At 41.3% G+C, this 144,179-nt stretch overlaps 1 protein-coding gene across 1 annotated transcript; it reads left to right on the forward strand.

The window, feature by feature from the left end:
* Positions 1–320: 320 nt before the first annotated feature.
* Positions 321–93,807, forward strand: LOC127626504 (urotensin-2 receptor-like). The gene is made up of 3 exons (XM_052102315.1): positions 321–781; positions 2,159–3,250; positions 89,750–93,807. Exons 1-2 carry the CDS (start codon positions 730–732, stop codon positions 3,247–3,249), a joined length of 1,143 nt encoding a protein of 380 aa, XP_051958275.1. The 5' UTR covers positions 321–729; the 3' UTR covers position 3,250; positions 89,750–93,807.
* The last annotated feature ends 50,372 nt before the right edge of the window (positions 93,808–144,179 follow it).

Raw genomic sequence — 144,179 nt, forward strand, 5'->3', positions numbered from 1 at the left:
GGAACTTGGAGAAAGGGAAAGCAAAATTGCCTCTGTCAAAAGCATTTACTTAAAACTGGTATGCTTAAAATTCTTGTAGAATTAATTTTGTGAGTGCAGTTTGTTGTGGTAAATTATGTTTGGTGTTTTATTATTGTTTATTTTAATACCCCTCCCCCCCTCCCCCACCACAATCTCTCTATCTTTATTCTCTCCCTTCTCTCTTTCACATCTCCCCTCCTCTCTGTGCTAGTGTGAGTTTTCTCTCTCTCTCTCTCTCTCTCTCTCTCTCTCTCTCTATCTCTCTTACCCCTTGCAGGCACGCACTCTGTCAGTAGAGGACAGGGTTTCAAAATCCAGCTATAGCTCAAAGTGATCGCCTCTTTGGGCATATCTATCTAAGACGATTCTGCCCTCTATCTCCCTTTGTACCACTTTTCTTGTTCTAAAAGGATTTTTCATGTTTGGCTCTCAGATCTGTGATTTAGTGAGTGTTCTGCTGCAGAAAACAGAAGTTTTTCCTACATGGCTGAAACACCCGTCTATGACTCATTTCAAATGTCTTTGAATGTCTCGTTTGGTTTTGTTTTTTGATTATTGACAGGCTTTGTGTGTTCTACACGTTACATGATCTTTTTTGTGTTTGTGTGTGTGTGTGTACTGGAATTGTTTGATTTTGCCATACAAGGATTTATTGCTTTACAAGTGGTGGTAACTCCTAGGAGAAACCATGAGTTGGACTCATTTTAAATGCTAAACGTCTTCGAGCTTGAAGCTTCACTGCCTGTGGGATTCAGTCAAGGTAAAGCATTTTTTTTTTTTATCCTTAATGACATTTAATTTTACTCTGGGGGTCACTTGTACAAAAACTCTTAACAGTTATAGTAGATAGTAGCCTCAATTTCAGGGTTCAGAGTCTGATAAAAACAATATATATATATATATATATATATATATATATATATATATATTACATAATATATTCCTGAGATGCAAAAGTATTAATCATTTTAAAGAAATAGCTAATTAAATGACAACTTATTTTAAAGTAATTAAATCAAGTTTGAGAGAAATTTCATCCTCAATTGCTGTGCTATGCTGACCACTTCTCAACTTAAAGGAACATTCCAGGTTCAATACAAGTTAAGCTCAATTGACAGCAACTGTGGCATTATGTTGATTACCACAAAACATAATTTTGATATGTTTCTCTTTTTTTCTTTTTTAAAAAAAAGCTGGGTTAGAGTGAGGCACTTACAATGGAAGTGAATGGTGCAAATCTGTAAACGTTAAAATGCTCACTGTTTCTTTAAACCCTCAAAAAACTGTCCCCATTCACTGCACTGCAAATGAGTCACTTTAACCTGGATGTTTGCACTTTTTAAAGAAAAAGAGGGATAACACAAAATCATTATGGAGTAACAATTTGCACTAGGTGTAAATAGCACCTGCCTGTGTGTTAAGACGGTGTGGATGTGCTTTTGTTAATGCGGACAACCCGAGTTCGATGTCCTCTTTTGTCCCACATTTCCCCATCCTGTTTCCTGTCTCAAATCCTAATATTTACTTTAATACAACTTATAATAAATACAATTAATATAAAGGTTGATTTCCTTGCAGTATTTTGGCCACAGTGAAGGCTGTGCTACTATAGTAAAATGGTGTCGATATAGTAACCATGTTTAATTTTGTGGTTACTATGATTTTATTACAAAATACGTTAAGAATATGGATACTATAGTACAACTATGGTTACACATTTGTAAGGGAAGGTTAGGGTTAGGTTTAGGGGTTGATATAGGGTGTCTGTTGGACTCTAAATAAACACAATTAACATACTGTAGTGATGCCACTATACAGTATGTTAGTATTAATTAGGGGTGTAAATAGTTTATGCCACTATTTGGAACAGGGTGCAAATTACATCTAACACTATTTGCACTTAGAGAAAAGAAGATGCTTTTTTATTGTGCAAATAGCCTCTGCCAAATCATAAGGCCATAAATGCTGTCAATTGAGATTTACTTGTTTGAACCTGCAATATTCCTTTAATTTTTCAAGTATTTAAGGCACATGGAATATGTTACCGAAATATGTGTATCAATATCACTGGTGAAAGTATAAACTGAATACAATATGAATATAATATATCATCATTCATTTAATTATTTAAATTTAGAGATGTCCACTGTGTCTATGGAGCCCATAGTAGCGATGGTGGAGAAGATTTCCAATGTTACTGAGACCCCAGTAGATGCTTCTACGGAAAACATGGCTGCAACCTTCACAATTGGCACCATCCTGTCCTTAATGTGTCTGGTGGGTGTGTCTGGAAATATCTACACCCTAGTGGTCATGTGTCACTCTATGCGCTCAGCTGCCTCTATGTACATCTACATCATCAACCTGGCACTAGCCGATCTACTTTACTTACTTACTATTCCATTTGTGGTATGTACACATTTTCTAAAGGGATGGTACTTTGGAGATGCCGGGTGTCGAATCCTCATTAGTATGGACTTCCTCACCATGCACGCCAGCATTTTTACACTAACTGTAATGAGCACAGAACGTTACTTTGCCGTCCTCAAGCCATTAGATACAGTCAAACGCTCTAAGAGCTACCGTAAGGCAATTGCCCTGCTAGTGTGGACGGCCTCCCTGATTCTCACTTTACCCATGATCATTGGCGTCCAGCTGATGACAGAGAGCTCCAAGCCAATGTGTCAACCCACATTGAGCCCACTCTCTTATAAAATCTACATTTCCTTTCTCTTTGGAACCAGCATTGTGGCTCCAGGAGTCATAATTGGCTACTTGTATATACGCCTCGCCCGCACATACTGGATCTCCCAGACCGAGACCTTCAAGCAGACCAAGAAGCTCCCAAACCAGAAAGTCCTATATCTTATCTTCACCATTGTGCTCCTCTTCTGGGCCTGCTTCCTACCTTTTTGGGTCTGGCAGCTTTTAGGTCAGTTCCAGCCAGCACTGGCTCTCTCTACCAAGGCCAAGCGCAACATTAACTATCTGACCACTTGTCTGACCTACAGCAACAGTTGCATCAATCCGTTCCTCTACACCCTGCTAACCAAGAATTACAAGGAGTACCTCCACAAAAGACAGAGGACATGGACAGCTGGCAGCTACTTCAACAGGCGAAACCGCTTCCAGAGGTCACCAAGACGCTCATTGTCCTCCAGCAGTCAGCAGTGTACAGAGAGCTTTGTGCTTGCACACACTTCCAGCACCAATAACAGCAGTCTTTGAGGTAGGTTGTTGTCCTGTCTTCTGACTTTGTCTGTGCATATGCTTCCCTTGAGTGTAGTCTTCCAGATACAGTAGTCTGATTCAGTGTGAAAGACAAAGATCCAATATAAAAAATAATTAAAAAAAACAATTCCGGTTTACCTTGATCTTCCCTTGGACCAGCTGGTCTGTTTTGAATCAAGCCAAGGCCAGACTACTGTAGTTTTACAGACTAGTGGTCAGATTTTCTGATCAGTTTATACAGCAAAGATAGGCTAAAGCAGATATGTGAAATATTTTTTTAAGCATCTTTTTGGTTACTTCTTTTTAATTGTCTGCTGCACTCAAAAAACAAATTTTTTGCATGTATTTCAGTATACTTAAAGGAATAGTTCACCCAAAAATGAAAATTTGCTGATAATTTACTTTTTTTTCTTCATTTTCTTCATTTCGTAGTTAAAAATTATACAAGTATTGTTTTGTTTCTCAAAATTATCAATTGTTTGCATTCAGAAGAACTTTATTTGTCGACTGGAATTGAACAGATTATTTTGATGCACACTAAATATGAGTACGTTTGCTTGCATTGTTTAGAGGAGGAGGCATGAAATTAAATACTAAAAGTCTTAAATTCTGTTTTGATGAAGAAAGAAACTTGGATGTCCTGAGGGTGAGTAAAAGATCAGCAAATTTTCATCTCAAGCAACACAATTTGATTGCACTTTATTTTTGTGTCCTTGTTACAGTGTAATTACACAGGTAATTACTGATTATTACTAATTAACAACATGCACTTACTATAGATTTAGGGTTAGGGTAAAGGTTTGGTTTGGGGTTAGTTGCTTGTAATTATGCATAATTGAATGTTATTACTATAGTCAATAAATGTAATATTTGTAACAAGGACGCTGTAAAATAAAGTGTTACCCACAATTCTAGAACATTTATTTCATAAGAAGAAATTGTTTGTTAATTTTTAATGTTCTTTTATATTGGTATTTTAAAAGAGAGTCTGTTATTTGCGGAATACTGTCCTGTTCTCAATTCACTTTCACACATTCAGCAAAAATTGTGATATTATTAATACACGCAAGAACCAATGTGTGCAATTTCTTCACCTCTGCCTTTCTTCTGCCTTGTTTAAATTTTGAGCATGCACTGCAGCGTGAACTACACACAGCATGTAGCAGTGTCAGGTGCATTCTCGATGTGCTTATGTAAAAAAAACACGTCTCACACGCGCCAGTTTCAAATGGGGTAAATTATGAATTAACATTAACAATATTTCAGTCGGCCCATCACACAACACTATTAGATGATATATAAGGCACAAGAGATAAGAACGACTTGTATTGTGCTTTTCACCAGCCTATCACCATCCTCTCATCCCTCATCCCCCAAGCACTGAAAGTGTGGAGACCCTATTGTTCTTCTAAGGATTATTATTATTATTCTTAGGGCCCAAGCACTGAAAATGAGGAGGCACTATTCTCCTTCTAAGGATTATTATTATTTATATTAGGGCCCAAGCACTGAAAGTGCAAAAGCCCCATTGTTCTTCCTAGGGCAGGAACAATAGTCACCTACAGTCACCAAACTTAGTACATATATAGTTTTCACCAAACCGGACAACTTTTAAAATTATAGTCATTAGCTCCGCCCAACAGAAAGTCGGCAGCCGCTTCTCCCTGGGTAGACCAGAGTCAGACTCACGACTCCCGGTGGTCAGAATGCCCCTCTGCGTTCTCAGCGACTCGTGGGAACACTCCTCCGCCCCTGGCAGCAGCCCTACCGCTCCAGGCGGTCGGGGAACACTTCCCTCCTCCCCTCACGGATGGCGGTTTTTCTCCGACCCCTCCGCGTTTCTGGGGGATGGCAGGGCTCTCCTCCGCCCCTGTCAGCGGCTCCATTGCTCCAGGCGGTCAGGGAGTCCAGTCCCCACTCTCCTTGCGGACGGTGGCCATTCACCACGTCCGGGTGGTCAGTCTACTCCCTCCCCCGATGGATGGCAGCGGCGCTCCCCTGGGTGGACAGCAGTGTGTTGAGGACTCTGCGACGGGCATCCCTCCTCCTTCCCGGGCTTCGGAACCAGTGTAAAGTATTCAATGGAAAGGAATAGGCAAGAACCGGCTTGACGATATAAATTATATTTTAATGAGAAACTTAAAAGACACAAACACACACGACGGACATGTCCATAAACTTTCTCTCTCTCATCGCACCACCGTCTGTCATTGGCGTTTATCCCTCTCGGAGGCTTAATTAGCCTGATAAGGGACCGGGTGTGTATGATCACGACCCGGCCCCGCCCTCCGCCCTGCCACATTAACAAAAAAAATGTGAGCACCGTGAAATCGCACAGGCTAAACCCCATGTCAATCACTCTCACCTGTCTTCATCATTTGTGCTCACTTCTGGTTTATGCCGTATTTGATATTGTTGAAGCATTCATTTTTGTCAAAGATTACATTTTTCACCACATACATCCAAATGCAAAAATAAAAAAATTATGATTTGTTTATAGGCTATATGTGACACTGCTGAACAAAGCTGTACATTATGTTTATATAAGTTAATTATTCCAAGTTTTTTGGCAAGTAAACACCACAGTATTGATCTCTGAATTTGTTTATTGGTTTAAATTTAGCTAGAAGCTGGCACTTGTTTGTGTAATTGCACAGTCCTTTATGTTAATAAAAATATTTGTTTGAAATTGTTTAAAAACATGTTAGGGGCCGTTCACATGCTGTAATGCGTTTGTTGTTGTTGCGCTAAAATTACATACAGCGCCACAAAAGAGCAAAACGTAGGTGTCTCGACTCAGTTTAGTTTAGATTCTTTTTAACTTGACATGGCATTTAAAAATACGAACAAGCCATCAAAGATTGACATGGCATCTAAAAACACGAACAAGCCATCAAAGATGTCTATCTAGCACATGTTTACACTGAAATCAATTTTAAAACAGGACAAAAAACACGCTCTGTGTGAACGGCCCCTTAGTGTAGGACTGGAACGCTGTAGAAACGTTTGGTCACAATTGACTATTCTTTATTATTTGTTACTGCACATTTTATATTATAGAGTATAACATCATCAAAACTAAGAAGTAACACTAAAGTATGGAAATTATGCAGTGATCAAAACAAATTACATCAGAAACATCTATTTTAACTTCTTCAGTGTAGCCTTTTGTCTATTGCAGCTCTGCACACTTTCTCAGTCAAATTCAGGTGCATTCTGGGATGCTTTTTAAAAAATATTGAATAATTTAATATGCAGGAAACTTATTGACTACATTTCTTTAAATAAATAAATAAAACAAATAAATAAATAAAAATGTAGACATCTATAATTAGGCACAATTTATTTTTGAGTACAGAAATAATCCCAAATGTTTGCTCATACACCTTTAGATCAAAAGGTTTTAAGATTATGAGAAAAAAAACGTAATCCTCTGTGGTTGTGCAGGGTGGAGAGTGACGTCACTACTACTGAATTCAAATTCTTATTTCTAAGGAATTCAGGGAAATATTTACAGTGTTTCTTAGAAAGGCACAAATCGACCACAAATGAATGACACATGTTTGGAGTGATTTGGACCACATGGGGTGGAGAGTGACATCACAGCACCAAAAAAATAATGTCTAATATCTCAAACACTGAACCAGCACAAACGTACATTTTTGTTGCACAAACGAATAGTATAGATTTGGTAATTATTTAATTATATGGGCTGCAAACTTCACAGAGGTTACACACATCCAGTACGTAGTGGATTTAATCCAGTACGTCATTGCACTACAGGCTGCAGCAAAAACAGACTCATTAGGATCGTTTGAGATGACCCAAGTTTTGTGCAGAACAGATCACTGGTGCATGCTGGTTCGAAATCTGTCCTACTTGCTGTGATGTCATGAAGATGTATGTCAATAAATATCCCGCTAGTGCGAGGTGGCCGCAGTTGTAGCAGGCATGTGGCACAGTTACTTTTTCCGAGTTATGCGAACTGCAAGCTTGATGGGAAATGGCTAGTTGACTATACAACTTAATGCTAATTGACTTAGTCTCACTACTGTTCCACTCACCTTTGTTGGCAGAGCACTGCTGTTGGATCTACGGCGCATTTCAAGCAGAGTTCTCTCTCTGCACGCTGTGCAGTCCACGCCCCTGAGCAGCGTTGAACGTCCTTTTCAGGACACGTGTTTTTCAAGATGCCTTTCCGCCCCTGTGTTGTTCCTGGATGCGGTCGATTTCTCTCCAAGACCACAGCCACATACGCTGGCAGCGATCATACTGAGGCGGCGTTCGTGGATGGCTCATGTACTCATTGCGAGATCATGACCATTGCAGTGTTGCGGTCGCGGCTCTCCTTCCTCAAGGTGAATGCCACTTCAGCTGCCCCCTGCGTCGCTACTTCTTCCCACAGGATTGAGGACGACCCGGCTGGCGATAAAGGCGATATGGGGATAAAGACGGGCTCGGTTTTGCCGAGTAAATCCCCATGAACCACCCGCCCCCCGACACTCTCGCTCGATTCCTTCCGAGCTTGGGATGAGTGCGGCTCACCTCACAGCCAGCCGGCATTCTCCCTTGAGCCTCTGGACTTGTGTCCAGGTGTCTGACGCGGAAGACTCGACTGGGCTGCTGCCTTCGGGCCAGCCCGCCCAGTCTGAGGTGGATGTGCAGATGGCCAACATGCTTGCCCGGGCTGCCGTGAGCGTAGGCTTGGACTGGAACCCTCCGTCCTCCCTAAAGCCTTTGCGGCTTGACGACTGGTACCTCGGCTCTGGGCACCATTCACAGCCATGCCCCCCCTCGGTACCGTTCATCACGGAAGTGCATGGAGGGAACCTTTTACTGCCCGTAACTGACCCCTTCGCTCGTCTGCTCTCACTACCCTGGATGGCGGGGCAGTCCACAGGTACACAGAAGTCCCCCAGGTGGATAGGGCGGTTGCGATCCACCTGTGTCCTGAGAATGCTGCCAACAGGTGGGACTGCCCGGTACTTCCCTCCAGAGCCTGTAGGATGACGTCATCATTTATCTCCAAAGCCTACAGCACCACCGGACAGGCCGCCTCCGCCCTGCATGCCATGGCTCTCCTGCAGGTCCATCAAGCCAAGGAACTTAAAGATCTGCACCTGGGTAGTCCTAACTTTGACGTGCTGCAGAAAACGCGCCCCGCCTGCTCACCGAGGGCGTTCCCCCTGGGACCAAACAACAGGTAGCTCCGCCTCAACCTGGGCCCAAGCACCTCGCAGGCGGCGTATGCCCCCCGTCTCCAGGACCCCTTCCAGGACCAGAAAATCTCCGAAGTGCTCCTGAGACGGGCGACCCAAGACCACCAAGACCACTCCATCCCCCGGTGGAGGGCCGGGAGGAGAATCCTTGTTTTTATTACATCCATTTGCCGCACCACCTTCAGGCTTCGGTACCCACATTCTCAATAAATTAGCGATTTCCTCACTCCCTGGGTCATCCAGCCAGTGCGTGCCGTTCTCATGGCCCCCCTGGCCCCAAAACTCTACAGTCCCGGCTCCCCGGACGCAGTTCCCTCACCTCTGGCCCCTCGACTGCTCAGCCCCGGCAGGCCAGTGCTGACGAGCTATGAAGACGCCTCTCTAGGACCTCTTCCTCAGTCTCTAACCCGCCCTCTGCTGGGTGCGTGGAGTAAGGTAAGTGCTTTGAGTCTTTTCTCAGCACCCAAGCCTCAGGACACACTTCTGCCTCCCGATGCCCTATTACCTGCTCCCCCCCGCCGCGTAGCCCCACCCGGTGCATCAAAAGTGATCGTCCCGTTACTGCCCCTCGCTCAGAGCTTGGATTCCTGGCTTTAACTTTCCAATCCATCGCGCTGGCTGGCCAGGACCATCCAACTCGGCTACGTGATTCAGTTCGCCTGGCTCCCACCTCGTTTCAACGGCGTTCGCTCCACTTCTGTGAGTGACCCTGCTCCTCAAGGATGCGATAGAGCCCGTCCCACCAGCCGAGATGGAGAAGGGTTTCTAGCGTTGCTCCCTGGATGTTCTCCTACCTAGCCTTTCAGTGCTAGAATTCAGTGGAGCAATTTGCGTCCAGACCCACTACGAGTCACAGGTGCTCTGTACTGGGGTCGGGCTCCACGGGCTTAGTTCCCTTTTCAGGCAAACTCCCCATGACGTATTTCTATGTATACAGCCCCGCTGCCCTGGCCGCCGTGCTTGTAGAGTCCCCTCTCATTAGGCTGGACCTTCCATCGCGCCATTTCCCATGTACAGCTTCATAACCCTCGTGGTGTTTTTGCCACATGTTACCTCCCCCTAGACTGGGCAGGACGTGGCCTCCACAGGGTCTTTTCCCCCTGAAAGAATAGGACCGGGAAAGACCGCCTTCCCCGATGCATTTCATGACGTTTTTAAATGTAATTTGAAATCAAGTATGTGAACACTGATGATATTTTTGAATTAAAACAAAGCATTTGTTTTTTTAGCCACACTCAAACGGCCCACCTCATGGCCAGTGACCGTTAACAGGTTTAAAATGGATGTTTAAGATGGACTCTGTAGCACCCTCATTTTCATCTACATCACCAAAATTAGTACGTATATAGTTCTCATCAAACTGGAGATATTTCATAATTATAGTCATTAGGTCCACCCAGCAGGAAGTCTGCCTCTCTGGATTTTTTAAATATTGCAGTCTTTGGTGTCCTGGGTAGTTCAGCGAGTAAAGAGGCTGACTACCATACCTGGAGTCGCGAATTCGAATCCAGGGCATTCTTTGTGACTCCAGCCAGGTCTCCTAAGTAACCAAATTGCCCCGGTTGCTAGGGAGGGTAGAGTCAAATGGGGTAACCTCCTCGTGGTCACTATAATGTGGTTCTTACTCTCTGTGGGGTGCATGGTGAGTTGTGCGTGGATCCCGCGGAGAATAGTGGGAAGCCTCCACACGCGATATGTCTCTACGGTAATGCGCTCAACAAGCCACATGATAAAATGCGCAGATTGATAAATAGCGCAGATTGATGGCCTCAGAAGTGGAGGCAACAGAGATTCATCCTCCGCCACCCAGATTGAGGCGAGGCACTACGCCACCATGAGGACTTAGAGCGCTTTGGGAATTCCAAATTGGGGAGAAAAGAGGAGAAAAATATTTGCAGTCCCTGAACTTATAAATACTCCTCCTAGGGAATTCATGAGACTCACCACTGTAAAGGGATTAATGGAAAGGAGGAGGCGAGAACTGGCTTGACAATATAAATAATAGTTTAATAATAAACTGAACCAAAAAGACAAACACACACACACACACACAGATGTCGGGCAGCTGCCCATAAATCTCTCTCTCTTTCTCTCTCTCTCGCACTGCCATCTCCGGTCGGCCTTTATCCCTCTCGGAGGCTTAATTAGCCTGATGAGGGGCTGGGTGTGTAGCATCACGACCTGGCCACGCCCTCTGCCCCGCCACAACCACATTTAGACAATATTATGCCAAGACATTGAAGGATATTGAACGGTGTTGCCATGGCGTGGCATTCAATTAATATCAAAAATGGGAAACAGGAAGTGTCACATATCTTATTTGTGGAATGTGTGATTTAGATCAAAATTGAGATGTATGTTTAGTCTTGGGGCTAATGAAATGGATTTTACTATTTTGGGCCACGGTTATATCACCACCACCTGGCAGCATTATTTGAATGTGTATAGGCATAATACATTTTTTACGTATTTACCCTACTGGTCAAATGTTTTGAAACACTTAGTCATTCTTTATTATAATTTTTTTCTTTACATTTTAGAATAATAGTAAAGTCATCAAAACTATGGAATAACATAAATGGAACTATGGGAATTATGTTGTGACTAAACAAAATCCAAAATAAACCAAAACTGTGTTATATTTTAGCATTTTCAAATTAGTCACCCTTTGCCTAGAATTTGCAGACATTTCTCTTGACATTTTCTCAACCAACTTCTTGAGGAATCACCCTGGGATGCTTTTTAAACTGTATTGAAGGAGTTTCTATCTATGTTGGCACTTATTGGCTGCTTTTTTATTATTTGGTCATCAATTTCAAAAACTTGTTTTTATTATTACATTTTAGTTTTAAAATTAAATAAATTAATATGGTGGTACAATTATAATTTTTTTCAACAAAACTAATTTCAAACAGTGAGCATACACATTTAGATCAACAGATTTTTAAGATAAGGAGAAACATTTCAGTCAAGTGTTTCAAAATTTTGACTGGTAGTGTATGTAATACAGAAAGTATACACTTAATTACAGAACAATGTTGGCATTGTGACAAATGTTCATTCATTCAGATTCTTTTTCAGTGAAGTGTAACTTTTCATTCCATTTTCATTTTATTTTTTAAATTAAACTTTTTACTTGATATGAAGATGAAAGAAAATGCTGTTAATCAATGTTGTTTCAAATGGGGGCATGGCCAAATTAATTTAAGAACCATTGTTCTAGCTCATCTGGCATTTGCTATTGATTAATAAACTAAATTTAAGTTGGGCCAACAAAAAAAAGTATTAAATGAAACATTATTAAATTGGGTTTGACGAACCTAATCCATCCATCCATCCATCGTCAACCGCTTATCCTGTGTACAGGGTCGCGGGGGGCTGGAGCCTAGACGAACCTAATGAAGTTTAAAATTTTTAATTTTACCAAATTTAACTAAATTATGTTGACTCAAATAAACTATTACCTCAATTAAATTGCTTGTAAAAATATACTCAAATTAAATTAAGTAAGGGTAATGACTACATATTTTGAGTGTGTTGTCAAAAGCATGACTCGCATACAGTATATGATTGCTTTAATCATTGTGGCTGGAAAGACAACAAGTGTGAATGTACTGTATTGAGATGTATATGGCTGGACTAAAGGTAAAAAAGCAGGTGGATATATGGAGGTTATGTGCAGGTTATACACAACTACATTAACTATGTGCACTTGAAAGACATTTACTATAGTAAAGTAAATGGCATTAACAATAGATAGATCGATCGATCGATCAATCGATATTTTGCAGTGAAGAACATTATATTAAAATTTGTGCCAATCTTAAATTTATTCCAGGTGTATCAACGGTAAAACATGCACTCATGTAGACAGATTACAACTGATATAAATAGATCAGACACTGAGAGTCTCCAAAATAATAATACTGCTCTCATAATATGTTGAAAAATGTAAAAACAATCACAGCTTGTTTATTTGTTAAGTTAATTCAAAATCAAAATGCACCCTATAATCATTAGAAAGTTGAGGCAGAATCTGGAGCCCAAAAACTACTACACATAGACAAAATGAGCTCACATAAACTTCATCCACAGAATGATAATTATTTCCTGAGTTTATTAGAATGTCACTGTGCATAATAGGCATTCCAAAAAAATATATACATTCTGAAATTTGTGGGATGACAGTTAAAGAAATAGTTCATAGTTCCTTTTTTCATAATATAAAAAAGTCAGAAACCAAGAAATAAAAATTTAAAACTTAGAGAACTTAACCCCACTTGACCACAACAAATGTTTTGCTTTCATTTTTCAATTAATTGAAAACTGAACAGATAATAGAAGGAAGTATCAAACAGTGAATGACATCACTGTCATGATTACAAAATAACGACATCTAAATTCCAAAGATTCTTGTTTTTCCTATGTCACAATAAGCTTCCATTGTCTAACTTGAACTTTAGGGCTACACTGAAAGAGGAACCATTGCAGTCAGCAGAGCAAGGCAACATGTACAATTTTCTGAGTTCTTGCCTCAAACAAGCATTTGAGTAGGTTTTTATTTTTACCTCCCCAAATTGGAATGCCCAATTCCCAGTGCACTCTAAGTCCTCATGGTGGCATAGTGACACACCTCAATCCGGGTAGCGGAGGACGAATCTCAGTTGCCTCCACTTATGAGACCGTCAACCTGCGCATCTTATCGCGTGGCTTGTTGAGCGCGTTACTGCGGAGACATAGCGAGTGTGGAGGCTTCACTCCATCCACCGTGGCATCCACGAACAACTCACCACGTGCCCAACCGAGAGCAAAACACATTATAGCAACCACAAGGAGGTTACCCCATGTAACTCTACTCTCCCTAGCAACCGGGACAATTTTGTTTGCTTAGGAGACCTGGCTGGAGTCACTCTGCATGCCCTGGATTCGAACTTACGAACTCCAGGGCTGGTAGTCAGCAACTTTACACTTGAGCTACCCAGGTCCCATTTAGGTAGGTTTTGATTATCTGTCTCTGGTAGGCCACATGACCCACGTTAGGAAGTGATGGACATTGCCAGGAGGAAGACCTCTGTGTCCCTGCACCTCTAAAAATACCCTGTCCTTTGCAGCAGTATCTGTACACAGTCCTGCAATGTTTGGAGCAGACACTAAATCAACATTACACATTATTATAGCTCTTCCCTTAGCTTTAAATATTGATTCACAACCACTGACCGTTTGACTGCTCTTTATATAATATAAAGATAATATTCAATTTCTGAATTTTTTAAAATAATTATAATCCAGTTATTTAATTGAATGGACTGGTGTTTAAATGTGAATACAAACCAACATGTTGATGTTTTAATCAAACAAAATTACTATAATTAATTATATACTAACACATGGCTTTGCCATGACATTCTGCCAAGTATCTATAATGTAAAAGTCAATATTTACTTTTTGAATAGTGAACTGTCACTTTTCTATGTCTTTGCATGTTAAATCTAGCTAAATTAATAGCTAGTGACAATAGCATGCATTTGCATGGTTTTGCATTACTATTACAGTAGGTCTTACTTCCGGCCTAGGAAGTAACTGAACAAGTTGCATTCAAATCAAAAGGAAGTACACATACAGTACAGTGTTCCTGGCAATATTATATTCACTTTGATAAAGTTTTAGTAAAATTACTCTCTTGATAATGAAACCTCTTGATAATCTTGACACCAAACTCTTTCTATCACTGAGTTTGTCATAAACCTTATTTGTCTAGACAGTGGGCTGTTTCATCTGGTTCTGATCCTAAAAGGATCCAAATCAATACATCTCATATATTCCAGAACCTCTTCCAGATCATGTTGAGCTTAGCATGAGATACTCCTGGCAGAACAATTCCAGGATTATGAACTGTTATGAGCTCTGTATCCAAAAGTAAGAAGAATGGCACACATTTCCATGGAATCCCTGGTTTGGCTCAGTAATGATTGGCATGTTTTTCAAAAATAGCAATCATCAATCAAATTAATTTATATTTGCACACATTTTTCAAACTTTCTGTCCTGAATGTGAAGGAAAATGTGCAGAATTATTTTGATTTAAATATAGTAAAATGTATTAAACGAAGCAGAGCAATACACTCCATTCGTTGCTGAAAGCAAAATAATATTAGCCAAAATATTAAATAAATGAAAACCCGAAGGATCAGGGATATGTGCAGAACTCGATGGGCATTTCAATTCTGTACAAAAGCTGAGCTTTCTGCATAGATTTCTTGTAGGTCTAGTGATAACAACTGTAGAGGAGAGGGCTTTGAGAATTAAATCAATGTAAAATGTTCAGTGCAGAAATGTTTACGTTTTTAGGTTTAAGAGAAATTCAGGATAACAGTTTACCACTAAATTGAGAGTAAGATACTGTATTTTGTGCCATGGGTGTAACGGAAAAAACAAAAGCAGGAAAACTGATTAAAGGCAAATAATGAGAATCAGCAATTGGAAAGCCCATGGAAAAGAATGTGGAGATGTGCAGTAAAATCTGCACTGACTATTAAGGATGACTGAGAGAGTTGGACAGAGGCAGTAGTTGAGGTAAAAATGCATTATTCATTTACAGCCATTCTGCCAACGTTACCTAATTGAAGACTGCAAACAAGTAGTTGATGCACAACATATCCGTGACCTTTTTTTTCATCAAGATTTTAGGTTAAAATATATATGAGTGTATAATAAATTACTATATTGTGGGTGCAATGACTAGTCACCATTTCCTTTATGTTTTCATTTGTTTTTATCTCCTTTTTGCTTTCATTGGTTCATCTTAAATGGTGCTGTGGTGTGAAAACTGCCATCACTCAAACTGAGAAAAAACACTTTAAATGCTTTGGCTTTAGAGTGGATTTTTTAGTTACTACACTGTACACATTTCATTTTCAGTGAATCTGAGCATAATTGAGCAAATTTCATCTGTTACAGGACAAATCATTTCCTAAGAGACCCATTTTTGTCATAAGAACTAATGCTGACAAAATGTGTAGTTACTAACAAAACGTTGTTTAAAATGTTGTTTAGACTGAGTGTAGCATGTAATAACCCAAAAGTATTTAATGTCAACTACCCAATCATAGCCCAATGTTTCGCTGTCAAGAAACACAAAGCTATGCATTTGTTCGCTATACATGGCATTGTTGCATCATAGAGTATAACTCTAAGTCAATGGTGTTGGAGTCTATAGATGGTATAAAGGTTAGAGGTAATGGAAAGTAATCATGAAACAGGTTCACAGAGGACCTGTTCACAGAGGCAGCTTACTGACAGACCCAGGACAGCTGGCTAAGTTTATGAGGCCCGTTGCTCTTGTGTGCATGCTAGTAAATACCTTTCTAGTGAACATGATTTCACATGCTGGCATCTTATCTCACGTGTGTATGAACACTTGTGAAAAAATCCATTGTTCTGCATTAAATATGATCTGTGCCTCTGGGTGCTTCTGGTTTGGATACTGATTACTATTTACAGGAGTATGGATTACTTCTGTTTCCCCATTGATCCATGCTTTGTAAATCTGTCAGAATTTCCCCTTGACGAGGACAGTGGTAAATGTTACTCTGATATTTGAGGTTTAAAGGCCTATTCACACAAAGACCCAGTACACGTTGTGAACAAGATTTCAAATAGATTGATTCGTATGGACCAGGAACACTCCAGGAACAAAAATTCATCCAGAAAAAAAGGATGGTTTTTTAAAAAAAAATTGTTTTAATAAGCATTAAAATAAAAATCATCATCTACATTTTGTAAAGGAAAAAAAAAAACTTGTTTCATAGAATGAAAGTTACTACACTTTTACCTGCCATGTTCAACATTTCGCCTCAGTTTCCAGGTTAAATTAAAGGAATAGTTCACCCAAAAATAAATATTTGCTGATAATTTTATGCTCAGGCCATCCAAGAGTTTCTTTCTTCATCAAAACAGAATTTAAGATTTTTAGGATTTCATGTCAGGCCTCCTCCTTTAAACAATGCAAGTGAATGTACTTTTGACGGTCCAAAATGCCTATTTAGGGTGCATCAAAATAATCCACAGGACTCCAGTCGACAAATAAAGTTTTAACTACAACGTTTATCTGAACATTTTACCCCTGAATATTTCAGACCATCGAAAGAAACAATTTGAATTAATCGGCTGTGCCCGTGCTGTTTTTCCAGCGAACTCAGGTATGTGTGAAAACTTTGTCATTGTCAGACCTCCCTCAGCGCTCCGTTCCTCAGCACCCGAATTTCTAATTCACCACACCTGCACTCAATTCACTCGCTCATCACATAAATATACATAAATAACTCACCTTCACCACTTCACTGTCAAGTCTCACACAAAGGACCCGCAGTGTTTATTTACCTGTCTGTATTTGCTCTTGATCTTTGTTGATATCTTTTTTATTGTTTACGCTGTTGTTTCACCTTTTACCTCTTCTTCAGTTTGTGAAGCCTCTCTTCTGTGATATCATAGATTTCACGGTGTAAACCTTGTAAATCCTGTGAATCTTAGTAAACCCTCTTGCACTTAGTTTCACTAACTTCAACTTGCTGGTAGGGGTTCTAAATTTTGTAGCTAACCTGATAAAGTGTGATAGAGTGTTGGACTCTAGGCAAGCTGAGATGTGAGACGAAAGTGTGATGGAAGCAATTTGAAATGACATGGTTGCTTTGGGAAAATTAGCTTTCTTTTAGAATACTATTAGTTAGATTTAGGTGTTGGATTAGGATAAGGATGTCTGTTTTGTTTACCTCTCATTTGCTTTTACAACACTATTGGTTAGGTTTAGGTTAAAGTTTTAGGTAAGAGAGGTAAGTTTTACTCAATGAAAACAACATCTAATATTCACCTTAAAAACCTTGTCTGATTACACCACCATTTCACTTGCTTTTGGCACCCCCGGCTGAACATTTCACAGGGAAACGTGTGTAATTAAGCATGCCATGGTCATGTAATGTTCACGAGATCAGCCTGACAAAAACAGACTGACCAATGTGATAAGCGCTTTTGGTCAAATGTTTCTGAGCAGTTGCAGCTCTACAGTGCACTGTACTGGTGCAGCCAAAGTTATTTTACCAACTGGCAAAGAAAATCTGGAACAGCAGTACTGGATGCACAACTTAATGTACTCAGTGCACACTTGCAATGATTATGTATGTAACACATATACAAATATTCCCCAGCACTATATGGGCTTAATCTTACATGTGTTAAATATGTTTAATTAATCTTGTGCATAATCTTACATGTGCTAAATATGTTCTCTAAATAATCTATATAGCCTCATGCATTAAACCATTCACAGGGGGGTTGGGGGCTGCTCAGACCAAACGTGCTCTTGCATTAAAAGGACATGTTCTTGCAGCAAAAGAACAGAACGCAGGTGTATCAGGATGCATTTTTTAAAGTTGCACTTCTTTATACACCTCCAGAAACTTTGTGGCCTGTCATCTGTGATTTGTTTAGGCCTATGAGAAAAGAGTCCCATCACCAATTGTCTCCCAGAAGGCTTACACTTAACTTCCATTACTCGCACAGGACCTAGAAAGTTTTAAAGCACACATCTGCACTAATGGCTTTGAGAAGTAATCAGTGCAACCCAGATCCCTTCAGTCTTTATCCTGTCAAATTGTACAGGAAATCCTGCATGCTGTGCCAGAACGACCAGCTACTTCCCATAACCCGTAAAGTCTCTCCTCATCCACACATTGGAAAACATATTTGTTATTCGACCGAAAAAACATTACAGACTTCTTGTCTTTTGATCTATCAATTTGATCCTATCAAATTGTGCAGAAAAGCATTCTGTAAAGCTATGAACGTTACTATCCTCTTGATCATTCTGATACCCAGTGGAGGTTGAAATAGAACCCACGAGAAGTTTATATGAAAGCTTTAGTGATTTAGTGCTAAAGTCTTTGGCACTGTAAAACAGTTATACAACAGCTGAACTGCACTGCATTCTTTCATGAGTTAATGATTTATGTGCTTGTAGTTTACAGTACATTCTTTCAACTTTTTTCCTGTATATTTAAAGATATTAATGATAAATCTGACTCTAGGTTGCCCATTTAAATGTTGTGTGGGTTCTTTCATTCATCATTCCAAAAGCATGCTGTCCCAAAACAGGAAAAGCTACAACTAACAGTCCTCAACTCAATAATATGTCAATTTTATGAACATGATTACAGTATATAAGACAAGCTACATCCATAAAGACTTCTAGTTTTTTTTAATTGAAGAAACATGATGAAAAGTATTTATTCAAATTGATAACTTTGTGAATGTTCTTTAGAGCATGACGAAGCCTTTGAGAGAAGGGCGTTACAACAGCAAGAGTCAGATGAGAGAACAGGGATTACAAAGATTAACAAATGAGGGAGTAGAGGTCAGAGAGACACATTAAAAAAGGCTATAATAAATATAGCTGCAAGCAGCAATATCAGGGCCAAGCACCAGCATGGCAACCACTGCATAACACTTAGCACAACCCAAAGAACATATAGATCAAATGATTAAAAAAAAACAATATTTAAAGGAACCCAAGGATGGGTTTTAACCTGGAACTTTCTGTTCAAAGATCCAATTGATAGTCCATTGTACTACAGAGGCACAATGCTGACAGTCACCAATTGGACATAACAGGCTGTGAATTAGCACAACCACAGTTGCCAGAGTTAGCTTTGTATTTGCATTAAAGTTGAGTACAAAATTGTTGCTGAGATAATGTTTTTGATACATTAAAGTAGTTTAAATTAAAGCAGGAATTTGACAACCCTGCATTGGAGTAACCCAAATGTCAACAGAAGTAAATAAAAATTTTAAAAGCATTCTTAAACCCTTCTGTGCCATAGTTCAATGATCTTACCAATAGGCCACATAGATTGTATATCTTAACTATGCCAAAGAGAATTTCCAAGCTGAAAGTATGAAAAGATAGCTTAGAAAATATTGTTAAAGCAAAGCAATTTTGAATTGAAGCAGGAATGCTGCTGTTACGAATGAGGCAGCGAAGCAGACGAGGAGAGCGGATCTAAATGCAAGCTCATTTTATTAAAACAGTCAAATCAATAAAACACAAAGGAAAACCCTCAATGGGGAAATAAACATAAAACTAGGAACACGATGAAAACAAAAACTGAAAACTCGGGCAGGGAACACACACCAGGCTAACAACTTCTTCTTCTTCTTTCTTTACTGGCGGATTGCAAACAACTTTTAGGTGCATACCGCCACCTACTGTACTGGAGTGTGTATCATCATGTCACTTAATAATTAGTTAAATTCTATTCCACAACCTTGTGTCTTTTAAAAATTTAAATAGTGCCTCCCTGGTAATTCTTATATCCTCTCTCTCTCCTTCTGATCCCAGAATCCCTACCAGATTCCACTCCCGCCCTGTCTGCTGGACCTTATCTTTAAATACCCGTCTTTCCACCTCATTCAATGTACAGTACAATATTATGTGTTCAGCATCTTCTTTAACACCACAGTTCTCACATTTCTCACTTTGCCTTTTGCCCATTAAAAATAAAGTGCCATTTAGCCCTGTGTGATCCACCCTTAGCCTTGTCATTATAATTTCCTCTCTCCTGATTTTTTCCATGTCATTTTTAATACTGACAGATTTTTGTAATTTATAATATTTCCTTCCTTTCCTATCTTCTTCCCACCATTTCTGCCATATTTCAAGTCCTTTCCTCTTAACCACCGCTTTTCCTTCACCTTTCCCTAATGGAATTGTAACTGTTATTACCTTTAGTAATGCCTCTTTTGCCAGTTTATCTGCAATCTCATTCCCTTTTATCCCCTCATGTGCTGGTACCCAACAAAACTGAACATCTATACCACCCCAATGCAATCTTAACAAACTGTGATAGAGTTCTATTAGTAGATCTTCTCTGACCGATATCATTGACTGAATACTTTTTATGATAGCTAAAGAGTCTGTGCATATTACCACCCTGTCTGGTCTAACCTCTTCAACCCACTGTAATGCAATAATGACTGCTACTATTTCTGCTGTATATACAGATAACCGGTCAGTTAGTCTTTTGGATAATTTTATTTTAAAATCTGGAATATGAATACCAACTCCCACACATTCCTGTTTATTCTTGGCTCCGTCTGTATAAATCTTTAAATAATCAAAATAACTGTTTCTCATGTAATTGCTTGTATTAATTCCCACTTCCTCCATTCTCCATTCTCTTTTCTTTTCCATGATATTAACATCAATCTTTACTTCTGGGAAAAGCCATGGTGGTATATTACTTACTGGATTGGCCGTGGTGAAATCTAAGGCTTCCATTTCATATTCCCTCACTCTTTCTTCCCTTGTCCATCCAAACCCAAACCCCTGATATTTTGCATACTCCCAACATTCCTGAATTGTATCTTTGGTTGGGTTGTCATTCCCACTTCCTTTAAGTCTGATCCAATATGTCATCGCAAGTTTCTCTCTTCTTAACTCCAATGGTATCTCTTCTGCTTCTATTAGTATAGCATTAGTGGGGTTGTCTTAACAGCACCGATACATACACGTAATGCTCTGTACTGTAATCTTTTAATTTTTTCCAATGTTGTTTTTGCCGCTGCTCCATAAACTACACAACCATAATCAATTGCTGACCTCATGCATGCCCTATAGATGTTAATTAAAGACTGTCTATCTGCACCCCAGTCACATCCAGCCACAGCTCTCAGAAGATTTATAACTTTTTTGCATTTAGTTTCTAAATGCTTAATGTGTATTTTCCATGTACACCTATTATCAAACCATAGACCCAAATATTTGAATTCATTTACTTTCACCATTTGTTGTTCATATAATGTTAACTTGTCCAGGCTAACAACAACATTCAACGATTGACAAAGACAGAACAAAGAACCAGGGTATAAATACACAAGGACAGGATGATTACAAATGATAAACAGGTGTGAACAATGACACAAAATGGCAGTGATGACGGCAGGTGGATTGTGGGAAATGTAGTTCTAAACAATAGACTGGTGAGACACAGAACACAGGGCAGACAACAGGGGAACGTGACAGCTGCACTGTTGTACAGCATACATAGTAATAAGGACAACATCACAGAGGACAAAAATGTTGAAACCACTATTAACAGGAATCTAATTCACAACCTTTTGAGCCAAAGTCCAATTCTTTAACCAGTAAGCCATTCAGCTTAAAACAGCCAATCATTGCCAAAGACACATTCCAAGTACGAAATGATAGCTAATTAAAAATTGTTTGAGATAATTGCATTTCAATAGGCTGGTTAGCATGCTAACTGATTAGCATAATAGGTTATTAGTATGCTAAGCTAATGTTGTCTAAATATAGCACTGTGATCAAATAGCATTAAAAATGCACCGGAGAGCATGCTAACTAATTAGCATGCTAAGCTAATGGTGCCCAGTGGATAGCATTGTGATCAAATAGCCTTATGAGACAGAAAATTCTGAAATTCAGGTGATTCTGTCAACAAACTTCTCAATCCTTTCGAAAGATATCACTACCATATACTGTATATCAGAAGAACAACACTAAGACACTACAAAGACATCCACTACAATATAACATTAACACAGATCCACATGGGAATCAAACCCAAGGCCCTTAGAACTATAAACCAGTGATTTAGCACACTTAGCTGCTCATTTGACATGCCCATTGAGTGGCAAAGAGACATCCTAAGGTTTGAGTCAGCACACAAATGTGGGTTATATTTTCAACCATAAGTGGCACTGTCTCCTAACTGCTCAAGCATCAACAGGACATGATGTCGATGATGTATACCAGTTTTCCATGAAATCTTACAATGTATTTACAAGATATATAATTTTTTAATAATCTTCAAAATAATGTAGAGACAGTTATGGAGTAAAGTACAACGTACATTGTAAAGCACAACATGAAGAAGACTCAGTGGTCAACAGTAGTACAAAGTTTAAAAAAAATACAAAATGTTTGCTGAGAAACTTTCCTTACAGCCAAGTGAATTTGAATTCAAGCAGGAATTATGCAGTGTAGTACAGCATGCAGAGTACTAAGCACAACAAGAAGACTCAGAGGTCAACAGAAACACACATTTTTTAAAATTTTAATTTGCTGGACTCTAACTCTCAACCTCTTGAGCCATAACCCAATGCTTTAACCACTGGGCCATTCAACTGACACATCTCAATAATACCAAAGACACATTCCAAGCTGAGAGTACTTAACGATAGCTGACAATATCTTGATTTTAATGCTATGTGGTTTTGAATTCAAGCAGGAATTATTTAATGCAGCCTAAGTAGTATCAAGCTCAATATGAAGACTAAATTGTCAACAGAAGTCAAATTTTTAAATCATCCTTCACTGGACTTTAAAGCCATAGCCTGATGCTTGGCTAAATTGGCTATAATCCTATAATTGTTGAGAAAGGTCAGAACTGATAATAATTACAAGCAGATGTTTGGAAAATATAAGCAGATTTGATCCCAAAATACTAAAGTGGTTTTATAAATCGTGCTGTATACATGAATTTGAATGCTACAAGATAATCACTGATGGCGCTACCAGATTTAACCTAGGGAAATTGAAAACATGTAAATACAAAGGCATGAATAAACAGCATATGATCCGCAACAGCCTGAGAAAATACCATATAGTTGTGGCCAAAATTATTGGCACCCTTGGGTAAATATGAGTGAAGAAGGCTGTGAAAAATATATCTATTTTATTTTATATTTTATTATTTATTTAATTATGAGATTATTGGCACCCCTTGAAATTCTTATGAGTAAAATATATCTGAGGTATATTCCCATATATAATATACATTTTAGTACACCTGGGTGACAAGTAACATGAAATTGTTCAGCCATGACTTCCTGTTTCACAGGGGTATAAATATGTGTCAATACACAAGCCAATTTCCCTTAGTCATCCATCACAATGGGTAAGACCAAAGAATAAAGTCAAGATGTGTGGCAAAAGGTTGTTGAGAATGGGAAATGGGAAAATGGGAAATGGCTTTAAGAAAATAGCTAAAGCATTAAAGCAGCCCATTTCCACCATCAGGGCAATAATTAAGAAGTTCTTATCTCTCAACTGGAGATGTTAAGAATCGTCCTGGAAGAGGATGTGTGTCTATATTGTCTCCACGCACGGTGAGGAGTATGTATCGAGTGGCCAAATATTCTCCAAGGATCACAGCAGGAGAATTAGAGAGATTATTTGGGTCTTGTGGCCAGAATGTCTCCAAAACCACTATCAGACATCACCTACATCACAATAAGATGTTTGGGAGGGTTTCAAGAAAAAAGCCTCTGCTCTCAACCAACAACAAACTCTAGCATCTTTAGTTTGCCAGACACTACTGAAATTTCAAATGGGGCCATGTTCTATTGCCAGATGAAACAAAAATAGAGCTTTTTGGCAGTGAACACCAGAGATGGGTTTGGTGCACACAAAGAAGTAGCCAAATGGAAAAGTACACAATGCCCAGGTTAAATATGGTGGTGGATCTTTAATGTTGTGGGGCTGTTTTATTCCAGAGGTCCTGGACATCTTGTTTGGATACATGGCTGTAAGGGGATTAAAGGGAAAGGAGGAGGCTAGAACCGGCTTAACAATATAAATAATATTTAATTAAATAAAAAGACACACACAAACACATACAGGACAGCTGCCCGTAATTCTCTCTCTCTCTCGCCACCTTTATCCCTCGTACTCCCCATCAGACTGATTGGGGACCGGTGGGCATTGTTCCAGCCTGGCCCCGCCCTCCTCCACTCTACACTCCTCCTGGCGTTGCCTCAGGCCGGGAGCCCCAGCCATGACGTATACATCCCTCTCCAGGGGTTGGCCGTTCCTTAGCCCGTCTGCCGGCTGGTCATCCCCGCCTGGTGGGAGACAGGTGGGGATAAAAGGCAGACTGCCTTTATCCCTCGCGTTCCATCATGCTTATTGGGGACCGGTGTGCGTCGCTCAAGCCCTGCCCCCTCTCTACAATGGCTTCGTGGACTCTATAAACCTGATTGCTTCTGCCAGATAGCTTAATATGGGCCCTGATTGGATCTTCCAGCAGGAAAATGATCAGAAACTGACATCAGAATCAACACATAAATTGTTTACTGACCTCAAAATCAAGGTTCTGCCATGGCCATCCCAGTCCCCTGACCTGAACCCCACAGAAAACTGGAATTTGAAGGATCTGGAGAGATTCTATACGGAGGAATGGTCTCAGATCCATTGCCATATGTTATCCAACCACATTAGGCATTATAGAAGACTCAGAGCAGATCAAGTCAAATCAAGTCAAGTGGTTTTTATCATCGTTCAACCATATACAGTTAGTACAGTACACAGTGAAACAAGACTACGTTCCTCCAGGACCATGGTGCTACATAAAACAACATAGGACAAACCCAGAACCACATGAGACTACACAAACTAAATAACAAACCTATAAAAAGTGCACATGCAAACGTGAGCAAAAAGTACGGGACAGTACAATAAATTACACAAATTGCAGGACAATGGGCACAGTGAGAGACAGTGCAGCACCGACCAGTACACAGTAGTACAAAAAGATGACAGTTTCTAAAAATACCAAATGTTAACATAACATACTATGAGATAGTGTTCTATACACATAGCAGTTATTGAGGTAACAGCCAGGTATAAAGTGACTAATAATTAAAGTGCAACTCAGGACACGTGTGTGTGTCAGTCCAGTCTCTGAGTATTGAGGAGTCTGATGGCTTGGGGGAAGAAGCTGTTACACAGTCTGGCGGTGAGGGTCCAAATGCTTCGGTACCTTTTTCCAGACGACAGGAGGGTGAAGAGTTTGTGTGAGGGGTGTCTGGAGTCATCCACAATGCTGGTTGCTTTGCGGATGCAGGGTTTTTTGTAAATGTCTTTGATGGAGGGAAGAGAGACCCCGATGATCTTCTCAGCTGTCCTCACTATACTCTGCAGGGCTTTGCAAGTCCCAAACCAGGCACTGATGCAGCTGCTCAGGATGCTCTCAATAGTCCCTCTATAGAATGTAGTGAGGATGGGGGTTGGGAGATATGCTTTCCTCAGCCTTCGAAGAAAGTAGAGACGCTGCTGGGCTTTCTTGGCAATTGAGCTGGTGTTGAGGGACCAGGTGAGATTCTCCGCCAGGTGAACACCAAGGAATTTGGTTTCTGGAATTTGACGATCCGTCGAGGAGCGGTCAATGTTCAGCAGAGAGCGGTCACTCTGTGCTCTCCTAAAGTCAACAACTATCTCTTTTGTTTTGTCCACATTCAGAGACAGGTTGTTGGCTCTACACCAGTCCGTTAGCCGCTGAACCGCCTCTCTGTATGCTGACTCATCGTTCTTGCTGATGAGACCCACCACGGTCGTGTCATCAGCGAACTTAATGATGTGGTTCGAGCTGTGCATTGCTGAACAGTCATGAGTCAGCAGAGTGAACAGCAGTGGACTGAGCACACAGCCCTGGGGGGCCCCAGTGCTCAGTGTGGTGGTGGTGGAGATGCTGTTCCTGATCCGGACTGACTGAGGTCTCCCAGTCAGGAAGTCCAGGATCCAGTTGCAGAGGGAGGTGTCCAGGCCCAGCAGATTCAGCTTTCCAATCAGGTGCTGAGGAGTTATTGTGTTGAATGCTGAGCTGAAGTCTATGAACAGCATTCAAACATATGAGTCTTTTTATCTAGGTGGGTGAGGCCCAGATGGAGGGTGGTGGTGATGGCGTCGTCTGTTGAACGGTTTGGACGATACACGAACTGCAGTGGGTCTAGTGAGGGGGGCAGCTGGGTCTTAATGTGCCTCATGACGAGCCATCATTAATGTGCCTCATGACGAGCCGTGAGCAATTATCTTGGCAAAGGGAGGATGCACAAAGTATTGAATATAAGGGTGACAATAATTGTCAAACATATATTTAAAATATTTGTTTTTTAGTTTTTATATAAAACTTGTGTTGTGTTTGCAATTGTTTGATATCCATTAGAGAATAGATTTGTGTGAATATTTTGAATGAAAGAGCAAAAGGATAAACAGTAAAGACATATTGTCATTACAGCCTTCTTTACACATACATTTACCAAGGGTGCCAATATTTTTTGCCACAACTGTATGTGAGGATTGGTGTTTGACTGATAGATGTAAAGATTCTTAAAGACTCCATGATATTAAAATGAACTTCAGTGGCTTTTAGTAAGTGTATTGCCCTTCATTCACATTGGAATTTCCATTGATGTGTCCACGATTATCCAGCTAACTAGCACGCAATCTTCCTTAAAAGAGCCCCAAAAATAAATTTATAATTTAAACGTATAAAATAAATTTATAAATAAAAAGTTGCTTTAGATAAATTTGACTTTTTGGTTATTCTTAGAGGTGAAACAATAGTACATTGAGCTACATTTCTGTATTTTAGATATGCTCGTTACCACACCTCACTGCACATACTGTTCCTATCCTAACAGCTTTGGTTCATAATTGTTTTATTGAAATACATTCAAGTTTCATCTGACTTATAAAAACAGGCTTTATTGACTGTTGTTACAGCAAAGTGTTAATTTCTGTGGGTTTACAGATCACAAGGGTGCTTTTTCTACATTATTGTACATGAAAAATATATAATACTCTTCTGTTTATCACTGCAATCCTTATATTTATGTTCATTTAGAGTTTTGCTTGTGTTTTAGTCTGGCATACCATTAGTTACTGCAATGGCCTAAAAGGATATTTTGTTAGCTAAGATGTGTGAGTTTCCCAATCCCTTGTGAAACTGTCAATGGGGCACTGGATCACAGGGTCAACAGAACCATGGACTATCACTAAGGAAACAGCTTCACATTCTGTATTCCAAAGATGTAAGGTAACTACAGCAAAGACTCCGAGCAGTGGGATATATTTTATATGTTAATCGCATACTGTACTTCCAGGTTGTGCAAAGATACATTTATACACAATGACATTGTGTGCTGCTGACCCTTCCACTGTTTCCTTTTTGCAATTTCATTTGCATGTCCCAGTCTACACAGTTCTTTATGAAACACACAATGCTGATGCCCCACGACCTCTCTATGTTTGCACACAATGCAATGTCTTTAATTCATCCTCTGAAGTTTAATAAAACATCTCAGACAATGACAGGAACAAAACTATAGATAGTATTCAAATATCACCATAACACTGCGACACTGCCATATTGTGGGAAAAACAGTTTGTCTGGTGGTGCAAGAGTATTACTAAATACCATGTAAAGTGTAGTGTAGTATTTCAAGTTTGTTATAAACTATGAAGTTTCTATACTACACGCCAATTGGTAAAGGAAAAAAAAAACAAGTGAAAATTAGAGCGCTATGTAAGAAAAGGGCTACGTTGTAAGCCAAGATGAATAAAAAAATGGAGATGAGTGTATTCTAATCACGTCTTTAAAGGTAAATGTAGGAACTATATGGATATATCACCTGTTGTTACATGTGGAGATATACAGACTGATGTGTCAGATGCAGAAGCATTTTTTTCTTACAAGTTTGTAGGGTTCAATCCATCAATTAAATTTATCTTTGTATTTAACATCTCATAAAACCTTAATAAAATATTATCCAACTTTAATAATTTTAAAGGCCACAATATTTCAAATTTATTTATTTATTTTAATGATATGCTATATGGCCCTAAATCAGCACTGCTTTGCCTCATGCCTGCGGCTGAATCAAAGCAGTGCTAATGTAAGGCCATATCGTATTCTTGCTTGTGTGATATTGCTTAAATATATATGTAAGGAATAATTGACAATGTACCTGGCATCGTACTTTGACACAACTCAAGCCTTCGTTGCTAATTCGAAAATGTCACATTAGAACTAGCAACGGAGGACTGCGAGGCTTACGTCTCTGTTGTTCTCCCATGAGTATGTTTGGGCCTTGTTTGGGGCATTATGTGTATAATGTTTGTCCATGAGTGTGGGAGTGTGTGTGTGTGTGTGAGAAGGGGAGTGTGAGTGTTTTCCCAGAGATATTTCAGATAATATAGAAACTGTTGTATTGATCAAGTGTATCTAGTTCTGATACCGCTCAAGCCTTCGTTGCTAATTCTAAAATGTCATTATAGAACTAGCAACGATTGATGTGCTTCTTTCGTCTGTGTGTGTGTGTGTGTGTGTGGGGGGGGGGTTAGGGGCTGTATTATGGTGCTTTCCACTATTGGTATGTGAGGCTGATTAGGGGAAATACATTGAAACATTAAAAGTTATTTCAGAAAATAGAACATTTTGTAAAGATCAAGTCGTACGGTGCGACTCTATTTGGTGGTCACGACACGAGTGTCAATGTGTGTGTGTGTGTGTGTGTGAGCGTGTGTAAGTGCGGGGAAGAAGGAGCACGAGGGCTCTTTTTAAAATACATTTTAACAAATGTAGGATTTAGTCATTTTTTGACATTTTTTAACCGATTTACTTTAACCAGTGTCTTTGTTTTAACTGGTTCTTTTGTTGTGATAGCCTGTAGGGCTCTTTGAAATAACTGAAAAAATTGGGTGAAGTGATATGTAACCGTTATGCAGTCAAGACCTGGAAATACTTTATAGCTGTGCAAAATAACCAGTTAAAACAAAGATATTGGTTAAGTAGAATAAATCAGTTAAGAATGTCAAACAATGTCTAAAATATCATTAGAAATAAATAGCAGCGGGGACTGCCCAAGGGAGACGCGGGTCCACCCGTAGGGGAACCGTACCGTGGAAAATACACACAGGGGGATTAATCCACACAAGGCCTATCCTGTGGAGCACCTATTCCAGTACAGAGTAATTTTAGTACACATAGTGCGTCTGGTCGGGGAATTCCTCCACTGAATTCACAAACCAGAGGGCTAGGAAGGAGTCATCCAGGGAGCCGAGTTAGTGGGATCTCCTGGGACAAGAATGCACATGTTCGCCTCAATGGAGGGGTAAGGAGCTAGGTGCAAGCGGTACACCCAGTCAGTTTTTCCGCGTTACCGATTTCTACCAGCTCGGACCTGACAAAACAAGGGACAAGATCGACTCAACCCTGAGATTGTAAAATCTCGTAAAGGTATTGGGTGTTGCTCAGCCCGCTGCTCTGCATATGCCTGCTAGGGAGGTGCCGTTGACCAGTGCCCACGAGGATGCCACACTTCTTGTTGAGTGTGTTTGAAACCGCAAAGGGGCGGGCACGGCATGGGTGTGATAGGCCAATGCGATGGCATCAACAACCCAGTGGGCTAGCCTCTGTTTGGAGACAGCATTCCCTTTCCGCTGTCCGCCAAAGAAAACAAAGAGCTGCTCAGAACATCTAAAGCTCTGCGTGCGGTCCACATAGGTACAGAAAGCACGTACCGGACACAGCAACGAAAAGGCTGGGTCTGCCTCCTCCTGGGGCAGTGCTTGCAGGTTCACTACATGGTCCCTCTTGATGGAAGCGAGCGTGATCAGGAGGGCTGTCTTCAAGGAGAGGGCTTTGAGCTTGACTGATTCTAGCGGCATGAAGGGGGGTCTCTGAAGGCCTGTAAGGACCACAGAGAGATCCCATGAGGGGAAACAGGCAAGGGCTGGAAGGGTTCAACCTATGGGCGCCTCTAAGGAACCTGATAATCAGATCGTGCTTCCCTAGGGACTTACCGTCCACTGCTTCATGGTGAGCTGATATGGCAGCTACATAAACCTTCAAGGTGGAGGGGGACAGCCTCCCCTCCAGCCTCTCCTGCAGAAATGAGAGCAATGACCCATCTGTGCACCTCTGCGGGTCTTCAGATCGGGAAGAAAACCAATTCGCGAACAAGCGCAATTTTAGGGCATAAAGTTGCCTGGTAAAGGGAGTTCTGGCTTAGTTGATCGTGTCTACGACAGCAGGTGATAGGTCACTTAGATTTTCCGCATCCCATCCAGGGGCCCGACGTGGAGGTTTCAGAGATCTGGGCGTGGATGCCAGAGGGTGCCCCGTCCCTGAGAAAGAAGGTCCTTCCTCAAGGGAATTTGCCAGGGAGGGGCTGTCACGAGGAGCGTGAGATCCGAGAACCAAGTCCGTGTTGGCCAGTTGGGGGCCACCAGAGTGACTTTTTCCTCATCCTCCCTGACCTTGCTCAGCACCCTTGCAAGTAGGCTCACTGGGGGAAATGCGTACTTGCACAGCCCCCTGGGCCAGCTGTGTGCCAGCGCGTCTGTCCCGAGGGGAGCCTCCGCTAGGGAGTACCAGAGCGGGCAATGGGAGGTCTCTTTGGAAGCAAACAGGTCTATCTGTGCTTTGCCGAACCACTACCAAATCAGCTGGAACACCTGGGGGTGGAGCCTCCACTCTACGCTGAGCATACCCTGTCGTGACAGCTTGTCCACTGCCATATTGAGGTTGCCCGGGATGTGAGTGGCACGCAAGTTCTTGAGTCATTGCTGGCCCCAAAGGAGGAGATGGCGGGCGAGTTGTGACATATGACGATAGCGCATGCCGCCTTGGCGAATTATGTACGCTATCATAGCGGTGCTGTCTGATTAAATCAAGACGTGCTTGCAGGGCAAGTATTACAGCCAGCAACTCTAGGCAGTTGATGTGCCAACCCAGGCGGGGGCCTGTCCAGGAGCCAGCAGCTGCATGCCCATTGCACACGGCGCCCCAAACCTGTTTGGAGGCCTTTGTGGTGACTAGAATGCGTCGGGACAACTGCTGTAGTGGGACTCCTGTCCGCAGAAACAGAGGTCTGTTCAGGGTTTGAAAGTCTTGTGGCAGGCGTGGGTGATGAACACACGGTGTGTGTCATGGCGCCATGCCCATCTCGGGACTCGAGTCAGGAGCCAGTGCTGAAGCGGTCTCATATGTATCAACCCCAGTGGTGTGACCGCTGCGGAGGATTCCATATGCCCCAGAAGCCTCTGGAATTGTTTTAGAGGAACTGCTGTGCTTGGCCTGAATAAGATGAGGCATTTCAGCATGTCATTGAGACTGAGTCTAACTCTATGCCGAGAAAAGAGATTCTCTGAACTGGGGCAAGCTTGCTCTTTTCCCAGTTCACCTGAAGCTCTAGACAGCTAAGGTGCCTGAGCACCTGGTCCCTGTGGGCACACAGTAACTCTCGAGTGTGGGCTAGGATGAGCCAGTCATCGAGGTAATTGAGTATGCGGCTGCTCACTTCCCTTAGCGGGGCTGCCTCTGCGACCTTGGTGAAGACACAAGGGGACAGGGACATGCCGAAAGGGAAGACCTTGTACTGATACGCCTGGCCGTCGAATGTGAACCTTAGGAAGGGTCGGTGTCAAGGCAAGATAGACACATGGAAGTACGTGTCCTTCAGGTCTACCGCTGCGAACCAATCTTGATACCGGACGCAAGTTAGAATGTGCCTTTGCATGAGCATTTTCAACGGGAGTTTGTGTAAGGCCCAGTTGAAAACTAGCAAGTCCAAGAGCGGGTGTAAGCCGCCGCCTTTCTTGTGTACAATGAAGTAAAGACTGTAGAAACCCTTCTTCATCTCTGCTGGAGGGACAGGCGCTATCGTGTCTTTGAATAAAAGGGTCGCAATCTCCGCATGCAGGGTGTTGGCATCTTCGCTGTACACCTAGGTAAAGCGGATGCTTGAGTGGCACCCGGACACGAGGAACCTTTCGTCTAGCCGTGAAGGATATGGGGAGGACGGAGGGTTCCAGTCCAACCCCAGGTGGCCCAGGAAAGCATGTCAGCCATCTGGGCTTCAGCGTCAGAATGGGCGTGCCCAGTGTATATATATATATATATATATATATATATATATATATATATATATATATATATATATATATATAATGCATCTGTGTAATTAGGGTGATCTGTTTAGTATTCATTAGATTCTAGAGCATTTGAAATTGTGTTTAATTGCCGGAACCTTTAAGGTCACCACTGCAGGTGAATGAGTTAAATTCTTGGAGACGATGTGATAGCAGGACTTTTAATTTATCAGAGAATGAAAGAGAAACTCAGAAAAATAACTTTTAAATAATTTTTATGTTTAATATTTATTGTATCGTGTCTAATATGTTAATGAATGGTATGTGAATGTTAATTTATTGTATATTGTTATTTATATTAAATAAATTATTTAAGTTATTTATAACTATTCAAACTTAAATGCATTTTTCAATGTCACTTGATTGAATGTGCAATCATGCTTCTGTTTACATTTATTAATATTAATAATGTTTATGAAATTGTATTGACAAAGCTTGCAATAAAAATGGTGACCTTGAGTAAAAATTTCTCAGGGGGCCTAACAATTCTAATAATTGTAATGGTCCCCATGCTAATGAAATCATGTTGTATGTTTTATTTATCTATCTTAATTATATATATATATATATATATATATATATATATATATATATATATATATATATATATATATATATATAGTATGATCACATAAGTGTTTCAACCCAATTTAACCCCTGCTAAATACATACACTAATAAAAATAAAACCTTCAACAGACAAAAGTTACTTTTTAAGGTGTGCTGCTGATTGGTGGCTCTTTACAGAAATAATTTCCTCTCGGCAGCCTCCTGGGGCATTTTGGAAGTTGAAAGTCTGCCTGATGGCTGAAACACACTTACATCCTCACACACATACAGGCACCTCATAATTGCACCTTAATCTTATCTCTGTGGCACATGCTGTGAGTTTCTCTTTTCCCACTGATCAGAGCAGTTAAGTAGCATCTTTCAACTTGTTTTGAATGGAGAGGAAGTCCCTGAAGGTGTTGCAACTTAACTTGGGGGATCAGCAGGGAGGGCCAATGATTAGATTTATGTGGAGTGTACGGGAAGAGCGGAAGGAGGGAAACTGGGACTATACTACAGTGCAATCCTGGAGCAGAGAAGACAGGATGGAGCAGGACATTTTTTCTGAGAATTATAGCTCCACACTGGTTCCAGGTGCTGTGCGATTGTTGACTTTGTTTTTGTAAGCACTTGGAGAGGGAGTGCATTGCCTCTGTGGGTATTCTTCTCTCAGGTGCTAGAGCCATTAAGTCAGAGGAACTCACAAATAAATGTTGAGATCAGAGGTGGGTAGTAATGCATTACATTTACTCGAGTAAACTTTTGGGGGAAAATTTACTTTTCGAGTAGGTTTAAAAGTGGGAACTTTTTACTCTCATTCAAGTAAATTTCTAATGTTTTTTTACTTTTACTTCTTTACAATGGGTCATTACATTACTGGGATTAATTTGAATGAATGTGTAATTTATTGAAAGATTATTGAATGGGAATTTTACAAGAGCGGAAGATCACACAGCTGCGCGCGCTGAGTCGGTGTCACAGACTGTCACTCAGTAACTGCAGCAGCATGAAACTCTTCAAAGTGAAACAATTTCTTTGCTCCGCACAGTGTAAAAAAGAATAGTTTCGTCATGCAATACCTTAATTTATCACCAAGAAAAGCTGATATTTCAAGAATAAAATCACAGCTCCAAATTAAGGCAGCATGCTGAGGTAAGTTTTGGCTCTAATACAAGTCCTGTAGTAGGTCCTAACGTGGGCTTTTCTGTGTAATGAGATGGTAATTTTCAGGGTGATAATGTAACTTGGCTCATATGACATCAGTTTTTAAGTGTACATTAAAATACCCCGTGCCTTCACGGTGGTACTGGAAACTATTGCAGCTACTTCAGGTGGATTAACTGTATAAATCCATCTAAACATCCAAGTTAAGTTTAAATCACTGCCATTTGCATGATCGACAACTGGAGCGCGAACAGACAGCATTTCTGTGCGTGCACAGCTAGGTGAGTGGGCGCGTGTGTGTGAGATATGCGGGTGTGAGGCAATCGTGGCGATGAGACTCGCTGTGTCCGCAATCGTTCACTCATTCACCATTTCCTATATAGTGAATGGCAGTTAGTGCACTATATCTCAGCAGTAAGTGAACGAAATGAGTAAATTCGGATGTGTGTCGGAGCTCTGGGGCTGGTGCAGAAATGTCACATATGAAATTTAAAAATACTTGGGCCTTACTTGTTATTCTTATTAAATAATATATTAATACAATAAATCTTCATTCTGTTTGTCATTTTTTATATATAATGTGTGTTAATATAAAGAGTAAACAGATTTGATCATATAAAGAGTACATTTAAAAATTTATCTGTATGTTTTGTCTCTATATATGTTATTATGTCATTTTAATCCAGTAATAATTTGTCAAAAAGTAATTTACTACATTCAGCATGAAATAAAACATTGCAGGAGTGGAGGAAGCAGTAAACTCCCAGATCATACGTCTTCCCCATGGTGGATTGTGGGAAATTAACCATCATCGAGTGTACTTGAAATGTACACTTGAAATTAGAGTGCATCGTGTGTAAGAATGATTGAACAAAAGTAGGGAACGAGTGGCTCACTCAGAATTCAGACACTCCTACAAAATAAAGGACACTCGAAATAGTACAATATAGTGGATAGAGGGCAGTTTCAGACACAGCGGGTCTTCCACGACAACAGTTTGTGCCCTACGCAGGTTGTGTACTCTGCATTTAGAGAGCGGCAGTACTGCTGTACAGAACTAAAGATCTAAATACTTATGACACTGAAAACTATAACTACACTGAAATAAGAATCCACACATTATCTTACTTTGGTTTATATTTCAGTATTATATATAATGTCCTTGATGGACATTTTCACTGTAATAATTACTAGAAATGTTTCCAAACCTCTCTTCTTGTTGACAAATTCATCCAGATCTGACAAGAGCCCTTAAAGGGATAGTTCACCCCCAAAATTTACATTTTCATTATTTCCTCACCCTCAACCCCAGATGTGTATGACTTTCTTTCTTCTGCTGAACTCAAATTAAGATTTTTAGAAATATTTCTCAGTTCTGTAGGTCCATACAATGCAAGTGAATATGTGGCAACATTTTAAACCTAAACAAACAAATATAAGTCAGCATAAAAGTCTCTAGTGGATAAGAATTTTCATTTTTGGGTAAACTATCTATTTAAAGTGATAGCTCAGCCATAATTTCATATTCTGTCATAATTTGTCTACCCTCATGTTGTTCCAAACATACTTTCTACTCTTACTCAAGTAATTATTTATGTTAGTACTTCTACTTTAGTAATTATTTTTTAAATGAATTGTACTTTTACTTGAGTACAGTTTTTGGCTCACCTCTGGTTGAGATGCACGGTCCTAGAAAAACAAATATAGCCTAAGCAAGCTGCCTTTGTGTGGCCTTCTCCCTTGAGACTATGCAAAAGAGATAGAAAGAGGCTGGATTGAACACAATCATGATGTACTGTGACTGTTTTCACTGTATTGAACTTTTTAAGGCATTGACCTTGGTTTGTTGCAGAACAAAACCCTGTGTCATTATTGTGGACTTTCAATGTATCTTGACTGACTGTGAATGAAAGGTACATGAGACAGAAGGTTTAATGGTTAATGTAATTGTATCCTATTCAGTTTTCTCATCTTTTATCCTACACCGATTTTGGAAATGGTAAGATATTGGAGACCTTCATGGTAAATTATCTTGTTGATGACTCATGGCTCGTGTAATGTTTGTGTGCATGCATTTGGATGTTTGGCTGTATTCTTGTAGCCCGGACTTAAAATGGAAACAGGAAAACAAATGCCCTTTTGCTCTAGCTCTGAATAATAACTGTATGCTTTTCAAGCCACATGGCCTGAAAATGACTAATCTCATTACAAAAAGAGATTACTTGCTGCATAGAAGGTCTGTGGTTTTCTGTGATGTTGCCGAGTTGTGATTTGCATAATAAACCTAAACGGATAATAATTTAAGGGGGAAGTCTGAACACACAATACACACTTGAATTCACTTCCTGTTAGATCACCATTGACAGAATGCATGATATATCAAGCTTGAAGAGAATGTTCATATCTCTAATACTTCCTTATATACAGCTGAATCAATATTTTACTTCAAATATCATGCAAACATGTTCTGAACACCAGCCAATATTTGAATGCTTGTCAAACACGTACATCAGCATCCTGCAGTATGATATGATGTACTCCATATAAACCATCTTATTATACATGTAGTATTTCATGACCTCATATTGACTGAGATACTACATAGGATATTAGTACTTTACAAATTAATTTGTCAACTGCAATAAAGGCTTCTTCTTCGAGTCCGTTGCAATCTCAGATGTCGTTCTGCCAATATCTGGCACAGATCACAGCTGATGTAGTCGGTTCAGCCAGGTCCTGGGCGCTGCACTGAGGGGCGTTTTCACACTCCAGTAGATGGGGCATTGTCTGTACTGCTCCGCAGCTACATGTGTCGTCTGTCTGGTGGTTCCATGTTTTCATAAGTGCTTTGCACCTGCCCTGTTTTTGCACCTGCCTTGTTCCACTCGTAATCTGTTGAGGGTCTTCCAGGTTAGCCATGGGAGGTCGTGCCCGCAATAAAGGCTAAAAGCCAATTCAAAAAATGGATAACCTAAAATAAATTTATTTTAGAAAGAAATTTCCCTAGTAGTGACACTAGGGGTCCCTATAAAAATACCACGACTAACTGAACTGTGTTACGTGGACTGAATATGCGAGATGGGCTGACCTTTGTGTGCCTCATAGCCAGCGCACCCGGCCATCACGTAATCTCCCCCAATGCTCTTACAGGCGTCATACGGTCCCCTGCACATCAGAAACCAGTCAACTGCCCAAAAAATAGGGATCGGCTGACCCAGCAGCGGCCTCTTCTCCTTTTTTTCTACCCAAATCAATGAAATCATTCAGCTGGTGGCCATCCCTCTGAAGGGATGGGGGGTATTTCAGTGGAAATATGTCACATGTTCTTACCAAGTCTTGTCGGCAGTATTTCATATGGAGAAGTCCTGTAGTAGGACCTACCTCCGGGGGGGGTGGATTTCTTACAAACATTGAGAGGGGCCTCTGCTCAAGGAAGATGTGGGTTTACACACAATGTGACAGGGACAGACCGAAGGGGAGGATTTTGTACTGGTATGCCCAGCCCTCGAAAGCAAAACATAGGTAGGGCATGTGTCGAGGTAAAACCAAGACTAGGAAGTACGCGTCTGTCAGGTCTACCGCTGCAACATTCTGCCTTTTTTCGGTACTATGAAGTAGGGGCTGTAAAACCCCTTCTTCATCGCGGCTGAAGGGACATAAAGGACCAGTGCCGTACCTGCCATAAAGGAACGGTGCCTGCCGGTCATGATAACGACGGCCGTGGACACCGAATATGTGACTCAGGAATGAGAAAACCGCTCTTTTGTTTAAAATGTGGGTACCGCAGCCCCTTGGGTGTCCGGCGAAATCAACAGAAAAGGTAAATAAGGATTTTCCTCCCGGCCCTCCACTGGGGGATGGAGTAGTCTGCTCACCAGCTCCTGTGCAGCGGGTTCCTGGTTCCCTGGGTTGCCCGTCTCAGGGGCACTTTGAAGCCTTTCTTGGGTTCTTGGCAGCCAGCCATGAGACAGGTGACATCTGATTTTTGCAGGTGGCTCCACGCCAGGGCCGGCCTACTGGGGTGGGTTATGGCAGAGCCAGTGTTGCTGCCGCAGGGGGATGCCCTTGGCAACAAGAAGACGGGTGCGGTTCTGGGCAGGATGTGTTGTGTGGCCTCTCTGCTTTCTGGCCACCGAGAATTGCTCGGCGAAATCCTCTACTGTGTCAATGAATAGGCCTACCTAGGAGATGGGGGCATCAAGGAATCATACCTTGTCAGCCTCCCTTGACTCGACCTGGTTGAGCCAAAGGTGGCACTCCAGGACCACCAGGGTGGACATCATCTGCCCGAGATCAGTCGCCGAGCACAGCTCCTGCATCAATCCCAGGTCAGGACAACCCTTGTACAGTTCTTTGAATGCCTTGGCTTGGTGCACTTGCAGCAGAGCCATGGTGTGCAGGGCAGAGGCGGCATGTCCAGCAACATTGTAGGCCTTGGCTGCCAGCTCCGACGTAAGCCTACAGCCATGTGGACGGGAGCCTTGGGAGTGGCTTTCCCTCTGACAAAGGAGAGCCATGACAGCAATGTTGCCATGGTCATGTTTTTGCAATGCAGACATGAACCCTCCACGAATGATGTCTCCTTGTGGGATGCACCCAAGCATGAAAGACAGCGATCGTGGCCATCAGAAGCAGAGAGATAGCGACCGCAACTACGAATAATACACATACGAAAAGGTATCTTCAAAAAGATGCTTTGTAATTTCCACTCTTCTTGTAGGAAAATATACTCTTTATGAGGAAAGAATATACTCTTTTAGCTGCTGAAGCACGCAGGGTCATTCTCTGCACAACACCTGTGCAAGAGGGGGAGAAACCACTGTAATGCACTGTAAATCCAACAGCTCTCTGCTCTCAGAGGATGAATGGAACGGCAGAGTAATTCAGCTCGCTGAACACAACCGCTCGGCTCTGAAGAGAAAATCTGAATGAGTGGTTGCATGCCAGCTCCTTTTATACCCGTATGTCCAGGGGAGTGGCGTGAAAATTCCACTCGCTAATTCTCATTGGCCTTTTCTCAAAGATCAGTGGTGTTTGGGGCAACCACTAGTGTCACTACATAGACACTGTAGTGACAGATAGGGAACATATTGTCACCTTTTCACACTACAAAGCACAAGATGAAGTTTATCAAAGTTACATTTCAAAAGCCAGCTGTGGCAATATCATGATACAGTGATGGTACAATATGGTAAAACCTTGGTATTTTTATTAAATACAGTAGACCTATAGCATGGTATTTCTATAGAAGGCTACTCCAAAGAACATGTCCAAAAAACATGGTATTGGTTTGGTTTTGGTTCTTTTAAGCGCTTTTATGTAAGTGTTTTGTTACACTTTTATTTAGAAAGTATCTTAATCTGTAGTAGATAGTCATTCACTGACTGTACTCACACTCGCACATGATCTTCATCACTGGCAAATGATTGAATGCAGCTGTAGTTTTTGTTTCATTGAATTGTAATTAAATGTTCTCTTTATTCAGCATTGTTTTTGTTCTCTGTCTTCTAAAGCATCCAGTAACTGTTTTACTGCGTGAAAAAGAGCATCAAACGATTCAGCCCGCACGTTAGACAAATTCATGGAGAAGAACCGACTCAAAAGATTGATTAATTCACGCATCGGGCATCAATTCAATTCAGAAGTCCTGCTGAGTTTATGGCCGTGTTCACAATGCATACTATCCATACTACTCTCACAGTTTTTTTTGACAAACACTGGTATAACAGAAACAGTTTGTTCACGGTCCATTTGTTCCAGGGGGGGTGCCACAACACATCATTGGAACACACAGGGTGCATTTTGTTTGACACAGATTGATCACATATTTATTGGCTCAGTAGATCTGTGCCCCCCAAGCGACGCCAACCTAGGCGCTCGCCTTTGTCACCTAATTAACCACATTTTTGTCCATTTTCCCGGAAAAAAAGGACTGTACATTTTAAGTGCATAACAAGTAAATGAGTAGCTTTAAAGCTAACTGACATTCACTAAAAGCCACAAACTGTCTTAAATATATACAGTATATAGGCTAAATTTGAGCCTAAAGACTTTATTTGTCAAATTATGTGTCAGCTATCCATTTTAAATTGTATACTGAACATATACACTTGCTTTAATAATACATTACTCAATTAAATGTTATTATATGGTATTACCTGTATGTAGATGGTCTATCATGCAGTGATATACATAATGTAGATGAAGAGAATAATTGATTCATTACACCTATTTTGCTCCACGAGAAGGTCCTAAGTAAAGACGTTGATGTGACAGCCGCTGATTTATGGATTTTTACACGCAAATAAGATTCGAAATATTTAATAAGAGAGCTTCTTCATGCATGGCCTGGGATTTAATATGTCCTTCTAGGTGAAAGTGACCTAGAGAGATGTGTAAAGCAGCTTTATAAGGGAATGTGGTTCCCATGCCCCTGGCTCAGATCATGTTGCAAGCTTATGTCATGTTCACTGAGAGCTGCTCTTCTCACAGGCTCAGGGGTAATTCACAGCTGACTGTCTCCTCTGTGGTCACACTTCCAACTCATCCCAATAATCACTTACCCTTAACAAAATATATTACAAAGCCATACAGCACTTGCTGAAAAAATCACATCATAATTATTATTGTTGTGAATTTTTATTTTATTTTCAATATGTCCTTTCAATTTACTGTATTATAATTTATTAGTTGTCAATCTGAATGTTCATTTTAGTTCCCCGTCTGTTGCTCACTCGATGTTGTGTCGAATGAAGGGACACTAGGGGAGTTTCTTGAAGGCCTCAGTTACCTCTGAACTTGAGAAAAGACCAATGACAAATTGGCAGACCGAATTTGCATGACCCTCCCCCAGACAAAGGGGTATAAAGGGAGGGAATCGTGCATCTGTTCATTCAGATTTCTTCTTCGGAGCTGAGCGGTTGTGCGATCAGCGAGTTGAGATCACATCTGTTCCACTCACCTCTGCAGAGCGTTGCTGTTGGATCTACGGCTCGTATCAGCGCCTTTCTCCTGCTCTGCATGCCAGTCTGATGTCTCCCTCGAACCCCACGAGCTGGATGATGATTTTGCTGCTGCATCGGAGAGCGTCACAGCGGCGTCTGATGCTGATGACTCGACTGGGCCACCACCTTCGTGTCTGCTCGTCCAGTCTGAGCCTGATGCGCAGATGTCCGCTATCCTTGCGCAGGCCGCCGTGAGCGCGGGGCTGTACTGGAACCCCCCCCCATCCCCTCACGTCTATTCGATTGGTTCCTCGGATCAGGGCAACTCTCAAAGCTCCCAGTTCCTTTCTACCTTTTTTCAACTACGAGCTGACGAAGCCATAGAGGGCACCATTTACAGCCCGATACCGGCTTGCTCGCTCCTCCGCTCTCACTTTCCTCAACAGCTGAATGGCCCCTATAGCTGTCTCTGCCCTGCATGCCATGGCACTCCTGCAAGTCTACCAGGCCAAGGCACTTAAAGATCTGCACTTGGGTGTGCTTACTCTGCGACACTGTTGAAGTCTTCGGCAGTGAGGAAGCAGACAGAGGCCATCTCCCATATCATGCCTCGCCGGCGTTCCAGCGCGAGCCGTGCTCTGTCTGCTCACCGAGGGCGTCCCTCTGCATCTTCTAAACAACAGGCAGCTCCGCTTCAACCTGGGCCCAGCTCTCAGCCCCAGCATAGAGCTCCCCACAGGAAGCTGACACCCCCATCTCATGAACCACTACCTGGACCCAGAAGGCTCCTAAGAGTTCCTGAGATAAAAAACGAAGGAGCGGGAGGGAAACCTCTAGCCAAACACACCGCCCGGGCCGTGGTACCATCATTGCCAGGAAAAAGAAAGCAGTTCCCTCACTCCTTCGGTCACCTAACCGGTGCCCACACATGCCGGTCTCATGCCGGTCTAGCACCAAACGCCTACAGTCATGGCACCATGGACGTGTTCCCCTCGCCTCCACATCTTCGACTGTAGACTCCCAGAGGGCCGGTTCTGACGAGCCTAGAGGATGCCTCCATAAGACCTCATCCTCAGTCACTTTCCCGCCCCAAGCCGGGTACGCAGAGGTAGGTAAGTGCTTTGAGTGAACTGTTTCAGGGTGCAACTTTGCTCCCCGACATAATATTACCTGCTCCCCCACCTGCGAAGCAGCACAGGATACGTCATACATGATCGTCCCCTTAGTGCACCCTGCTCGGACGTGTCGCTTATGCTTCCAACCCATTGTGCCGTCTAGGGCTTCAGGTCAACTGGGAAAAGCCCGCCATCTCCTCCTTTTGAGCCAGCAGGTCGTTGAGCCCCACTCATATCCCGGGCAACATCAACATGGCAGCGGACCCGCCGTCGCGACAGGGCATGCTCAGCGGAAAGTGGAGGCTTCACACCCAGATGGTCCAGATGATTTGGGAGCGGTTCGGAAAAGCACAGGTAGACCTTTTTGGAGGATCCCCTTGGGATAGACGCTCTGGAACACAGCTGGCCCCGGGGGCTGCTAAAGTACGCATTTCACCCAGTGAGCCTACTTGCACAGGTAATGTGCAAGGTCAGGGAGGATGAAGAACAAATCACTCTTGTGGTCCCCTATTGGCCCACATGGACTTGGATCTCAGATCTCATGCTCCTCGCAACAGCCTCTCCCTGGTGAATTCTCCTGAGGAAGGACCTTCTTTCTCAGGGATGGGGCCCTCTTTGGAACCTCGACGTCTGGGCCCTGGACGGGATGCGGAAGATCTAAGTGGCCTACCACCTGCTGTTGTAGACACGATCAACCAAGCCAGAGCTCCCTCTACCAGGCAGCTTTATGCCCTGAAGTGGCGCTTGTTAGCGAATTGGTGTTCTTCCCGATCTGAAGATCCGCAGAGATGCGCAGTCAGGTCAGTGCTCTCATGTCTGCAGAAGGTCTATGTAGCCGCCATGTCAGCTTGCCACAATGCAGTGGACGGCAATCTTTAGGGAAGCACGACCTGATCATCAGGTTCCTTAGAGGCCCCCAGAGGCTGAACCCTCCAATGCCAACACTTTTCCCCTCATGGGATCTTTCCATGGTCCTTTCGGGCCCCCCCCCCCCTTCAAGCTGCTAGAGTCAGTCGAGCTTAGAGCCCTCTCCTTGAAGACAGCCCTCCTAATTGCGCTCGCTTCCATCAAGAGGGTTGGGGACCTGCGAGCGTTCTCTGTCAGCGACACTTGCCTGGAGTCCGGTCCGGCAGATGCTCACGTCATCCTATGATGTTGACCGGGCACGTGCCCAAGGATCCTACGACCCCCTTTAGGGACCAGGTAGTGAACCTGCAAGCAAAGGTGCCCAAGAGGAGGCAGACCCAGCCTTATAATTGCTGTGTCCGGTGCGTGCTTTGCATATCTATGTGGACCGCACGCAGAGCTTTAGATGTTCTGAGCAGCTCTTTGTGTGCTTTGGTGGACAGCGGAAAGGGAATGCTGTCTCCAAACAGAGGCTAGCCCACTGGGTCATCGACGGCATCACTTTGGCCTATCACACCCAGGCCATGCCCGCCCCCTTGCAGGTTCGAGTACACTGGACGAGAAGTGTGGCATCCTCGTTGGCACTGTCCAACGGCACCACCCTAGCAGACATCTGCAAAGCAGCGGGCTGGGCAACACCCAATACCTTTTATGAGATTTTACAAATCTCAGGGTTGAGTCGGTCTAGTCCCTTGCTCTCTCAAGACTGAGCATGTAGAACTCAGGAATACGGACTGTCTGACCAGGTGTTCCGCTTGCACATAGCACCTTTCCCCTCCTCTGAGGTGATCACGTGCGCCCAGGAGAGTCCACTAAACTCACGCTCCCTGGATGTCCTTCCTCCTTAGCCCTCTAGTCTTCAAATTCAGTGGAGGGATTACATGACCAGACCCACTATGGGTACTAATTACTCTGTAATGGAATAGGTAATAGGTGCTCCACAGGTTGGGCCTTCATGGATTAATCCCCTTGTGTGTATTTTCCGTGGTACGGTCCCCCTACCGGCAGACCCATGTCTCCCTTGGGCAGTCCCTTCTGCCCCCCAGTTGCCATGTTTTTAGCAACTCCTCCCTCTCAGCAGTTAGGATCTACCAGCACGCCACTTCCACATGTGGCCTGAAAACCCGCGTGACATATTTTGCCACATTTTAATTTAAATAAATGTAAAATTATTAAAATTGTATTATAATATGTATGAAAAACTACAATTAAAATCAGTCCATGGCAGGGTTGGAAATTAGCAGTGGCTCGGGGCAAAAATGCCACTGAAAGCAACAAGAAATGCCACCTAAATTAAAACCGAGGGGAAAATACTCCTGTACTCCTGTAATCAAATCAGTGTTGACATATTGCCTATATATCTTATATATTTGATAATATTATACGTTAGCCCTAGGTATAGATATTATTTCATAAACTAGCACAAAATATCTAATTATTCAGACTGATAATTTATGTTAGTAAATTGTTTGTCTTTTAAGATTTTAACCTAATAGGTGACACATGTATTTATTTATTTTTTTCACATTTGTTTTTTGTAATATGATTAGAAAACATATGCCTTCATAAAATTATTAAATGATGCTGAAATTCAGAGTACAAATATTGCAATGCCCATAATGGAAAAGTGAATCTCTGACACTGGTTCTTGGTCATTTTTATTTTATTTTAGTTCGTTTTGGAGTAATGGAAATAGATTGTTTAGTTTCAGTTTTTACAATTGTGTTATTTTTTTAAACAAACATTTTCATTAAGTTTTCATAAATGATAATAACACTGGATCACATCTGAGCTACCTTCAGTTTTCTGACTATTAGTGGAATATATTTATCAGTTTTTTGGTTAAGAGGTCTTTATTACCTCATTTGCTCAATCACTTGCTTGATGTGTACATACTAGCTGGCTGTTACCTTTTTTTAAACATCAGCTTTTTAGCTTTTCCTTGGTGGTCTAGCATGTTCCATGCTTAAAACCTGCAATTTCTTGCAACGGAATGCCACATGAGGAAAGGATGAGACTTCTAGTCTAGACTTCCTGTCCTACTTCTACAGTAAGTATCATTCTCAAATAATTCTTAATAATCAGATTATGAAGAACTTTATTAATTGCCATAAGGATTGTTTTGCAAATAGATTTGTAGGAAACACAGCATTGATTTAGAAGCAGCAGGGGATGTCCAAAAACATCTGGATTCAGATGGATTACTAAAGTCTTTTAGAAATGATTTAAGAGTCATATCTTTCCCAGTGACTTTGGGGAAAGCCTAAAAAATTGATGGTGCAGACTGCCTCAGACATGGCACTAGACTGCATGCAAACTGTCCAAAAAGGAGGAATGTATAATATTATGAGGTGCAGTAGATTAGATTGCTCAAGAAACTTGTCAGAGATCCTACATTAGAAGATAATCACTGAAGACACTACCAGATTTAACCCTGGTAATTTAAAAACATGTAAATGAACACTATATGATCTGTGGCTGGCTGAGAAAAGACCATATGTGAGTATCAGCGAGTACCTGGCAGATGTAAAGTTTATTAAAATCTGTTCTCAAGAATTGAAGGTTAAACTGTTGCCTGAAATTTCCTAATCGGATCTTCCCTGAATTCCAACAGCGAAAGGCAGTCAGCCAATATCAACCTATTGTGTCAAAGAAAACTCAATTACTTTAAATGGCATCAGTAGTCTTAGCCCCTTAGTGGAGTATAAATTGTCTCTTCCTTTTTGAAACATGCTGAAAATTCATATTATTGATCAATTGTAATACTCAGCAATGTATATATATATATATATATATATACAGGTCCTTCTCAAAAAATTAGCATATTGTGATAAAGTTCATTATTTTCCATAATGTAATGATAAAAATTAAACTGTCATATATTTTAGATTCATTGCACACCAACTGAAATATTTCAGGTCTTTTATTGTTTTAATACTGATTTTGGCATACAGCTCATGAAAACCCAAAATTCCTATCTCAAAAAATTAGCATATCATGAAAAGGGTCTCTAAACGAGCTATTAACCTAATCATCTGAATCAACTAATTAACTCTAAACACCTGCAAAAGATTCCTGAGGCTTTTAAAAACTCCCAGCCTGTTTCATTACTCAAAACCGCAATCATGGGTAAGACTGGCGACCTGACTGCTGTCCAGAAGGCCATCATTGACACCCTCAAGCAAGAGGGTAAGACACAGAAAGAAATTTCTGAACAAATAGGCTGTTCCCAGAGTGCTGTATCAAGGCACCTTAGTGGGAAGTCTGTGGGAAGGAAAAAGTGTGGCAAAAACGCTGCACAACGAGAAGAGGTGACCGGACCCTGAGGAAGATTGTGGAGAAGGACCGATTCCAGACCTTGGGGACCTCAGGAAGCAGTGGACTGAGTCTGGAGTAGAAACATCCCCAAGATTCCCCAGGTCAAGCCACTTTTGAACCAGAAACAGCGGCAGAAGCGCCTGACCTGGGCTACAGAGAAGCAGCACTGGACTGTTGCTCAGTGGTCCAAAGTACTTTTTTCGGATGAAAGCAAATTTTGCATGTCATTCGGAAATCAAGGTGCCAGAGTCTGGAGGAAGACTGGGGAGAAGGAAATGCCAAAATGCCTGAAGTCCAGTGTCAAGTACCCACAGTCAGTGACGGTCTGGGGTGCCATGTCAGCTGCTGGTGTTGGTCCACTGTGTTTTATCAAGGGCAGGGTCAATGCAGCTAGCTATCAGGAGATTTTGGAGCACTTCATGCTTCCATCTGCTGAAAAGCTTTATGGAGATGAAGATTTCATTTTTCAGCACGACCTGGTAAATGGTTTACTGACCATGGTAGTACTGTGCTCAATTGGCCTGCCAACTCTCCTGACCTGAACCCCATAGAGAATCTGTGGGATATTGTGAAGAGAAAGTTGAGAGACGCAAGACCCAACACTCTGGATGAGCTTAAGGCCGCTATCGAAGCATCCTGGGCCTCCATAACACCTCAGCAGTGCCACAGGCTGATTGCCTCCATGCCACGCCGCATTGAAGCAGTCATTTCTGCAAAAGGATTCCCGACCAAGTATTGAGTGCATAACTGAACATAATTATTTGAAGGTTGACTTTTTTTGGTATTAAAAACACTTCTTTTATTGGTCGGATGAAATATGCTAATTTTTTGAGATAGGAATTTTGGGTTTTCATGAGCTGTATGCCAAAATCATCAGTATTAAAACAATAAAAGACCTGAAATATTTCAGTTGGTGTGCAATGAATCTAAAATATATGAAAGTTTAATTTTTATCATGACATTATGGAAAATAATGACCTTTATCACAATATGCTAATTTTTTGAGAAGGACCTGTATATATATATATATATATATATATATATATATATATATATATATATATATATATATTTTAAGGCTGTTTTCACATTTGATCCAATTGCTTGGTCTGAATTCAAGATAAATTCTAACCCCTCCCCCTGCTCTTGCTGGTCTCTTTTCACATTATACGTCCGAACCATAACATGTTGTGTCATCAATGTGAGTACCTCTGCCAGTTTTAGCGGCAGCTTTTTTTCAGTTTAGCTATAGGTAACGACTCAGGATTAGAAGTTTTATTCATGTTTTTTATTTAGGATGGATTGCAGAGAATTTTGAATTGTTATGTATGCAGCTTAATGGCCTCATATTTATACTTAAAAAAAAATTCAAAGAAAGGGTGACCAATCACAGGATCTAAATTGACATGTTTGCTTTAATCATTCTTTTTTTCTTCATTTTTATTGCAAGACAAAACAAAACATTAAACAGTTATAAGGGGAAATAGAATAAACACAATGAAACACAAGGGTTACAGTAAATGGAATTCTGAAATTAATGAAAGCATATTATATTAACTTATAAGTGGTAAACCATAAAAGAGTGAGAAAGCAGAGAAAGTATTATCGGAGTTCTTTAAATAATTCAAATGTATAACATCTTTGTTGAAAATAAAAAAGAAAGTATTTTCTTTGAAAATGTGCACACATGAATGTAAAATTTAGCAATGAGTAGAAAATGTGCACATATGAATGTAAACATTTTTCTATCGGGAAGACAAGCAGGCTTGAGTGAAGTTTGAGATGCCATTATTTAATAGATGTAAAACGGGAGGTGATGTCTCTCTATTTGGCGTAGGCCCCGTCCGGCAGTCCGAGGGAGTTGTACCCGGAACCGTCATGTCCTGCCGGAGATAGGAGGCAGGGGCAAGGAGCCTACCCCCAAAAAGAGAGAAAGTAGTATACTACCCCCAAAAGAGATGATCCAGTTTGGTACGAACCAGGTCTTGTGCTGGGCGTTCATTCTGGAGGAGGAATTAAGAGATGCGAGCATCAGAATTTGACGTGAAATTTGCAATTCCTCTGGCGTGGTTGTGTGAAGCCTTTGTGATGGGAAAGCAGGTTTTTTTTTTTCATTTCATCCCTGTGCATTTCCTCTTTGTCCTCGAGTGTGATTTTGGGCACTCCGTCGAGAGCCCCTGGTTGAGCAGAATCTTTGCTTTAGGCCGGCATTGCTGTGCAGTGTCTTTGTTGAAAGATAAACAACATTTGATATGAAAACAATCCAGTTGTTTGAGGCATCTTTGCTGAGGGGGACAACATGTGTAGAGCCATACGATAATGTCGACGTTGCGTGCAGTCTCTTCGTTGAAGATATTTGATATGAAAACCCTCTGGCGAGGGAAAGTTGTTTGAGGTATCTTTGCCGAAGGGGACAACGTGTGTAGAGCCATACGATAATGGCAACGTTGCATGCAGTCCCTTCGTTGAAAGAAAACAACATTGATATGAAAACCCTCCGACGAGGGAAAAGTTGTTTGAAGTATCTTTGCCGAAAGGTGAGCAACGTGTGTAGAGCCATACGATAATGGCAACGTTGCATGCAGTCCCTTCGTTGAAAGAAAACAACATTGATATGAAAACAATCCGACGAGGGAAAGTTGTTTGATGGTTATCTTTGCCAGAGTGAACAGCATACATAACGCCATACGATAATGGCGATGTTGTCGTGCCATACCTTGTTGAAAGCCATCTCGTTATGGTGCGAGCTTCCGGCGAGGGCGGCTGGATTGAGCAATACCTATGCAAAGGAACTGTCCTTGAGATTATGGAGCCCGGCAAGGGGGAGGAGGGGACATAGTTATGTGCTGTCCTTGCGAACAGTGAGCTTGCTTGGATTGAATAATTGTGTAGGTAAGGATGAGCTGGGGAAGAACCACCAACCACCACCAGATATGCATGAGAACTTATGGCTGATGGGGAGTTGAGCTTGTTTGATGATTTGGGTCAAGTTGACCATTTCAGGTACGATTGGGGAGAGCAACGGCTGAGCATCTTCATTGTAGATTCCAGTATACCTCGAAGGGTGCCCGTCGAGCTGGTCTGTGGAACTCCTGCGAAGCGAGGGAGGGGGTCAGAGACTACGTTGAAAAACCCGGGAATGTGTCTGGCTGGGATGATGAAGTTACAGGAAATGCTCTGCCATGTCAGACTTATCATAGGGGACATACTTTATTGATTGTAGAAACGACTGCAGAATTGTCGCATGACTACAATGCGTTGAGTTTCTGGAGGGAACCCATATGACGCTGGCCGTGATGATGGGTGTGGAATAAGAAAGGCCTATTTTAAACTTCTTTTGTAGATGTAGCTTGCAGTGTTATCGCGGAATGAGGCTGCAGTGGTTCTGGGAATATATTTCCTATTTCTGAACTCAAACATATTTTACCCCATATAGGGTAAAGAACCATTTCATTGGAGGGTAGAGGGGAAGGATGTTTGCTGGACCGTATGATGAAGTGCTGTACGAATGGCGAGGAAGGATTTGAAGCTTGGGTCTCAGTGTCATTTCTTTCTTCCCTCCGCTGAGCCGCATTGAGTCTGGGATTGTAGATCGAGAACATTTGATAAATACATTCAGTTATGAAATATCTAGCAATGGGATTACTTACGAAGATAGCGTCTGGAGCGTAGGAAACTATATTGAAGAAAGTAAAATTCTGGCCATTCCCCTGAGAACCATGGTCCTAGACGGCAACCCCTGAATCCTATGGATGGTGCCATGTCCAAGAAATAGGGGCGTGTCATCCGGAGATTCTCGCCAGCCATCATCGATTTGTGGGTAGGAGAGGCTGTCTATGGAATGAGCTAGTGTGAGGAGGCGGAAAAACGGCAGAGTGGCCTTGAGGAATGATGAGCATGGCAAAATTGATGGGGCTGGAGATTGCGTTAGGAGACCCAAACTGACCAGGGAACGACGTGAAAATCGACCTGATCCTGTCATGTTTCTTTAGGGGGGAAGCTTGCATGATTAGAGAATGTTTGTGATGTCTAGAGACGTGGCTCGTTGTGGGTTTTTTTTTTCTTCCTGTCTCTCTCTCTCTCTCTTCCCTCTTATTCCTCGAGCTGGAGCAAATACGTTGAGAAGAATAATGTCTCAGCTTCATGAGAGTTTAGTTGTTGGCTGTAAAAGGAACATGAGAGTCTTATGTACTCCCGGCATAGAGCCCTGAAGATGCAGTGGACAGTTAGAGGTGTGCCCCAAAACATACGAAAATGTGTGCATGTTTGTGCAAATCATCTTGCTCGAGACTGCTTTGTGAATGTGTGTTGATATGAATCGGGATCTTCAAGAATGTGATTCTCGAGCATGGATCAGTTCCGGCTGTTCATGTCCCACCTTTACGACCTGAAGATGCAGTATGGCACTTTATCTTTTGTGAATATTTGCAAATCTCCTTCCGAATGTGTTTGATAGCTGATTCGACGGCTGATGTGCCAAGTTACCATTGTCTCTGACATATTCCGGAGACCAGATACACGCATGCCTAAACATGTATGGCTGAATTCCGGCATTTACGCTGTCGATCATATTGGTTCTGATTAGTTGTTGCTTTAGTGGTCTGACCACGATGAGTGAATGATTTGTGAAGACATGCCGACGAATTTCTGCTCTTTGATGATGCCTGAATGATAATAAAATGGAAGTATGCCATGAGATGGGAATTACTCGCTGTATGACCATAGCACGATCAGACATCCTTATACTTTTTTTTAGTAGCGAGGAGAGAGGATCTGAATGCAGGACTTCTTTATTAAATGAACAAACAAATAAACAAAGGAAAAACCCTCAATGAGGAAATAAACATAAACAGAGAACTAGGGCAAGGAACACAGACCAGGCTTGAACTACATTCAACGAACGACCAGGAGTGAACAAAAAGCAGAGCTTAAATAACCAGGGAGTGATGACTGAATTAGACACAGGTGAGAACAATGAACAAAATGGCAGTGGTGATGGCAGGTGGATTCTGGGAAGTGTAGTACATTTAACAATGACAAGTGAAACCCAGGGCAGACAACAAGGGAATGGTGACATAGCCCCTCCTCAAAGGAGCGGCTTCCAGACACTCCTCAGAGAAAAAATAAATGAAAAAAAAATAAATAAATAAATCGTCCAAGGAGTGAGGGGGGGGGGGAAGCAAACAGACAGACCAGAGGAGCACAAGGGGCAAACAGACAGACCAAGGGAGTACAAGGGGAAAACAGGCAGTCCAAGGGGCACAAAGGGCAGAGAGGCAGTCCAAGGAGGCACAGGGGGCAGACAGGCAGTCCAAGGAGGCACAGGGGGCAGACAGGCAGTCCAAGGGGGCACAAAGGGCAAGGACAGGTTCAGGTGGTCTGGGAGCTGGCCACCGGGCAAGGATAGGTTCAGGAATCCTGGGAGCTGGCCACAGGGTAAGGACAGGTTTGGGGGACCTGGGAGGAGGCCACTGGACAGGGACTGGGTCAAGAGGCCTGGGATGAGGCCACAGGACAGGGACCGGGTCAGGAGGCCTGGGAAGAGGCCACAGGACAGGGAACAGGGTCAGGAGGCCTGGGAGCTGGCCACAGGGCAAGGACAGGTTCAGGAGGCCGAACCGTGGGAGGTGGAGCCGTTGCAGGTGGAGGCGTGGAAGTAGGTGCCGTAGGTGGCTCTAGAGGTGGAGACCTGGAAGGCTCTGGAAGCGGAGCCGATGGAGGTGGCGCCGTAGGAGGCTCTAGAGGCGGAGCTGATGGAGGTGGCACCGTAGGAGGCTCTAGAGGCGGAGGTCTGGAAGGTTCTGGAGGTGGAGCCGAGGGAGGTGGCGCCGTAGGACGCTCCAGAAGCAAAGCCCTGGAAGGCTCGAGAGGTGGAGCCCTGGAAGGCTCGAGAGGCTTGAGAGGCGGAGCCAAGGGAGGCTCAGGGGGTGGAGCCGCAGGAGGCTCAGGGGCAGAGGCTCAGGGGCGGAGCCGCAGGAGGCTCTGCGGGCGGAGCTCTGGAAAGCTCGGGAGGCTCGGAAGGCGGAGCTCTAGGAAGATCGAAAGGCGGAGCTCTGGAACGCTCGGGAGGCGGAGCTCTGGGAAGCTCGGAAGGCGGAGCTCTGGGAAGCTCGGGGGGTACTGGCTCTTGGACGGTCATGGCCACTGGCGCTGGCTCAGGGACGGTCGAGGCCACAGGCGCTGGCTCAGGGACGGTCGAGGCCACAGGCGCTGGCTCAGGGACGGTCGAGGCCACAGGCGCTGGCTCAGGGACGGTCGAGGCCACAGGCGCTGGCTCAGGGACGGTCGAGGCCACAGGCGCTGGCTCAGGGACGGTCGAGGCCACAGGCGCTGGCTCAGGGACGGTCGAGGCCACAGGCGCTGGCTCAGGGACGGTCGAGGCCACAGGCGCTGGCTCAGGGACGGTCGAGGCCACAGGCGCTGGCTCAGGGACATCGGAGGCTACAGGCGCTGGCTCACTGACATCGGAGGCTACAGGCGCTGGCTCACTGACATCGGAGGCTACAGGCGCTGGCTCACTGACATCGGAGGCTACAGGCATTGGCTGGTTGGCCGTGGTTAGCGGAGGCTGGAGAGCAGAGGCCTTTCTTCTCCTCCTCCTCCGGGTGGATGAAGTTAGCAGCGCTGGTTCATTGACCACGGCAGGCGTGGGGGTTGGCTCACTCACCGTGGCTGGTGAGGAAAGCCCAGAGGCGGGAGCTGGGATCTGGAGAGGTGAAGGGAGAGCTCCCGCCAGGTGCAGTCTCCGGTCTCCGGGAGTTCCCACCACCGGTGTTTTGGAACACCGAACCGGTACGCCACCTTCAGAGAGTGGTCATCCCAGCCGGTGCAACTGGCCACGTTGGTAAAAAAGTAGGAGAACTCCCGGACAGTCAAGTCCGCCTGTGTCAGCTCCATGAGGAACCCTGCTAGATCCATAGTTGGTTGTTCGTTCTGTTACGAATGAGGCAGCGAGGAGAGAGGATCTAAATGCAGGACTTCTTTATTAAATGAACAAACAAATAAACAAAGAAAAAACCCTCAATGGGGAAATAAACATAAACAGAGAACTAGGGCAAGGAACACAGACCAGGCTTGAGTTACATTCAACGAATGACCAGGAGTGAACAAAAAGCAGAGCTTAAATAACCAGGGAGTGATGACTGAATTAGACACAGGTGAGAACAATGAACAAAATGGCAGTGGTGATGGCAGGTGGATTCTGGGAAGCGTAGTACATTTAACAATGACAAGTGAAACCCAGGGCAGACAACAAGGGAATGGTGACAGTTCCAAACAAAGTCAACTATAATTTTGTCCACTTTTTTGCAAATATCCACAGAGACATCCAGTGCCATTGCAGGTTTAGATAACACGAGACAACCTCTGCTTTGAAAAGCAACACTTTACCTGTTATAGAAACATCACACTGTAACCAGGAATTAAATTTATGTTGAATAAGATGTACAAAGTTTAGTCTTGATCTTTTAACTTGATCTTTGCAAATAGTTATGCCTAAATGTTTGACTTTGGATTTGACTGAGATTTTACAAATTTTTAAATCAGTGGAATATTTGGTAGGTAAAAGTTCACATCTGTGAATATTTAGAACTAAACTGGAGGCAGCTGAGAAAAAAAAAGTATAATGTCTTTTGCTGTTTATTTTTCAGAAATACTGTTGTATCATCTACCAATTGACTTATTAAAACACATCAATCTGCAACAGAAATACCTTTCAGATTAGTATTTTTAATGTGGATGGCAGGAGAAAAAAATATGGTGAGATTGGGCAGTCTTTATGGTTCCCCCTGCCTATCCTAAACCCGCGAGTAGTACCATGCTGTAATTTGATTGAAGCATTAGCGTTATTATGCAAAGTTTGACTTGCATTAATACAGTTTAAGCCAAAACCAAAAATATTTAAAGATTTTCGAATAATAGGAAACTCAACAGAATCAAAAGCTTTTTAAATTTACATTTACATTTATTAATTTGGCAGATTAATACTTTTATCCAAAGCGACTTACAAAAGAGGAAAACATAAGCAAATCATCTTAAGGAGACAGTGGTACAAAAGTGCCATATTGCAAAGTATCAATAGCATCAGAATAGTATTCAAAACATATACAAGTGCAATTATTATTTTTTTTGTTAGTGACAAGTTAAGTGCTCTTGGAAAAGATGGTTTTTAAGTAGTTTTTTTAAGACAGAGAGTGAGTCTGCTTCACGGATGGAGTTGGGGAGGTCATTCCACCTACGTGGTATGATGAAGCTGAAAGTCTGTGAAAGTGTTTTGGTGGCTCTTTGTGTTGGTACAACAAGGCAACATTCCTTAGCCGAACGCAGGCTTCCTGTGGGTGTGTAGCTCTGCAGAAATGATTTTAGGTATTGTGGAGCAGACCCAGTGACTTCTGTATGCCAGCATCAGAGCCTTGAATTTGATACGTGCATCAACTGGTAGCCAGTGGAGAGAGACAAGGAGTGGCTTAACATGCGCTCTCTTTGGTTCATTAAAGACCAGACGTGCTGCTGCATTCTGGATCATTTGCAGAGATCTATTTGCACATTCAGGGAGGCCTGCAATGAGAGTGTTACAGTAGTCCAGTCTAGTTATGACAAGTGACTGAACAAGCACTTTACACGAGGGCCACCACTTCCGCTGCAGCATTCAGATCAAAATATATACACGCTGTAAACGAGCCGTTCAGTGGGAAAAAAAAGCAGGTCACGCCCTAATGCTACCTAGCACAACAAAGCTAGTCACGTGGTCAACCGAAACTGAGGGGCACAAGTGTGGGAACAAACGTGGTTTCAGTACACAGCAAATAAATTATGCTGCACTTTAGATAAATAATACTCTAAAATAAGTGAAGAGCTGTATATAGATACTAAGAAACACCAACGGTAATTTTACACACACACTAGATAAACGTCTCTAACTCTAGCAGTGCATATTCTGGGACCAGTCAATAAATATCGCACACACACGTGTAAGCGATGCAAGTTCAAGTTAGTAAACACACAGCACAAGTCTAGCTATGAATACCACTATTCAACTAAGTAAAAACAATTAAATAAACACACTTACAGACAACTGTAGACTCCTGATGATAGATCGCTTTACATCGTTTTGTAGAAGTCAAGAGATCATATCCAAGTAATCTAGAATATCAAGTACTAGTCTAATATTATTTGATATAAGCCTGCCTCTCATGAAACCCAACTGACACTCATCAATTATATTATCCACAACATGTTTAATCAGATTTATAACACCCTGAGTCATAGAGAGTGGGATAGTTTCCTTGTTAAGGGTTTCTGAGTTACTTTTGAGGAGAAATGGAGAAAGTTCATTAAATAAACTTTTATAAAATTCTGTGGTCAGACCATCATTTCCAGGTGATTTATTTAGTTTCAATTTGTCAGTCACCTCATAAATATCTTTAATTTGAATGGGAGATTCACAGAGAAGCCTGACAATATTGTCTATTTTAAGAATACAGTCTATGTCAAAGGAGTTAAAAAATATATGCAAATTTTGTTGTGAATACCTTCAACGATAAAAATCTTTATAAAACTCTTCACAGTAATTAGAAATGTCTTTATGTTTCTGTAAAACCACTTCATTTGCAACAAGTGTATTTAGATTTAAGATGACTTTGCTGTTTCTCTAATTTAAAAAATAGCTAGAATTATGTTCACCCTCTTCCAGCCATCTTCTTCTTGAACTAACAAAAGCACCCTTTGACATATATACACGTTATCTAATGAGTTCTGGAGGCTAGCCAATTCATATTTCTGATTAATTGACATATTATCAAAAGGGGTGCATGAGAGGCAAACAATTCTTTTAACAATTCTGAATTCTTCTGTTCTATTTTGCTTGGCTTTTTGAACTCCAGCTTTAATTAACATTGACCTAATATCATATTTTAACAGCTTCCAATAAGAACTACATTTATTTTCACACAGAGATTTGTTGAAAAAATGCTAAACAATAGATATCATAGATTGACAAATTTCCTCATCCCCTAATGAAGCAGAATTTAATTTTCAATAGAAACTATTTGTTCTTGAATGGGAAAGCGAATTGTTGAACGACATAAGTATGCATTTATGATCAGACAAAGGATCCAGAGCTGTTAGACCAGGTAAACTGTGATGCTTGAGAATTTTTTCCCTCCAAATGTCAATTAGACAAAAGCCTGATGAAGCACTGGACAACCTAGGTGGTGATCTGTCCAAAAAGTTGTGTAAAGCTTGATTAAAGTCTCCGCCCAACTTTAAATTATTTGTAATATTAATTTGATAATAATAATAGCCTAATAATAATTATTTTATACATTAGTAGGAAAATTAGTCAACTATTGTCTTGACATGGTCAAAGGCATCAGCTATTGCCGATCACTCTGACCATCGTCGATCCCCGAAAGCATAGTCTGTCGGCACAACCCTAATGTGCATTTCTCTCAATAAATTAATAAAATGTTCAGACAGTCTCCTTGCTGGTTTTTGGGGCACATTCAGAATCATAACTGCTTTTGCCAGTATCGCTGCAGCTCACTTTGTGCGTGCACTTTTTTATTTATATTTTAAAGGCTCGTTATTACAGTTTAGTATTTCTCTGTAATGTAGAACAGTGTTAGCAATGTTACTTATAACATTCTTTCACAGCCATGGAACTCAAACCATATTCTGATGCCCCCAAAATATATTTAAGTAATTAAATTAATTTAATAAACGTGCAACAACTAGTCGACTAGTAGTGGTTGGTGTAAGCCATTAGTCGACTAGTTGTTGCACAAAAATCTTTGGTAGGGGCAGACCTAGTTATTATCATTGTAGCTAAAGGAGACTGCAGATCTTCAACATCATTGTATCTGCCTTTTTTTAACATTGGTTATTTTACCGGAATTTCAGGTAGTGGAATGATTGTAGATTAATCAGATTCCTCAAAGTCTACTTTAACACAGGCACCCAGATTTAAAGATGAATCCATCGATTTGTATTTACATTTTTTATCCTTAGTCATATCCAAAATGCTATATATGCAATATAGAGATCATAAAGTCGTCAGTATCAGGGATTTTTTTTTTAGTAATGAATTCCGAAGCTAAAGTAAATTGGTATGGTGATAGGATGTAATCAGAAAATAACTTTAATTTGGTTCTAAAGCATCTTAATTAGCCATATCTGGATGGCATGGTCGAGTGCCGATTTGTGAATGGAGAGCGAGATCGGGAGACGAGAGCGGTAAAGGGTTACACCTGTTGATAATTTACTAACAGCTGTTCTGTGTTGCAATGAGAGGCAAAAGAGAGATAAAAGGGGAGATGATAGTCACAGAGGGGGCTCTGTGTGTGTGTGTAAAGATTGCTGTGACACTGAAAAGTGACTTGCACAATAAAAAGACATGAGAAGGTGAAAATGTGTGTGACCTCTGCTTCCTCATTTCAAAGAGAGTTAAGTAACCTGTTACAGTGGTACAGAAACCCTGGAATTTTTAGGAAGAAACGCAATCATGGAGTCCTCGCCATTCGCCGAAGTCATCAAGACCCTTGCCGGCAAACACCAAACATCAGGCCATGAGAGGAGCAGGAGCAGCATTTCCAGGTCCTGCTCTGAGCCCAGGAGGAAAACCAACAGGTATTGCAGAGCTTGATGGCCCAGGGGAGTACTCCAGCCGCATCCCGACCGCAGCTATAGCCCCGCCCCACATCATGCTCGTGAAGACAGGGCCACAACATTATCCAGAGGCTTTCTTCGAGCGCTTCGAGCAGGCGGCTGGCCGAACACCCAGTGGGCTGCCTGTTTGCTGCCCTTGATGTCCAAGGATGCCCAGCTTGCAGGCCAATAACTTCCAGTCGCTAACACTATGAAGTATGCAGTCCTAAAGTGGGCCATCTTGCAGCAGGTCGGCCGTAATCCAGAACAACACCGGCAGCGCTCGTTTGCCTTTGCCCAACAGCTCTGCGATGCCTGTCAGAGGTGGCTGCTGGCAAAGGATCATGATGCTTAAGCTTTCATCTACCTTGTGGTGCTTGAACAATTAGTCGGCAGGCTTCCGATAGGAATGGCATTCAGAGTCACCGCCCAGCATCGCTAACAGAGGCAAACCAGCTGGCTGAGAACCAGCGTCTCTCGCTTTCTCTCCCCTTCCCTCTCGGCCTTCCCCCTCCTCTCCCCCTTTTCCTGTCCATGCACCGGAAATGGGGTTGCATTTTCCCAAAACGGCCGCCCAGGTTTCCCTAAACCGCCGGTTTCCTCTCTCTCATTGTTCGGGTCCCTGATGTGCCACAGTCTTCCCCAATCAAGCAGGGACATACAGGATAGCAGTGAGTATCCAGGGGGTTGCATACATTGCCTTGGTGGATTTGGGATGTAATCAAACCTCTATTCACCAATGCTTGGTTCAAGACGAGGCTTTGGATGCAGCATGTAGGGTGAAGTTTAGGTGTGTGCATGGGGATATATAAGATTACCCTTAAGTGCCTGTTATTGTTCAATTCCAGGGACAAAAACAGAATAGAGGCAGCAGTTAGTTCCCGCCTCACTCATCTGCTGATTTTGGGTACGAATTGGCCAGCATTTTTAAGGGGAATGTGTGCGGATGGATCCTTCAATAGGGTAATCGAGTGTGGGATTTGTGCATCCCTGGCTGGGGAGGCATTGCCTGAGTCATCGATGTCAGCTCCACATCAGGGAGACCCAGAAGGTAGAGAGGGCTCCGCCCCTCCCACATTTCAGGCAATCCCTATGGGGGATTTTCCGCTGGAGCAGACAAGTGATGAGACTCTCAGGCACGCCTTCGACCAAGTGAGAATAATTGATGGTCAAAATTTTCACCGGTTGAGCTTTCCTATCCCTACTTTTTAGTTATTAAAGATAGATTGTATTGATTGACACAGGATGCTCAATCAAAAACAGATGCAACCCAGTTGTTAATTCGAAAAACCGCTGGGAATTGGTCTTCCAGGCAGCTCATTATAATCCGGTGGCAGGGCATTTAGGGCAAGATAAGACACTAAACCATCTCATGGCCCGTTTTTACTGTTGGAGAATCCACCGGCCACTCCAAAAGCACCATTGCACCCTCTTCCATTAATCGAGATCCCCTATGAAAGAGTATCCATGGATCTCATCGGGCCATTAGAATGGATGGCACGGGGGCATCACTTTGTTTTAGTCTTGGTGTATTATGTAAAGCGATACCCTAAAGCAGTGCCCCTGTGCAACATTTCAGCATGCAGGCACACCAGTGTTTACTATTCCCATACGGATGGCCTGATCTTGCACAAAAAAGACGAGAGAAGGTGAAATCAATCTGGCCTCTGCTTTCTCATTTCAAATAGAGTTAAAGAACCTGTTACAGGAACCTCAATGTAATGTGAGTCAACTGGATAATTTATTCCAAAAATTGGTCAGACTATAAAGACAGATCACAATGTCAGCTTCTTAGAGTTATATAAATGTTCAATGCTGGTGAAGTAATCCCCCTATGAGATTGTCTCCTCTGAACATTCCAGGAGATTGTCTCCTCTGAACATTCAGTTGTGTGGTATTTGTTCCATGTGTTCCAAGTCGCTTCTTCCCTATCCCTGCACTTCTGAGATATTATGTCATGTAGAAGTCACTAATGGAAAAAATTTCAGAGCAATGGTTATTTATGGAAAGCATCATTTTAAAAGGATACCGAGCACTCAACAGGAGACTATTCCAAGCATGCTCTTCAAATTGAACAGTTATTGCATGTTGTTCTTCCCTGCTACATGTGCGCAACAGTGGAGTAAACAATCTGACATTATTACAAAAACATCTGTAAAGCTGGTCGGAGTTCTTAATTATTTTAACTTGGGTTTCACTACACACAAACCAAATTTAATTATTTGATTCAATCTGATAAATGCTTTAGAGACTTCCCCTGGCTCTTTTTAAAAATACACTAAAATATTACTTTCCACTTGTGTTATGGGACAGTGTCTTTGTTTTTTCTTGAGTTCAGTATGTTGAGTCATCTTGCTTATTGGAGGGTGGCACGTAAGTAATGCAAGTATGCTACATTGTTTCAATTTTCAACAAATATGAACAGACCAGAATCAGAACAATGACAAATATAGAACTCTGGCAGCACAGCAGCCCAATCATTCAACCTCAGATGACAGAAAAATATGTATGAGTATGGCCGTAGGAGTCAGTTTGTGTGATTTTTTGACAAAGGTCCACAGCTAGCAATTAGTTGTGGTCAAACCTAATTGTTATGATTTTTCATCGCAATCTGACAATTCTCCAACAAATACTATATGGAAGTACATACCACACTGGAAGAAACTCTGCAAGAAAACAAAAAAAAATTACTTTTAAATGGACATTCCTGGTACAAAACAAGTTAAGCTCAATCAACAGCATTAGTGGCATAATATTGTAAAAAAAAAAAAAATAAATAAAAATATATATATATATATATATATATATATATATATATATATATATATATATATATATATATATATATTTATATATTTATATTTTATTTATATTATATATATATATATATATATATATATATATATATATATATATATATATATATATATATATATATATATATATATATACTTGTAAATCCTTTTCTTAAAACAAAGCAAAAATCAAGGTTACAGCGAGGCACTTAAAATGGAAGTGAATGGGGCCAATTTTTAAGGCTTTAAAGGCAGAAATGTGAAGATTTTAACATTATAATAGCACTTACATTGAAGCACTCACACTTTTAGAATGTGTGTATTATTTGAGCAAAAAAGTAGTTTAAATTAGTAAAAATAATTTTCGTGGAAATCAATATTATGCCACAAATGCTGCCTATTGAGCTTAACTTGTATTGAACCAGGTATAATTATTTAAGTAAATACAAAGTGCTATGTACTTTAGTTTAATATGCCTTTTATTGAAGTATGACTCTGAAAAAGGTTCTTGCTGGAGTGGAACAAGAGATTCCATAGCTCATTAATATAGTAGTTACATTGATTTTTAAAAAATTATTATTTCAGTACCAAGTATAGAGAAAAGTGGTTATACTCTATTTTCAGCACTCTAAAACTTCAACAAAGAAGGAAAAGTGTAAGAAAACCCCAGATTTCAACAAGCATTAGTTTGTGCCTTTTCGGATTTAATGAACAAATTTAACGCATATATAGCATGAAAGTATTGACAGATAACATGTATGTTTTATGATGTTCCCCTTCTGTCTACTGCTGTTCCATTCACCTCTTAAGAAGCGTATGCTGTTGGATATACAGCGCATTTCCAGCAGCTTTCTCTCCTTCTGCACGTTGAGTGCAGATTGCACCCCGGGCGCTTCGACAGCGCTAAAAAATTTATGTTCCTGCTAAAGAGTATATTTTCTCTATTAGAGCACACACATTGATGTCGAACATCTTTTTAAAGCTGCATCTTTATAAAGATGCCTTTCCGTCTGTGTGATTCCTGGATGCGGTCGTTATCACTCTGCTTCCGACGGCCACGGGTGCTGCCTCACGTGTCTCGGCAGCATTCACACTTTGCTACCGTCTGGACCCGAATAGAGACAAGAACGCCTCATGGCCAGCATAACGTGTCTTTCGAGGCCTGCGAGCAGGATGAGGCTCTGATCACTGCATCGGCGAGTGCGCTGGAAATGTCGGATACCGATGACTCGACTGGGCTGCCACCTTTGGGTCTGCCCGCTCAGTCTGAGGCTGATGCAGAGCTGACCGGTTGGACTGGAACCCTCTCCTGAGTGCTCGCAGCTTGATGATTGGTTCCTCGGTTTGGGGTGCTGCTCATGGCCACGGCCCTACCCCGGTCCCTTTCTTCCCGGAGGTGCACGGCGATCTTATGAGGTCATGGAGGGCACCTTTCACTGCCCAAACACACGGCAGAGCTGTCCACGGGTACACGGAGGTCCCTCAGGTGGATAAGGCAGATGCGATGCACCCGTGCCCGCAAAACGCCGCCACCTGGCATGATCAACCGTTGCTCCTCCTCCATAGCCTGTAGGACTACGTCGTCTCTTGCAATCAAAGCCTACAGTGCCATTGGAGAGGCCATCTCCGACCTGCATGCCATGTCCATCCTGCAGGTACACCAGGCCATGGCACTAAAAGAAATGCACATGAGTAGTCCTGATCCCGATGTGCTGCAGGAGCTGCACTCGGCGACCAACCTCACCCTCCGGGTGATGAAGGTCAAAGCATGAGCACTCGGGCAGGTGATGTCCACCTTGGTGGTCCAGGAATGCCAACAATGGCATGGTCGAGATGAGAGACACCGACAAAGCCCACTTTGTCAACACGCCCATCTCCCAGATTGGACTTTTTGGCGACACTGTTGAGGACTTCGGCCAGCAGTTCTCGACAGTGAAGAAGCAGACAGAGGCCATCCAGCACATATTGCCCCAGCGTGGCTCAAGATCCTGCACCCTGTCTGCTCCCTGAGGGCATCCCCCTGCGGTGGCAAACACCCAGGTGGCTCCTCCTCAACTCGAGCCCAGTTCTCGGCCCCAGTGTAGAGCCCACTGCAGGATGCTGACACCCCCCGTCTCTCGGGAGGGCACCTCCAAACACCTCCCATTTTTTGAGAAAAGGCCAATTAGAATTGGCGATTGGAATCTGCATGCCACTCCCCCGGTCATATAGGTATAAAAGCAGCTGGAATGCAATTCCATTGACCGAGAGCCGAGACAAGGTCCTGCAAATTCAGTGGCTGTAACCATGATTTTTTCTTACCAAATCAATGTACAAAAAAGTCCACAGATCATGTAAATGGCAATTGCCCATGTTTATTCTGTTGGTTCAGGTTTTATTCCATGTCTTTTATTATGAAAAGTTTAGTTCCTGTTTCCCTAGTCATGTGATGTCCTCCATGTTCATGTGTCTTGTTTTCATTGACTTCGGCCTCACAAATTACAAATTACACAACCACGGGGGTCGTTTCCAAGTCTCTGCCCATGTACACGACCATGGAGGTCGTTTACGAGTCTCAGTCCTTGCCCCTGAACACAGAGGTCATTTCAGAGTCTCTGTCTATGCCAGAGTCAGCTCCAGGCCATGTCACAGCCACGCCAGAGTCAGCTCCAGGCCATGTCCCGCCTCAGCCTACTCCATGCCATATCACGCCTCAGCCTGGTCCATGCCATGTCACGCCTCAGCCTGCTCCATGCCATGTCACAGCCACGCCTCAGCCTGCTACATGCCAGGTCACAGCCACGCCTCAGCCTGCTCCATGCCATGTCACAGCGGAACCTCAGACTGCTCCATGCCAGGTCACAGACAAACCTCAGTCTGCTCCATGTCATGTCACAGCCAAGCCCCAGATTTCTCCATGCCATGTCATAAGCAAGCCTCTGCTCCACAGTGCAGGCCCGCCTCTGCTCCACGGTCCAGGCCCGCCTCTGCTCCACGGTCCAGGCCCACCTCTGCTCCATGATCCAGGCCCACCTCTGCTCTACTGTCCAGGCCCGCCACTGCTCTACTGTCCAGGCCCGCCTCTGCTCTACTTTCCAGGCCAGCCTCTGCTCCACATTCCAAGCCAGCCTCCGCTCCACGGTCCAGTCCTACCCATACTCCCCCTTGGTCCTCAGCCCCATCAGTTCTGCCCCAAAAGCCTCTCATGGCTCCAACATCCCCCCACCCCACCCCAGCTCCATACAGAACTTTAGGACTTATATCATGTTTTATGTGTTTTTGTTCATGTGTTGGGGCATTGGGCGCCGCCCCTTCGGGGTGGAGGTCGTGTTTATTCTGTTGGTTCATCTTTTATTCAATGTCTTTTATTATGAAAAGTTTTGTTCCTGTTTCCCTTGTCATGTGATGTCCTGTTTTCCCTCCATGTTCATGTGTCTTGTTTTCATTGGTGTATTGTTTCATTGTGTTATTATCAGTTCTGGTTTCTCATTGGTTTTAGTTTATTAGTTCTGTTATGTAATTGGTCCATGGTCATTGTCTTGTTATCTTGTTTATAGTTCAGTCTGTTTATTGGTTGACGTTTCCCACATCCATGTATTTAAGCCCTCATGTTGCCATTGTCCTTTGTCGAGTATTGTTTGTGTAGCATCGTGTTTTGATCTACTCAGGTCTCGTTTATGTATACTCAAGTTCATGTTTATGTTTATGTTTGTTATGTTCCATGCTTAGATACCACTGTAAATAAAACTGCACTTGGGTTCACTTCATCATCATCTTCGTCTGCTCCTGTATCATTGCCTGCCAGAAACGTTACACCGTGCAGGTAACTGAGAATTAACTTTGTGCTCAAATGCTTGATTAGCTAAGCCTAAAATTGTGAATAGAACATGAAGTAGTCTGACCTGAGGTTGTTGAAATGAGGCTGGTGGGGAATAAGCTGTTATAACAGTTATTGTGAATATCAAGAAAATAAAAGGAAGAAAGGAATGCAAAAGGAATTTCTGTTTATTTTGTATATAATTATTTTGTGATTAAACTTTTTGGTAACAACCAAGTGATTCCTCAAAGAACCTTATGCATAGGATGTTTTGGCTGTGTTGAGTTAAGGATACAAACAGAAATGTCAGGCGACACAAGTGTGAGCTTGAAAAGATCTAATCCTGAATCAACATGTTATCACCTCGCTGCTTTAGCTGGAAAAGGATGTCCCTGTCAGTTGGTAATATTTGTTTGGACATGGACACAGAAGATAAGAAAGTAAGTGCCATTGACAAATATGCCTATTATTGTGTGCTTAGTTATATGTTACCCATCTTTTATCCAAGACAAACAAATGTTCACTAATTGCCAATATGATCTCTCAGAAGCAATCCAAGGTTAAGACTCTTACTCAAGGCTACCATTTTGATTGAGCACCATTGAGATCTCAGTGTTTTCCCAGTGTCACCTCTGCATGAGATTGATACTTAACTATTCTGCTACCACTACCAAGCTTCCCTAGATGATGTTTAATCAATGTGACAAGTGGGTCACTTGTCACAAATGTGACACTTGTTTAATTCCTTTAGTTAAATCTATAAGCCTTTACAACATGTATTATCATGCATTTTTGCTGATCGTACAATTTAAGACATGCCTGTCTTAAAGAACATGCTACACTTCATTTAAAGAACCAAATAGATTTCAACTGTGTTTGACATAAGGGCAAGTGGTTTTCTAGTACCAAATTGGCAATTTAGAATGACTGGGGCCTGTCTAGATTTGATCACAAATTAACTTTTTTCAAATAGCGATGGTGCTGTTTTTCAGCGTAGTTCTAGGAAGACTAGCAGCTGTACATCATCACATCATTAGCTGGGTAATTCCTAGCCAATCGCATGTAAGCCAATACTTTATAAGTCTGCTCACAATCTATCACATTGCTGTTTCAGTGTGCTAACACGGCAACCTCCACCACCCCACCACCATCAGTTGAGCCCTGTCCCGCATGGGGGTAGGCTCCTCGCCCCTGCCTCCTATCTCTGGCAGGACATGACGGATCCGGGTACAACTCCCTCGGACCGCCAGGCGGGGCCTACGCCAAAGAGAGAGACATTATTTTCTGTTTTACATTTATCAAATAAATGGCATCTTAAACTTAACTCAAGCCTGCGTGTCTTCCCGATAGAAGTAATGTCCTGACTATACTTTGTGATTAGATGAATGCCACTTTGGTGAATTAAAATACCAATTTGCTTTTGAAACTGCAAAATCTGTACATTATACCAAACTTTTGGCCGCCAATGTGTGTAACATACACTAAATGAGCACTTTATAAGGAGCACTATACTGATACTGGGTATGGCCTCACTTTACTCTCAAAAGAGCCTCAAATCTTTGTGGAGTGGATTACACAAGATATTGGAAAGATTCCTTTGAAACTTTGGTCATTTATGACATGTTTGCATCACACAATTTTTGCAAATTTGTCAGCTGCACATTAAGCGTGTGCGATATTGACAAAAAATGATATCTCTATATGTTTGGTGATTTTGTCAATAACGATAAGTAGATAATATTTTGCATCCTTCAAAAATGTATTTGTAAAAGTATTATACTGTACTAGCTCGCGCTTGTTAATAGGAAATTACCTTTTTTGCTTTTCATATTCTTCATATTCCGTGCAGTGGTTTGTTTGCAGAACATGAAACAAGTAAATTGTCGAGCTGTCTTTAACAGCAACCGATTTCCAAGATAGTGTCCAAACATCTTTTGAGCAACATCCGTCTTTTCAAAGCAAAACCATTTACATGCGAGTGGGGATGACCCACGTCTAGCAATTAAATCTATTGACATAGGTTGTGAGGTTGGTGGTGTCTGTGTTTTGTCCTGGCGCTGTTTGTTTACAAATTTTTAACTTCAATCATGCATTTTTAGGCAGCTATGACAACTTAACATGTGGTGCAGTGACCATCAGAATCAGAATCAGCTTTATTGCTGATTTTGGAATTTGTCTTGGTGGCAGGAGATTCCTGTGCACAACATTACAATACAGCAACAAGACAGAGATAATAATAAAAAATAATAATGAAAAGTATTTCTAGAATACACAATAGGACAATACATGTACACCTATACTAGCACACTGCATTCTAATAGGCTACACTTCTGCACATTAATGTTGTAAATCTCCCATTCTACAACATTCCAAAGGAGTTTTGTTGAGTTCAGATCTGGTGACTGGGAAGGCCACTGAAGAACAGTGAACTTATTGTTGTGTTCATGAAACCAGTTTGAGACATTATTTGCTTTGTGACATGGTGTATTATAGTGCTGGACATAGGCATTAGAAGATGGGTAAATTGTGGCCATAAAGAGATGCAACAACACTCAAATAGGCTGTGGTATTCAAGCGATGATTGATTGGTACTAATAAGCCAAAATTGTGCCAAGAAAACATTCCCCACACCATTACATCATGCTACCAGCCTGGACTGTTGACATAAGGCATTTTGGGTTCATGGATTTATACTGTTGGTGCAAAATGTTTACCCTACCATCTGTGTGCCTCAGCAGAAATCGAGATTCAACAGACCAGGCAACGTTTTTTTCAGTCATCAACTGCCCAGTTTAGGTGAGCCTTTGCAGCTTCAGCTTTCTGTTCTTGGCTGACAAGAGGTGAATCCCGACTTGGTGCAGTTATAGCCCATCTGCCTCAACGTTTGACCTGTTGTGCATTCTGAAATGCTTTTCTGTTCACTACAATTGTACAGAGGGATTATCTGAGTTACCGCAGCCTATCTTTCAGCTTGAACCAGTCTTGCCATTCTCAGTTGACCACTCTCATTAACAAGGCCTTTTTGATCACAGAATGGATGCTCATATATTTCTTTTTTGGCATAATTCTGAGTGAACTCTAGAGATTGTTGTGCATGAAAATCCCAGGAAATCAGCAGTTACAGAAATACTCAAACCAGCCCATCTGGCACCAACAACCATGCCATGGTTGAAGTCACTGAGATCCTAATTTTTCCCATTCTGATGGTTGGTGTAAACATTAACTGAAGCTCCTAAACCATATCTGCAAGATTTGATGCATTGCACTGCTGCCACACAATTGGCTGATTAGATAATCACATGAATATGTAGGTGTACAGATGTTCCTAATAATGTGCTCATTGAGTGTATATGTGGTTATATGTAATATAATATATAATGCAACCTGCAGCAGTAGAGCGGAAGCTTTGGGAGACCTGCTGATGCTTACTACTGAGGCAAAACAAGTATTGCTAGATCTAGTAGATTGGGAGTGAGCTGGTATTTAAAACTCTGCTATTATATTGTATTATTTCATATTATTTAGAAAAGTACAAAAAGATCAAAATCAATCACTTTAATCGCACCACTCAACACAAAATAAAAACACATCTATCCAATTAGCCCAGTAGTGTAATTCGGCAGACATTCTGTATTGTGGATGCTGTTTTAGTGTGTGGGGGGGGATCAGAATCAGACCTTAGTGCCCCAGGTTCACATGTTTGATGCATTATATACCATATGGATGATCTATAAGAAAGAGAGAGAAGAACATTCTTTCACCCTCAACAAATCATCATTGGCAGAAATGATACAGGTTTGAAAAATACAAACACTTCTCCACCAAAACCTTTTCAAGATTTATGAAATGCTGTCTTTATTTTCTTCTTTTAAACAATAAATAGGTTGTGTTTCCATGCCTTTCCATCATAAAATTTTAAGGAAATATAAATAGGGGAAAACAGCAGGGATTCCCCTATTTATAAGTTACTTTATTATTATTATTATTATTATTATTACTATTTATAATTTACTTGTGTAAGTAAACCCTTCAATGCAGGGTTTACTTACACAGAGAGATCACAGTTGTAAGGGTGCAAGCACGACTGTACTCATTAGGGCTGGACGATATGTTAAAATTATTTTAGTGAAAATCGGCATAAAAAAATGTCACAATATCTGATTACATTGTCAACCCCCCCTGCAGAGGGTCGGTAAATTTTTTTGCTATATTGATTTTGCTTTAAAAATGTTATTCATTTATTGAAACATGAAAACATTAAAAAAGACATTAATACATTCAAAATGCACTTTAAACTAAATTAAATAAGCAATAAAGTAACAAAGTGATAAAAAAAAAATCATATTTAACCACCTTTCCAAATCTAATCATTTACCATCTCCCACGGCTCCATTTGCCATCACTTAAGCATCCGTCAATGACAACAGATGGAAAATTACTCAAAAGCCTACAGATTAAGACAAAATATTATTAGAAATGTAAAGACAATACTAATCAAAATAAATAAGCCTAATAAATTATTTTGTGTTCCCAAAATAATGCTGCCACATGTGTTCATATCGAATTTGTGTTTGTATTGCATTTTTGTAGTACAGTTAATGCTGCCTAAATAAAATTTAAAAAAAATGTACAAAATTTTATGTTTAAGGTGAACGTGTCTTATTTTATGATTTAATCACTTTCGTCTTTGTTTAACCTTTTGTTACGCACCCCCTTTTTGATCACAAGCCATGAAAATGACACACCTAAACTTAAATGGTTGTATTTTCTGAACCCTTTGGAGTATGGACACAGTTGTAGTATCTTTTGAAAGAAGACACTTTGGGCTTTATTTCCCAAGTTTCAGAATTAATATATGTTTTTATTTTTTAGTTAGTTATAGTATTGGAAATATTTTGTGCTGAACATGTTTTTATAATAAAAAAAACTACAATAAAAGTGCCAAGACAACCCAGAAATACAACGTTCTCAAAGCCACAAAGCCTTTTTTCTCTGAAAATCGCTGCCGGTATACAGAGTAAAATTAAGGCTCCGCCTTTCAAGACGACACAAAATCTGATTACACTGCTCGGCTATTATGAATAAAACTACACCGCATTTTTTTAAATAGACTTGAGACATGCTCATTTTGTTTTGTGAGATATATAAGATAATATATGGTTTTACAACATGAATGCTGCTCAGATTGCATAAATTGTTGAAGAATGACGACGAAGGGTAATTCTTTCAGGCAAAATCTCATGTAAACAATGGAGAATATCAATATTTCTCAGAATTATCACTATTATGTACAAAAAGTGCTATTGGATGTTTTTCAATGAATGCTTGTCATGGACAATTGACCCAAGTGTGGCGAACTGGATTCATCTGTCGATTGTGTTTTCATAACAAAAGTCCTATTTTGATATTGCATGTTTTCATTTGTACTCCTGGCACAAATAACTAAATTGCCGTTTCTGGAGCATTGCTATCGTGAAACAGAGTTCGGATATACATTTTTTACCCTTAGGCCTTTGAAATGATGTATAATTTGTTAACAATCATTACATTTATAGATTGTAAATTACATATTAAACGTAAGCAGAGTGACGTCACCACCGCATGTGGGGAAATGCGTATCAACAGGTTAATATTGTTTCTTTTAATGTTACTGAACCTGCAGAATGCATACCACACGCATGGAAATAAAGCGAACAAAACTCACGGCACAGAGAAAAAAAGATTGAAAACTCTTTACATTTGCTTGTTCCACGAGACAGGATCGCGCTGCAAGCCTCTGACCAAACAGCGAATCAGACACAAGCATTGGCGGCTTTTATTTTGTTTGTTTTTAAAAATATAATAAAGTGTATTTCTTCAAGCACTTGTCTTTATGTCTAAAGCATTTCTTGTCATGTGTCACTCCAAGACATCTTACAGGTAGCCTGCCTGTAGATGAGCAAAATTACTCAAGCATGAAAAACATTTTGACGATGAGCTTGCGAACTGGATTCAGCCTCATCGCACTAGCTTCACACACTGGCCACTGTTTAATATATTTGGTGACTTTCCAGATCCATGGTTTGCCATTTCCCTAAATGACTATCTAAAGTGGCATATAATTTGTGGTTTCATGCCCTCGGCAGCCATTAATATACAACACAACATTAATTGTGGTCCCCAGAAACCATATTTATCGATGTTGCAAGTGAACCTGTATTTATTGTAGTCTACATCATATTTCACTTTAACTTGTGTAATTTTGTTTATAGATTTTGAGGATCAGGGCATGTAACGCAACTTGTCCATGATCGCATCTAATTAAGCTAGCTTTTACCAAGTGATAGATTGATTTGCACCAAAATACTGTACAATTTGTTTGGACACACAGCCTTTGACGTCAGTAACAAAATAATTGGAAAGTGTTTTTGTGGCTATACTGAAAGGAGGACACGGGGAATCAGGTTCCTTCACTCAGGTGAGTAGGTTTTATTACAATGCTCGGCTTGATTGGGTGCCACAATACGCCTACCTCTCCAAACTTCAGCTTCACATTAAATGAACAATAAAGTTCAGACGCTCAATAGACTTCAGATACACATTAACGCTTCAGATTATCAATAAACCTCAGCTTCAGACTCTCCATCTCATCTGCTGGCGGTGTGGCTCTTTTATGCCGCTCTCCCCATGCTCACTGAAATTAGAGACAGGTGTTAGACATAATTTAGCTCAGGTGCAAGCACCCTTACCACTCTCTCTCTCCAGACAGACACTTGACCAAGCCCCCACTGCCACAGTTTTCTACTCTCTTCTGAAAGTTTATACACTTATTTGTTTTGCTTATTTATTTATCTTAACTATGCATGTATGGTCCTTGCTGTCTCCGATCCTATCAGAACAAACGTGTGTTTGCACTCAGGTGAGAAAAACTGATCTAGATTCTCCTCATCTAGATTCTCTCTATCATTGTCTTTGAATGAAAGCATGAAAGAGGCAAAACAGTCTGTGTGTATACAGACTTTTTATTGTCACAGCCTAAATGGATTTACACAGTAATAAAAAATGCTTGAAATAATGTATCACTTGGAATGTGGATTATGGACCCTTTTCACAGACCTGTTAAGACACGTTTCCACCTTCTTTAACAAAGTAAATGTAACTTTTTAATATTTCCAATTTTAACAATATTTAGTGTAAATTTATAATATTGTACTTTGTATTATAATACCCTGGAATACGTTTTTCTTTTTTTAAATCAGTTAACAGCTGCTGAGGGAGTGACAGCAAATTTGGCCTATTTCACTCTTCTTACTGCTGTTATAGCAAATTTGGCCTATTTCTCTCCTCTTACTGCTGTTATACAGTGCTCTATATTTTAATCACAAAGCTGTGAAAGCATAATCATTTATTTTTTTTTTTCTTTTGCTGTTTGAGTAATGCGTCAACTTCCGCTCTCCAACCAGGATATGTAAAAAGGGTCCATTGATCTAAATAAGTTTCAAACCAACAAACAATGCTGAGTCAATTGCCGAGCTTCAAAGTAAAGATGCTGTCAATTTCAGTCCAACTGCTTTCTTGGGATGCAAAAGAAGATTTACACTTTTTAAATGATAGAAATTAGAAAAATGAACAGAGAAAATATTTCTACAAAAACATAATAAATAAAGAGACAAGTATTTTATATTTTTTTGTCATTAGACCAAGTCGTTATAATTATGCTGAAATCAGGCAAACTCGTACAAAAACATATACTTTCATAAAGAAAAATAAATGAACCAACGAACAATGTTACTATGATTTTTCCAAAGTCTAACCCCTTAACCAAGCCCTAAATCTAACCATGAATTTGAAATTCTGTTTGAGGATTTGTTGGTTTCTATCGGAATAAAAGTTCAGGGTCTCATATTAAGGGTCATAAAAATTATGTCTCTTATAAGTAATCTCGTACAATAATTAAGTGTTTTCATAACATTATGTTGTACAAACGATTGTTTGTGTTGTCACATTTTGTGGGCAGGGCCCTATCTCATGAAAGTGAGGAGGGCCCCAAGATTTGTGGTACACAAATCTAATGTGTAAATGTTACAATTTTATTCTTCTGCCTTTTCGCTGGGATGGAATTTAATGAGCTACTGTTAATGAATAAGAAGTATCAGGAGTTGAATAAATACCCATTAGGCACAAATCATGAGTTAGTCAGTGGAGGACACCAATGAGCCACGATAGATTAATTATTTAAAGCACATACAATACTTCCCCATGCATTATCATTTGCTAAATAGGATCTAAGCTGTTTGGGGAAAAACACTTTTTGTGATCTATCATTCAAGAACGAAAACCTGGAAAACAAAATATGAGTGAATAACAGTTTCGCCCAACAAGGTAATACCATAGGTGTCAGTAACTTACACAAAAACCAGAATGGTGGAGAAGAGTGGTGTCCTGCAGTCCACAGATAAGAGCAAAGCGCATGGTTTGAAATCCACTGGAATTAACTAAAATGAGAATGGAATGGAGATGGTGATGACAACCCAGTAGCATTACAAAGTGCAGTGGAACAAACACTTCACCCACAGACACCTCTACCTTCATCATCTCTCTAGAGGTTGACACAAAATGCACTTCATTATTGACTAGAGATGTTCAGTCATGGCATCAATTTGTATGCAACAGAAGGCTTATTTTCCAATGAGATTTTAAAATAGTGGTTTTCGATTTTCTAATTAACTATAGAGATAACATCTGTCTTAAACATAATTTCAATAGACTTTCACATTTTATTCTACAACATAAATTACACACATTCCTAGCCCAAAGGTGAATTCAGAAACCACTGTTTGTTTTTAGAAGGTAAACCTGGCATCTCACTAGCTGACTCCAAACAAATCACGCAGCTACACGGTATGCAGCATACAGTAGTCAAGTCAAGTGGTTTTTATTGTTGTTTCAACCATATACAGTTAGTACAGTACACAGCGAAACAAGACAACGTTCCTCCAGGACCATGGTGCTACATAAAAACAACATAGGACAAACACAGGACCACATGAGACTACACAACTAAATAAAATACCTATATAAAATACCTATATACACTCACCTAAAGGATTATTAGGAACACCATACTCATCAGACCAGGCAACATTTTTCCAGTCTTCAACTGTCCAATTTTGGTGAGCTCTTGCAAATTGTAGCCTCTTTTTCCTATTTGTAGTGGAGATGAGTGGTACCCGGTGGGGTCTTCTGCTGTTGTAGCCCATCCGCCTCAAGGTTGTGCGTGTTGTGGCTTCACAAATGCTTTGCTGCATACCTCGGTTGTAACGAGTGGTTATTTCAGTCAAAGTTGCTCTTCTATCAGCTTGAATCAGTCGGCCCATTCTCCTCTGACCTCTAGCATCAACAAGGCATTTCCGCCCACAGGACTGCCGCATACTGGAAGTTTTTCCCTTTTCACACCATTCTTTGTAAACCCTAGAAATGGTTGTGCGTGAAAATCCCAGTAACTGAGCAGATTGTGAAATACTCAGACCGGCCCGTCTGGCACCAACAACCATGCCACGCTCAAAATTGCTTAAATCACCTTTCTTTCTCATTCTGACATTTAGTTTGGAGTTCAGGAGATTGTCTTGACCAGGACCACACCCCTAAATGCATTGAAGCAACTGCCATGTGATTGGTTGATTAGATAATTGCATTCATGACAAACTGAACAGGTGTTCCTAATAATCCTTTAGGTGAGTGTATATATACCTATATAAAGTGCACGGGCAAACGTGCAAAAAGTATGGGACAGTACAAGAAATTTCTGACAATGAACAGGACAATAGGCACAGTGAGTGACAGTGCAGCACCGACCAGTACACAGTAGTGGAAAAAGATGACAGTTTCTAAAAGCATAAACATAACATACTATGAGTTATTGAGGTTGAAGACAGTTATTAAGTGACAGTAATTAAAGTGCAACTCAGGACACGTGTTTGTGTGTGTCAAACCAGTCTCTGAGTATTGAGGAGTCTGATGGCTTGGGGGAAGAAGCTGTTACACAGTCTGGCCGTGAGGGCCCGAATGCTTCGGTACCTCTTGCCAGACGGCAGGAGGGTAAAGAGTATGCAACAAACAGGGGCACCACACAAAGGTGGGCACCAAATCAACTCAAAGTGGTGAGCTCTAACCGCGAAACTTCAAGGAGGACCCTTGAACAGTTTTTGTTAGTTCTTTAGTGTGAAAGGAAGCTAATTGGTCTCTCGAGACCACAAGAGCCCGCCCCAGCGACTGAACAATTTTTTTCAAACACAGCGGAAATGCATTCTAGGATTTTGGAGCCATTAACTCAGCAGGGAGTTGAGTTGGTGAAGTGATTAATGACCTCACACTGGCAGATGCTAATGTTTATGTTGTAGAACAAAACATAAATATCTTTTCAAGAAATGTTAACCACATACTTTATTTTACTCACAAATCAAACATCTCTATTCTAAAAATCTATAGGAAATTCATGAAGGAACCCATAGCTCGAAAATGAGATTTCTCTTCTGGATTTTAGGACTGCAAAGTAAACAGCTCTATAATCATGATAAATAAAATTATTATTTCTAAAAGATAATTTTTGCAAATAGCACTTGATTTATTAAGTCCTGTTTAAAGGGCTTTCACATAATACACAGTTCCCACTGCTAATATGAAAATGAATGCACTCTGATGAGGAAGCATTGGCAGTACTTCATTATTCAGCTAGCATGCTTCAGGGGTTTACTGGACAGTTTTACTGTGCAGGGCACGTGATAGATGGAGCATAGCTGATAAGGAGAGAAAGAGAGAGAAAGAGAAAAATCATGACAATCATGGCACCTGTTGACATTCGATTGATGTTTATGTAGGGGCCTTTGTTTTTCCAATTCATATTTTGTGAGTGACAGATTTTTTTCACAAGTTCTGTGTTTTAATGTTTTATATTTTTTATCATCAAAAAGATGTCTAATCAAATACATTCATAAAACTTTAATTATAAAAAACTGATCAGTTTTATTATTATAAATTTTTTTCCTATCCCGATCCTCACAGCACACTCTAAAACACATATAAATCACAAATACAGAGCAGTACAGTTTTAATTCATTAATGTACACTTTTATTCAGTCCAACAGCACACTTGGGATTTATTATTATAATTATTATGTATTACTTTGAATAATCACAAAATATATTTATTTAGCAATTTCTTCAATTTCATGTATCTAGTTTAATTGACATTTTATTTCGGCAGAAAACCAAATGGAAGCCCTTTCAAATTTGAATGATTTTATGACATCTTCACTCCTCCAGATAAGCAGTTCACTGTATGGCCCAGTGTATTTAATAAACTGCAAAAGGCTGAGGTTGCCTATCTGTCACTCACTCCACGTTGAGTGGATGTAGTGACACTCAGGGTCACTCTTGAAAGCCACGCCTCACAAACGAGCATGCCCAGTCGGTGCTGGCCTGTCTGTAGGCATTCAGACAGAAGGCTGCGGTTCCACTAAAACTATTTCAGAGGCTCCTGGGGCATATGGCATCATTGACTGTGGCCACACTGCTCGGGTTGACGCATATGAGACTGCTTCAGCGTCACCGTTTCTTCAGCCCTTGGAACAACCTTGCATTTCTATGGGCAGGGGTTTCCCTAGAGCAGGTCTCCTATTGCATCGTGGTTAAAACTAATGCCTCCAAGACGGGCTGGGGCGCCACATGCAATGGACCCGGGGCTACATTGGCACATCAACTGCCTCGAGTTGCTGGCAATATGGCTCGCAATGCAGAGGTTCTGGCTGTTGATCCAGGGCAAGCACGTGTTGGTTCGAACAGACAATACAGTGACTTTCGCATATATCAACCACCTAGGCGGGTTACGCTCCCCTCGCATGTCACAACTCACCCGCCATCTCCTCCTCTGGAGTCAGCAGCACCTCAAGTCGCTGCAAGCCACTCACATCCCGGGTGACCTCAACACAACGGCGGACGCGCTGTTATGATAGGTCACCCACAAAAGAGAGTGGAAAAGACAAATTTTGAGCCGATACATGCAGGCACAGGTAGACCTGTTTGCTAAACAGGTCTAAACTTTGCTGTTATAAAGTTTGCTAAAATATGCTGACCTGACAGCTTTTAGTGCCTGTCTGCAGCTACAGACACTATCCTTCCATGCATCGCAAAATACCTCTGGCACTTGTGCTCCATTTTCCCATCTGCTCTCTTGAGAGCATGATTGTGATGGTGCAAAGCTTTTTCTTTAATTTTCTTTAATCAAAGGTGGTCGACACTATCAAGAGAGCTAGATAACACTGTATTTATATTTTCTGTTATTACATTAAGTTCTTCTAGACTTTTTTGCTTACTGAATATATGAGACAATTCTGGAAGATTATTTGTGAAGCTATCTTTAGTGGTTGAAAGAATAGTTCTACCTGAATGATAGCATGGTGTAGATTGAATGACATTAGCTGATCGCAGCAAATAAAAGACGAGGTAATGATCTGAGATGTCATCACTCTGTGGTACAATTTCTATAGTATCAACATTAATCTGACTGCAAGAGAGTTGAGAATATCGATAAATGCTAATCCCAATGTGTCATTATCTATGTGAATGAAGTCACCAACAATTCAATCTCTATCTACAGTAACTAATAGATATGCTAGAAATTTTGCAAATACATCTCAAATACAGCAATGATCTATACCAGGTAATCTATATACTATTGCAAGGGAAAAAGACGACAGCGATTTGTTTATTTATATCTGACGGTGTCACATTAAGCATCATCAGTTCAAAAGATTAAACTTATATCCTGTCCTCTGAGTAACACCAACAACTCCTCCTCGACCCTTCAGATGAGGCTCATGTTTATAACAGTAACCAGGAGAAGTTGATTCATTAAACTAATGTATTAATCCGGTTTAAGACAGGTTTCAGTCAAACAGAGCACATCCAAACTATGATCTGTAATAATTAAATGTACAATTAGTGCTTGGTTGAAAGAGATCTTATGTTTAGTAGCCTTAACTTTATATGATGTTGCGACGAGTAGGAGGGCATGGCCAGGCCATGATGGTGCTCCATAATTTCAAAATTATTTAGTGAAGGGTTTGTGTTTGGTAGTTTGGGGAACAGACTCTATATGATATCTAGGTGATACTGTCTCTATGTGATGTAGTTTATGGATATGATGTCCCACTAGAGGGCTCTTGGTGTAAGTAAGTAACACATCATAAATAACAAATAATATTATATTAAAATTGTTAAAATATTTAGTCTACTCACTTTCCTGCAACAATAAAACTCTCATCTTTGATATATGTATCCTTTGAATTGAGCCTAGATGTCAGGGTGTGATGTTTCTATCTTCTATTTTCAAGTGTCCTCTCATCGTATGCATTATTTGTTACACAGTGTAGTTCAAAATGTCTTTGCATGCATTTAAATAGGAGTGAATGGAGCGTGAAGTGTAGTGTGACTGCCGGTTAAGACGAAAATCATATCAGCCCTAAGCAAACCTTATTGTGGTAAACACTGGTTGATAGAAATGTGGCCCAACTACAGGTGAAACTCGAAAAATTAGAATATTGGGCAAAAGTTCATTAATTTCAGTAATTCAACTTAAAAGGTGAAACTGATATATTATATAGACTCATTACAAGCAAAGTACGATATTTCAAGCCTTTATTTGATATAATTTTGATGATTATGGCTTACAGCTTATGAAAACCCCAAATTCAGAATCTCAGAAACTTAGAATATTGTGAAAAGGTTCAGTATTGTAGGCTCAAAGTGTCACACTCTAATCAGCTAAACACCTGCAAAGGGTTCCTGAGCCTTTAAATGGTCTCTCAGTCTGGTTCAGTTGAATTCACAATCATGGGGAAGACTGCTGACCTGACAGTTGTGCAGAAAACCATCATTGACACCCTCCACAAGGAGGGAAAGCCTCAAAAGGTAATTGCAAAAGAAGTTGGATGTTCTCAAAGTGCTGTATCAAAGCACATTAATAGAAAGTTAAGTGGAAGGGAAAAGTGTGGAAGAAAAAGGTGCACAAGCAGCAGGGATGACCGTAGCCTGGAGAGGATTGTCAGGAAAAGGCCATTCAAATGTGTGGGGAGCTTCACAAGGAGTGGACTGAGGCTGGAGTTACTGCATCAAGAGCCACCACACACAGACGGGTCCTGGACATGGGCTTCAAATGTCAAACGTCTTACCTGGGCTAAAGAAAATAAGAACTGGTCTGTTGCTCAGTGGTCCAAAGTCCTCTTTTCTGATGAGAGCAAATTTTGCATCTCATTTGGAAACCAAGGTCCCAGAGTCTGGAGGAAGAATGGAGAGGCACACAATCCAAGATGCTTGAAGTCCAGTGTGAAGTTTCCACAGTCTGTGTTGGTTTGGGGAGCCATGTCATCGGCTGGTGTTGGTCCACTGTGCTTTATTAAGTCCAGAGTCAACGCAGCCGCCTACCGGACATTTTAGAGCACTTCATGCTTCCTTCAGCAGACAAGCTTTATGGAGATGCTGACTTCATTTTCAGCAGGACTTGGCACCTGCCCACACTGCCAAAAGTACCAAAACCTGGTTCAATGACCATGGTATTACTGTGCTTGATTGGCCAGCAAACTCACCTGACCTGAACCCCATAGAGAATCTATGGGGCATTGCTAAGAGAAAGATGAGAGACATGAGACCAAACAATGCAGAAGAGCTGAAGGCCGCTATTGAAGCATCTTGGTCTTCCATAACACCTCAGCAGTGCCACAGGCTGATAGCATCCATGCCACGCCGCATTGAGGCAGTAATTAATGCAAAAGGGGCCCAAACCAAGTACTGAGTACATATGCATGATTATACTTTTCAGAGGGCCGACATTTCTGTATTTAAAATCCTTTTTTTTATTGATTTCATGTAATATTCTAATTTTCTGAGATTCTTAATTTGGGGTTTTCATAAGCTGTAAGCCATAATCATCAAAATTATATCAAATAAAGGCTTGAAATATCTTACTTTGCTTGTAATGAGGCTATATAATATATTAGTTTCACCTTTTAAGTTGAATTACTGAAATTAATGAACTTTTGCACGATATTCTAATTTTTCGAGTTTCACCTGTATGTTGCTACTTGAAAAAATTGTGGTGATCAAAATCACGGTCACCATGTCAATGCATAGCCAGTAAATAGTAAGCAATATCCAGAACCACTCCTCTTAAATATTGTTTTGAACTCTTTAGTGGAAAAAAAAAACAAAGGCATATAGTGAGCACAAGCAAATTTGTGTCAATTACAACAGCTACTTAACAGTAATCATTGCAATAAAGTGACTAAGCAGACTGGTACAGCTATGCAACTGGAAATTGAGATTAAAGATTTCTTAACATTTAATTTTTTCTTCCTGTATTGTATTTTCACAAAAGTGATTAAATTGACTTGGAGTAGTGTGTGAGAAGCATACAAAATTGTACAGCCTAAGTACTTCAATTCCGTCTGACCAGAACATGCTGGGAATTCACTCATGCAATGCTGCTGTAGGAGCTCACAGGCCAGATGATAGTTTGATGCCTGACTAAATAATTTTTTTTGGATTTTCCCTTCTTCTTTTCACCCATTGATGACATTTCTTCTCTATTTCCTTGTAATCACAGTAAAGAGCTTGTGGCCTGCTCTGCAAGGCTGCTCAGCCCCTGATTCTCTGGCCCTGATGCAAAGTAATTATGTTTATAATAAGCACAGGCTTCATTTACTTTGGGCTCATTTCTAATGACCGTTTGCACATAATGATGTCGTCTTCCTGTTTTTGCCATTTCTGGAGAACAATCATTTATTGCGCACATAAGGGGAGAAGTTTATGTAAGGAAAGCCAAACAAGAACTAATGGAGAACATGACTGTTGAATTAATTTTACTTTAATTTGAAATTGTGAGTGGCATATGTGCAATCTATTATAGGTATTATAGAGGAAAACATTTAGTAGTGGTTTTAACAGCCTTCAGAAGAATGTTTTAATCATGAAGTGGTTTTGAGTGGAATTCAGCTAATGGAATTCAACCAGTTGTTTATCGATTGTAGTGTAAGCAATCTGTTGGCTAATCTGTGATCAGTAGGGCAGAGAGCAGCTGGTCTGTCTGGCAGATGTCACCTTGCTGAAGTCCCGCTGTTTTACTCATTGCACAGAGTAATAGCCAGTGTTGCCAACTACTTTCAATGAAAAGTAGCTAAAGCCTGCTCAAAAAGTCACTAAATGTTGCTAGATGACGGTATGCATTAATTAGCATATTCACGATGTCATCATGTTGTATTTGCATTCTGCCTTGTGTCAGCCCTTTACATGTGTTTGCTTCTCTCCAAATTTCTGTGCTCACATACTGTATTTTAATACAGCCAAATTCAAAAATAAAGATGTTCTCATTTACATATTTGTTCTGGTTCTGTTGTCAGACAACGGATCGAGTGTGAAACAGTGACTGAAACGCCGCCCATTAAGACTACATGTTAACCAGTAGTCACTTCCAAGCAATTTCCAAGCTGGTGCTCTGCACTGCTAAAATCCTGATTCCCCGTCTGTCCCTCACTTCGACGTTGTGTCGAAGAAGCGACACTAGGGGTCTCTCTTGAGAGCCTTTTGCATCTCTGATCTATGAGAAAAGGCCAATGAGAAATTGGCAGACAGAATTTGCATGTCCCACCCCCAGACATACAGGTATAAAGGGAGGGAAAATGGCACAGGCGCTGCCTCGTGTGTCTGGGCAGTGATCACACAGAGGCAGCGTTTGTGGATGGCTCATGTTCTCACTGCAAGAATATGACCATGGCAATGTTGCGGTCGCGGCTTTCCTTCCTCAAAAGGAACACCACTCCAGCCGCCCCCTGCGTCTTCCCACGGGATTGAGGATGATCCGGCTGGCGAAGGAGGCGATTTGGGGATGGCAGCGGACTCGGTTTCGCCGGGTACACCCCCGCGGGCTTGTTGACTTCCATCCGGGCTCGAGGCAACAGCAGCTTGCCTCACAGCCAGCCCACCTATCCTCTTGAGCCCCCCGAGCTGGATGAGCTCACCGCTGCATCGGAGAGTGACCAGCTTCGGGCAAGCACACCCAGTTTGAGGCTGATGCCCAGGTGTCTGATATGTTGCCCGGGCCGCCATCAGCGTGGGGCTGGACTGGAACCCTCCCTCCTCCCCACAGCCTTCGCGGCAGGATGATTGGTTCCTCGGGTCTGCGCACCGCTCACAGCCGCGCTACCCCCAGTTCCTTTCTTCCTGGAAGTGCATGATGAGCTGATGAGTTCGTGGAAGACACCCTTCTCCATCCATCAGCGTGCCTCTCGCTCATCCGCTCTCACTACCCTCGATGGCGTAGCGGCCCACGGGTACATGCAGTCTGACACAGCCGGTCGCTTTGGCACATAAAATACCTGCCCGCTCATGTGTCAGTAGTACACGTACACGGCTCAGCACATGGCGTGATTTAAATTGGACCCTAGTGTCACTTCTTTGACACAACGTTGAAGTGAGCGACAGACGGGGAACGTCTAGGTTATGGATGTAACCTCCGTTCCCTGATGGAGGGAACGAGATGTTGTGTCCTCCTGGCCACGTCGCTGAACCGAGGCATTGTTGCGGCCGAACCTCATTGTCGGCTGCTCAGAAAAATCCTGAATGAAACAGACGCATTTCCCTCCCTTTATACCCATATCCCCAGGGGTGGGACATGCAAATTCTGTCTGCCAATTTCTCATTGGCCTTTTCTCATAGATCAGAGATGTGAAAGGCTCTCAAGAGAGACCCCTAGTGTTGCTTCGTCGACACAACGTCTCGTTCCCTCCATCAAGGAACGGATTTTACATCCGTAACCTAGACATTTTATAACATAAGTTAAAGACTAAATTTTCATTAAAAATGATCACTTGGAGAGAAATTTAGAAGCGATAGAATGTCTTATTTTTTTCTCTTACGTAGTGCATAGCCTCTGTCTGGGTAACAGTGAGTGATAAACAAGAAAAATAATGGTCAAATTGAATTGTTTAAATAAAAAAAAAAAAGGCACAAACCATACATATTATTGATTGATCCTTGGCAACTCTGGTTGCACATGACAGCTCATTCACATCTGTGTCATCTGCTGTGAAGTCAACTGAATGTGCTGCTCCTCTGCCTGCCACTCACTGAATAGAGTAGACACAGAGAGAGGTGTGCCTGTGGTGGCAAAGCAAGACCTTGCACTCGTGCGGCAGTACTGGCAACTCTTCTATGGAAAGTAGCTAAGGTTTGTCCAAAAAGTCACTAGATTTGCCATTGACTCCAACACACAGCATACCCTACAATAATTTAGGTTAATACCCATTTACTGCGCTGGCACTTGCTTATAAGTTATAATTAATATGTTTGCAACCATAAGCTGTTTGACAGCCATGTTCATCTACTATTTTATAATTAAAAGTATGGCTGGGGGTATGGCTGAAGTTGCTCGTGAGGAAAATTATAAGAAACTGTTTACTGAGGTTTTGTGACAGTTGATTGCATAATTACAATTTTATTTCTGATGATTTCTATTTTATCAGTTAAGAAAGTCATTACTATTGTGCTTTGACAGTACATCTGGTTCAGTCAAGGCTTTATTCCTAACCAAATTAGCCACATAATCACATATGAGTTTGCTAAAATTTGCTGACCTGACAACCATAAGCTGTTTGGCTGCCATGTTCATCTTCTATTTTTGTAATTAAAAGTATGTCTGGGCAGAATAATGTTGTGATGGCACACAACACATGTCTGGTGTTAACAGTGTAGGTTGTGTAAACTGTAGGTTATTTATAGTTGCTGAGAAATGGCCCACCTTGGTGCATTAATATTTTCAACTTCAGGTATTTTAACTGATGTATGGTCTAACTGTATATATATCAGCTATTATAAAATGGATAGCTCTATAGGGAAATTTGGTAGTATAAATGCACACGGAATTGAATAAAATGCCCATATACCTTCACCAATAATATGTAGGCAATTGTATATTGGAATTAGCCATGTTTGACCAGCATTATAAGTAGGATAAATGACAAATGATCAGTATAGAAATCTGTGTAAAATCCTCCATCATTAAAAATATAATACAACAGGCTCATTATATCCAATCACAATATGCCAAATTAGCTTTGAACAAAAACACGACTTAATTGTGAGTCTAAAACCTTAACCCTCTGGGGTCTGAGGGTGTTTTGGGCCCTGGAGAAGTTTTGACATGCCTTGATATTTGTGCTTTTTTCAGTTACTTAAAACTTTAATGGCTAAAGTTCGATAAAACTGTATTCAGCACAAACTGGGCTACAATAATATGTAAGCAACATGTGTGTACATGTTTTTATTTTTGAGAAAAAACCTTTTGTGCATGGTGTTTGTATTTGTAATTAAGTAATTGAAATAAGGCCACACCCTAAACATTTGTCCAAAAGACTTTTGAGAACTGGATCTTGTATCCTAGAGTTTCTGCTGCAAAATGATGTGAAAAACATCCTGATCAGGATTCGTAATTATCAAAATCAAGTTTTAAGTTAAAAGAAGTAATCTGACAATACATATTCTGTACATAAAAACTTTACTTAATTTTAGACCTTCACTACAGCTTAAAAGAAGTCTCTTCTGCTCACCAAGGCTGCATGTATTTGATCCAAAATACAGTAAAAACAGTGATATTATGAACTCTTTTTACAAATTAAAAGAACAGTTTTCTATTTGAATGTGATCAAAGCTGAATTTTCAGCAACATTACTGCAGTCTTCAGTGTCACATGATATTCAGAAATCATTATAATATGCTGATTTTACAATATGGGCATATTTACATCACATTTGACACGCTTGCTGCGGAGACCAGGCCTTCAGTCATTGGCATCGCCTGATGCCGTTGACCGGGGGAGGGGACATCGTAAGCAGTGTGTGAGGAAGCGAAAGCACGGCAAGAGGGCAGGGGTCCATGATAGGCTAAAAACAAACCCTAGACGGTCGGCTCTACCGTTTATCATGCTCTAAAATGTTTGATCCCTGGACAATAAACTGGACTACATGGGCTCGCCTCGTTTCATGCCGACAGAAATTCAGCTCTGTGTGGTAAGACTCGCAGTGGTGGCTTGTGTGTTTACATCAACACGGAATGGTGCAATAATTCTATGCTAGTCTCTAGTTACTGCTCATCGCTGGTGGAGCTTTTGACTGTTAGATGCAGACCTTTTTATTTACCATGGGAAACTCACCTGGTCCCTCAACACCAGCTCTATTGCCAAAAAAGCCCAGCAGCGTCTCTACTTTCTTCGAAGTCTGAGGAAAGCACATCCTCACTACATTCTATAGAGGGACTATTGAGAGCATCCTGAGCAGCTGAGTCACTGCATGGTTTGGGACTTACACCGTTTCGGACCGCAAAGCCCTGCAGAGAATAGTGGGGACAGTTGAGAAGATCATCGGGGTCTCTCTTCCCTCCATCAAAGATATTTACAAAAAACGCTGCATCTGCAAAGCAACCAGCATTGTGGATGACCCCACACACCCCTCACACAAACTCTTCACCCTCCTGCCGTCTGGCAAGAGCTACCAAATCTTTCGGGCCCTCACGGCCTGACTGTGTCACAGCTTCTCCCCCCAAGCCATCAGACTCCTCAATACTCAGATACTGGACTGACACACACTTGTCCTGAGTTGCACTAATTATTGTCACTTTATACCTGGCTGCTACCTCAATAACGTATAGAACACTATCTCATAGTATATTATGTTTACATTTGGCATTTTTAGAGATGTTTATGTAGAAATGTTATTTAATCTGTGTTTAATCTGGGTTTGTCCTATGTTGTTTTTATGTACCACCATGGTCCTGGAGGAACGTTGTCTCGTTTCACTGTGTACTTTACTAACTGTATATGGTGGAACGATGTCGCCAAAAGTTTGCTGCAGGTTCACTGCTACCAATGAAGAGCTGCAAACTTCTGCCAAACATTTATGGCAAATCGCAAACTCTTTTGCATGTGAAAATAATGAGTGATGCAAGTTTGCAGCAAGTTAAGTGCAAACTTGTCAGAACTCCAGATTTTTGTAATGTTCATCATATTGCTGATAATGCCATTTTATAAAAACAATAAGGCAAATTATTGTGATATATTTTTACTCATACAGTGTGATGTTCAATAAGATTTTTGTCATACCTACAGTAACACTCCTAATTTAAATTATGATGCTTTATTTTAAACACAAATTTTCCTTTTATGCTACAGTGCAGACTATGCAATATTGCTGTGTGAGTGTTATCTTATACCAAGAAAATAAGGCTTACATGTTTAATAATGCAGCACAAATGGTCTTTATGACCCAATATTGTTGAGAGGGTGAGAAGAATGCAGCAATACCTATACAAACACAGCAGTAATGCAAAGACACAGGGGCAGCAAGTTCTCTATTCACCAGTTCAGCAATTCATTGGAGCAATCATACAGGCTGTTCTATTATTGCTCTGTTATTCAAGAGCTATATAAAGTGCAGACTTATATCTCAGTTTCAGATAGTGTCAGAGGTTGTGGCAGATTTTAACTCATGTCATGACAAGACAGAGCACTCACCAGTTGCTGTTTGTCAGCACCTTCCTGGGCAATAGTACAAGCCAGCTGATCAGTGACACGTGAATTCAAGATTATTCTCAGGCTTATGTGCAAACAAAGCTGTGGAAAAGGAATGTGAATGGTTGGTTGTGAGCTGGCAATATGGACAACAAAGAACTGGAGTAGTCTTTACTTATTTTGTGACCAATTTGTTATAAAATTTTTGTGTCCTCTGGGAAAAGTAAATCATAATCCAAACATTATCATCATAATCATTATTTATAATCATCATATCATTCACAATCACTGTAATATTAAAAACACTAACAGGGAAGGAAAAATATTATTATTATTATTATTATTAATAATAATAATAATAATCATCATCATAAAAAAATAATACCTTAAGCAACATATTCATAAAAATTCCCAGGTCAATCCCACGTGTGTAAACATTTCTCAGTTTACAGTTGAACAAAAAAGAACAGTCTTTCTTTTTTATCCCATTTTCTCCCAATTTGGAATGCCCAATTCCCACTACTTAGTAGGTCCTCGTGGTGGTGTGGTTACTCACCTCAATCTGGGTGGTGGAGGACAAGTCTCAGTTGCCTCCGATTCTTAGACCGTCAGTCCACGCATCTTATCACGTGGCTCGTTGTGCATGACACTGTGGAGACTCCCAGCACGTGGAGGCTCATGCTACTCCCCGCTATCCACGCACAACTTACCACGCACCCCATTGAGAGCGAGAATCACTAATACCCTCCCTAGCAACCGGGCCAATTTGGTTGCTTAGGAGACCTGGCTGGAGTCACTAAGCACACCCTGGATTCTTACTCTCTGAGCTACCCAGGCCCACAAAAAGAACAGTCTTGAGAAGAAACTACATTCATTTTAAGTTATTTTTATTCTATAGTTATAAATGTGTAGTAAATAAACTAGATTTGAATTGTGCAATGTTAATACTTTATTATAAATAAATATATTAGTGTGTAATATTTACCAGTTTAAATTAGCACAAATGTTTTGAAGATCTGCTTAACATAAAAGACCTCTTAAAATGTTTGTTTTTTTTAAATAAAAAAATTATATTAAATTGTTAACACCATCCATAACTGTTGTTACCCTTCCCTGATCAAACAGAGGACAACCAAAAATTGTTAACACTCACTTCAATTGTTGTTAACCTTCCCTAATCAAACAGAGGATAACCAACATTTGTTTACACACACATTGAGAAAGAAATATAGAAAAAACAAATAAAAAAAGAATAAAATAGAATAATTAAAATTAAAGAAAGACAAAAGTAAAATGATTCAGTGAAATCAATAAGTGCAGCACAATGCTCAGACAGACAATGCACAGCTAAACTGATGTGTTTTCAGTCTGGATTTAAATGTGGCTACTCTTGGGGCACATTTAACCTCTTCTGGAAGCTGGTTCCAGCTGCGGGTGGCAAATATAATTGATCCTAATGATCTATTATATTTATTATTATGACTTAATTAACTGAAATTCACAGTAATTTATGAACTAAAAACTGTTTGTGTTGAAATAAATAGCAGCTGTTTAAATACTTTTATTTCTTTTAGAAATGGAAATTTAAAACAAACCTTGTTGAGATTGTGTTTGTGTTCTGCTTCTTGCACTCAATTCAGGTTAATCGCAAAGAAAAATTCAAACAAATGTGTCCCCACTCAAGATATACGTCCACTGAGATGCGGATGCAGTCTTTGTTTATTAAAATATAAAGTTACGTTTGAATGGATTAGAACCCAGGCTTTCATATGCAAGGAGCAAATTAGTTAGAACTAGTCCACTCAGCTAGACTCTTAACAACAGAGATGCATCTGATTGATTTATTTCTCTAGTGACCAATAATATCTCAATGATAATATCTCATGACCAAAAGTAGCAGACATAGATAGAAGATTATATTTTGGAAGAAGCCAAACTTTTTTGTCCTGGACACACTAAAGCACCCTAAGCGAACAAAGCCACTGTTTTTATACTACACGCAACATAATGTTAAAATTAGTTAGTTTAGGGTGATGTCACAGTGCCATGGTGTCAACGTACTGTTCCAGCCACAAGTAAAGCCAATAATGCAGGTTTTTCTCTCAGTGGACTGCCACTTTTAGCGCTGTACCACTTCTTTGCTTTTCAAACTTGTCACGGCCCCTTTCACTTTTAAAAATTCAAATCTCTATCCACTCATTTGTCGAGGCCAAAGTTTTTGTCACAAATCATGTAAAAAATATACTTCCACGCAATCTCTGAGAGACGGCTTGTAAGTTATCCATTTTAACCACAATAACCTAGGTAACAACACCTCAGATGGCACGAGCAATTGTAAATTACAAGTGTCACGTCCAAACCACACCCACGAACATGATTAACCAGTCATCAACACTCTTCAACCAGCCAAATTCTCTTGGGTCAAGAATTTCAGAGATGTGCAAGAACAGGAGATATCTCACCAAACGAACATCTTGTCAGAACAAAAACTTCACTGCATTTCGTCATCATTTGTATGTAAACTAAGAGAAGCCTGTTTGACAAGTAAATATAAATTAGCCATAAGTATCTTGCAAGATTGATAAAAGTGGGATCCCTTCTAGACACGACTTTAGTTGACCGTAATTAGCATTAAAACAAATCCTGGATGACTGGCAAGCACTTGGGAATGCGAGCTCTCACACCACACACACAGGAGAGAGAGAGAGAGAGAGAGAGAGAGAGAGAGAGAGAGAGAGAGAGGGAGAGAGAGAGAGAGAGAGAGAGAGAAGGCATGAGCACGTGAGAGAATCCCCATTTACCCAGTAAAGATGGATAAAATTAAAAAACTGATGCTCTAGATTTAAATGGTTTAAACACATTAAAATGTTTCTCATGTTTTCAAACTGGTCTAAGAAGATCTATGCACACATGTGTAACCACGTCATTATATTAATGTACTCACACTCTTAAATATGAAATGATGACACTGATACTGAGTTCAAGTAATGTATGGTAAATGATATGCCCTTTCAAGAACAGACATCGTCCTGGCAATTCATAGCTTATTTTATTCCTGCAGAGGGAAGAGGGATTGGCCCGATACGAGTACTATCATTTTCTGTGTATGCTGACAAATAGGGGTTCCCTGTCTATCAATGACAGTGGGTGATTTAATAGATCACTTTCATAAAACATGATGTCATCTATAGCAATGAGGTCAGCTCCACCTTACATTTATTTATTAAAATATTCCTGCATAAAACTTGCTCTTAGCTGTTTTGTAAATAGGGTTTAAGCAAAAACTTGGAGAACTCCTAGTGGTAAGATAAAAATATTTGTGAATACGGATGCAGTATTAGAGCCTGTATACAATGCATTAGAGTGCAGAATCTATAAACCACAATTTTTTATGGCTCACACCCTGTAGGCAATGCATTCTAGTAACTGAGCACTACCGTAATAGGTAATATTGGAAAATGAAAGGCTAGATACAGCAGAGTCTTGGCCAATGTGCATGGCTAAATCAATTCCACACAGAGGGAAGAGTCAAAAACTGTTCTCTCTCCCCCTTCTGCTCATAACCTGACCATAAGGGAGAGTGGTCTGGGTTAGCATGAACAGACATACCAACAGCATGTCTATCTACCAAATCAACTGCCCAGAGTTTAACTGTTTGCTTTTGCTGCTGTTACAGGTGAAGATGACTGTCTGGGGAAGGACAAGTGCAAAGCAAGCCAAGAAGGCTGGTATCTCCCTTCTTTGAACAGAAGAGGGAGAAAAGAGGTGTAGGAGCAGAGCAGACGAGAGAAGCAAAGCAAGATATTTCAAGAAAGTTTATTCTATCCATGAAAAGTATCTTTTCCACAGTAAGAGGTCAATGTGGGGTTGGAGTTGCATCACCTTACCAGTTGATTAGTTTCAATCATGGACAACTCTTAAGAAAAAACAATTATTACTTCATTAGATTCCCCAAACTCTGGGATATTTTCACTGTGAACTGCAGTTAAAATAAAATGCTGTTCTTTTTATTTTGCTCATACATCACACTTTATCTTCAAGGATCAAATTTCATAACAAGGCAATTACCAATAGAGGACAACTTTTCTATTTCTTCTAAGATTGTCAAAATAATTATCATTGTTGTGAGATTAATATACTGTAATTTACAACACTGCAGTGTATATGAGTGAAAGTGTATTACTAGCACAGATGTAAACATAATGTATGTTAGGCTAAATTGGGAACCGATCTCTCTTATCTGATTAACTGTCTGTTAATGTAGTCAAAGGTCTAACGTTAACTTACACAGCAGCTCAAGTTGTTCAGGAAACCTAAAGCCGATGCTAAACCTTAAAACTTTCTTCAAATATTATGTTTTAGCCAATCGGGAAACGAGCTCATGGAGCTTTGGAAATATTCTCTCCTTCTTCTATATGTTCTTCTTATTCTTCTGTATCTCACAACCAACATTAAGTTTTTCTCTCCCTTGTCATCGATTTTAAAAATGTGCCGTAGCAATGGGTCATTCATGAACGATTCATTAATTTTGGACTAATCTTTTATTTGACTTGGGTGAATGAGTAGTCTCAGAAAGTGATTTGTTCATTTTGTCACAGCCACGCTTGTGCAAAATCCGTGCTCATGTTTCGTTCATTTGGCAAGGGGACAGCTCTGTACAGGAAACAGAACTGAATAGTTCACCTCCCGTCGGTCTTTGAGTACAAGTTGTTCATTGACATCTGTGAAGTCTCTATTGCAAGCAGAAGTTACTTAATACTTCTTAATACTCCCAACAAGCAGTTTGAGATGCTTTATTTTGTCCTTACAGTCACACAAAGTGTTTCTGGTCACTAATTGTAGCTTCTTTATTTCTTGCAATTCATATCTTTGTGAATATTTCTCTAATGATGTGTTATCCCATTCTATTGAATCAGGTAATAAAGAGTAATGTTTTAAACTTTGTATGACTTTTATCTTCTGGTCAGAAAATAAGGAAAGCCCATATTATTTGCTTGTTTATTGAGTTGATTTTAAATAAATTGTCATTTATTTTTCCTTCATGATGCATCCTCTCATGGTTTTATTTATTCTTAAGTTATTGTTGGGAATAGACCCAAATCAAGCATTAATTATATATTAACTCATTTTACACTTGGGATAACATATTGTGTCAACACTGTCCGCATTAAATACATGAAACTAATTCATCAATTATGTTTCCTGCACAGAGTCTATGAGCACAGATGAGGCTGTCACCTGTTAAATGAACGAAAGACTCATACCCAAAGAACATCTCGGGAGGTGAACTAATCAATTATTTTTCCTGTAGAGCCACCCCGGACACTCCTCTGGTCCGCCAGTGTTACCTGGGCCTGTTAAATTTGTTCTGTATGATCAGTGAGGGCTCTGTCGCCACCATCCTGTTCCCTAGACTCACAGAATTTGAAGTTGACAAGACTGGAGGCTTTATGTTGACCTTATGCTGACCTGAGATCTGTGTTCTCCACAGTTACAATGCAGAGGATGCTTGGTTTTGAATTTTAATGAGTTATGAAAGCAGGTGGTCTACATGGAGTTCACAAATGATATGCACAACATGAGAATTGTGGAGTAAAAATTAGGTAACTTTTATCATTCTGACTCCCAAGAAATTCTTAATTTATCTTCAATGCACAATGTCGAAATGGTGCTTATTATTTTTGGACACAGTATTTGTTAAACACAAAAGATGAACAGTACTACCAAATAGATGTAGTCTGTATGTTGCTCTGAAATGTTGAATTAACTATTTTGTTTTGATACAAAGTTTATAAATATACTCAATTTCAGTGGTGTTACATGTTAAATGTACAGAGTGTGGTAAAAAGGATATAGAAAGATTGCTTGTAAATATTACAGCTATGTTTAAGTTACATTTTGTCTACACCTTTGTTTACACAAAAGCTAATGGCAATCAATGATCACATATTCTATTAAAATATAAAAGAAAACATAAGAGCCTATTTTGCACCTATTAAGACATGCTCTTTGATAGCAGAGGAAAATATAAACCATTATTTTCTAAAAGACAACAAAATATCTGACTCAATTTATACAGGTGTCTTAAAATACAATATATGTACATTAAGATTTTGATACCATGTAATTGTTGTATATTCATGTTGTTCTTAAAATATATTATAATTTTTGCATTTTCTGCTACCAAAGTTTGAGGTAGGGTATAGTTATGTTGGGTTAGAGTTAGAGTTAGGGGTTAGGAACGGGCTTGGAGCAGTTTTGCTGCCAGACTCAAAATAAACAGATAATTTTGCATGAAAACCTTGTAAGATTTTGAGAGAATGAGGACTACCTTCTAGCCACTAAATGTAATTAAAGTGCATAATCATAAAATATACCTTATATAAAGTGGGATAAAAAAATGTGATGTAAATCAGAGGGAGAAAGCTTTCCACAGAAAATTCTGAGTTCCAAGGCTGAATTTCATACCTCAAGGGAGAAAGACTAGGTTTCAAATCACTAAAAAGTACACATTCTAATCTGCTGTGTAACAAGTTAATGTATTTATAATGATTTATTATGGTTATGTTTTTGGAAAGAGATTTAGTGTAAAAATTATACAAACAACCTGTTCCTTAAAGGCAGTTAATAATGCAAATCAGAAATGCAAATATTATATTATTTTTAATGCTATGCTCTTTGTTAAGGCCTAAACAGATTACGTATTTCTATGGCTTCTTACTGTATATTTGTTTTGCAATTGTGATATTGTAAAGTCTATGTAAAGTTGCTAAATTTCTCACTGTAGCTTATTTAAATGATGCTTGCTAAGACATGTACTATGCACTCAATAAACAGTAAAAATTCACTTTATGGTAAGTAGATAAGCACATGAAATATTATTCAGTCATTCTAGGCTATTTTTCTGTTTTTCTTTTATAACAGACAATGCAAAAGATATTCATGTATTGAAATGGCACAACTGAATAAAAAGCTTTTTACTGTTAGTATTCTTTTAAAATTACAATGAACAGTCATTACATTCAGATTTTTAATAAGCAATATGTCAAAAGAAGCTAGGAGTGTCTTTTAGATTTAAATGCCAGCCAATGAGCTGCACAATAGACTTATTGCTGTTGCTATGGGGTTTACAGTAATTTTAACAATCCTCTCATTAAAGGAATATTTCACCCAAAAATGAAAATCTGATGATAATTTACTCACCCTCAGGCCATCCCAGATGTATCCGAGTTTCTTTCTTCATCAAAACAGAATTTAAGATTTTTAGGTTTTCATTTCAGACCTCCTCCTCTAACCAATGCAAGTGAATGTTCTCCATTATTTGACGATCCAAAATGCATATTTAGGGTGCATCAAAATAATCCACACGACTCCAGTCGACAAATAAAGTAAGTTTTTGCATTTAGAAGAACTTAATTTGTCAACTGGAGTCGTGTGGGTCGAATTTTAATTACCAACTGAACTTGATTTTAGCGCCAAAATGCAATTTACATTTTCTGAAGGAGCTCAGCAAAGCCAATCTGAGGAAAAGAGGCTTATATTTGAAATAATTAAAAGTTTTAAAATGTTCAAAAGCTTGTTTTCTGAAATTGAACTCCGCATTGAACAAGTAGTTCTAATAGTTTATAGTCTTGAAAAGTGTAGAACATTCTGTGAATGTCATTCAACCGACTTTTTTCATCTAAAGAACAGGGTAAGGCTAATTTAAGTTTGTGCATTTTAAGAAAATGCATATATAGGTCAAAATATATTATTTTTATTATATTATATAATTATATTAATTTATTTAATGCTTTATTCATATGGTAGACTAATTTATTTAATTTAATACAGGGAATTTTGCTGACATTTTGTTCATAAGTAAGCTAAAAAATAATTGAATAGAATTGGGCTGTTTGTGTTCCAAAAAAGCACACTGATGCTTTTCTCCAAGTATTGTGTAGCTATTTATTTTTAATTTAAAACATCTTTGGCAAAGAAATTATATGTTTGTTTGTTTTTTGTATTATGGGCTAGTTCCATGACTGCCATCTATTATATTGAATGGTGTGGAAAATAAACTTTAATAAATAAAAGGATGGGTATCATGATTAAATTAATCGCAAAGAGTGGCCATTCATTTGTTCTCTGTGTACTTGTCGATGTGCATGATACAAGATATTTGTGTTGGCACTCCTGAAAGTGTCATGTTTGCAGCATTGGATCTGTGCTATGCCATTGTATGAAATTTGATATTATAAATGTACATGGTACAGATTAAAGTGCCGCAATTCTCCACCATTATATGTCGCAAATTTCAGTTGATGTAGATGTACATGGTACGGTTTAAAGTGCTGCAATTCTCCCACCATTATATGTTGGAAAACAGTATGTGAGCTAGTAAATAATTTACACTGTCCTTACTCTATATCATTATTATGTAAGGAAATTTATAATGGAATTAGTCACGTTCAACAACCATTATAAGAAAGATAAATGACAAATAACTAGATTATTTTTCTGAACAAATTTCTCCACCATTAAAATCGTAATACAAATTATTATTGTATCTGCTCAAAATTGTATGTAAGGAATTAGCTTTAATAAGGGAATTATGATTAATTCACTTATTGGAGTAATATTATTCTCATGGCTTATTGAAAATAATATCACACATATTTAGGTATATCATTGAAGCAAAATCTTTTAAAAACAGGGATGAGATTATTTATAAAAATATACCACAGTCAAATTTTCTTTGAATACAGACAAACTGTATTGTTATTCTAAACATATACTAATCTAACACAGTTTTGTGAGTAAAGTGACAGAATGTATAATAAATGAACAATACAGATAAAATTTACTTTATGTCTGTTGACAATACCTTACGAATATTTATCCTTCTTTGAGTCTAAATCGATTTGCAATCGGATTACCCAAAGCATTCAACTAATACACCAGCACTTTGAGCAAAAGTCTGGAGATGTACTTGCTTGTCGTTTCATTTCCTTGTGTTGCGTTTCCTTGCATTGCATTTCATAATGTTGCTTGGTTCTTTGACGTTTAGAAAGTTTGTTTGTCGATATCTTGGACTATGTGGATATTTATTGTTTGGATGAATCAAGGATTCTGCAAGGAAGACTTGCGACTCCCGTTGGGTGTGTGAACCTTAAAGCAGAGAGTGAGAGAGGCTTCCTCTGGACTTTTGTGTCCTGAGTTTTCCTTAGACTCTACACGGCGGATTAGAAAGAAGCAAGAGAGCCGAAGAGAGGGGACCAAGCTATGGTTTCAAGAGAGCATAGCAAGAGAGAAGAAGAGAGAGAATTCTATCTTGGAAGGAAAGTTTTGAACTGAAATTAGCCACACCCCCAAAGGTGTCCTGAGCCAATCAGAAGTGGCACCTGGTCGACTGGTCTGTCCTTTCAAAGTTGATTTACAATCCTTTGTGTGGATCAAATATTGAATGTTTAATCATGTTTACAATTGTATACCTTGAAACCAGTGCAAGAGACATTAAAATTCTCTACGTAAACAAGCAACAATTTACATACTAAATGTGACATGCTTTCATTAATTATTACACATGTAAGTATCAAAACATGAAAACCCCTGGTTACAAATCATACTGGTTAATTCATTAGTTTTACAACATGGATAATACATTACATATTATGAGAAACATGATTGTTGGGGAATATTATCAAGTTGAATAGTTACCATTCTTAGTAGAATGAGATGAATCATACAATCATACAACCCTGTGGGTTCTGAGGGTGTTTTGGACTATGGAGAAGTTTTGACATGCCTTGACATTTGTGCTTTTTTCATTTGCTTAAAAACACATTAATGTCTGATAATGCTGTATTCAGCACAAACTGGGCTGCAATAATATGTGAGCAACATGTATGTACATGTTTGTATATTTGAGAAAATAACATTTATGCATGTTTTTTGAAAATATAACACATACTAAACATTCGTCCACAAGACTTTTGAGAACTGGATCTTGTAGCCTAGAGTTTTTGCTAAATAAGTATGTGAAAACCATCATGATCACTCATTCATACAAAACAATATAGTCATTTAACTTTTGTAAGACACTTTTAGTGTTAGAAAGGTCATATGCGAGGAGGCATGAATTATCACAAATATTCATGTGATTCACACCTGAGGAGACAAAGACCCCTTCCCTGGGCCTATCACTGAGGAATTTAACAGAAAGAGGATGAATGTGAGGAGACTTAATGATAAAAATCAAGTTTTAAGTTTAAAGAAGTAATCTGACTATACATGTTCTTTACATAAAGACTTCACTTAAAAATTTTAGACCTACACTACCGTTTAAAAGAAGCCTCTTCTGCTCACCAAGGCTGCATTTATTTGATCAAAAATACAGTAAAAACAGTGATATTGTGAACTCTTTTTACAATTTAATGGAACATTTTTCTATTTGAATATATTGTAAAATACAATTTGTGATCAAAGCTGAATTTTCAGCATCATTACTGCAGTCTTCAGTGTCACATGATCCTTCAGAAATCAATATAATATGCTGATTTTCTAATATGGGCATATTTACATCACATTTGACACATTTACACCTGAACACAAATTTGCAAGCACAAGCTTTGTTGATTATAATGAGGCAGCATAAACACTAGATAAAATATAATCTAAACATTCATATTATTGTTATACCATAGTACATATCATATTTATATCATACAGCATACGATTTAAATGTCTGCTTTAGCCGAAACAACATTTAAATGTATCTAAAACTTGCCTATTATGAGTCTTATTTTAATACTCTGAATCCTGGCTGGCAAGTCTGGAAACAGTCCCACTAGTAAAATATGTACATGTTTATATAAAATAGCATGTCAACTAATACGTAAGTAAAACTAAATTACTTACTCATCCGAAATTGTATTCTCAACTGGATCAAGTCACTCTTCAAAATATACCATAATTTCCGGACTATTGAGCGCACCTGAATATAAGCCGCACCCACTGAATTTTAAAAAAATTATTATTTTGAACATAAATAAGCCGCACCTGTCTATAAGCCGCAGGTGCCTACCGGTACATTGAAACAAATTAACTTTACACAGGCTTTAACGAAACACGGCTTGTAACAAAAATAAATAAGCTTTAACGAAACACGGTGTGGCAGCGGGGGCGTAGTCAAGCGCCCGTCCGGGAGAGAAAAGCGGTAAGGGCGCTTCCATCAAGTGCTGAAAACTGTCACACTGGTGCCAGTGTGACAGTTTTCCCAAGAAGGACACGTGAAACAGGGCACTTGACGTTCCAGGTAAGGCTTTTAATGGCCACAGCAATGTTTACAATCAATTTTATAAAGTTTCTCAATTCTTGGTCTTCTATGCGCCAACACTAGACTGACGTGTGTCTGTCTGTCACTCACTCACACTCTCTCTCACTCATTCGGTCTCTGCTGCCTTTTTATGCCGCTCTACCCACGCTTACTGAAATTAGACACAGGTGTTAGACATTAGCTCAGGTGTAACCGCCCTTACCGCTTTTCTCTCCCGGACGGGCGCTTGACCACGCCCCCGCTGCCACACCGTGTTTCGTTAAAGCTTATTTATTTTGTTACAAGCCGGGTTTCGTTAAAGCCTGTGTAAATTCATTTGTTTAATGTACCGGTCTAATGGTCTAATGAAAGCTTCATGCCGCCAAAAAACTGAGCACGTCACAGAATGTTTTTTTTTTTTTTTAAATAAAATTTGAAAGCGGGAAAAATCCATATATTAGCCGCATCGTTGTTTAAGCCGTGAGGTTCAAAGCATGGGAAAAAAGTTGCGGATTATAGTCCGGAAATTACGGTAAATGTTCATCGGAGTCCCACTCTTCTTCTGAGGAAAATGGTAACTCTTCCTTAATATCCTGGAGTTTCATCGCCTGTGTACCGTTACAAACATGCAGAAAATTTGAGTTGTGTTGTGTTTACATTATACCTCACCGTCGGGGGCGTGTACATTTGCGTTGATCGTCTCAGCACATTAGCGTATGAATGGCATGTTCTGCTGCTGTGTGTGATCACCATCCATCCATCCATCCATCCATCTTCAACCACTTATCCGAAGTCGGGTCGTGGGGGCAGCTGCTCCAGCAGGGGGCCCCAAACTTCCCTATCCCGAGCCACATTAACCAACTCTGACTGGGGGACCCCGAGGTGTTCCCAGGCCAGTGTGGAGATGTAATCTCTCCACCTAGTCCTGGGTCTTCCCCGAGGCCTCCTCCCAGCTGGACGTGCCTGAAACACCTCCCTAGGGAGGCGGCCAGGGGGCATCCTTACCAGATGCCCAAACCACCTCAACTGACTCCTTTCAACGCAAAGGAGCAGCAGCTCTACTCCGAGCTCCTCACGGATGACTGAGCTCCTCACCCTATCTCTAAGGGAGAAGCCCGCCACCCTTCTGAGGAAGCCCATTTCGATCAGCTTGTACTGCGTGACCTAGTTCTTTCGGTCATGACCCAACCTTCATGACCATAGGTGAGGGTAGGAACAAAAATTGACCGGTAGATCGAGAGCTTTGCCTTTCGGCTCAGCTCTCTTTTCGTGACAACGGTGCGATAGAGCGAGTGCAATACCGCCCCCGCTGCCCCGATTCTCCGGCCGGCCTCCCGCTCCATTGTCCCCTCACTCGTGAACAAGACCCCGAGGTACTTGAACTCCTTCACTTGGGGCAAAACCTCATTCCCTACCTGGAGTACGCACTCCATCGGTTTCCTGCTGTGTGTGTGATCACATTAGAGATAATGAGATGGACTGGTAAAAAACTGTACATCACTTTGTTTTAAACAGATTGCATTGCAGGAGAATATTTGTTTTAAATGTGAATGGTTTTATTCAAAAGTAGACATTTTAAGCTTTCTTTAAACATATGTTTCAAGTTTGTGTGATAAGTATTTGCAGAGTTTCAGTTCATTTTAGTGACATGTTTCTGAAATATGCTCGTGAACAAAGAGACTGCTGAATGCTCACCCTTTTTATTTTCTTTATTTTACAAAAGCACAAGATTTTGTTGTTATTGTGAGTGTACACAAATAAAAGTAGACCCTTTAAAGTCTCTAATGATTTCTTAAACTTATCTGTATACCCAAAAATGAGTATTTAAAATTGTTTCCGCTGTAATGACGAGCGTAAAACACGCCGGTGCGTCCGTCGACCCCAGAGGGTTAAAGATTATAATCATCAATTTGTCAGTTATAAGTGATTACAAATCACTACACATATTTTATATGGTACATCAGGCTCTAATCATTCATTTGTCAGTTCAGGTCATACAGTCATTTTCAGAATTAACTAACAAGGCTAGGTATTGTGTACATTGTGGTTTAAATGTATTCAGTACATATTAGAGGGTTAACTCAGTGAAGCACAACATTCATGGATTCCTTTTTAGCTGCTGTTTAGGATCTCATTACTAATTATCATCCAGGATATTTACATTTTACATTTATGCATTTGGCAGACGTTTTTATCCAAAGCAACTTACAGTGCACTTATTACAGGGACAATCCCCCTAGAGCAACCTGGAGTTAAGTGCCTTGCTCTGGTGGTGCTAGCCATTGGGATCGAACAAGCGACCTTCTGATTAACAGTTATGTGTTTTAGCCCACTACGCCACCAACAACCCACAGAATAAATAGTCATATTTTTTCATTGTGATTCAGGAGGATCTCTCAAGGGAAGGTGGTTCACTCTGTCCTTTATTGTTTGTGACCTCTGCACCTAAGGGCCTCTTTGCAGAAATGGTCTTAATAGCAGTGTCAGGCCAGAACCATTAACTGTGGGGGTATTTCCTCAAAAGCATGACGTTCTGAAGTCCTTTGCTATCTGGACAAGTCTATTTTGTTAGTTTTATTGGCCAGATGTGAGCTTCACTAGATTTCTTGGTGCTTTAGTCAAGCAGAATCTTGTAATTTATGATGTTGAGGAATTGCAGGATTAAAAGGTTGGGCTTTCCAAGATACAAGTCAAATCTTTGTATAAACTCAGGCCCTTAACACTTACTTAACTAATTTTAAACCATGACATGCACTGCACATAAATAAGTAAAAGTGCCATTATTATCATTGCTTGCTCACTGGGGTTCTAAATACAATTATTATTTAATGATTTATAGACAATTTACAATTACATTTAATCAAACTACACAATGATGACTCTAAGACTTTATATATATATTATAGTTAAAATTTCTGTTACTGCATGATTTTCTGTAAAGCTTCTTTGAAACTATGTGTGTTGTGAAAAGTGCTATACAAATAAAATTACTTGACTTAATTACTGTTGTTTCAGAAGTCTAAGTTAGTCCAAGGTTAGATCCTCAAGTCATTTTCTGTTTCTTTCTTTTGTCATTGGAAATGTGGAGAACTTTGTCTTCAGTAAACTCTCTCACAACTTAAGAAAACTCAACTTTGACTCCAGGGGGCCTGATTTTAAGAGTGCAAGTGATAAGCGCAACACAATGCCTTAAGTCATAAGCGCCAAGTCTAGGCGCAAGTGGGTTTGGCGAAATCATGTGTGCAAGGCCCTCACCTTATTCATCGGAGGTTCTTCTCTGGCAAAGCCTTCATCCTATACAGTCCATTCCCTGTCCAGCAACAAAGATATAAACAAAGACAGCACATTCATAAGAAGTTGGTAGTGTAAATTGACTGAATGCAATGAATTAGAAGAATATGCATATGGATTTCCATTAATTTGCTCATTAACTGTGTCCATGTTAAATGGGACAAGCTTCTTTTATACGCACAGTAAATGTATTTCATATGAATGTAGTTTCAGTTAAATTACAGAGAATGTAAGTATTATTAATCATATTCATCTACTGACACACAAATAATGGCTAGTAAACAGTGATTGAGTCATGCACTTCTACCAGTCAACATTGATTTAAAAAAATAAATAACACAAAAAAAATTGTAAATTCCAATTACACTTCAAACTAAACAAAAATAAAATAAAAGGTCAAAAAATTATACTAAATACAAAAATGTTACACTCTCCAACTAACAGTGACTTAAAAATAACTTCACGACAGGCGGAAAATTACTAGTCAAAATGAAATCATAAATATAATTGTAAATGTACAAGAATAATAATACATATAAACATAAAAATAAAAATAATAATAATTGAAGAAATAAACCATGACCTCTAGAGAGTTTAATACAAATCTCATTCATTTTTGTTTCAACAAACAGCTATTAAAGGGACTGTTGTGGCAAAAAATTATCAACCAACCATTATCACTAAATAAGAGACACTCTGAATCAAACAGTCTTTTAAAATAAATGTATTCTTGCAAGAAGACCCAGTCATTACACAGCAACCCTTCTGTGTTATGAGAGAGTGTTTTTTATCAGGCAGGGCTGCCTTTCTTATACATTTCTCCCCCCCCCCCCGAGGTCAACTGGCAGAAGCAGATCTTCCTCCCTCTTCTCTCCCTTGGAGACAGGGACTAGGCTACTAGGCCTGATTTACTATTAACCAGCCCAAACGTACCCCCCTGTACTACATGACCTCTGACCTGAAGAGGGCAGAGGTCCCCACTCAGCCTGGACCGAGGTGTCTCTGTTCTGCTTTTCAGTCGTAAATACTGTCCCTTGTTCAAACATAAATTTTCCAATGTCTTCTCCCTTTCCAGATCAGAAGACCAGGTGACATTCCTGTGCAATGACTGAGTCTTGACCACTGATTATCAAAATTTCTACAACAATTCCCCGCTTTTTATCATTCAGATTACTCAATCACAATAATAAACAATAAGACAAATTTTAAGTCATATCATCACACTTACACTCTTCATCTCTGATTTTCGCATAAATGATCACTCTCTTAAACATTTGTGAAATAACATTTGGAAGAAATTAAAAGCTTAGGCTGTTTTTTAGTGGGGGTAGTCCCCTCAAGTATTAGCAAGCAAGTAAAGACTTTATCTGAAGCCGGGCTAAATGAGTAAACACTGTTACTGCACATCTGACATAAAATCAGACCCTCAAAAGTATAAAGTATAATAAAATCCCTCATTTCAAACCCTCTTTACATATCAAAACATTCTCAGAAAGAAAAGACATACCTCATTTTAACACATTTCACAGTAGCTCTCACTACTTGTATCATCATATTTGTGTTCATCTGGCTCTGGATAGACTGTCATTTTTATCAACTGAACAAACATCCCTGCTTTAACCAGTCTCTGTACTGAGCTGGAAACACACGTTATAATGCATGGTAAACATAACAATATCAACAGTCAATTGGTAACTCAGTTTGAACCAGCCAATACCCCCACCCTCCCCAGAGATTCATAAACCAAGTAACCCATGTACTTTCAATATGTTCTGGCTCCTGTGCGGCTTTTCTCATGTGTTCAATTACATTCGTGATGTTGTTGCTGTAATCTGGAATATTGAAACAACAAGACATTCACAACATTTTGCAAACTCCCCCTTTCTCTGCAGTTAACATATCAAGAACCAACCTGTTTTGAATGGCCGCATCTCTTAACTGTTTCATTTCATCATTTATCATTGTCAAAGCAAATCTGTGCTATTAGCTATTGCTAATACTGTCCATGCTAGCCCATTTATCTTATTAATTGTTACCGTTGTACCCACCCCTAAGAACAATGACCACCCCACATTCGCTCCAGCATCGTCCACAGATCGGATAATGTGTACCCTGCATAGTGCTTTGGCAATATCCCAGGCAAGATTTCAACATTTCTTTTTTCCCTTCCCACCCCGGGTGCCCTGTTTGGAAAATACACAGATGTACCCACATTCATTAATGCTGGATAACAACACCCTGCCCATTTCTTTGGCATCCGATGAAATGCCCTGCTGCCACACACCCACACAGCTGCAGGTGAAGTTTCATGTGGCTTGCTGAATGGGCATGTGAAGTTGACTTCTTTGTCATTGATGACGGCTGTACAGTTGTCCGCTGTCCCGTCCTTCACGTTGATTCTGACCCTGCAGTCAGACCAACCTGTTTTAATCCGTCTCCCATTGTCCAGACAAATACACACATCACCCTGTGTCGCCGTCACTCTCAGAGCTGGAATCGTGTGGTTCACTGCTGTACATATCAGTGTGGTTATACTGCTGTACATGGTCGCAGTCGTCCGCAGGTCGCCTTATTGGTGTCTTTCCTTTCTCCAGATCACTTACAGCTTTGAGCACATCAGTCATTTGCTGTGGAATCAGACACTTTGTTTCTTCTGCTGTCGCTACAGTCAGTGGGACCGCTTTCCAAGCATGAGACATTTGCAGACACAGCCAGCAGCTCGTCGATATCTCCAGTTCTTCCTTTTGCAACATTGCCAGAGCACAGGCCTTGTTTCCTTGACAACTCATCATGGCCTTCTGCACTTCAGGATTTGCTTGACCTTTTCTTATGTCTCCATTTACCATCCAAGCCATCTCTTCCTCTGTCTCTCGTTCAAGCTCAGGTGCCTCAAAAGGTCTTGTCGTTGTTGTTGGAGCTGCTTCAACTATAATTATATCAATCGTCTCATACCAGTCGGTTCCTTCTTTATCCAGTCCACAGTAGTACCTGCCTTGATCAGAATTTCTTACTTGTCTCAGCTCTACTCGCATTCCATCCCTGTTGCTGCTGAGTCTGTGGTTCGTTTGCACTCTGAATCTTTCGTCGTTCCCCTTCTTGTAGTCATAGTAGTACGCTTTCACGTCGCCCCACTTGCATGGATCTCTGCAGACATAGAAAGGTGCATACTCTTCGCTGCGTCCCTCACAGTTCAGACAGTTCTGTTGGAATGGGTTGCAGTTGAAAGTCACATTCGTTCCTTCCTGAATTGTGATGATTTCTCCTTCCAGGCCATGCGTTGGCTCCACGAACATAAATGCGCTTCTCTTGAACCGTCGGATGGTATCGTTTGGCGCAGTTGTCTCAGTCCAGTTGGTGTGGTATCCTGTTGATAACACTCTCAGGCCCTCGGTAAGGTGCAGTATCATCATAAAAATTGTCACTGCCGGCAAAGTCATTATGCCCATACTCTTACCCAGACCACACATTACCTGCACTCTGAATGGGTGCCACGGTCTCGGACACTCCATTTCTTCCGTTTGCTAGATCAGTACTGCAGCTGTGTGACCAGAATGCAAGTGGAGGAGTTCAGTCTTTGACGCACTCAGAGTCTTATCTGTTTTGCTGATTAACGGTGCCCAGCCGGATGCTGTTTCCACAGCTAGGGCTGCCTGCCTTTCCTAGTCTCCTCCTTCTTCTTTTACCTTGCTCTTCTTAAAACACACACACAGCTAGAATGCAGGGGTCTGTTGTTAGTGCTCTTGAATTATTTTCAGTTCGTACCTTTTCACAATGATTACTGCTTGTAACCACACGATGGAGTCCACTCTGAACACAGGCCGTGTTATTCTCTGTGGTTGGTCTTGCTCTTCCACTGATAGTGGTGCTTGGTGTCCAGACTTGATCTCGGCGTTTATTGACATTCACTCGGAACAATCTCTTCCTGTTGCTGATTCTCCTGCGATGTGGGTGGAACTTTCCTGCAATGGTTGACATGAACCCACGTAGCTCTCTCTGCGACCTTCACTGCCGTGTGAGTCGTTAGTAGCACTTGGAATGGTCCTAGCCACCTTTTCGCCTTCCAGCTTTCTTCTCAGGTCACGAATCACAACAAAATCGCCAGGCCTGATTTTATGCAGGAGGGTTCCAGCCAACTTCCCCTGAGCAGCTTTTACCTGAACACAAACGTTGGACAACAGAGAAGATATTTCTTTGCAATAATTCAACATGTCATTCTCACACAGATATGTTGATGGCAACCTCTGTCTACCCCCCAATCCATGGGGGTCTACCAAAAAGTATTTTGAATGGACTCAAATTTGTTTTGACTCTTTTTCTCATTCTGGTGTACATCAACACAATTGGGAGCGCTTTAACCCATGTGAGCCCAGTCTCCTCACAGCACTTAGCCAATTTGTTCTTGATCGTTTGATTCTCCCTCTCCACAGTGCCTCCACTTGTGGCGTGGTAACTGCAGTGTGTTCTCATGTCAATTCCCAAAAACTGACCCACCTGCTTTATTGCTTCATTGACAAAGTGTGTCCCATTGTCCGAGCTGATTTTCCTTGGAATTCCCCATCTCAGAACAATCTCGGTTAAAAGAGCCTTCGCTACTGCTGCCGAGTCTTGTTTCGAGGTTGGGAAGGCCTCAACCCATTTGGACCACATGTCAACCATCACCAGGCAGTATTTGTGTTTCCCACAAGGGGTTAACTCGATGAAATCCATCATCAGATACTCAAAAGGCCCCCCTGATGGTGGTTGAGATACTATAAGTGTTTCTATCCCTCTTGCCACGTTATGCAATATGCACGTTATAGCCCTGCTGCTACTGCATACATTTTGGTTGAAAAATATGTCACAGGTCGCAGTCTGTCTCCATGAGTCTGCAAAACAACAGAAGTCATAAACCCGTTTTTCTCATCAACCATCTGAACAAACGGTTTGTTTACATCTGGCAGGCCCAAAGTGGGAGCCAGAGCCATTTGCACTTTAATTTTAGCAAATGCCTCTTTGGCTTTGCTTGTCCAAACAAGCTTGTCACATATCCTCAGCTCTTTCCCTGTCATCAGGGCTCGCAAAGGCTGTTCAAGAATGGCATAATTAGGAATAAATGTACGACAATAAGCACACATGCCTAAAAATGACAATAATTGTTTGTTCGTAATTGGTTTTGGCACATCTTTTATGGAATGTACACGTTTGTCTCAGATGGATTTACTGTCTCATCAACCATCTGAACTTTAATCTCAAAATCAATAAATGCTCCTACACTTTTGCTGTGTTTCACTCCTATGCTAATCTGTTGCTTTTATGCATTCTCTCACAAAGGGGGCCCAAATCTGCTCACAGGTGCTCTTTGGCCTTGATCGCTGATTAGGGTGCCTCAGTGTTCCCTGCTATCAAAACAGAACTGCATTTGTTTTTCTGTCAGGCAAGCTGAGAGCACACACACTTTTTTTCCCAGAAAATCTTATCAAATTGTCTCATTTTCTACCCTGTTAAACCACCCCTACTCATATTGAGGTTCATGTTCAATTACGACATGTGACGTGCAATGCAATTGGTCAGGCGTCATATTTTCTATGTTAAATGACATTGTTCGATCATTTGCCAATTTCAAGATCATTTTTGCACAAACATCATTTTTCACACGCCATTCATAAGCCCACTGCGGTTCAAATTTAGAACAACATATTTGTGATTCTTCTTCAATGCTAATTCCAAAGGAAGTAAGGGTCAAATTTAATTCACACATTAAATCTCTGGCCATTAGAGGTACCGGACAAGCTGGTGAACACAAAAACGCATGTTTAAATGTTCTCCCCTTCTCCCTTGATTCATACTCTAAGGGCACTGTGAATTTTTCAGAAATCAAATGGCCCTAGGCCAAAGTGCTCTTTATGCACTGAACCTGTAAATTTTGGGACACATGGCAAGTCACATGATCGTATAGTAAAATTTCTAGCCCCAGAATCTACCAAAAAATGTACTAATGTCCCCTCAATTAACATTTGATATCTCGGCATTTGTAAAAACCCCAAACTTTTGTACATTCTCAAACATTCATTCGAAGCATCATCGCATAAAACTTTATCAGTCACACTGAAAGATTCGCAAGCATTGTCTTCATTGCAGAGAGCAGCGAGTAAATCAACGTATGTGTGTGTGTGTGTGTGTGTGTGTGTGTGTGTGTGTGGGTAAAGAAATGTTCACTTCCCTGTCTTGTAGCAGCTGCTGATCGCCCTGTCTCCGGCCCCCACCTTCGCTGCTCTCCTCCTTTCCTCAATCCGTCTTTTTCTTCAGTTGGCAGTCTGAAGCCCAATGCCCCACTTGCTTACACAGCTTGTATCTCGCACATTCTCTGAGCACATAGTCATCAGTCTCGCACACGTTGCAGCCCCACCTTCGCTGGTTTCCGTAGCCTTTCTTCTTTCTGTCGGCCCACTTCTGTTGTGGTTTTGATGTGCTGACATTAGACTGCAGCCGCACAACTGCCAATTGAAGATCTTTCTCCCCCTTCCCCTTGATTTTGTCTTTCTGTGTCAGCAGCTGTTCCTCTGCGTGTCCAGCATGTGCAAGCGTGGAGGTCAATCAGCCGCTCTTCCAGTCAATATAACTTGCTTTTACTGCCTGTGAAACGTCTGGTCTCAGTCCATTCAGGAAACAACTTTGTAAATGGCACTCCCACGTCCCCGGTTGATTTCCTCTGTCAGCTGGCTCTGTCAGACCGCTGTGTTTTCGAAATGTCTCAAAAAGTCTGGTGTAGTAGTCTCGGACAGACTCATCTCTCAGTTGGCAGCAGCTGTTGATAATTGCTGTGTCCACACGTGCTGGAAATGCCTCTTTCACTGCTTTCGTGAGTTCCCCCACTGCCAACCGATACGTGGCGTTGGTCTCATGTCCCCAGTCTCCGTGGTTCTGCCTAATGTCCCCTCCTTCCATCTTTCCACTCGCCTTGTGCCAACATGTGGCCCCCAGTTTCACTGCCAGCAGCCTTTTCAGTTCCTGTGTGGTGGGAAAAAAGTTAATTCATGTCTCCTTCACTGTCAGAGAGGGGAGAAGCTGCTTGTGGTGCTTGTCTTCTGGGCGGAGAGCAGTCGAGGTCAGGGTTCAGTTTCAGGGCTTTCAGCTCTGCCACGGGATAGTGATGATTATATGCCGGCGGCACCGGCACAATTGTCGTTGCATGTGGGGAAACACAAACATACTTTTCATTAGTTGGTTCTGGTGGTGCTGACACACAAACAGATCTTTCACACATTTTATTTTCTTCCACACTGTCAATCCTATATGCTAATTCTTCTGCATTTGCTTTCGCTCTCTCCTATCTGCTTCCTTAAGCCAACAGCTCACCGTCTGTTCACATTTCTTACACATGTCGACCACAGCCACAACAACCTCTTTGTGCGCTGCTGCCCTGCCCCACTGATTCTCGCACCACTCTCAGCCTAGCTGTGCTCAATGTCCCCTCTCTTGGGAAATCATGGTATTTAATCAGTTTCTCTATGTCCTGCATACATTTCCTCCCATAGTTTTTTCTCATTTGACAGAAAACCGGTGTATCAAATTTGGCAAGCTTGCTTTGAGATTTCCCCATACTGGCTGTTTCTGTTTCTCTGTGGATTTACTGTTCGATGCACGTCTTATAATCTGTAGGACGTCTCCTACAGATCTGATTTCGTAACCCAAGATCAGTTAAGGGTGCACTCCATTGTGCTTTGTTAATTACGGTTTGCCCAAAATCTTTCTCTGGAGGATGTTCCAGCGCTCAGTATTTCACCTAACCTAATTAACAATTTGGTGAGGACTCATTCATTGCCAGAAAACTTCTTGACCTACTCAATTTATGCGAGAACTCAGTCTCTGTTTAGAAAACTTCTTGCACTCGGACCACAAAAAAGCCACTATGGGTTCACTCACTTTTATACCAAAAGAAAATAATTTAGTCATCCCTTACCAGAGATATTTGGGTTGCCACGGGTTCGTTTTCATTTGATTCCAGTGGAGTTTCTCCTGGCCCTGGTGCGTCGGCCCCTCTCTCTTAAGCTTACGAGGTAGAGCTGGAACTTCTCAGTCCAGGCAGCCAAACACCGTCCGCACTCAGGTCCAGAAGGCACTTCCAAGGAATCCCACTATTCTGACACCAAATTGTTGTGGCAAAAAATTATCAACCAACCATTATCACTGCGTAAGAGACACTCTGACTCAAACAGTCTTTTAAAATAAATGTATTCTTGCAAGAAGACCCAGTCATTACACAGCAACCCTTCTGTGTTATGAGAGAGTGTTTTTTATCAGGCAGGGCTGCCTTTCTTATACATTTCTCCCCCCCGAGGTCAACTGGCAGAAGCAGATCTTCCTCCCCCCTTCTCTCCCTTGGAGACAGGGACTAGGCTACTAGGCATGATTTACTATTAACCAGCCCAAACGTACCCCCCTGTACTACATGACCTCTGACCTGAAGAGGGCAGAGGTCCCCACTCAGCCTGGACCGAGGTGTCTCTGTTCTGCTTTTCAGTCATAAATACTGTCCCTTGTTCAAACATACATTTTCCAATGTCTTCTCCCTTTCCAGATCAGAAGACCAGGTGACATTCCTGTGCAATGACTGAGTCTTGACCACTGATTATCAAAATTTCTACAACAGGGACATAATTTGATGTTCTTAGCTTTTAGAATTTGGACATTAAATTTATTACCACCTACTGGTGGAATCGTCATGGTTGCTGTCGTAACCTCCATTCCCTGATGGAGGGAATGAGACATGTGTCGAATTAAGTGACACAAGGGGTCTTCCTTGGGAGCCTCGCGTACCTCTGAACTTGAAAAAAGGCCAATGTGAAATTGGCAGACATAAATTGCATGGGGTGGGCCCCAGACATACAGGTATAAAGGGAAGCTGGTGTGCTTCTGTCAGTCAGGATTTTGTACTGAGGAGCCGAGAATAAGGCAAGGCCGTTTACAGGGGTAGGTCTAGTGCTGCGGCACAGGGTTTCCGTGGGGCATTGAAAAGCATTAAAATTCACTAAATAGATTTTGTGAAAATGAAGGCCTTAAATGGCATTAAAAAGCATTAAATGTTATTCTTACACGTATTAAAAATGTAGACAGTTTTGAAAAAATTATATTACCAATTATTTTGAAAATAACCTTCAGAATTAATAACTTCGATTTGCAGTCGCAAAAATATGTTCATTGGTGTGATAAACATGCATAACCAGTTTGGTAATTGACTCCGGAAGGTGCAAAATTGCCGTAACGCCGGATGTTTGGACAACGGCGGGCTGGGACCTGGAGGAGTTAGAACAGAGAACGTAAATTTAGTAAAGTAGCAAAGAAATGGGTAAGTGCATAGAATTTAGGACATGGTTGCAGCCTGTTTGTTGTCACTATGGAGCCGTTAAATCTCATATGCAGTCCGATTGCCACAAATCGGCTGTAAAATGCAGACAGCAATTAACTATCTCTAGTTACTTTGCCGTGACCAACAAAGTAACCTCTTCAGCAACTACTACTACCACCACAACTGCTGATGTAGTGACCACTGCTTCCAGCGGAGCCACTACCGAAAGAAAATCGATCTGTGACCACTGTGAACTACTGGCTTCTGTAGCCTCAGCCAGGACCAGATACAGGATCTACCTTGATGAAGAGAGGAGGGTGCCATGCGTGGACTTAAGAGAAAAGCTTTGGAAGATGAGCTGGAAGAACTGAAAAAAAAAGGAACGAAGTGGGGTGCGGCTGAAGTGGCTTTCTTTCGTGAAGAAATAAAGCAGCGACGGCAATGTTGCCATGGCTATGTTCTCGCACTGAGAACATGAATCATTCATAAAACACTGCCTGCGTGTGATCGCAGCCCAAGCACGTGAGGCAGATTTTATGAACGTCAGAAGTGGAGAGAAATAAACCGCATCCAGGAACTACACAGAGGCGGAAAGACATTTTTAAAAAGAAGCGTCCTGAAAAGTACATTCAACGCCTGCTGTGTATTGCTCTTTTATGAGTGAAAACTCAAACTCTTTTAGAAAAAAACTCTTTTAGGAGGGGAGAACATTCTTTTAGGCAGTGAATGTGCTGTTGAAGCGCCCAAGGGCATGGACTGCACAGCGTGCAGAGAGAGAGAACGCCAGCTGGAAACGCGCCGTAGATCCAACAGCTGTTGTAGTGGCTTCCTTTCCTTCTTAAGCCACTTCCGTGAGGGAAAGTATGTGTGGCAGCGGGGGCGTGGTCAAGCCCCCGTCCGGGAGAGAAAAGCGGTAAGGGCGCTTACACCTGAGCTAAATTATGTCTAACACCTGTGTCTAATTGCAGTAAGCATGAGGAGAGCGGCATAAAAGAGCAGCAGCCACAGAGCCTCGGGACAGAGAGTGCCCACACCCAGAGTGGCAACGAAAATAACGTATTGTACGATTGTGTATCAAACAGAAAGTGTAATTAAAAGAATCTTACCTTGAAGCCGACGCTGGTTCCCGTGTCTTCCTTAGTGAAAAGCTTCACAGTATGTTTGATGCTACACCTGTTTTAACAAGACTTGAGCTTTATTGTAACAAAAAGGTGAAAAACTTAAAGACAAAACTCTTTGCTCCAAAACAAGCAGTGTGGTATAATGTAGGTCAAAAAACTGTCTCCCTTCCCCTCTGCCCTTGCCACATCACTTCCTGTTTAAGATGGCTACCTTCAGGAAGTCCCCAAAAGGGGTGTAATTCTTTCCTCTTACCACAGGGGGGAGTACAGACAATAATTACATACAGCCGTGACATTAAGTAACATTATTAATAGCCTTATGGCACCTACAGCTGTGTTTCTCGCCAGTAGAGGTGAGTGGAACAGTGGTGAACTCAGATTTGCTGTTGCACAACTGCTCGGCTCCGAAGAAAAATTCTGACTGCAGACGCACGCCCACTTCCCTTTATACCCATATGTCTGGGGGCGAGCATGCAAATTCTGTGTGCCAATTTCACATTGGCCTTTTCTCAAGTTCAGAGGTATGCGAGGCTCCCAAGGAAGACCCTTTGTGTCACTTCATTCGACACACTGCAAAGAGGAACTGCAAATGCAGGAACTGAATTTGGACTTTGCGCAGGTTAAGACGTGATATTGAAACATCTTGGCACAACAACCAAATTCTAAGGAAAATAGCAAATTGCTCTTTCATTTACATACAATACATCCACAGTTTGCGCGTCTACACCCACTGTAGCACAAACACTCCCACCCATGCCCACAATCGCTTTGCGCTGGCATGAAAATTGCACTTAGAATTCTCACGAAAATGGGATAAGATGTAGTGCGTGATTGTTGCACGTAGCGCTCACGAAAATAGAGCCCCTGGTCTTTATTGAACATACTGTCCTCTCTAATAGGTTGAAGCTGTATTTCTCTATGGTTTCTTTTAATTAATCTCAATTTATAAGAACCAGCTAAACTCTTTAGGAAGATATTTTAATTACAAACTATTTCACTAACATTTGCTTAACTAGAAAAGTGATTTTTTTTCTGGCAATTTCACAAAAGCAGAAAAACAACATTGTTTATCTCATAAGTTTGGGATTGGCTGTAGCCTTTATATTCCTAAAATAATTAGCAAAATAGCAAGAAGGGAAAAACGATGAATAAAATTAGGGTTTAGGATCTTAAATTAAAAAATGACTCTGCCCTTAGGGAAAAGGCTTGAAACATTGTCTATTAGTAACAAGTGTCTAAATTGCTAAAAACTTTGCCTATAGAATAGCTCAGCTAATTAAATTTCACTGTAGAAAATAAATTGTTTAACTTTAATCATCTTAACAGTATAGGATGCTTCTCTCCAAAAACACACACAAACACACACACACCCTGTATGCTTTTTGGAAGGAAGGAAATCTGACCATTTGCATGAAAGAGTTAACCTGGTTAATGTAACTAACTTGCTTATTTGATTAGTGACCTAGAAATAGGGCAGAATCTTAATTATTTCTTAATTTTATACTATAACTTTTCTTTTTCAATTTTCAAAAATCCCAAATCATTGTTTCCAGTGTTAAATTTGAATTTAAATCTAAGATTTTGAGTTGATCAAATTTTATTATACTATGTATTATTCATGCTTAGAAAGGCACCATCTTACTGTCAAACATCTATCATCTTACATGATTATTTGATATATTTGACACATTGGATGGTTTGTTGTGTATGTGTTTTCATGTGCATGTGTGGGGGTGGATTATAAATTGCCAGCTTGGATCACCATCACAGATAAATAATGGAATTGTAAAAGGCTGATTTAATGATTGATGTGCCAGTGTGCAGACAGAATCACCGAAATTACAGAATGACCTCTGCAATCTAATGAATACTGATCACCACAGGCAGAGGCTTCCCATGGGTCCCACAATTTCACTGACTTTAGAGCCCTCACTGGGTAACATTGTTAGATATATTTGATGAACATAAGCACTGACACTGAAATTAATGACTAGATTATATTAAATGTGAAGTTACAAATTAAACTCATATATTTGCATAAACCAAGGATGAACTTGAGTGATGGCACTCCGAAAACACCTGTTCACACTCTACAAAGAAAATGTAAAGAGATACTGCACATTTAGTGAGGAAAGCTATTTGTATTCTCAAGAAACTCATGGTAGCCTATGTCCTTCAATGGAGGGCTGACTTTGAATAAATAAATGAATAGTCACAGTTATGCCTCATGAATTACTTAAAACGTTGCCAGAACTCTGAGGAATGTCACTTCAGTTCATTTAGTCCTACGCCTTTTCAGCAGGAGATATTTAAACTTGATACAACCTTAAACAAAAAAATAAATTATGCAGGCAATAACAAATTTGAGTCGCACTGGATATTATGTGAAGTATTTCAACACATTAATAATTTCACTATTACATCAGAACTGTGTTTTTATTTTTTATCCCCTATTTGGGATGCCCAATTCCCACTACTTAGTAGGTCCGCATGGTGGCATGGTTGGTCACCTAAATCCAGGTGGCGGAGGACAAGTCTCAGTTGTGTCTGCTTCTGAGACGTCAGTCTTCACATCTTATCACGTGGCTCGCTGTTCATGACACCGCAGAGACTCACAGCATGTGGAGGCTCATGCTACTCTCCACGATCCAGGCACAACTTACCATGCGCCCCATTGAGAGCGAGAACCACTTAATTGCAAACAAGAGGAGGTTACCCCATGTGACTCTACCCTCCCTAGCAACCGGTTTGGTTGCTTAGGTGACTGGCTGGAGTCACTCAGCACACACTGGATTTGGGCCCTGGGTAGCTCAGTGGTAAAGACGCTGGCTACCAACCCTGGAGTTTGCTAGTTTGCTATCCTGATTCTATATAGTTCGAATCCCAGGGCGTGCTGAGTGACTCCAGCCAGGTCTCATAAGCAACCAAATTGGCTCGGTTGCTAGGCAGAGTAGTGTCACATGGGGTAACCTACTTGTGGTCGCTATAATGTGGTTCGTTCTCGGTGGGGCACATGGTGAATTGAGCACGGATGCTATGGTGGATGGCGTGAAGCCTCCATATGCGCTTTGTCTCTGTGGCAACGCGCTCAACAAGCCACGTGATAAGATGCATGGGTTGACAGTCTCAGATGCGGAGGCAGCTGGGATTCTCCTGGATTGAGGCGAATCACTACGTGCATTGGGAACTGGGCATTCCAAATTGGGAGAAAAAGGGAAAAAAGAAAAAAAAAGTTAATTCTTCACCTGAGACCGGCACATCTCTCTTCTACCATGCAATATTTTTCCCCCTTTTTCTAGCAGGGTGGGTAGCTGCCTGCTTTATTGCATATTTTACCTGTACACCAACCCAGTGTCTACCTGTCTATACAGTATGATATATCATTTTTAATGCTTAATGAGAACAAAGAGAGAGAGAGAAATTTTCCCTCTGTACATTTAATCTTTAAAAAGGCATTACAGTACCATCTGAGACCAGAGATTATTATTATTCTTATTATTATTATTATTATTATTATTATTATTATAACTATCATTATTGTTATTATTTTACTGAAATGAAGATATATTATTATTAGCTGATTGGTTGTCAGGCTGGAAGTGGCTCACATTGTTGTATTAGCATAATGAATAGTAACAGAAGCGGCCGAGCAAATCAGTAATATAAAACAAACTGTCTTACATGAAAGGATTTTATGCCTCTCCTCTGTGCCAAAGATTAAACATGAAAATTGGAGAGCACAGAAGGTATAACATAACTCAACACATATTAATGGATTCAGTGTTGGATGCTGATCCTTCTTCATGCTGATACATATGAAAGTTAACTGTCACTTGCCATGCACAGAGTTCATCCTCGTGGGCTTGAAACACTTTCTCTGATGTCATAATCACATAAAAGTGTGAAGTTTATTTTATATTCAAAAGAAGTTCACCTCAGTTGGATATATTTCAGTGTTGTACTCTCTTTTGAACACCCTCAAAGGATATGACTGTAGTCACAAACAAAAGCCTCTGTAGATTGAAGCCGAATTTAAATGTTTAAAAGAGCTAGGTGCAAACATTTTGAACAGGTACAGTATGTTTTTTTTTTGTTTGTTTTTTTTTGTCTCTCACCACAGGTACACACAAAATAGTCAATTTACTGGAAACAGGTGTTTATTTACCTTATAACAAGAACTAATATCGGAAAAACTGAGAAATATACCTAATCTGACCAAATTACATTTAAAAAGCAGAACATGGAGGCCAGGTTGTACTGTACTCTCTGGGCAATCAGAAACTTAAAAGGAAACCAGAACAATACTCTTTGCCTGGACTTTATAAATAAGTCCCTGAGGTCCAAAAAAAAAAAAAAAATTAACTCTGGTCACAAATGGCCTCTACTGCATGCTGAGGCCGCACGCCTTGATGCAATATGTAACATGCAGCAAGAAGAGCAAGAATGAATCTGAACAAAGCAATCCATCTTCAGGTGCATAGATGGAAAAGCTCATAGATCACTTTTGAGATTGGCAGGGGTTCAACATGGCGGTTTAACCTTGGCCAGAGCACTGGGTGGTGAAAAGAGAGAGTGCAAGATATGTGGTCACTGTGCCTGCAGAGAAATGGGTTTCATTCCAAAAGAAAAAACTCTAGTAACCCTAGTAAAAAGTCTAGACTAAAGATGAATCTATTCAGCCAGGAATACATCTAATTTATCCATCAACCCATAGTTATGCTGCATTAATCAGGTCCGCCAGAACCGGAAACAATTCTCATATTCTTAAACTGTTTTAAAGTAAATGGCATGTTTCCATATCTTCTGTTGTTGACATCAAATGCTGTGCCTCTAATCAGACTGTATGTTATTATGGAACAAAATCATCTGTAATTTGCTAGAAGCTAGCCAATTAAGGCAGATGCCAACATGATCACATTGCTTTTGTGAGGTGAATTATTGGCTACTGAGAACATGAAATTATCACAATTCAAGAGAGAATTAAAAACCACAACACTCAAAGAACAAAGATTGCCAATTATACTTCTGCTATTGTATGAATTTATTTTCTCTTCAGCTTATGTTGTGTTAATAATTTTGCAGTTCATTTTGATATTAATGAATTTAAGTGTGATTATTTTTTAACATTTTTGTTTACCTTTGTACAACTAACAATTTTGGTACAGTGTTGGGATGCCACTTGATGTCCACTGCAAAATCTGGGACTAGTACTAAGACAAGTACACTGGTGGTCAAAAGTTTGGAATAAAGTACAGATTGTGCTCTTATGAAAAGAAATCCGTACTTGTATTCACCAAAAAGGCATTCAACTGATCACAATGTATTGTCAGGATATTAATAATGTGAAAAATTACTATTACAATATTCTTAAACTACTTCAAGTGTTCTCATCAAAAAATCCTCCACATGCAGCAATGACAGCTTTGCAGATCCTTGGCGTTCTAGCTGTCAGTTTGTCCAGATACTCAGGTGACATTTCACTCCACGATTTCTGTAGCACTGGACATAGATGTGGCTGTCTTGTTGGGCACATCTCATGCACCATACAGTCTAGCTGATCCCACAAAAGCTCAATGGAGTTAAGATCCATAACTCTCTTTTCCAATTATCTGTTGTCCAATGTCTGTGTTTTTTTGCCCACTCTAAAATTTTCTTTTTTCCTGTTTCATAAGTGGCTTTTTCTTTGCAATTCTTCCTATAAGGCCTGCCCCCCTGAGTCTTCTCTTTACTGTTGTACATGAAACTGGTGTTCAGCAGGCAGAATGCAACAACACTGTCAACTAAGGATATGTCAACTAAGGCATTTATTTCTCAAACTAGAGACTCAGATGTACTTATCCTCTTGTTTAGTTGTACATCTGGGCCTTCAACATCTCTTGCTGTCCTTGTTAGAGCCAGTTGTCCTTTGTCTTTGAAGACTGTAGTGTACATCTTTGTATGAAATCTTCAATTTTTGGGCATTTTCAAGCATTGTATAGCCTTCATTCCTCAAAACAATGACTGACTGATGAGTTTCTAGAGAAAGCTGTTTCTTTTTTGCCATTTCTGACTAAATATTGATCTTAAGTCATGCCAATCTATTGTCTACTGTGGCAATTCAAACACTATCACGAAGCCAATGTTAAGCTTAATTTAACAAACCAAATAGCTTTCAGCTGTGTTTGAAATAATGGCATGTGATATTCTAGTACCAAATGAGCAATTTAGCATGATTACTCAAGGATAAGGTGTTGGAGTGATATAATAATTTGAGTAAAGTTTAATTGAAAAAAAAAAATTTAATCAAAGGAAGAGAAGATACTGATAAAGGATGAAAACCACATCCAAGCAGAAATACTTAGAGCTAGCATGTCTGCCAAATATATATCAGAAAATTAAGAACATTTTAATAAATATGTGATCATCAAGAATGGCCAAAGAACTATTTAGTATTATTTAGATAAAGCATACTTAAACATACAATATACTTTCAGAAACTAAGGAGTTGAGAGCGCTAATCATTAGCATTCCCATTCATCTTAATTCATACCAGTCTGCCTGACACATTTAACCCCAGAAATATGAAAACTGCTTGCTACCATATTTATTCTTGGGCAGTCAGTCTACACTCAAAGGGTGTGGCTTGCCCTATGTAAGAGAAGGGGCAGCGTTACCTGGCCATGGTGTTGGCTTGACAAAATAATTGTCATGATGGCGAGTGTGGCAAATATTGGCATATTTTAGTAAAAAGCTTAACCGTAATCCAATGCTAAATGAATATGAACGTTATTTAAAATATACAGCACTAGGTGGCGACACATGTGTTTTTGAAATGTCACTTCCTTCAGTTGATAAACAGTGGATGCTTCAGTGTAGTAAAAACTATTAGTGTTCCATTTGAAATGTTATTCTTTGAAAATTCTTAAACTACAGGTAGGTGGCCAAGTGCATAGTGTGTAGTGTAAGAACATAGTTTAAAGTGCGTAATTTAAGACACAGATTCAGTCAGTAAAACCCAGTTTTATGTCAAAATACAGCGAAATTGTAAGCAATTATAAGAGTTTTACTCCCATAGACAAAATAAACAAACCAACGAACAATGCTATTATGATTTTTCCTAAGTTTAATCCCTTACCCAAACATAACTATGATTTTAATAGGTAAATCACTGTTGTGTTCCACAGAACAAAGAGAAACAATGGGTCTTGGATGAGCACTTTTATTATTTTTCCTTAGTTTAACACCTAATAAAAAAAACCAAACCTTGTCTAACCCCTTAACCAAACCTTAAACCTGTGTTTAATAAAAGTCTAGCTCAAATTTAGAGCCTGTATTGATTTAAAATTCTGTTTCTTGATTGGTTGGTGTCTATGGGGAAAACATTTGCACGTTTTCATACAAATCAAGTCGTAAGATATCTTCCGATTTTGCCCTCCAAAAATAATACAAGCATACAATAATAAAATAAAATATTGTGATGCATATGTTGATTGCAAATAAATTTTCAAAAAATACATATTTGAGCTTACTAACCCTGAATGGTTACATTATCTATAATCATGGGCTTACTGGCTGATTTCTGAATTTACCAGTCCCTGAACTTCTGACCTTCATCTGACCTTCTACACCTAAGAGTACACCAAACAAACTGTCGAATAGCTTCCTGTTCCCTTTAAAAAAGCTACACTTATGATGCTGCGCTGTTAGCGCTTTGGGAAGAACTTTAGGTGTGACCAGCTGTGAATATGTGTGCAACACGTCAATGAACATTGGCCGGAATTTATACATGGACCGGAATATATACTGCCTTAATTTTCAAGTTGATTATTTATACACTATATGCTGTGTAAACACAGTATTTTTATGTAATACTTTTCACATTACAAATTATATTACTGGTATAATAATTTGAGTAAATTTGAATTGAAAAATAGTTTTTATGCACCAGTTTGCTTTAATGCAAAAATATATAAAACGCAAAAAAAAAAAAAAAAAAGAAAATCCCATGGTGACAGTATAACCTCTGAACAGAATAAACTGAGATTAACAGTGTTAAATCTGTCAATTATCCTCTTTCTGTCAAGTTTATTGGTTGATTGATCATGCTTATGAGCCTTGCTCAAACACTCAACAATTCTGTCAATAGTCTGCTTTCATATGAATTATTAAAAATTCATAGCATTTAATTAACCTTGTGTCTATGACTACAGCTGACAAAACATGCAATAAAACGTAAATCTAAAATGCTGTCCATACAAGCTACCTGAATGTAGATGTTGACTAATGTACAATCCACATTAAATCCCTTCAAGACTAATATTTTAAAAGAAGGCACTTTAAAATATGAGCATTGATACATTCAAAATGAATAAGTGAATTTTTGCAGGTTATTTGCCATTGCCTATAATAAATCAGTGACCTTTCCATCTTCTGTGATGACTTAGAAAGGCTTTTTACAGTTATGTAAATACTAGATTGCCCTCCATCAAATTTACATTAGACTATGATTTCAATGCCTTGCCCTTTTTGGATGTTTTAGTGAGAAAGGTGGATAATACGCTACATACTGAAATTTTTCGTAAGGAAACGGACCACAACTCTTTGTTGCACTGCCAGAGTTTTCATCCCCCCTCTCTTAAGCGTAGTCTGCCTTATAGTCAAGTATTGAGAGTAAGACGTATTTGTAATGATGATGAGAGTTTTGAACGACAAGTGGGGAACTATGTCAAAGATTTCTTGATAGGGGTTATGCATACAGTTTAGTGAGTGATTGTTTAGAGCGTGCGCGGAGTACCCAATGGGTAGACTTGATGACCAAACGTACTAATCAGAACAATTTTAATAACACAGCAGTTATGTTTGTATCCACTTATGGTCAGATCTCTAACAGTTTCAAGAGTATTGTGCATCGACATTGGCACATTTTAAGCAGTGATCCGGTTATAGGACACAGTTTTCAAGTGCTGCCACGAAGCTGCTATAAACGAGCACCTAACCTTCAAGATCGGTTAGTGCGGTCGCACCTCCCTGCACCTATTCAGTCGCCTTTTCCCTTCAAAATTCCACATGGAAATTATAGATGTCTGAACTGTGCAGCATGCAACTTTATGCTCACAGCTAATTCATTTACACATCCAAAAACAGGCAGGATATATAAAGTAAAGGCCAGAATTACATGCGTATCTACTTTTATTGTGTATTTATTGACGTGTCCGTGTGGGTTACTCTATGTGGGCAAAACGAAGCGAAAACTTAAACCGAATCGGTTACTAACGTAACCTCGGTTCTCTCTAGACGAGGGAACGAGTATTGCGTAAGCTAGCTTACGCTACGGGAAAGATTCATCTTTTCTGAGATACTGAAGCCAAAAAATTATCCTTAATTTTGTATCCATTGTCAACGCAGTGCGGCAGCTGCAGACCTTGAGCGGGCTAGCTAGCGAGCTCATTGGTTGCTCTGCGGCAACTGCTGCAGCCTATAGACGAGCTTGGGCGAACTCGCATCCAATGAGAGGCGTCCGCACGCTCACTGCATCAAAGCCCGCCAAAAAGGGCGTGACTAGAGTGCATATAAGCGTAGTTCGTAGGCTGGAACCCTGGTTTTCATTGAATGAAGCGAAAAATCGCTTGTGGCGGGAGCACGGCCGGTTACGCAATACTCGTTCCCTCATCTAGAGAGAACCGAGGTTACGTTAGTAACCGATACGTTCTCTTACGAGAGGTTCTCTCGTATTGCGTAAGCTAGCTTACGCTACGGGAACCCTTTGTCAACGCTGTGCGCGCCAAGCATCCACTGCATGAGCCCCAGGGATCTAAGGGGGACCCGGGGGAGCCCTTGTGAGTGGGGAATTAATATTTGGCCGGCAAGAGTGCGGGCCAGTGTGTGTGTAGTACATAAGCACATAGACAGAGCGGCGGTGCCGGTCTGTGTGGACTGTGTCCCATTAATGCAGCTCACCAGGGGAGCTGTAGCGTATTAAACCGCTAGCAGTTTAGCCTGCAGAGCGGGTACTTCCAGATTGTAAAATCTGACAAAGGTGGAGGGGGAAGCCCAGCCCGCTGCCACACATATGTCGTGAATGGAAATCCCGCTGGACCATGCCCACGAGGAGGCCATGCCTCTAGTGGAGTGAGCCTTAATGCCTAGCGGGCATGGTAGGTCTTTTGATGTGCGGCAGCAATAGCGTCCACTATCCATCTGGACAGTGTCTGTTTCGAGGCGGCGAGACCTTTGTCTGGTAGCGCCGACAAGGAAATTATCTGTGCTCTGAAAGGAGTACCGACCACCTTGGGGACGTAGCCGTGTCTAGGCTTTAAAATGACCTTGGAGTCACTTGGTCCAAACTCAAGACACGCAGCGCTGACAGATAGCGCGTGAAGGTCTCCCACCCATTTAACTGATGATAGGGCAGTTAGAAAAACGGTTTTAAGTGAGAGGTGTTTCACATCCACGGATTGAAGCGGTTCGAAAGGGGGGGCTTTCATAGCTTCGAGAGCTATAGAAAGGTCCCAGATAGGAACCGATGGGGGGCGCGGAGGGTTCATCCTTCTAGCTCCCCTGAGGAAGCGGATGACCAGCTCGTTTTTACCCTGTGACTGGCCGTGCAGGGGTTCAGCGAACACCACGACGGCCGCCATGTACACTTTGAGCGTGGATGGGGATCTGCCCTTATCCAGCAGTTCTTGTAAAAACACGAGCAGCGGCGACACCCCACATGTCCGTGGGTCCAGGTCTCTGTCGGTGCACCATTTTGAAAACACAGACCATTTTGACGCATAGAGTCTTCTCGTGGAGGGGGCTCTAGCGTGTATGATGGTGTTTATTACTCCTTCTGGCAAAGCTGACGGGTAGTCGCTGATCACCCACGCTGTAGCGCCCAGCTCTGGGTGGGGATGCCAGATCGTTCACGAGCTTGCGAGAGGAGATCTGCTCTCACTGGGATGGGCCACGGCGCTGTCAGTGACAGCTGCGTAAGCTCCGGAACCATGTTTGATTCTCCCAGCGCTGGGCTATGAGGAGCACCGAGTGGCGCTGCTTCCTGATCCTCTGCATTACCTGTGGCAATAGCGAGACGGGAGGGAAGGTGTAAAGCGGGCGGTTGGGCCAGTCCTGGGCCAGCTGCCCTCGCTTCGAGAAAAATATTGGGCAGTGAGAGTTCTCTTCTGACGCAAAGAGGTCTATCTCTGCTCTGCTGAATATGCGCCATAACGCCTGGACTGTTTGAGCGTGCAGGGACCATTCCCCTGGGGAATATTGTCTCTGGACAGTCTGTCTGGGCCATCGCTCAGGTGGCCTGGCACGCGCGTCGCGACTCAGCGAGCGCAGGTGGCGCTGGGACCAACTCAGTATGCGTTTCGTCAGATGGAAGAGGTTCCTGGATCTGACACCGCCCTGATGGTTTAGATAGGATACCACAGACCTGTTGTCCGAGCGGACCAGGACGTGGTGACCCTGAATGATCGGGAGGAAGCGCACGCAGCGCTACTCGACCGCTATCATTTCCAGACAATTTATGTGAAGGAGCTTTTCCTGAACTGACCATAGGCCAAAAACCGGAGAGCCCTCGCAGACCGCGCCCCAACCCATGTTGGACGCTGCCTGTCGAGATGACTTTTCGGCGAGATACAGCTCCCATCATCACTCCCCGCTGATACCACTCGCCACTGTCCAGAGCTGCAGAGCTGAAATACAGGTCTGAGTCACTCTGATTGGCTGGCGGCCTGTGGCCCAAGCCCGGCGAGACGCCGGGTGTTTAGCCAATGCTGAAGCGGCGCATGCGCAGTAAACCCAGTTGAAGTACTGCTGCGGCTGAGGCCATGTAGCCTAGCACTCTCTGAAACTTCTTCAGAGGTGTGAGGCTGTTCATCTGAAATGACGCGGCTAGTCGCTGCACACGGCGCAGCTGTGTAGATAAGTGAGCCGTCATTGCCACTGAGTCTAGTTCTATTCCAAGGAAGGAAATTGTCTGACTGGGCTGTAGTGAGCTCTTGGTCCAATTGACTGCAAGGCCCAAACTGTTCAGATGACTGAGGAGAACTGTCCTGTGAGACAGAAGCTCCGTATGTGATTGTGCCAAAATCAGCCAATCGTCCAAATAGTTCAGAATTCGCAAACCCTGACTCCGCAGGGGTGCGAAGCGCCAGCGTCCATGCACTTCGTGAAAGTATGGGGTGCTAAGGACAGGCCGAACGGAAGGACGTGTATTGATAAACCTGGCCGTCGAGGCGAATCTCAAGAATGGCCTGTGACGGGATTTATCTGAATCTGAAAGTATGCATCTTTCAGTTCGAGAGAAATAAACCAGTCCCCCTGGCGCATATGCGCGAGGAGTTTGCTGGTTGTAAGCATTTTGAACGGTCTTTTTGCAAGCGCTTTGTTCAAAACCCTGAGATCTAATATTGGTCTGAGGCCGCCGTCTTTTTTGGGGACAAGAAAATAACGGCTGTAAAATCCCGACTCGCTCAGGGGAGGCGGCACTCTCTCTATGGCCCTTTTGCACAGACGGTTTGCTATTTCTGAACGAAGCGTGCACGCTGCTTCCGTGTTCACAGTAGTTTCGAGCCACGCTCTGAAGCGAGGAGGACGGCGATCGAACTGTAGCAAATAGCCCTGTTTTATTGTGCTTAACACCCATTCGGATATCCCTGGAATATCTTCCCATGCTTTGAAGCATAATGTTAGAGGGTGAGTGGCCAAATCGCTCTGATTGCCGCACACAGTGCGCTGAACAGAATGTGTGAGCGCGCTTACTGTGCTTATGCTGGACTGCTCGCGAGACAGCATGGACAGGCTGTTCTGTGAGTGACTTCCCGATTGAGGTGAATGGGGAAAGAGTCACGTCTGTTAAGTGATACGCAAGCATATTCACGGGCACGGGACTTACATACAGAGAAGTGTTTGCTGGCCGTGTGACAGAGCGGGCAGAGAATGGGTGCGCGCACGTATTCCTGAGCGTATTTATTGACTCTAACACTCGAGTGGTTCGTAACCGCTTTTGAGTGTGCTCTGATGGGGACACGGAACGTGTAATGCTTGTGTGTAGAGGTGAACACTGGATTGTGGGCACATTTTCTACACATAAGGCTGGTCGTGTGACAGAGCGGCCAGAAAATGGGCGCGTGCACAGATTCGTGGGCGTTAACACCGGCTTGTTGGCTGCTGAATCTACCACTGTAGTAGCCTGAAGGAAGGGGACTGACAGGGGGCGAAGCTTTGACGGTGGTCCGGCCGCAGCGGGACTGATCCGTCGTTTTGTCAACAAAGCTAGGAGGACTTCGGTTGTTCAGGTTTCAGCGCAATTCTAGTCCGAGGCCCGCGGGGGGGCGGCGGTCTGCGGCGGCTGTCTGAGCGCGATCGAGGGCGGCCGCCCTGTCGACGCTGAGAAGTCTGGCTTTGTTGAGCTGGGCGCTGTGAAGAGGCTCGTGCAGGAGGCTCACGTGGGCGGCCTGCAGAGGAGCTAGCGCGACGAGGCAGAAAGAGATTCATGGCTTGTGTGGCTTTTTGGACCTCTGAAAACCGGTCAATGATACTACTCACCGCAGAGCGGAAGAGACCAGATGGAGAGAGCGGTGCGTTGAGAAACGTAGAGCGCTCTGCTTCTCCCATGTCGGCTAGCGTTAGCCACAGATGTCTCTCGGTCACAGTCAGCGCGGCCATGCACTTCCCTATAGCTTGGGCTGCAGCTTTGGTAGCGCGGAGGGCGAGGTCCGTAGCACTCCGTATGTCTGCAACCGCCTCTGGATGCCTGCTTTCCTCATCCCACTCCCGCAGAAGGTCCGCTTGGAGGATCTGTAGGACGGCCATAGAGTGCAGAGCAGATGCAGCTTGGCCGGCGGCGGAATAGGCGCGGCCAACACAGGCGGAAGTGTTGTCTCTGGACAGTCTGTCTGGGCCGTCGTTCAGGTGGCCTGGCACGTGCGTCGCACTCAGCGAGCGCAGGTGGCGCTGGGACCAACTCAGTATGCGTTTCGTCAGATGGAAGAGGTTCCTGGATCTGACACCGCCCTGATGGTTTAGATAGGATACCACAGACCTGTTGTCCGAGCGGACCAGGACGTGGTGACCTTGAATGATCGGGAGGAAGCAGAAAGAGATTCATGGCTTGTGTGGCTTTTTGGACCTCTGAAAACCGGTCAATGATACTACTCACCGCAGAGCGGAAGAGACCAGATGGAGAGAGCGGTGCGTTGAGAAACGTAGAGCGCTCTGCTTCTCCCATGTCGGCTAGCGTTAGCCACAGATGTCTCTCGGTCACAGTCAGCCGCCATGCACTTCCCTATAGCTTGGGCTGCAGCTTTGGTAGCCGGAGGGCGAGGTCCGTAGCACTCCGTATGTCTGCAACCGCCTCTGGATGCCTGCTTTCCTCATCCCACTCCCGCAGAAGGTCCGCTTGGAGGATCTGTAGGACGGCCATAGAGTGCAGAGCAGATGCAGCTTGGCCGGCGGCGGAATAGGCGCGGCCAACACAGGCGGAAGTTGTTCTGCAGGCCTTAGACGGGAGCACTGGTTTAGACCGCCATCTCGCGGAGGGCGGGCAAAGGTGTGCTGCTACCGCATCCTCGACCGGAGGGATGGAAGCATAGCCCTTCTCAGTGGCGCCATCCACCGAAGCAAGAGAGGTGGAGACGTGGGATCGGACCCTGGCCGAGAAAGCCGAGTTCCATGATTTGAAAAGCTCGGCGTGGAGTTCCGGCAGGAAGGGAGCGGCCCGGGTAGCGGGTGCTGCGCGGCGGCGGCTCTGTAGAAAGCAGCCGTCAAGTCTGTTGGGTGCCTGCTCAAGGGGCGGTGACCACTCGAGCCCGAGGCGGTCGACGGCCTGTGTGAGGAGGCGTGTTAGTTCCCTTCGACTCCGGCGCGGGTCCTGCTGGATTCCTGGGCCGAGGAGGAGGCGTGTGAGCCTGACCACTCCTCGCTGTCCGAAGCCATGATGGAACAGCCCTTATCCTCCTCTTCTTCATCCGAGATGGCAGCAGAGCAGCCGCTCGGCGGCAACTGCGCGTCCTGGGTGGGCGGGGAGGGTGAAGGCGATGCTCGAGGGATGGGCTCCGGCGAGGCAATCGCTTCTACCACTGTTTCCGGCAGCCTTTGAGCGGCGCCTTTTTTTTCTGTGCGGCTGAACGGAAGGCGGCGCGGCGGCTTTGGTCCTGAGCGCTTCGAGTCGAGCCCGCAGGGTCAACATCGGCAGCTCCTCGCAGAGATCGCATCCGCCTTCGGCGAGGGCGAGCTCTGCATGCCCCAGTCCCAGGCAGAGTGCGCAGATGATGTGGCGGTCTCCGGTGCTGAGAGGAGCGCGGCATGAGGCGCAAGTGGAGCGAGGCATCTTAAAAAAGACGCTCGTACTCTTTTGTGAAGTTCTTTAAGAACTAGCTTGCTTTTAAAAAGGATACGTCGGCGGATGGCGTAGCTCGCAGGATGGCTGAAGGTGGCGTAGACGGCCGGCTTCTTCGAGCGCTGTCCACGCTTGCTTGATGCCCCTCGAACGGCGACGCGGCTTCCGGTTCAGTGATGCGAAGAGCTTCGCTGAAGAGATGAAAATCAGGGTTCCAGCCTACGAACTACGCTTATATGCACTCTAGTCACGCCCTTTTTGGCGGGCTTTGATGCAGTGAGCGCGCGGACGCCTCTCATTGGATGCGAGTTCGCCCAAGCTCGTCTATAGGCTGCAGCAGTTGCCGCAGAGCAACCAATGAGCTGGCTAGCTAGCCCGCTCAAGGTCTGCAGCTGCCGCACTGCGTTGACAATGGATACAAAATTAAGGATAATTTTTTGGCTTCAATATCTCAGAAAAGATGAATCTTTCCCGTAGCGTAAGCTAGATTACGCAACACGAGAGAACCTCTCGTAAGAGAACCCGTATTTTTGAGCATAAATGTGCTATTAGGAAGAATGATGAAAAATCATCAGTTGCAAAGCACTTCAATTCTGCGGGCCATGCTGTCAATACGCTCAAATTTATGGGCTTAGAATGTGTTGATCAGGCTCCAAGAGGGGGAGACCGTGAGAACTGCCTCTTACAACGAGAAGCTTGGTATATCTTTAACTTAAACACATGTATCCCGTGTGGGATGAATGATGATCTATCATTAAGTTGTTTCTTATAATTGGAACAATTGTATTAATTTTTTAAAATATATTTGCAAATGTATATCAGCCTCATCTGTGTACTGTTGGTATTATTGGTCTGATCATTATCCTATATTATAGGCTGGTGTTAATATGGGTGTGGTAATGGGTGTGGTTATATAAGACTGGGTACATTGTGATTTTGTTGCACACTGAAGAAGGCACACGCCGAAACGCGTCTGTGCAAAATAAACAATATATGCATAGTGTGGCCACTTTTTCTATTTTATATGTTATCTTTTAGGCCAGCACTCTTAAAATTAATTATATACACTGAGTGAAGCCTGCTCTCATCCTCACTTAGAAAGGACATTAACAATTATCATCTCTTAGCAGTAATTTATTGCCATGTACAAGAACCTTTTTTGGCCACAGTTAAACAGGTTTGGTAACATCATGTAAATGCCCTACAATACACTAATAGGGCAGTAAAAAATGCATAGTACATGTAATATTTGACAGAAAGAAACGTGATTAGTGATACTGATACAGTATAACAGATTTAATGTGAAAGTCAGCCTGCAATATAGCAACCATGATATAATAGAATAAAAAACAAACAAATATGAATGTTATGGCTCAGAAGAAAATAACTGTTCCTCAAAAGGTACACTTTAATTGCACAGATTGAGTTCTCATTTATGCTTCATTAAAGTATCAAACTTTGTCTTAGACGTTTCTTCTAAAATGTCTTAAAAGTAATGCCTCATTTCTGAGTTTCCTTTCGTCTGAGTGACAATAACCTCAATATTCACAGCTTTAAGATTCACTATATCTCAAATGCAGCCTTTAATCTAATGCAAACACTTAAATGGTTAATTTATGGAAATACTCAACATCTGTGACATCTGACATATGCTTCAATTTTTTTGTCGGTTCAACACCCCATGGAAGCAGTTGTATCATGCACTTGAACATGAACTGACTGGTAGATCATATAATTATCTCACCCTGCCAAATGTCTCCCTTACTGTAGCCAGTCCTCAAGCCTAGGACTGATAAAATGTTCAATCAGGGTCAAACTGGGAAATCCTGCCCCTTGTCACACTCATTTACATCCCATATGACAAGATGTTCTGACAAAATACACCCAGATGACAATCACTTACAGGAGTCAAGTTGCCCTGTAACTCATCTGCTGTAGAAGGGCTTTGATAAAATACAAATGTTAAACAGAATTAAAGCTCATTCCAGTAAGTTCACGATAATATCCAGGATGTGACAACCCTGCTGGAAAACAAACAAACTAACAAATAAACAAACAAACAAAAAAAATCTTAAACCAGTCTAAAATGGTTAGCTGGTCATAACTAGTCTCCAAGGATGTCCAAGCTGATGTTCAGTTGCTTTAGCTGGTCTCCCAGCCTAGCCAAGGTGGTATTCAACTGCATGATATTCAGCTGGTTTAGCTGGTTGGCCAGTTGGTCATCTAACTTCTAACTAAAACCATCTTTTACAGTAAGTGTCCAAAACCCCAGACCAGTCTGACCAGGCTGGAACTAACTAGGATCAGCAAACTATCTTAGACTGGTTTCATTTTTATTAATTTTTTTCATCAATTATTTTCTCTGTAATTAATAGATTTTCTGTATCTAATGTGAGTTGGATGGCAATATATAATTCAAATAATTACTAAGATTATTATTGTTATTATGCTTTTTTGTATATTATAAATTGAAGGTAAAAAAAAAAAAACATGGATTATTGAAAACAGAATTTTTTTGCATGCATGTCATTTCCTCACTCTTGTGTGAAAAGATTCTTAAGTTGAATGGAGAAAATATGTTTGCAGTCTCGATTAAATAAATAAATAAATCCCTTTTTTCTCTGGGTGCCATTTCTTAGCTTTATAATATATTTCAGTCTTTTGACTCTGACCCAAGCTTTCCTTTTCACTTTTTATGGGAAACATTTTTCAGAACGAGCCCTTTTCACTTATTTATGATTTATGATTCAAGTTGTGCCAGAAGTTGCTATGCTTCAGAAGACAGCAGGTAGAGAAATGCTCATTGCTATGGAGGACAATTTTAATTTCTCAAAACCAAGATTTCGAGTTAATATTTCACATCAGGCTTTTGCGATCCTCAATGCTTCCATAAGACTGAAGGATTTCTCACACATGTTGACCAGCTGCTGCTGCCACCACCTGCCCTCATTGTGTTTGTAGCAATGTCGTTAAAAAAGTTTGGTTTAGCAACCCAAAAGTCAAAAGGTTAAATCCTGGTGAAGGCAATAAGTTGGAGAGTTTCCCTATCACCACTGTGCCTTATAGCAACACACTCAACCCCGGGTTGCTCTAGGGGTATTGCACGCAAAGGCAGTGTACTGTAGGCTGCAATAAATCACCAGAAGTAAGAAAATCATGAAAGGTCATTCTTGCAAACAGTAAAAATAAAATGCACAATGAACACAGTCACATAGAGTTTATACAGTGGCCCTGCCAAGTATGTTGATCCACACTACGCCACACTTAAAATGTATGAATTTAATTGTATTATATAATAAAACATCAAACCAATGGCATCTGAAAACAAATGATGCAAGACCTTTTCCACGAAACAGTTTTCTTAGCCATTTTTCCAGTTACTTTTCCAACTAATGTTTTAGTGGATATATGGAGTCCGTTCCCCTCACGTACACACTGGTCTCCACACATGTAGTTCATCGCATCACTGTGGACATGTTTCACAAATTTCTGACCACCAGAAAGTGTCCAAAGAAGATTTGACTTAATTTTGAACAGCATTTCTGTATTATCATTTAAAACTAAACAAACTTCTTAGAATGTTTTGCTTGAAAAGTGTGCTTGTGCTATGTTTATATAAATGCCACTTCTAATCCACTGACATTCATACAAATTAAAATGTCCAAATACTTTTAGGGCCACTGTATAGAGAAAATATATTGTAGCTTAGTTCATATATTATGAACTAATTAATGGATATTTTAGCAAAAATACAGTATGTTTATTATGTAAAGTTGGCGACAAAAACAGAGAACATTTTTACCTTATTAGTTGTTTGGGTAAGACAACCATTAATACGTACATGTACGTGTATGTATTGAATTCCACATCCGGTCTCTCAACTATTATCCTAATAGACCTCTCAAGATGGCAAGTTCCAGGACTTTGGTGGGAAAATATCATATTGCAAGGAGAACATTCGGGCAACCAATTTGAAAGAACTCTGAGTTCAACCTCTTTGCCTGCTTCCATAGCCCTAACTTAAAGCAATTATGTCACGTCAAATGATACCCGTGTTCCACCGCAAAGTGTTTAATGAGAAATGTGACACAGTTGATTTAAACAGTGAACCCATCAAACTAGACAGTTTCAAACTCCCTCATGTCTTGCAGGACAAAGGAACTGCAAGCAGAACATGCTGCCCTGGGTTGTAGACACTGGATGGAAGGATTGATGGATGGATGGATGGATGGATGGATGGATGGATGGATGGATGTGCAATAATGTAATACTGCTAAAATGACATTTCCCCGTCTGTCACTCACTTCGTTGTGTCGAAGAAGCGACACTAGGGGTCTCTCTTGAGCGCCGAATATGTCTCTGTTCTATGAAAAAAGGCCAATGAGAAGTTGGCAGACAGTATTTGCATACCCCGCCCCCGGGCATACGGGTAATAAAGGCGAGGAAATACGTCGAGTTCATTCAGAAATTTTCTTCGGCGCCGATGGTAGTGAATGCAGTCTGCTGCGAGTCACACCTGTTCCTGTGTTTTCCTCTGACCCTCTGCATGCTGTTGGATCGACGGCGCATTACAGCGGCTATTTTCTTCTTCCTTGCACGGCAGTGCAGTTTGCCCCTGGGCACTTCGACAGTGCATAGAAACTCTAAAGAGTTATTTAAAAGAGTGATTTTCCTACTAAAAGAGTATATTTCACTAATAGAGCAATACACAGTGGCGTTGAACATCCTTTACAGGACGCGTCTTTTAAAGATGCCTTTCCGCCCCTGTGTAGTTCCTGGATGCGGTAGAGTGCTCTCCGCTTCAGACGACCACAGGCGTTGTCTCATGTGTCTGGGCAGCGACCACACCGAGGCTACGTTTATGGATGGTTCATGCTCTCACTGCGAAGGCATGACCATGGAAACGTTGCAGTCGCGGCTTGCTTTCAACAGAAAGCACGCCACTCCAGCCGCCCCCCGCATTGGTCATTCTACCCACGGGATTGAGGACGATGCGGCTGGCGATGGAGGCGATCTGGGGATGGCAGCGGGTGCAGCTCCGCTTCTGCCCTGCACGACATGGCCCCCCTGCAAGTCGACCACAAAGATCTGCAAGGGGGTAGCCCTGATCCCGATGTTCTGCAGGAACTGCACTCAGTGACCGACCTCGCCCTCAGAACCACGAAGGTCACAGCGCAGTCACTTGGGCAGGCGATGGCCACGCTTGTTCGGCCTCTTCAGCGACACCGTCGAGGACTTTGCCCAGCAGTTCTCCGCGGTGAAGAAGCAGACGGAGGCCATCTCTCACATCCTGCCCTGCCGCAAGCCTGCCGCCATGGGCCATTCCCCATTCCCCATCTGCTTGCAATCCTCCTGCGGTTAAGAAGCACCCTGCTCCACCTCAACCCAGGCCCAGCTCTCAGCCCCCCGTCTCACATACCCCCTCGAGGCTCCCAGGCACTCCTGAGACTTTCGACCCAGAGCCCGAGATGTTAACATCTGGTAACACCACTCCGTACCCCCGTGGAAGGCTGGGAGGAGAATATTTTGTTGAATTCATTTAATTTGCCGCTGCCGCCGCCGCCCCTGCACAGGGCTGCGGTACCACAATTCTCAATAACATAGCTATTTCCTTTGCCTCTGGGTCACCTGGCCTGCAAATGCCGTTCTCACGGCACTCTGACGCCACACCTCAACAGTCCCGGCATGCTGGATGCGGACCCTCCGGCCGGCCGGTTCTGATGAGTCCAGAGGACGCCGCTACATGACCTCCTCCTCAGTCACTAACCCATCCCCTGCTGGGTGTGTGGAGCAAGGTAAGTGCTTTGAGTCTTTTCTCAGCACCAGAGCCTCGGGACGAACCCTTGCCTCCCGACACCGTACTACCTGCTCTGCCCCGCTGCTCTGCCGGGTACGTCAAAAAAACTTGTCCCTAGCACGGAGTTTGGATGCGTAACTTTCACTTCCCAACCCGTCACGCTGCTGGCCCAGACCATTCGACTCGGTCGCAATTCAGTTTGCCAGGCCCCCGCTCCCCTTCGCGGGCATCCGCTTTACCGCAGTACACGGCGAACATGCCAAATCCCTGCATGCGGAAATCGTTACTCTTTTACTCAAAGACGAGATAGAGCCTGTCCCTCCAACCGAAATAAAGAAGGGTTTCTACAGCCTCTCTTAAGACTGCCCTGCTGATCATGCTCGCCTCCATCAAGATGGTCGGGGACCTGCAAGCGTTCTCTGTTTGCGACACTTGCCTGGAGTTTGGTCCGGCAGACACATATATGATTCTAAGACCGCGACCGGGCTACGTGCCCAAGGTTCTAACCACGCCCTTTAGAGATCAGGTGGTGAACCTGCAAGCGCTGCCCCGGGAGGAGGCAGACCCACCTCCTTCATTGCTGTGTCCGGTACTTGCTTTGCGTACCTATTTGGACTGCACGCAGAGCTTTAAATGTTCTGAGCAGCTCTTTGTCTATTTTGGCGGACAGCGGAAAGGGAACGCTGTCTCCAAACAGAGGCTTTCTCTCTGGGTCGTGGATGCCATTTCATTGGCCTATCACACCCAGGCCATGCCCCCCCTTTGCGGGTCCAAGCCTTCTCAACAAAGAGTGTTGCATCCTCTTGGGCACTGGCCAGGGGCACCTCCCTAGCAGACATATATAAAGCATATGTCCTCCTAGTGAGGCTGGATCTAACACTGCGCCATTTCCAAATGCCGCCTAAAAACCCATGTGATGTATCCTCCCCTTCAAGGCAGGAGTGGTCTCCGCAGGGTCTTTTCCCCCTGAAAGAAGAGGAAACTGGTTAAGACCCCCTTCCCTCGATGCATGTAAGGGCCCTGGCCGTTTATTGCTCTATGAGGAGAAACATAGAGAGAAAAGAGGCCCAGCCAGGCTCTGCCCATTCCCAGGTTGGCAAGCGTCGCCTTGTTCCCCTTTTTAAGGTAACCAGAAGGACTCTGATGACTGTGTTGGGGCATTGGGGAAGGGCACGTGCAGCCTGATACAGCTGGTCACCTTTGCATGTCAAATACCTGCCCGCTCCTGTGTCAGCAGTACACATACACGGCTCAGCGCATGGCATGATTTAAATTGGACCTCTAGTGTCGCTTCTTCGATACAACTCCTCCCGGCCACATCGCTGAGCCGAGCCACTGTAGTGACTGGACCATTTCCGGCTCCTCAGAAAAATTCTGAATGAACTCGACGTATTTTCTCGCCTTTATACCCGTATGTCCGGGGGCGGGGTATGCAAATACTGTCTGCCAACTTCTCATTGGCCTTTTTTCATAAATCAGAGGCATATTCTGCGCTCAAGAGAGACCCCTAGTGTCGCTTCTCCGACACAACTTCTAGAGAGCGACAGACGGGGAAGTACAGTTTTGTGTGGTCCAAAAAACTATTTTATTATAAATTTTTAACTCCAGCGTATGCTTTAAAATGCCGCAGGATAAAGCTCTCTAATTGAAGTTCATTGGCCCTTTTAAAAAATCTCTGTCAGGGAACAGAGGTTACATATGTAAACCCACTGAACAACAGTTGATGAAAATTATTGGATGTAAGGAACAGTCCAATTATCACCTCACCAGATCCCCTTTATTTAAAGACTGAATAAAGACTAGAAAAAGTCACTATTTCAACTAAAGCCTCGGGTTGACATACCAATGTGGGAAAAATAACAATGTTATAAAAGAAAGAGAGACTGTTTAAGTGTTTACCCCTTTTTGTATCCAGTATGAAAAGACTGTGTTTGAGTCAAAGTTTCCATGAAACCTAGCTGTGAATTTGTATTGGAATCTGACCTCCATTGTGTTACTCTGCTTTTTTGATTTGCATATGCCTGTTTTTCCTTTCCTGTCTTGTAATATCAATACATTCTTTCTCCTTATGGACACGCACTGGAATGATAAAGACACTGCAAGTCAAGTCAAGTCAAGCCAATTTTATTTGTATAGCGCCTTTCACAACACACATCGTTTCAAAGCAGTTTTACCAGGCATTAACAGATAATAAAACTGTAATGTCTATAATATCGATGAATCATCATTGTGTAATTGTAATTAGATAAAATATGATTGTTAATCGTATTTAAAAATAAGTAATTATATAATAATTGTATTAATAACCCCAGTGAGCAAGCTGAAAACGACTGTGGCATGGAACACAAAACTCCATAAGATGTTGATTAATTAAAAGAGACAAATAACCTTGGGAGAAACCAGACTCACTGTGGGGGCCAGTTCCCCTCTGGCTAACATCATAAATACAATGTAAATATTACTTATGTATAGTTAAAGTCATGGTTTAAAATTATTAAACTAAGTAAGTGTTAAGGTCAGTGTTTAAGCATCAATTTAGTTTGAACTGTAAGATTAATGACCAATGTCTTTGAAGTCCATTCTGAGGATTAACTGCAGAAGTTCACATAGATGCAATAGTCCTTGTTAATTGGCTGATGAAGGCTTTTGTTGGCAATTGTTAGTCTATGCATTCCATTTCAAGATCATAGTCCATCAATAGGCCGAGGTGATGCAGGCAGAGATCAGGGATGTGAAACGCAGTTCAACCTGGCTAGTAATTTCGGTGAGGTTTGGTGTGGTCCATCCTAAATCCAAGGTTCAGACAATGTCATATGAAGTATCCCATGTCTTATGGTTGGAGTTGGCATCAGTTCATCCTCTGAAGTCCATCATAATAGACTGAAGTTATGTTTGGCTGGCATCGGCTGCATTTAGTCATCATCATTCAGTGGCACGTAGCAGTGGAGTCCAACACGAAGCAGGAATGGTGCTGGATTTGTGGATGGACACAAAAGTGTGTTACACCTCTGTTCCTGAATGCAACCCTTAGAATCTCCACGTTTGTAATACCTGATCAAGTGTCTGTAACTAGTTCATGTCGTAACTGATCATGCAAAGAATGTTGGAAAGGATTACACCAAGTAACATGTTTGAATGTATTAGCTTCACAGGCTAATTGATTAGCATGCCAACTGTAGGGAATTAATTTTAAAATGTTAGCTTTTCAGTCTGGTTGGCTTGCTAACTGAAAGCAAAAAGAAAGATAATTTTTCTGTAGGCTATTGACTATTATTCGTAAAACATAATGTAGTCTTTTGCAGTCATAACAGGAGAGACAGTTTTGGATAAATGATAATGTTAATAATGATTCCAAAATTGACCTAAACTAAATAACAACATTTTTGTCAATAAAAGCTCAATTATATATCATCTTCCATCAAACGTTGAAGTGCTTAAAGTTAAAATACTTACAGATAAATAGTTTTAAACAATTTGGGCTGAAAATTGTAATGTCCTGATAAACACCAAATTCCAAAGAATTGTCTTAAACTGATGCTTTTTTTTTTGTATATATATTTTGCCTGATGCACCTGATACAGTACTCAGTGAGATATGCAATAAGAATGCTGTAATTATTGTACTAGCATCTGATTCACTAAAGGAATTATGTGAATTAGATTAAAACTCAAAAAAGACCAACAGTTTTGTACTGAATGCAATTTGCATGGAACAATTCCCCATCTTGTGGGTAAAGTGTTAGCAGTGGTAACTGTAAAGAATGCAGAAATCTGGCACACTTTTTTGGATCTGTACAGCATCACTCTACCATTGCAATCCAGACAACTGAATCTGCTCTTTTAACATGCTGAAAGTGCCCTCGAATACACCTCACGTCTGGATATATGCACGGTGTATAATGTTTATCATTTTCTCTATCAGATGCATGTTTTTGCATGTTCTCTGCTTAAGAAGAAGAAAAAGAGGAAGCAGAAGCAAAATTAAGAAAGAAAAAAGCATATAAGGAATAATCTACACAAGAACTATTAAGTGGGTATTGCATTTTCTTAACCAGTGCAAATCTAGATGTCACATGTAATAACACTAAAATGTACCTTTTACTGCTGCCATTGGCTTGCTTATCACAGATGCACAATTCTGCCCTTTATGGAAAAACTATGTAGACATTTAGCCAGTGGCAATCTGATGATCATTTAGAAGAATGTGGTAATTGTTTGTTTTTAAAATTCCTTTTATTTATGCTTCAGGAAAATAAGAAATTGCAAAAAGGTATGAGGACAAAGACTTTGAAGTTTTCTGTTTTATAAGAAAGTCTGGAGTTAGGTCAAACCAGGAGAAACATCTTCTCTGTCAATGGAAAATTGGGGTTTATAATTCACTTCTCACAAAACATCTGCTCTGAGTCTTTTGTTCAATGCCTCCCTATCAGCCCTGAGACTAACAAACTGATGAGTTTGGTTAAGTGCCAAGGTAGGATTCAAACTCTGAAGCCAATTTTTTTTATTTTGGAATTCATCGTGCTTTCTCAGGGCTTCCTCGTGGCCAATGGCCAAGGGTCCTGGCCTGTTGAGTACACTTGGTCCAAAAAAAGGCCAACTGGGGATTGAGGCGGGGTCAAAGTCAAAACGATAAAAGCGTTTTGTTGAGTCAGGTCAACGGTTTCAACACCAAGATACTCATTTCAGAATTTTTCATATCTAGCAGCCAGCTTACCTCAACAGATCAACGGAGAATGGAGAATAGTGAATATGGGGCAGAAGATGAAATCAGGGCTCTTCTCAATATTTGAGCTGATAAAATTGTGCAACATCAGATCGCCGATGTCTGCCGAAACGAGGACATGATAAAGTACATTGTCATCAAACTTGCCAAGTTGTGTATCCAGACCACAATGGGGAAAAAAAAATTGTGGACAGTAAAAATCCATGTTCGTTTCAAGGGCTATATAGTTTCCAGCATGTTAAGGGCAGGTTTTAGGGCAATACTGCAGGGCTATTGGCCCAATGGTAGGAATGGAGATTGATTTTGGTCTTGCGACTCGAGGTCCAGGCAAATGTTCCCTACTGAGCAGTTGATAGCCCTGGCTCACACTGGCCTGATGGTGGAAAAGAAACTATTTATAACAGAGCTATGACACTGCAAAATCTGTCTTATTATTTAGGTTATGCAACAATTAATTTAAAAATAGAACAGAGTTATAATAATCATGGCATGTGAGCCCATATGATTTGATCACCAGTGTCCATTGTTATCAATGTTGCAAACATCAGAAAGATGTCGAACCTTGTCAGTTTGTCACAGACAGGGACAAGCCCTGAGCTGACCCCATCAAAATTACGACTACAAAATAACGACTACAAAGTCACATCTCTGCTCAGCCTTGAAAAAGGAATTCAGAACACTTGCATTTCTCCATTCCTGTGTTGCTCAAGTTTTAGACACAAAACCAGATGATTAAATTACATGTTGCAACAATCAAATAATTAGCTTTGATTGCAATGGGGTTGAAACATAGAAAAGGATATTTGATGTGACCTCGCTGAACACTGATTAATTTCACCGAAAGGTCACATTCAAATTAAATTCATAGCTATTGAATTTATATACAGAAGTCATACCAATTCAAATTTAATTAAGTTATCGATTTGTATAAATTGGGGATTGCATTTAAATTTATTATCATTACAAAGAATCGACCTGTTTTTCAGATCTCTTTTGTCTTGGTGCACTTGAAACACCCTTGAGGAGACATTTTAAATATTCTGATATAAGAAAAACTGTCACTTACAATATAATATAACCCTTTTGCATAAGCAATTGCAGTTACAAAAAGGCACTATGAAAAATGTATTATTTATTTGTTTATTTTTACTCACTTGACAGGTTTCATAATTAATTAATAACTGTTAATGGAATTATCTGCACAAAATACAATATTAATTCTATTGTTATTTATAAATTCTAAATGTTATTTCATTTCTCTTTACTGCCCCTTGCTCCAGCAGTACAAATCAACTTTATTTTATTTTAGATTGCATATGAAATTTGGATGTACATTCACCATTCATTCAGTTCTAGCCTACTCCATTCTTCTATACACCAAAAATCTGGATAATGAGGTAGATGAGCAGATGAGTCGACTTCTGTGAATTCACTTTGATTTGGTCGTCTTATTGGAAGTGTGAAACCTTCGTCTCATTATAAGCTTTAAAGGACTTGCACACATTCTGCGTCTCCTTCCTTCCTCTGTCTCGTTTTCTGGCAGTATGTCCCTGCTCACTCAGCCTCTGGGCTGATTCACATAATCTTAAGCAGCATCCCCAAGTCCCCTCCAGCCCTTTCCAACTCAACAGAGAGCACTGTTGAATAGATCAACATTGCTGGTTATCAGCATATGTTGTGTTTTGGATGTTGGTCCAGCATGATATGCTGGTATAATGTACTGGTGTACCTAATATGACCTTTTTTTAACTAACTTCTCTGGCTGAAATCAGTTTTATACATTTCATTTCATATGATTTGATGTTGTAAACTCGCTCTGTACTTACTGAAATCCGAACTACTGCCCCTAGTGGTCGAAGCAGGAATTGTTTTTGAACATAAGTGCACGTGTGAGCCACAGAGTGATGCTAGTTGTTTTTAGTTTTAAACAAGGTAATTGAATGAAGAGGAATATATATTTTATTAACTGTACCAAACCCCAACCGTAAACCTAATCATCAGTTGAATAAAAATGAAATCATTGAGGAAGGATCCTCTGAATCACACTCATCAATGATTATGTCAACACATTTACTTTCTAGTTAATCCACCTTTTTCCTGAATCTGGAAGTGTTCTACGGTTCACATATTTACTTACATATTTACTCTAGTGTTACTTTTCTGTCACTCACTCGATGTAGTGACAATAGGAGTCGCTCTTTGGAGCCTCCACTTCAACATTCACATAGATAATTAAAATGATACACTGGGATTAGCATTTATCGATATTCTGAACTCTCTTGGAGTCAGATAAAATGTAACAGGACCAACTCATCGCCATAATCATAAGCTAGATTTTAATTTCAAAATGTCAATTTTAATTGATGTTGATAATATAGAAATTCTGCAGCAGAGCGATGACATCACCACGTCTCTTGTATGCTGCAATCAGCTAATGTTACTCAATCTACACCATGCTATCGTTCAGGTAGAACTATTCTTTCGACCACTAAAGATAGCTTCACTAATAGTCTTACAGATCTATCTCATACACTCAATAAACCCCAAAGCCCAGAAGAACTTGATGAAATAACAAAAAATATAAATGCTGTCTTCTCTAGCACTCTTGATACTGTTGCCCCACTTCGATTAAAGAAAATCTAAGAAATAAGCCCTGCACCATGGTACAATGATCACACTCATGCTCTCAAGAGATTGCATGGAATTATGCAATCATCTGTCATAGCACCTCAGAAAACAGGGTATAATAATTTTCCTCACATGTAACTTCAATTCTTCATGGTCAAAGGTCATGAAGAGCTAACAAAACTTATAAAAACATCAAAAGCCACAACATGTTTGTTAGATCTTATACCAACTAAGCTCTTAAAAGAGGTATCTCCTGTAATTTCAGAACCTCTTATTAATATTATTAACTCATCGCTATGCTTTGGACATGTCCCAAGAAAATTTTAAATGGCAGTTATCAAACCACTTATTAAGAAGCCACAGCTTGATCCTGGAGAACTGGCTAATTATAGCTACCACTTTGTCTATGTAAATGAGGAATTGTCAAACCAAACAAAAGTAAAATATGGAGTGCCACAGGGATCAGATTAGGTTCTCTGCTTTTCTCCTTGTATATGCTTCCCCAGGGAGATATTATCAGAATCGTGGAATAAGTTTCCACTGCTATCCCGGGAGTGTATCAATGAATAAAGATTGGATGGCCAGAAGTTTTCTTCTACTCATTCTGACAAAACAGAGGTACTAATTATTGGACCAAAAAACTCCAATGCCACTACAATATAATTTGACTCTCGATGGATGTAGTTACATCATCTTCAACTGCGAAGAACTTAGGTGTTATATTTGATACCAATCTGTCCTTTGAAAATCAAATTACCAATTTTTGTAGAACTGCATTCATCCACCTAAGAAATATTGCTAAATTACGGCACATTGTCTCTGTTGCTGATGCCAAAAAATGAATTAATGCATTCATGACCTCAAGACTAGATTATTGAACTAGATTATTGCATTACTGGGAGAATGTCCAGCAAGATAAATAAATAAACTTCAATTGGTTCAAAATACAGCAGCCAGAGTGCTAACGAGAACCAAGAAAAATGATCATATTAGCCCCATTTTATCATCGTTACATTGGCTACCTGTTAAATTCCATATTCATTTTTAAATTCTGTTAAATATGTACAAAGCTTTGAATGGTCTAGCTCCACAGTACTTAAGTGACCTTCTACCACGCTATATTCCATCACGTTCATTACAATCGCAAAATTCTGGTCTGTTAATAGTTACTAGAATATCAAAATCCACAAAAGGAGGTAGATCCTTTTCATATTTGGCTCCTAAACTATGGAATAGTCTCCCTAACATTGTTCAAGATGCAGACACACTCCCTCAGATTAAGTCTAGACTAAAGAATCCTCTATTTAGCCAGGCATACACCTAATTTATCCTCCAACCCACAATTAGGCTGCTTTAGTTTAGTCTGTCGGAACCAGAAACCAGAAACATTGGTCATGATTTATAACTCTGCAATAAATTGAATGGCATCTATGCTTATATTATTTTATTTGTTTCCCTGTCTCAACCTCGGGTCTCCAATCCTGAGGTCACCAGAACTGGCTGGATCCAGCTCCATTCCTGCTTCGAGTTGGACTCCACTACTACTGCTGAATGACGATGACTAAATGCAGCCGGTGCCAGCCAAACATCACTTCAGTCTTTATGATGGACTTCAGAGGATGAACTGATGCCAACACCAACCATAAGACATGGGATACTTAATATGCCATTCTCTGACCTTGGATTTAGGATGGACCACAACGAACCTAACCGAAATTACTGGCCAGGTTGAACTGTGTTTCACATCCCTGATCTCTGCCTGCATCACCTCAGTCTATTGATGGACTACAATCTTGAAATGGAATGCATAGACTAATAATTGCCAACAAAAGCCTTCATCAGCCAATTAACAAGGACAATTGCATCTATATGAACTTCTGCAGTTAATCCAGGATGGACTTCAAAGACATAGGTCATTAATCTTACAGTTCAAACAAAATCGATGTTTAAACACTGACTCTTAACACTTACTTAGTTTAATAATTTTAAACCATGACTTTAATTATAAGCAATATTTACATTATATTCATGATGTTAGCCAGAGGGGAACTGGCCCCCACAGTGAGTCTGGTTTCTCCCAAGGTTATTTTTCTCCATTAATCAACATCTTATGGAGTTTTGTGTTCCTTGCCACAGTCGCCTTCAGCTTGCTCACTGGGGTTATTAATACAATTATTATTTAATTACTTATTTTTAAACACGATTAACGATCGTATTTTATCTAATTACACAATGATGATTCATCGACATTATAAACATTACAGTTTTATCGTCTGTTAATGCCTGATCTTCTGTAAAGCTGCTTTGAAACTGTGTGTGTTGTGAAAGGCGCTATACAAATAAAATTGGCTAGACTTGAATTCCCCCAGGGAGCCTTTTGGCAAAGACCCTTTTCAAGGTCAGGGAGGTCGAGGAACAAGTCACCCTCATGGCCCCATACTGGCCCACCTAGACTTGGTTTTTGGACCTCATGCTCTTCTTCTGTGGCAGCTATAGCGGCACACCACAACGCGGTGGACAGTAAGTCCTTGAGGAAGCACGACCTGATAATCAGGTTCCTCAGAAAAGCCCGGAGGCTGAATCCTCCTAGGCCATGCCTCTTCCCCTCATGGGATCTCTCCAGGGTCCTCCTAGGCCTTCGGAGAGCCCGTTTGAGATGCTAGAGTCAGTCGAGCTGAAAGCCCTCTCCTTAAAGACAACCATCCTGATTGCGTTCAACTCCATCAAGAGGGTTGGGGACCAGCGAGAATTTTCTCTCAGGGACACTTGCCTGGAGTTCAGTCTGGCAGATTCTCACGTGATCCTGAGACCCCGACTGGGCTATGTGCCCAAGGTTCCCACGACTCCTTTAGGGGTCAGGTGGTGAGTCTGGAAGTGAAGCTTCCCCGGAGGAGGCAGACCCAGCCTTAACGTTGCTGTGTCCGGTGTGTGCTTTGCACACCTATTTGGATCGCACGCAGAGCTCTAGATGCTCTGAGCAGCTCTTTGTCTACTTTAGCAGACAGTGGAAAGGGAACACTGTCACAAAACAGAGGCTTACCCACTGGATCATAAACGCCATCGTGGTGGCATACCAGGTCAGGCCACGCCCACCCCTTTGGGAATACGAGCAAACACTATGAGGAGTCTGGCATCCTCGTGGGCACTGGCTGGTGGCACCCCTCTAGCAGACATCTGCAGGGCAGCGGGTTGAGCAACACTCAATACCTTCGAGACCTTTTGGTCTCCCATGCATGGAGAGAACGAAACGTTGTGTTCCTCTTGCCACAACGCTGTATTATCTGCTGAAATGGCCGGAACCTTGTCTCGACTCCTCAGCACAAAACCTGAATGCGTGGCTGCATTCCAGCTCCTTTTATACTTGAATGTCTAGGGGAGTGGCATGCAAATTCCACTCGCTAATTCTCATTAACCTTATCTCAAAGACTGGAGGTGTTTGGGGCTCCCAAGAGCGACCCCTATGTCACTACATTGACACAATGTCTTGTTCCCTCCATCGGGGAATGGAGGTTACAACATTAATCGAGATATTTTCACCCACATCAGTGTTTATTCTTTGCAGGTAAATAAATATTTGTAGAAGTTTTCAAAAATATATGGTTCTATATTGCTTATACTTCACAGAGTCGAGATGATCTTTTTTTTTTTTGCCTCACCTGAGTAGATGAGATGAAGCAATGGTCTTAGGTTAGTTATGTTGATATAATTTTGAGATGTTTTGACAGCCAACATCTGCACAAGTTGAGCGTGAAATACATTTTTACTCCAAAGAACACTTAAATGGCTGTTGTTCTCTGTCTGGCTCGCTCATTTCGGTTAGTTTTATATTGCATCTCGAGACCTGATACAGAAAAGAGTCAATTAGTATCATCATGGTGCCACCCATTGGTTGCTCAGGAAAACTGTAGTTAGGCGGGATGCGAACCTAGTCTATGACGCTGCTGATGAAATGAGCAATCAGCCATGCCAAAAGAGAAGGTAAACACACTCGTACTGAAGTAAAAAAGTCTAAAAGGAAATGCCGCTTGTCAGTTACTCTGCATAATGGTGTCGATGTTAGGATACTGGAACATTTAGTAGCAACATGCTGATTTCCCTTGTGATCATGTTAAAAGACCATACAGCGAAGCCAAATGTGAAATTCCATGTTGGTTCTGGCTGGTTTGATGCTGGCGATGCAGGTCCAGCTGAGCTTAGCCATAATTTTCACAAGCACAATTTAGCTGGTGAAGTTGGTCGATGTTGCCCTTGCCTTTATAGCCTGAAGAAAATTACAATTGATTTATTGTGCACCACAATAAATTACAGTTTTTGGGAGAATCCTGAACATGCTATTTTACAAGATAGAAAAAATGTGGCCTCTTTGGTATTGCTTTCACATACTGTAATAAAATTATGTAATGTAAGTGCACTATATACACAGTATTAATTAGAATTTAGACAACTAGATAGACATTTAGATGCAGTCTGTGGTGCCTCCGGGAGATATTTAAGCAATGCGGTAATCTTAATTACTCCTGTCCAATTAGCAGGCTTATTTGTAAAAATAGCACATAAGTCAATGTTTATGTCAGAATCAATGGGTAATTATCTTAACGTATGAAAGCAGTGTGTACTTA

This window comes from Xyrauchen texanus, chromosome 33 (genome assembly GCF_025860055.1).
Source record: "Xyrauchen texanus isolate HMW12.3.18 chromosome 33, RBS_HiC_50CHRs, whole genome shotgun sequence".
NCBI classification, from domain to species: Eukaryota; Metazoa; Chordata; class Actinopteri; order Cypriniformes; family Catostomidae; genus Xyrauchen; species Xyrauchen texanus.

Excerpts from the sequence above, each read along its gene's own strand:
- LOC127626504 (XM_052102315.1), top strand. The coding sequence starts at position 730 with ATGCTAAACGTCTTCGAGCTTGAAGCTTCACTGCCTGTGGGATTCAGT. Across the intron at positions 782-2,158 it reads GCCTGTGGGATTCAGTCAAG|AGATGTCCACTGTGTCTATG; the intron begins GTAAAGCATTTT and ends ATTTAAATTTAG.